Source organism: Xenopus laevis, chromosome 1L, assembly GCF_017654675.1.
Source record: "Xenopus laevis strain J_2021 chromosome 1L, Xenopus_laevis_v10.1, whole genome shotgun sequence".
NCBI classification, from domain to species: domain Eukaryota; kingdom Metazoa; phylum Chordata; class Amphibia; order Anura; family Pipidae; genus Xenopus; species Xenopus laevis.
Window position 1 is genome coordinate 212,275,933 of NC_054371.1, and position 144,179 is coordinate 212,420,111.

Consider the following 144,179-nt stretch of genomic DNA (forward strand, 5'->3'; position numbering starts at 1 on the left):
AGGAGCAACCATACCCGAGGTGAAGGGGGATTGGGTCTAGTTTAATCAGGGAATAGGGATGCTGTGCCACTTTTGGGAACAAGATGCCCTAATACTAAATAAGCATAAATGGTAATGTTTATTCGCCCTTTAAAGGAACAGTTCAGTGTAAAAATAAAAACAAATAGGTTGTGCAAAATAAAAAATGTATCTAATATAGTTAGTTAGCCAAAATGTAATATATAAAGGCTGGAGTGACTGGATGCCTAACATAATAGCCAGAACACTACTTCCTGTTTTTCAGCTCTATAACTCTGAGTTAGTCAGTGACTTGAAGGGGGGCCACATGGGACATATCTGTTTAGTGAGTTTGCAATTGATCCTCAGCATTCAGCTCAGATTCAAAAGCAACAGTTATGACCCATGTGGCCCCCCTCAAGTCACTGATTGGTTACTGCCTGGTAACCAATCAGTGGAAACCAAGAGAGCTGCAAAGCAGGAAGTAGTGTTCTGGCTTTATGTTACACATCCAGTCACTCCAGCCTTTATACATTACATTTTTGGCTAACTAACTATATTAGAATTGTTTTTATTTTGCACAGCCTATCTATTTATCCAGTTTTTAATTTTTATACTGAACTATTCCTTTAAAGTCCCAGTGTCGGTATCCCTTTAATTTAGACCTGGCTATGGTCAGAGCAATGAAGTTTTGCCTTACCTTTAAGGAGACAGAGCCGGCGAGGAAAAAGTGATCCAAGTCAATAATGGAGGCAAAGAAACCAGCGAGGGCCACTTCACAGAAGTCACTTCTCTTCCTCAAGCCAATGACAATGGCCCAGGACCACATGCCTATCACACAGTGGGTGGTGCTATCAGAAAGAGCTCTCAGCCAATCATGTTGCTGGATGAATGTTGCCTGCTGAACTCTATCGGCCACAAAGCAGAAGAGGCCGAGTCCTAAACTGGAGAATGCAGAAGCCGTGCTGAAGGTGTGAAGGAGGGCGTCGGCCTTCTCCATCTCGGACGCCATGGCACGTGAGCGACTGATGTATCAGTATGTTTCATCCAGTCCATCGCAACTTAGTTTGAATCTGAAAAATATCCCAGGACAGCAGTATTATATATATATATATATATATATATATATATATATATATATATATATATATATATATATATATATATATATATATATATATATATATATATATATATATATATATATATATATATATATTCCGTTGGATAACTATTTAGAACCCAGTTTAGTACCCAGAACGGTTTAGTATATGCACTGAGTAATACAATTTTTTTACGCGTTTCATATTATAAACGGTGAGTAGTGATGTAATTTTTGTCATATGACTCACTAAAACTTGTGTATTATAATAGAGTACCCCTTGTTGTAAAATATGTGGATATTAGAACCTCTAAATTCCATGACCTGTATAAAAACATGATTTATATGGTCATGGAACTCCTCGGTGACTTATAATATCCTTGTATTTTACAATAGGATACATTTAGTTGATACATTTCTTATCTTTGTCCCTGTTGAGCAGAATCCATGAGTTTCATTACAGGCAGCTGTTAGAATTGATGCTAATATTCCACAAATACTGCTGAGAAATGTATCAACTAATGGAGCAAATTGTAACAGTTCAGAATCTGCGCCTGGATGACTGAGCTGCCAGATTAAAACACCAGAGACAGGGACATTATGCTTATGCTTTAAGGGGGTTATTTACTAAACTGGAATTTATCTGGTTTTGTGGGGATAAAAATTATTTTGAGGTTTATTATACCCCTCGATGCTGAAAAAAGCTCAAATCTAAAAATCTGCCATCTCAGACTTGTTGAGGTCATGTATAAATCAAAGGGAGATGTCCCTATCCCAATTTGAAGATTTTGTGGTTTGCACTGGGTTTAGCCCAATAATCAGGTAAAAAAATCGAGCGATTGGGGAAAAAAAGTCTGAAAAAAGAAAAGATCACGATTATGGGTTTCAGTCAATTTATTCGAGTTATATTATTAATAAATAAGGCAAAATCGGACATCAGAGTTTGGTCAAGCTTTTTTAAATTTTAATTATGAGATAAATTCGAATTTTAGTAAATAACCCCCTACAATTTTGGGAAAACCAAAAAGTCTTTATTTTTTGTAAACATTGTAAACATTTTTTTGTAAAAATGCAGCCCTAACCAGTACAGCACTGCAGGGGGGAGATCTAGTAGGGCTTTGGCCAATAGGTAATATCAGTGTTATTACTGTTTTAAAGGAGAACTAAAGTTTAACTAAAGAAGTAGCTAGAAATGTTGTACATTATGTTTTGTGCTTCTGTACCAGCCCAAGGCAACCACAGCCCTTTAGCAGTAAAGATCTGTGTCTCCAAAGATGCCCCAGTAGCTCCCCGTCTTCTTTTCTGCTGATTCACTGCACATGCTCTGTGCTGCTGTCACTTACTGAGCTTAGGGACCCACTCACAATATACAGTACACATAGAATAGAAATGTCACAATATAAGGCTGATTAGTAATTAATACAGATAATTACTACATGGCAGCACAGAAACCAGTGCAATTAGCATCCGAATTTAATAATCAGCCCTGTAGCATCAGCTTATATTACAGACCAACCTCATTTTCTGCTGGATAATTAGTGACGAGCCCTAAGCTTAGCTTCTCAACAGCTGCTCAGAGCCCACTGAGCATGTGAGTGTCACAGACACTTTCCAAGATGGTGACCCCCTGTGACAAGTTTGAAGTCCTGGATCATTGCTGCTATTGACAAGCTGAAAATTTAGGCTGGTGCAAGAAGCTCAGTATATAAAATATGGCATTTTTAACCATATTTCATTTTAGGATTTAGATCTCCTTTAAAAAGAGAAAAGAGTGGGAGTTTAGGCATCCCACAGACACACCCACTTCCCATGACCTTGTTACAATAGTAAACTGGTACATTTCCATACTCCTACCTGCAGTTGCCCCCCTTCCCCATAATAATGCTCCTAACACTGATGTAAGTAAAGTGCAATCCTTGCTCAAGGTCAGAGCCACCAGAGATGCCGTCTGCTCTTTTCATGAGCCTCCCCCGGCTGAGTCACCGCACGGCTAATTGAATCAGCAACAAGAACTTGGCATCTTTATTCTCTGCTATATATATATATATATATATATATATATATATCTATATTCCCTTGATGGACGTGACATACACAACCTCGCTCCTATTAACCTTCTGGCACTGCAAGAGAACTGCTGCTCTGCCTCTGGGATTAGAACACATTTAGTCTAGTCATTTATATGGACATAAATACCCAGCAGCACCAACAATTCAAAGATCATTAATCTGCTCATTAAAAGGGTTGCTCAGAGTGCACTTTTACAATTTACTGGCATTTTCTTGAAAGAGGTTGTTCGCCTTTGAGTTAACTTTTAGTAGGATGCAGAGAGTGATATTCTGAGACAATTTGCAATCGGTTTTCATTTTTTATAATTGGTGGTTTTTGAGTTATTTCGTTTTTTTTTTAAGCAGCAGTTCTCCAGTTTGCAATATCAGCCATCTGGTTGCTAGGGTCCAAATGACCCTAGCAACCACGCACTGATTTGAATAAGAGGCTGGAGTATGAACAGGAGAGGGCCTGAATGGAAAGATAAGGAATAACAAGTAGCAATTAAAGAGCATTTGTTTTTTTTAGATGGAGTCAGTGATCCCCATTTGAAAACTAAAAAGTCAGAAGAAGGTAAATGATTATAAAATGATAAAAAGAAAAACGAAGACCAATTGAAACGTTGGTTAGAATGAGCCATTCTATAACATAGTAAAGTTAACTTAAAGGCAAAGCACCCATTTAAATGAGGCATCTCCAATAATAACTGCTAATACACTCAGTCCCAGCTGTACTGACAGTCAGAGGAATAGAACTGCTTCCCTCCAGCTCCCTAAATTCCATATCCCCCTCTCACTTGTCTACCTAACACAGACCTCATGCTGCCGCTCACTTATCTGAAGAAGAATACTTACCTTACCCCACTACATATTTTATTAAAGAGATGATTCACCTTTAAGTAAACTTTTTGTATGTTATAGATTCAATTGGTTGTCATTATTTATCTTTTATAGTTTTTTTAATTATTTGCTTTCTTCTTCAGATACTTTCCAGCGATCAAATGGGGGTCACTGACCCCATCTAAAAAACAAATGCTCTGTAAGGCTACACATTGATACTTTTTATCTCACTGTAAGGCTACACATTTATTGTTATTGCTACTTCTTATTACTCATCTTTCTATTCAGGCCCACTTATATTCATACTCTAGTGCCTTATACAAACCAGTGCATGGTTGCTAGGGTAATTTGGACCCTAGCAACCAGATGGCTGAAATAGCAAACTGGAGAGCTGCTGAATAAAAAGTTAAATAACTCAAAAACCACAAATAATAAAAAATGAAAACCAATTGCATATTGTCTCAGAATATCACTCTCTACAGCATACTAAAAGTTACTTTAAAGGTGAACAACCCCTTTAACCTTCAAGCCACTGACCCAGCAGCCCTGAGACAGAGTTCCCCCATTTACTAGTATAAAACTGCTAATTAGGGATGCACCAAATCCAGGATTCGGCCTTTTTCAGCAGGATTCGGACGAATCCTTCTGCCTGGTCTAACCAAATCCGAATTTGCATATGCAAATTAGGGGCAGGGAGGGAAATCCCGTGACTTTTTGTCACAAAAAAATTTCTCCCCCTTCCAACCCCTAATTTGCATATGCAAATTAGGATTTGGTACGGTATTCGGCTGAATCTTTCGCAAAGGATTTGGGGGTTCGGCCGAATCCAAAATAGTGGATTTGGTGCATCCCTACTGCTAATATCTTCTAAGCATAGAAAATTTAACTATATTGCAAAGGTGCCCAGTACAGCCTCCTGTGAAAGCTTTATGAGGTTTCCAAACCCATAAAGAGCACGACATCTAAACAGAGAGCTAATTAGCAGAAGTGGGACAATATTGTGCTGTATGATAATAATAGGGCATAGATTGTAAATCAGGAGTGCCCATACTTTATAATGTGAGGTCTACTTTTAGTGTGCCAAAATAATCTACGTCCATAAAAGTATTGTTACCATTCTGTTCCATGGAAAATATTACTTAAATATTAATTTATAATAGGGATGCACTGAATCCAGGATTCGGTTCGGGATTCGGCCTTTTTCAGCAGGATTCAGCCAAATCCTTCTGCCCGGCCGAACCGAATCCGAACCCTAATTTGCATATGCAAATTAGGGGCGGGGAGGGAAATCGATTGAGTTTTTGTCACAAAACAAGGAAGTAAAAAATGTTTCCCCCTTCCGAGTCCTAATTTGCACATGGTTCGGTATTCGGACGAATCTTTCCCGAAGGATTCGGCCGAATCCAAAATAGTGGATTCGGTGCATCCCTAATTTAGAATAAAATGGAAATTGCTATATTTAATAAATACCTATTTCTTATGTAATCTTAATGTAATAAATATCTGAATAAAAAAAAAAAAAGCATTCAACAGGAAGGGAGCTAAAGGTCTACTGGTAGATCTCCATCTAACTTTTGGCCACCCCTGCTGTATATATTCAAGGCAAATAAGTGTCACGGTAGTGGGTAGGCTACTGTTGCAGATGGTCCATCTAGGATGACGTATATTTTCCATTGTGGCCAGAGGAGTAACAGGTGAATAAAAGAGTGTCAGCTCCTGCAGAGACAGCAAAGCCTCCTCATGTACCAAAAACCAAGCACCCCCTGTCAGGTTAGGGTGGAAATTACCAAGCACCAAACCATTAAGCCCCAAACTGCTCTCACCCTGCCCTTTTTTAATAAATGTGATCTCTGATCAGAGACTGACGTGGTTGCAGAAAGCCATCATGATAAGCACTGGCACAAGAGCTTACAGGTGGGGGTGTTTTTTGGGTGATTTGGCTCTGGGTTTTCATGGCAACTTAAAATTAGGTGCTCATTGCACCCCAGGAGCCATTAAGTAGTCAAACCATAACCTGCTTTCTGCACATGTATAAAGGGGATACTAAACTGCCAGCAAAAATAACAAAAGGCCAGCAGACAAGAGCGGGAGGTTCCATGTGGTTTATATCAGCTGTGTGTTCATTCTCCAGCTGCTGCATTGTAAGCTCTGGGAGTTGTAGTTTAACTGCACCCAGGGGCTCATTAAAACACAGACAAATGTACTAAACCCCTGGCCCTTTAAGCAACTCAGATAAAATGTGAAAGAGAACTTCCCCAAGTGTTACAGAAATGGGAAATATTAAAAAGCGTAAAACCCCCCAAATAACAATATATATATATATATATATATATATATATATATATATATATATATATATATATATATATATATATTCTAAGGATAGAATATAATTCTAAGGAAGGTCCCAATATACATGAAGTGTTTGAGTGATTATAAAGTTATAATTAGACGTGTCCATTTCTTTGTTGCTCTGGTGATTGAGACTACTGAAAGAATGTAGCAGACACATTACAAGCTACATTGTTTCACGAGACAGGAGCAGCAGTGCAGTATAAAGAGACAGCAGAGGGTGTTATGAAACAAGCAATGTTGCACTGAATACTAATAATACTAATAATATGAGCACTCACCTCCATTTGTCAGCCCCTGGGAGAGTCACCCGCTGCATCTCATCTCTCTCCCCCACCTGCAGCTCCACTCACTGGCTTCCCTGCAGCAACTCACTGACTGGCAGCAGCCCGGGCCGCTTCTCTTCCGGGATTCGCTGCGTCGGCAATAACGGGGCGGGGCTGCGCATGGACACGCCCACTGGGGGCTTGAAGCTCCAGTTTGAGAAAGTTGGGACGCACAAATAAGACTCCGCCCCTTTCTGTTTCTTTACGCTGAATAGAGTTTTCCATTATTGTGCCGATGTGTCGCGCTCTGTTTGGGCCCCGGACTCTCAAGAGCCATTCCAGGGGCGGGTCTGGGGCGGACACGGAGGGTATTTACCTTATGGCTGTGTCACCCTCACTGGGATCCCTGGGAAATTAGTCCTTGTGGGATCGTGACTCCGCATTGATCAGGGATTTCCAGTTTGCGCCCTCTAGCGGAATTTGGTCTGAACTGCACCGTATCTTCTACAGCAGAATAGTGTCTGGGGAAGCTGGTTATAGTTATCCCACAGTCACACTCCCTTCCCAGAGACTATTATCCACTGTTACTATAGGCACCATCTCTCCCTACTATACCTGCTATCCCACAGTCACACTCCCTTCCCAGAGACTATTATCCCACTGTTACTATAGGCACCATCTCTCCCTACTATACCAGCTATCCCACAGTCACACTCCCTTCCCAGAGACTATTATCCACTGTTACTATAGACACCATCTCTCCCTACTATACCTGCTATCCCACAGTCACACTCCCTTCCCAGAGACTATTATCCACTGTTACTATAGACACCATCTCTCCCTACTATACCTGCTATCCCACAGTCACACTCCCTTCCCAGAGACTATTATCCCACTGTTACTATAGGCACCATCTCTCCCTACTATACCTGCTATCCCACAGCCACACTCCCTTCCCAGAGACTATTATCCCACTGTTACTATAGGCACCATCTCTCCCTACTACACCTGCTATCCCACAGTCACACTCCCTTCCCAGAGACTATTATCCCACTGTTACTATAGGCACCATCTCTCCCTACTACACCTGCTATCCCACAGTCACACTCCCTTCCCAGAGACTATTATCCCACTGTTACTATAGGCACCATCTCTCCCTACTACACCTGCTATCCCACAGTCACACTCCCTTCCCAGAGACTATTATCCACTGTTACTATAGGCACCATCTCTCCCTACTATACCTGCTATCCCACAGTCACACTCCCTTCCCAGAGACTATTATCCCACTGTTACTATAGGCACCATCTCTCCCTACTATACCAGCTATCCCACAGTCACACTCCCTTCCCAGAGACTATTATCCACTGTTACTATAGACACCATCTCTCCCTACTATACCTGCTATCCCACAGTCACACTCCCTTCCCAGAGACTATTATCCACTGTTACTATAGACACCATCTCTCCCTACTATACCTGCTATCCCACAGTCACACTCCCTTCCCAGAGACTATTATCCCACTGTTACTATAGGCACCATCTCTCCCTACTATACCTGCTATCCCACAGCCACACTCCCTTCCCAGAGACTATTATCCCACTGTTACTATAGGCACCATCTCTCCCTACTACACCTGCTATCCCACAGTCACACTCCCTTCCCAGAGACTATTATCCCACTGTTACTATAGGCACCATCTCTCCTACTACACCTGCTATCCCACAGTCACACTCCCTTCCCAGAGACTATTATCCCACTGTTACATAGGCACCATCTCTCCCTACTACACCTGCTATCCCACAGTCACACTCCCTTCCCAGAGACTATTATCCCACTGTTACTATAGGCACCATCTCTCCCTACTATACCTGCTATCCCACAGTCACACTCCCTTCCCAGAGACTATTATCCCACTGTTACTATAGGCACCATCCTCTCCCTACTATACCTGCTATCCCACAGTCACACTCCCTTCCCAGAGACTATTATCCCACTGTTACTATAGGCACCATCTCTCCCTACTATACCTGCTATCCCACAGTCACACTCCCTTCCCAGAGACTATTATCCCACTGTTACTATAGGCACCATCTCTCCCTACTATACCTGCTATCCCACAGTCACACTCCCTTCCCAGAGACTATTATCCCACTGTTACTATAGGCACCATCTCTCCCTACTACACCTGCTATCCCACAGTCACACTCCCTTCCCAGAGACTATTATCCCACTGTTACTATAGGCACCATCTCTCCCTACTACACCTGCTATCCCACAGTCACACTCCCTTCCCAGAGACTATTATCCCACTGTTTACTATAGGCACCATCTCTCCCTACTATACCTGCTATCCCACAGTCACACTCCCTTCCCAGAGACTATTATCCCACTGTTACTATAGGCACCATCTCTCCCTACTATACCTGCTATCCCACAGTCACACTCCCTTCCCAGAGACTATTATCCCACTGTTACTTAGGCACCATCTCTCCCTACTATACCTGCTATCCCACAGTCACACTCCCTTCCCAGAGACTATTATCCCACTGTTACTATAGGCACCATCTCTCCCTACTATACCTGCTATCCCACAGTCACACTCCCTTCCCAGAGACTATTATCCCACTGTTACTATAGGCACCATCTCTCCCTACTATACCTGCTATCCCACAGTCACACTCCCTTCCCAGAGACTATTATCCCACTGTTACTATAGGCACCATCTCTCCCTACTACACCTGCTATCCCACAGTCACACTCCCTTCCCAGAGACTATTATCCCACTGTTACTATAGGCACCATCTCTCCCTACTACACCTGCTATCCCACAGTCACACTCCCTTCCCAGAGACTATTATCCCACTGTTACTATAGGCACCATCTCTCCCTACTACACCTGCTATCCCACAGTCACACTCCCTTCCCAGAGACTATTATCCCACTGTTGCTATAGGCACCATCTCTCCCTACTACACCTGCTATCCCACAGTCACACTCCCTTCCCAGAGACTATTATCCCACTGTTACTATAGGCACCATCTCTCCCTACTACACCTGCTATCCCACAGCCACACTCCCTTCCCAGAGACTATTATCCCACTGTTACTATAGGCACCATCTCTCCCTACTACACCTGCTATCCCACAGTCACACTCCCTTCCCAGAGACTATTATCCCACTGTTACTATAGGCACCATCTCTCCCTACTACACCTGCTATCCCACAGTCACACTCCCTTCCCAGAGACTATTATCCCACTGTTACTATAGGCACCATCTCTCCCTACTACACCTGCTATCCCACAGTCACACTCCCTTCCCAGAGACTATTATCCCACTGTTACTATAGGCACCATCTCTCCCTACTATACCTGTTATCCCACAGTCACACTCCCTTCCCAGAGACTATTATCCCACTGTTACTATAGGCACCATCTCTCCCTACTATACCTGCTATCCCACAGTCACACTCCCTTCCCAGAGACTATTATCCCACTGTTACTATAGGCACCATCTCTCCCTACTATACCTGCTATCCCACAGTCACACTCCCTTCCCAGAGACTATTATCCCACTGTTACTATAGGCACCATCTCTCCCTACTATACCTGCTATCCCACAGTCACACTCCCTTCCCAGAGACTATTATCCCACTGTTACTATAGGCACCATCTCTCCCTACTATACCTGCTATCCCACAGTCACACTCCCTTCCCAGAGACTATTATCCCACTGTTACTATAGGCACCATCTCTCCCTACTATACCTGCTATCCCACAGTCACACTCCCTTCCCAGAGACTATTATCCCCACTGTTACTATAGGCACCATCTCTCCCTACTATACCTGCTATCCCACAGTCCACACTCCCTTCCCAGAGACTATTATCCCACTGTTACTATAGGCACCATCTCTCCCTACTATACCTGCTATCCCACAGTCACACTCCCTTCCCAGAGACTATTATCCCACTGTTACTATAGGCACCATCTCTCCCTACTATACCTGCTATCCCACAGTCACACTCCCTTCCCAGAGACTATTATCCCACTGTTACTATAGGCACCATCTCTCCCTACTATACCTGCTATCCCACAGTCACACTCCCTTCCCAGAGACTATTATCCCACTGTTACTATAGGCACCATCTCTCCCTACTATACCTGCTATCCCACAGTCACACTCCCTTCCCAGAGACTATTATCCACTGTTACTATAGGCACCATCTCTCCCTACCTATACCTGCTATCCCACAGTCACACTCCCTTCCAGAGACTATTATCCACTGTTACTATAGGCACCATCTCTCCCTACTATACCTGCTATCCCACAGTCACACTCCCTTCCCAGAGACTATTATCCACTGTTACTATAGGCACCATCTCTCCCTACTATACCTGCTATCCCACAGTCACACTCCCTTCCCAGAGACTATTATCCCACTGTTACTATAGGCACCATCTCTCCCTACTATACCTGCTATCCCACAGTCACACTCCCTTCCCAGAGACTATTATCCCACTGTTACTATAGGCACCATCTCTCCCTACTATACCTGCTATCTCACAGTCACACTCCCTTCCCAGAGACTATTATCCACTGTTACTATAGGCACCATCTCTCCCTACTATACCTGCTATCCCACAGTCACACTCCCTTCCCAGAGACTATTATCCCACTGTTACTGTAGGCACCATCTCTCCCTACTATACCTGCTATCCCACAGTCACACTCACTTCCCAGAGACTATTATCCCACTGTTACTATAGGCACCATCTCTCCCTACTATAACCTGCTATCCCACAGTCACACTCCCTTCCCAGAGACTATTATCCACTGTTACTATAGGCACCACCTCTCCCTACTATACCTGCTATCCCACAGTCACACTCCCTTCCCAGAGACTATTATCCACTGTTACTATAGGCACCATCTCTCCCTACTATACCTGCTATCCCACAATCACACTCCCTTCCCAGAGACTATTATCCACTGTTACTATAGGCACCATCTCTCCCTACTATACCTGCTATCCCACAGTCACACTCCCTTCCCAGAGACTATTATCCACTGTTACTATAGGCACCATCTCTCCCTACTATACCTGCTATCCCACAGTCACACTCCCTTCCCAGAGACTATTATCCACTGTTACTATAGGCACCATCTCTCCCTACTATACCTGCTATCTCACAGTCACACTCCCTTCCCAGAGACTATTATCCACTGTTACTATAGGCACCACCTCTCCCTACTATACCTGCTATCCCACAGTCACACTCCCTTCCCAGAGACTATTATCCACTGTTACTATAGGCACCATCTCTCCCTACTATACCTGCTATCCCACAGTCACACTCCCTTCCCAGAGACTATTATCCACTGTTACTATAGGCACCATCTCTCCCTACTATACCTGCTATCCCACAGTCACACTCCCTTCCCAGAGACTATTATCCACTGTTACTATAGGCACCACCTCTCCCTACTATACCTGCTATCCCACAGTCACACTCCCTTCCCAGAGACTATTATCCACTGTTACTATAGGCACCACCTCTCCCTACTATACCTGCTATCCCACAGTCACACTCCCTTCCCAGAGACTATTATCCCACTGTTACTATAGGCACCATCTCTCCCTACTATACCTGCTATCCCACAGTCACACTCCCTTCCCAGAGACTATTATCCACTGTTACTATAGGCACCACCTCTCCCTACTATACCTGCTATCCCACAGTCACACTCCCTTCCCAGAGACTATTATCCACTGTTACTATAGGCACCACCTCTCCCTACTATACCTGCTATCCCACAGTCACACTCCCTTCCCAGAGACTATTATCCCACTGTTACTATAGACACCATCTCTCCCTACTATACCTGCTATCCCACAGTCACACTCCCTTCCCAGAGACTATTATCCACTGTTACTATAGGCACCACCTCTCCCTACTATACCTGCTATCCCACAGTCACACTCCCTTCCCAGAGACTATTATCCACTGTTACTATAGGCACCACCTCTCCCTACTATACCTGCTATCCCACAGTCACACTCCCTTTCCAGAGACTATTATCCCACTGTTACTATAGACACCATCTCTCCCTACTATACCTGCTATCCCACAGTCACACTCCCTTCCCAGAGACTATTATCCACTGTTACTATAGGCACCATCTCTCCCTACTATACCTGCTATCCCACAGTCACACTCCCTTCCCAGAGACTATTATCCACTGTTACTATAGGCACCATCTCTCCCTACTATACCTGCTATCCCACAGTCACACTCCCTTCCCAGAGACTATTATCCACTGTTACTATAGGCACCATCTCTCCCTACTATACCTGCTATCCCACAGTCACACTCCCTTCCCAGAGACTATTATCCACTGTTACTATAGGCACCACCTCTCCCTACTATACCTGCTATCCCACAGTCACACTCCCTTCCCAGAGACTATTATCCCACTGTTACTATAGACACCATCTCTCCCTACTATACCTGCTATCCCACAGTCACACTCCCTTCCCAGAGACTATTATCCCACTGTTACTATAGACACCATCTCTCCCTACTATACCTGCTATCCCACAGTCACACTCCCTTCCCAGAGACTATTATCCCACTGTTACTATAGACACCATCTCTCCCTACTATACCTGCTATCCCACAGTCACACTCCCTTCCCAGAGACTATTATCCCACTGTTACTATAGACACCATCTCTCCCTACTATACCTGCTATCCCATACTCACTTCCCAGAGACTATTACCCCACTGCTAATATAGGCACCATCTCATTGGTAAAACTGATGTGTTTGCTTCAGAAAGCAATAAACAGGCTGCCAGGATTTGGCCTTTTTCAGCAGGATTCGGATTCGGCTGAATCCTTCTGCCCAGCTCAAACTGAATCCGGATCCTAATTTGTATATGACTTTTTGTAACAAAATAAGGAATTAAAAAATGTTTTCCCCTTCCCACCCCTAATTTGCACATGCAAATTAGGATTCGGATTTGGTTTGGTATTCGGCTGAATCTTCTGTGAAGGATTGGCGAGGTTCGGCCGAATCCAAAATAGTGGTTTTGGTTCATCCCTATAACATTAAATTGTCATTATTTGCAAACACTTTCATTTGTTGGTGTTACTGTTCCTTTAAGAGCCTCAGTTGTAGGGCATAATTTAGCTTTTTCACTCTCCCTATGTACAACGTTCACCCCTGCTGGTCTCCCTAGTGAAACCACCTCTGTAGAAGACAGACTCTATAGTGGATTAACTCTCAATACATTTGTCATTGTATCACTCAAATAGATTGATGGTACTGATAAAGAGGATTTTGATTTTGTTTACACGCTTAATTTACTACAGCAGTATAAATGGAGTGTAATGTGCTGAAGTTGCACAGATGAAGGCAGGAAAACGGCAGCCAGTAAAAAACAGAAGAGTTCAAAACCCCCTGAGTACACAAAGTACTGAAGAATTATGGAACCTTTTCTCCCTTGATAGAAAAACAATTACTGCACAATTGCCCTATACAGAACGTGGGGCGGCAGACAGGCACGACTTTACCAAAACACACTCGCTCTTAAATCTATATTGTATGATGAATCAGAGACAATAACACAATGGCATGGAATGAATTTATAAGAGACAATAATTTACATTTTAAAAAATGAATTAATTCTGAGTTTCCACAAGAGGAGAGGAAGGCAGGAGGAGCTATTGTGAAGCTAGCCTGGGAGTCAAGCCTAGATATTAACATCTTCATAGAGAGAGAAAATGCAAGTGGAGTATCATTTTTGTACTGGAAAAAACAAACATAAAAAGGTTTAGTTGCCCTTTAAAGGAAATCTTTAGGATTTTGCCTCCCTCTGATGGTAGTTTTGTACAATGACATGTTTTGCTTAAATTTGTAACATTTTAATATTCTAATTAGAAACTATGCATCACATTACATAGTTTCTGATTCACGTTAGCTATTAGTTATTGACACGACATATACACTGGAGTCAGTGGAATTTGGAGCCTGTGTGTTTTTGCAGTTCCAGCGTTGTAGCTACTGGATGCATTTTAATACACAGGCGATTCCTCGTGCAAAAGTTAAGAATAATTAAGAGGAGATCAGAAGAAGAAAGCAGGGATCAGAAAACTCAGATGACCTTTCTCATGTCTTTCCTGAGCAGAGCAACAGCTGTAGAGTTCTTGTTTTCCTTCAGAACCTCTTCTTCAAGTGTGGAGTCACAAGAACTGAACAGCAGGTGGCGCTGTTATTATAAAATCCATTATATTAGCAGCTTTATACCTTTGGGACCCTTCCTGCAGCTCCAGGCTCCATTATTGTATTGGCTGTTTCCCTGCTCACAAAAAGATAAAATGCAATTTTGCCTGTGGGTGTCACAGGAATCTGCCCGGAAAGGCGTAAGCTATACCTCTACTGAATGCATCTGTCAGCTTCTCCAATAGGCATGGAGTTCACCCCAAGAGCAACACTGCTCGCCCCCATTGGGCTGATTCATGCGCCTGTGACTGTGCAAGAGGTGAGCAGTCAGTGAAGGTTTAACAGGGGTGATTAACTGGCTGCAAGTGGGGTCTTAACCATCTCTGTACTTGCATGAGGAGTTTGGTAACTTTCAGTCCTGGAATAATGTAAAGTGCCTTTAAATGTGAACTGGCAGCAATCTGTGGGTTCTGGCAAATACCAAGGGCTGTTTTAAGATGCCATAGACAGTGACGATTTATTGGGCTGGGGGGGGGGGGGGTTTGGCCTATGTGTACCTTAAATGCCAGGGCCAGTTTTGAATCCCAATCTTTACCTGAGGACTGGACTGGCATAATGCAGAAATGGGACTTTGCACCCCAAATTATGTGACATCACATTTTACCCTCAGGAATCAGTATATGACCTAATACCTGTGGGCAGAGTAAAATGAGGTTAGTTTTTACAGGGTCGGCCGGTGCATCTGAGGCCCACCAGGAGTGCACTGTCAAGGCCCTCCTTGCAAACAGAAGGGTCCTCCTCCCAGCACCCAAACTTGCATTGCTTCCCCCTCCATATTACTTCGCTGGTAGCTCCTACTGCCAGCGTTGGACTGGAGCATTGGGGGCCCACTGGGGCTGTTACACGAGGGCCCTTCCTGGCAGCTACCAGGGCCCCCTCCCGATGTCCAACCTCGCATGTGTGTGTTGTGCCGCATTGAGCTAATTTCCATTTATTTTTTTCGAGGGATAGAGAACTGGCTAAAAGATAGACTACAAAGAGTGGTGGTAAATGGAACATTTTCTAATTGGACCAGTGTTGTTAGTGGAGTACCGCAGGGCTCTGTACTAGGTCCCTTGCTTTTCAACTTGTTTATTAATGACCTGGAGGTGGGTATTGAAAGTACTGTTTCTATTTTTACTGATGATACTAAATTGTGCAGAACTATAGGTTCCATGCAGGATGCTGCCACTTTGCACAGTGATCTGTCTAAGTTGGGAAACTTACCACTAAGCTACAAGAATTCAAAGTTATGCAAAATGTAGCATTGTCAGCAAAAGCAAGGGTTAGACAGCTGGGAAACTGGGCAAATGAAACTGGAAAATGAGGTTCAATGTTGATAAATGCAGGTTATGTACTTTGGCAAAAATAATATGAATGCAAGTTATACACTAAATGGCAGTGTGTTGGGAGTTTCCTTAAATGAGAAGGGTCTTGGGGTTTTTGTAGATAACAAGTTGTCTAATTCTGGGCAGTGTCATTAAGTGGCTACTAAAGCAAATAAAGTTCTGTCTTGCATAAAAAAGGGCATTAACTCAAGGGATGAAAACATAATTATGCCTCTTTATAGGTCCCTGGTAAGGCCTCATCTGGAGTATGCAGTGCAGTTTTGGACTCCAGTCCTTTAGGGTACGGCCAGACAAGGAGATTCTGGGAGGTTTTGTCGCCTGGCGACTTATCGCCACGTCTTTTGCGTAACTATCTCCCCGAACTGCCTCAGCGTTTTTTCCCCATAGGCTACAGCGCAAAATCGCCTGCGCTAATGCACACGCGGCGATGCGTTTTCAATAGTCGCCCAAAGTTGCCTCACTGAGAGTTGCTTTGAGGATCCCATGCTGTCACTCTTCAGAGGAGAGTCAAACAGAAGCACAACTTGCAAATGGAGATACCTTTTCTCATGATTGGACACACCTGCCTATGAAGTTCAAGGCTGAACAAGATAATCCAACCAATTTGGTGTTGCCAGTAATCAGTATTGAGCAGTTACATGCATTCAAATTAGCAAAACTACAAGGGTACCTGCATTTTTGCACAGCCAGTTTTTCACATTTGATTGAAGTGTCATACAACTGAATACTGCTTCACTAAATATCTTTGTTCAGAAAACACCACTGTGCTCAGATGTTCCTGGGAAATGAAAGACATACCACTGTTATCTTTTTTGTTGAAAGTGGAGTCAATTATTATGCAGGCTGAGAGGGGTTCCTAAACTCTTTCATATGACTGTAGATATGGGTATATAGAATTTATGTAAGGGTATGGAGAGGTGTGTGTATGGATGCTGGGTTTTCATTTGGAAGGGTTAAACTTGATGAGCTTTGTCTTTTTTCAACCCGTTTTAACTATGTAACTAAGTCACACATACCTAGTTCATTGCTTTACCGCGGGGGCACATGGACCCAACCAGATAGCGATAACCATCAGTGATAACTGTACAAATTTAAATTCTACTTAAAGAAATGAACTATGTACGTGTGACTTGGTTCATAGTATATAACGGTACAACATTTTAAATGACTATTCGCCTTTAGTTAGTGGGGGTTGGGATTACCATGTTATGTTGTCATGTGATTTCTTTGGTGTTTAAATGTTTGATATATTTGTAAGCCAGCATGGCTTGAAGAAGGGGGTGGATACCTCCAAAATGTTGCCAATGTGATTTTTAACAATTTTTCTAATGAATATTTTTTTGAAAGAGTAGTGCTGTGTATCAGAAGAACTTTGTATAAATAGGGGATAAGGAAGACCCCTTTGCACATGCACCTCATTACAATAATGTGCTGTGCTGCCAGTTGATGAATATATATACATATAAAGTGTCACAACTAGCACTTTACATGTGGCCATCTCCATTCTTCGTGATGATCCGCAATAGTTTGTATTCCTAAAGGTCCTTGAAACAGTGCTTGTTATCTGAGAATTTGTTTGAGGTTAGTCCCAGACAACAGATAACCATATTAAGAAGGGAGTTTGTTTGGGGATTAGAACAAGGGACAATCCTATTATGTGACATAAACTGGAGGCAGGTCCAAAGTTCTGCAGCCAGAGCTAGCACTCTGATAAACTGAGATAATGATCATGTGTGTGTGACTAGCAAACATGGGCTTCTCCCTGCAGCTTTATAAAAAATATTCACCTTTGTTCAGCATACAAGTGTATTACAGCACAAGTAACCTTGGCAGCAGTGTTTTCTGGACTTTTCCTGAATTGCCCCCTTATGAGGTACAACCTTTGGTCAGGGCCACTTGGCTCTTAACACGGAGGAGCTATGGAAAAGAAGTGAAAGCTCCCTGGTTCATGTGACTGTCATGCTCATCCTTTGGAATTTCTTGCTTGTGAGCAGTTTCCTGGGAAGAATTATGACATTTTCCCTGCTGCCTACTCTACATCATTTACCATTCATTTATAGATTAAACATCAATCACATCAGTCTCTGCCCCAGTGGGACTTACAATGTAAGATCGCTATAACATACTATAAGCTAATTAAACTTCCTATATGGTTTTAACAGGGGAAACATACAAGCTCCTTACATCTGGCCCTGGCTGGAATCAAACTAATAAAAGGGCAGCCAAGTTTGGGAGTTTTACTTTGAAAGCAGCAAGTAAGTTGCAGGTAAAACTTAGTCCCTTTTGTATAATGAAGCAATAGAATTCTTAATGAATCAGATGAAAATTGAGCATAGGACTGGCCAGATATGGGATGACTTTGACGTAGTTGGCCAGCTTAAATATATTGCAATATATGGACAAACAATCCCTGTGTTTAAAGGGTAAGGCATTTTTCAGTAGCAGTATGCACAAAATGTCGCTGTCTTAAATATATTGATAATGGGTTGAGTGCAGAGGACTCTTGTATGTGTCTATATGGAATCAAACTGGGCCAGCGGAACACCAGAAAAAACACGGTGGGCCCTGCCAGACCAAAACCGCTCCACCTGCCTCAGCCTGACCTGCCTGGCAATTTCTCCCCGTAAGTATGTGTTGGTCGGGGCAGGTTGTGGGTGGCTGCAGAAGTGGGGGCCCTAAAGTTGGCAGGGGGAGTCGGGGGCCTGGAGCAGGTACATGTGGGCCCCTGATAAGGCAGCCCCGTGGGCCCAGACCCTCCAGTTCATCACTGGCCTCGGTACGGCACCATAGTTACATAGTTACATAGTTTAAACGGGTTGAAAAAAGACAAAGTCCATCAAGTTCAACCCCTCCAAATGAAAACCCAGCATCCATACACACACCCCTCCATACTTTCACATAAATTATATATGCATAGGGTTGCCACCTTTTCTGGAAAAATATACCAGCCTTCCTATATATTTATCTTTTTGTTCCTATTAATAACATTGGGATCAGCCATCATTTTTACTGGCCAGGCCGGTAAAATACCGACAATTAAATACCCCTGGCCACTATACGACAATAGGTTTTGACCCGACTAATGATATGAAAAAACAAGTCAATCTCTTGATAGAAGAGGCCTGGTTAAACTCAGTTATTGATAGTAGAGAAACAACAGATCTTCTTTGCAAATTGACAAACTTAGATGGATGACCTATGGGAATTATCCTATGTGGGATAGACATACAGAGCTTGTATACTTCTATTCCCCATAGTGAAGGTATGGCCTGTATTGAGGATGTATTGCTAGAAACAAATTTGCCTAACAACAAGGTTTTTTTCATTCTTGATCGCCTGACTTTAGTATTGATTAAAAACTATTTTGCATTTGAAAATTAATATTATTGGCAATCACAAGGCATTTCAACGGGACAGTCGCGCCGTCACTAGCGAATCTATTTGCGCATCAACTTGAGAAAAAATTCTTTCTGGAGAATAAAATGAATTACAAATCTATAGTAGCGTACTTTAGATTTGTGGATGATAATGTGGAAAGGTACAATGGAGCAATTGACAAGCATGATGGAGGAAGCTAATTTAAGTCACAAAACCTTCACATTTACATATGAATGCTCACAGAGTGAGCTTAATTTTTTAGCTGTTAAGATAAGTCTTGCTGATGGCAAAATACATACAGATCTATATAGAAAAACTGTAGAAGAAAAACAATTTGCTCCATGCTACCAGCTTTCACAATAGCAAGGTCAAACGGGCGATACCAAAAGGGTAATTCATGAGAGCTAAAAGAATATCATCCAGACCAGGAAGTTATATTAAGGCAAAAGATGCTTTGACGGACCGATTCCTGGATAAAGGCTATAGAAAGGAACACATAAATAAAGCTGCAAAGGAAGTTGATATGCTCTCACGTGATAGCCTGTAGGTTAAGAAAACTAAAAATGCACAGGAAGAAAGCATAACTTTTGTATCTACATTCCATCATTTAAGTGGTAAGGTGGAGAATGTAATAAAGAAATATTGGCCCTTGATACAGGTTGATCCTAAATGTGGCTATTTATTTAAAGAACCCCCACTTTTCTGTTACAAACGTGGGCGCACACTTAAAGGGATACTGTCATGGGAAAAAAAAATTTTTTCAAAATGAATCAGTTAATAGTGCTGCTCCAGCAGATTTCTGCGCTGAAATCCATTTCTCAAAAGAGCAAACTGATGTTTTTATATTCAATTTTGAAATCTGACATGGGGCTAGATATTTTGTCAATTTCCCAGCTGCCCCTGGTCAAGTGACTTGTGCCTGCACTTTAGGAGAGAAATGCTTTCTGGCAGGCTGCTGTTTTTCCTTCTCAGTGTAACTGAATGTGTCTCAGTGGGACATGGTTTTTTACTCTTGAGTGTTGTTCTTAGATCTACCAGGCAGCTGTTCTCTTGTGTTAAAGTGATACTGACACTAAAAAACTATTTTTTAATATATGAATGTGCATTAAAAGTTACCTATAGGTCATGTTGATCATTTTTGCTGAGAGTTTTGTTTTTGTAAGTAATTGTTAGTTGAAGTTTCTAAACCTGACTGTTTTGCCAACCTGACTGTCCCTTCTCAGCCTGTCAGTTAGAGATTCTAATGCTAACAGACTCCTGCTGCTCAAATATGGCAGCCCCCTCATTCAGGAACATGGAGCATCAGGCAGGTACTGTAAAAGCATTGTGCAAATACTTTATGTCAAAGTTATAAGTAGCTTTCAAAGGCAATGTTATGACAGATGTAAAAAAGAGTTTAATTTCTATTTTCAGTATCTCTTTAAGGTGGCCATACACGGGCCGATAAAAGCTGCCGACAGACCGTGTCGGCAGCTTATTGGCCCGTGTATGGGGTCCCCCGACGGGCTTCACCGATCGAGATCTGGCCGAAAGTCGGCCAGATCTTGATCGGATGGGACAGAAAATCCCGTCGGATCGCGGCCGCATCTATTCGTTGATGCGGTCCTGCGATCCGACCGCCCGTTAAGGCATCGTTAGGATCAGCCCGATATTGCCCACCTCAAGGTGGGCATATCGGAGGGAGATCCGCTCGTTTAGCGACATCGCCAAACGAGCGGATCTCTCCATGTATGGCCACCTTTAGGGAGCTGCTATCTGGTTACCTTCCCATTGTTCTTTTGTTTGGCTGCTGGGGGGGGGAAGGGAGGGGGGTGATATCACTCCAACTTGTAGTACAGCAGTAAAGAGTGATTGAAGTTTATCAGAGCACAAGTCACATGACTTGGGGCAGCTGAGAAATTGACAATATGTCTAGCCCCATGTCAGATTTCAAAATTGAATATAAAAAAATCAGTTTGCTGTTTTGAGAAATGGATTTCAGTGCAGAATTCTGCTGGAGCAGCACTATTAACTGATTCATTTTGAATTTTTTTTTTTCCCCATGACAGTATCCCTTTAAGGACATGCTCTGTCCATCAGATACTAGACCCAAACGAAATAAATTTAGAGGGCACCCCAAGTTTGGCACATACCCTTGCCTGGGTTGTAATTGCTGTTCCTCTATAATGAAAGGGGCCAAAATCAATCACCCGACAAAGGGATTTGAAATTTACCTCAAATGTCATGCAACTTGCAATTCATCATATGTCGTTTACCTATTAAAATGCCCATGTGGCATGGGCTATGTAGGTCAGACTAAAAGAGAGGTTAAAAAAAGAATCCAAGTGCATACATTTTAAGAATAAATACAGATACACAAGTTTCTAGACATTTTAATGATTTCAAACATAATCCGATGCAATTACGGTGGTGTGTACTTGAGGAAGTTGCAAAAGATATAAGAGGAGGTGATAGACATAATAGATTGTTCCTGGCAGAAGGAAAATGGATTAAAAGACTTAGCACACTTGTCCCAAAAGGAATGAATGACTTTTGGAGCTTAAAACCTTTTCTATAACATAAAAGTTTTTTTTATTATTCATTGTTATTCCCTTTTTCATCTGCAGGAATTGATTGTAGAATTCACCAGCGGCATAGCTGAATAAAGGTAAAAATATAAGTTAAAAGTAGTAACGCTGGTGTTATTAATCTAGATATAACATATTTGATCTAAATTAGTAGTAAAATAAATCTCTTTCTCGGGTTGTTAATAACAGCCTTTTGCTTTTATGGAAATTTATTCTATTGGGATTGTAACAGAGTTACAAAATATTGTTACATACGTATATTTTAACATGTTGATCATTATCTTTGTACACATGTATCGTTTTTTGGATAAGGTGGGGAAAGTGATTGGTTACATTTTTAGCACTATTTATTAACTATGCATTTTTTCTAGCATATGGATTGTCTTGGCTTTTATATGGACTTTTAAAAGACTTTGTTCTGATCTGAACAAAACGAAATGGACATACCTGAAGAATCTGATTATCCACTTGGTGGGAGGAGGGGTGTGTTTAAATGTTTTCACGCTTTACACTGGGATTACACTGGAGAAAGGGCCATGCCCGAAACATGTCGTGTGATTTGTAGTCAATAATAAAATGTTTTAGCAGTATCTGCTTCTATGAGTGCTCTGCTCTAACTACTATGTTATGGACAAATATGGGATTGCGGTAACCCTTTATGGAGGATTGAGGCACCGGCAAACTGATTCTAGCATCGGCAGAGCAAAGGAACAATCTCCCTGTTGTTCAATTTAGCTTGTTCCTGGCTGTATATTCCTAGTGAATCCTGATGATCTCCTTGACCCTTGCCTTGCCTGACTACTCTGAACTCTGTATCCAGACTATTGCCTGGCTGATTATTCTGACCTCTCCAAGCTGAACCTTGCCTGCCTGACTACTCTAGGCTCTCCAGTCCTGATTCCAGACTATTCTTAAAGGAAAACTATACCCCCCAAACAATGTAGGTCTCTATTAAAAGATACTGAGCAAAACAGCTCATATGTAAAACCCTGCTTCATGTAAATGAACCATTATCATAATAATATACTTTTTTAGTAGTATGTGCCATTGGGTAATCATAAATAGAAAATTGCCATTTTAAAAAATAAGGGCCGCCCCCTGAGATCGTAAGATTCACTGTGCACACATACAAACCACATGTAAGGTCACATGAGCCAATTAACAGACAGAGTTCTGCCTTTTGCTTCCTCACTTCTTCCTGTTACAGTTAGTGTTGTAGTATTTCTGGTCAGGTGATCTCTGAGGCAGCACAGATAGAGTCACGAAATGGTGGCTCAAGGCAAGAGATGTAAAAGGGCAATATTTATGTAAATATATATTCCAGTTTGGTAAGATTCTTTAATATGTCATTCAATTTGATATAAACTATCTGTTGCTTAAGTATTCATTTTGGGGGTATAGTTTTCCTTTAACTCTGTTTGTGCTGGCCCAGCCTGCCTGTTCCACGCTGCATTGTCTGGTCTGTCTTTCAAACTGTGTTGTCTTCCATCCAGTATCCTTGGTGAACGATCGTGTCCCTTTGCTCATCCAGAACCTTTAGCTTTGCTCCTCTCTTAGTAAGACCTGGCGGCATCCAATTAGCGGAGGGCTCCTCCCGAGGTGAAACTGGGTAAATAGGCTGTGCAAAATATAAAATATTTCTAATATAGTTAGTTAGCCAAAAATGTAATGTATAAAGGCTGGAGTGACACGATGTCTAACATAATAGCCAGAACATTACTTCTTGCTTTTCAGCTCTCTAACTCTGAGTTAGTCAGTGACTATAAGGGGGGGCCACATGGGATATAACTGTTCAGTGAGTTTGCAATTGATCCTCAGCATTCAGCTCAGTTTCAAAAGCAACAGATGTGACCCATGTGGCCCCCCCTCATGTCACTGATTGGTTACTGCTTGGTAACCAGTCAGTGTAAACCAAGTGAGCTGAAAAGTAGGAAGTAATGTTGTGGCTATTATCTTAAACATCCAGTCACTCCAGCCTTTATACATTACATTTTTGGCTAACTAACTAACTATATTAATGTAGGTATTGACTTAACATTTCTTGTGATAACATGGGTGTGGTTTAAAAGGGTATAGGGCAGGCAGAGTATGGCACACACAGGGAGCACAGGGCAGGCAGGGTATGGCACACACAGGCAGAGTTTCTATTCTATTCAGCAGTGATCTAAATTACAGTGGGTGCCCTCATAGTCTTCCCTTTCTTGCAAAGTCCCAGCTAGGGTTGCCACCTTTTCTGGGTCAAAATACCTGAGTTCCTATATTTTATGTTTTTTTCCCTATTAATAACATTGGCACCAAGCAACATTTTTACCGGCCAGGCTCTCCCCAGTGCATGTTGGTGGGATGTGGAGCTATGGGGAATGGATACAATTATGTTACCACCTAAAGGTTGAGCGACACAAAGATAAGGGTTTTAAGATGGCCATAGATACAAAGATCCGATCGTTCGAATCCTCGAACGATCGGACTTCCCCATCTCCAGACCTGCCACTAACTATTCAGATCAAATAAAGTAGTAAAAGAACAGATCAGCCGATGTTCTGCCCCTGACAGCAATCGTACGATAGTTATGTCTGACTAAAGCTATTGACAGTCTCCCACTGAAAATCGTGCGATCGGCAATACATGCAGAGAAATTATCGGCAGCCGACAGAAATCTTTTAACCTGTCCGATCGACCAAATGACTGATCTCCGTGGGACGAAAAATGTCGGGACTCTCCACACACGGTCTGAAAGTCGTACGAATCGGATCTTTGCGTCTATGGCCAGCTTTATGACAAATGAGGAGATTAGTGGCCCCACAGCTAATCTCCTCTAGTGTGGTGGGTAATCTCCAAATGCTTCCCCAATGAACATTAGAATCACTGTCGGGTGAAATACAGGAAATGCAAAGTTGCCCAAAGATCATGGGGCAACTGATCTCCTCCTCATTTGTCATTGCCCTAAAGTTGCAGGAAAGGCATAATCACTGGTGGTACCAAAATATTAGGTATATGGTTATAGTCACTTACCTGAGCCCACACATGTACTATGTCCCTCCATTTTGTTGTTTGCCAAGTTACCTCTCTAGCAGGATGATGATGTTTTGACTAGTAATGTGGGGGTTAGGAAAAACTAGTGTCGGACTGGCCCGGCGGGACACCGGGAAAATACCCGGTGGGCCCCGACCCTAGTGGGCCCCCGCCGGGCCAGACCCCCTCTCCCAAACAGTTTTTTTAATAAAAAAAAAATAATAATTTGTTTTCGGCGCATCGCAGCGCCGTTTGCGCATGCGCGCCTAGTGATGCCGAGCGGCGCTTCACATAGAAGTAGGTAGCGGGGCCCCGCACAGGAGTCCCGGTGGGCCCCGGGCCTCCCAGTCCGCCCCTGTGAAAAACTCAACCAACACCCAACCCTAACCCCCAAAATGTTGCCATTGTAGGTACCACATCCCTGTCTCCCTTTCTGTACACTACTTATGCGCCCCTCTTGTTCCAAGACAGAGAATGTTTGGGAGTAGATGAGGCTTTACTTCCCCAGTCTGACCTGCACCCAAACTGAACCTGCAACAGAGGCCCAAATCGAAACCCAAACCTGCTTGACCTGCAGCGCCGGATTTCACTGACGGGCACTCCTAGGCCGCGTGGTCCTGCACCGCACTCTATGGATCGCAGGCGCATTGGAGCACTGGGGAGCTTTGCGTCCCCATTGCTCTTCAGCAAGAGGCTAGACGGCATACCGCCCCTAACAACTTACCGCCCTAGGCCCAGGCCTTTGTGGCCTCGCCACAAATCCGGGCCTGCTGACCTGCAAATTTTGGGTCAACCCACACACATATCACTAGCTTTGACCCCTACCTGGTTGCCGTGTCGTATGTGATTTAGCCTGTTAGATTGGGAGCTACTGTGTTAAAGGGGTTGTTCACTGTTACATTAGCTTTTAGTATGATGTAGAGAATGATATTCTGAAACAATTTGCAGTTGGTTTTCCTTTTTTATTATTTTTGAGTTATTTAGCTTTTTATTCAGCAGTTCTCCAGTTTGCAATTTCAGCAATCTGGTCGCTAGGGTCCAAATTACCCTAGCAACCATGCACTGATTTGAATAAGAGACTGGAATAAGTATAAGAGAGGCCTGAATACAGGGGCGCTCAGCCAATGAGGCGGGTTGAGGCACTCGCCTTAGGCGGCAGCGCCCCCCTGGTTGCCAGGGGTGGCAAAAATGCCGCTCCTGGTAACTAAGAGCCGAATTTCCGGTTTTAAACGGGGAAATTCTGCTATTCTAGTGCAGAGAGTGCAATTGTGCTCTCTGCACTAGCGACGTGGACCCCCCGCTGATCCCCGTCTGGCGCTGAAAGTGAGTGCTGTGGGGAGGCGGCAAAAACGAAAGTCGTCTCGGGCAGCAAATTGGGTAGGATCACCCCTGCCTGAATAGAAAGATGAGTAGTAAAAAAGTAACAATAACAATACATTTGTAACTTTGCAGAGCATTTGTTTTTTAGATGGGGTCAGTGACTCCCATTAAAGCTGGAAAAAGTCAGAAGAAGAAAGAAAATAATTCAAAAACTATTAAAAAAAATGAAGGCCAATTGAAAAGTTGCTTAGAATTAGACATTCATTTACATACCAACAGTTATATCAATGACCGACTATAATTAATCCCAGGATTGATAGAAATCAAATAATACTGAAGCTGACAGTTACATTCATTTATATTACTAATTATGAATAAAACAAACCCTTTAGTGCCTCACAGCGGACCCCACCCTGGACATCACTATTCCCATTAGGGACTTTATACTAAACTTTCAGCAGAGGGTTATACGGTCAGAACTTACCCGCTCCCTACAATCATCCAAAACCCAAAGGCACCATCTCTTCGTTGCCGGGCAACCCCCTCACTCCTCCATTCCATTCGCTGCGGCGCTCGCAGCCTACCTCGCCAGGAATCGGACGCGCGTTCCCATTGGCTGCCGATACCACAGAGTAACTTTTAATTGGTTAACGCTCTCTGGCCACCCGAACGTCACTTTCTCACACCATTCTATAGCAGGATGTCGAGCTAGCAGCTCTGGTTGGCTATTGGGGAGCGCTGATGGGCGGAGATTAGAAGCATCAAGGCGTCGTTGTGCTTTCCTATTGGCTGAAAGGCTGAGTGAGTGAAGCTAGTATCGTGCGGTGGCGCGGCAGGGCTGTACCGTGGGTGGTATAGTTATAAACCCTATAGCGCAAAGTGAAGGCAGAATCTGGATTGGGGTTGTAGGAGCAGCACAGCCAGCAACAGCACCACGAACAGGTTAGTGTAAAAGTGCTTTATTTGACAACCCTTTAACATCACCTGCTCAAATAATATAAATGCCTGGGGGTGGGATACATGTGATTGATACCAGCACTGGTGAACATATGGCACCCTGTTATACCCATGTGGCTGGCTTATCAAGAATTAACATGGGTGCTTGCTGATGGCTACGCTTGTTTCTGTGCTGCCATGCAATTTTAAATGATATACTAATCATCCTTTCTGAATTCTGATTCTATGTGCAAGGATGCTGGGGCATTGGAATCAGCGTGGCACAGCTTAGACTTGGTGAACTAGCTACCCTTGTGATTCCTACAGAATTGAAGCATCATTTACTCATCGTAATTGTTGCACTGCTGGTGTAAGTGTCTGTCCGCTTAGTTTGGGTATAATCATTGCATTGTTTTAAACAGGCAGCTGTATTTATCTGTAGCAAAGCCTTATTACACAGTGGCCCTCCATCTTTTAAACCAGTAGCACCTGGCTGCCCAGATTATAGGCTTAAAGGGGTTGTTCACCTTAAAATGAATTTTTAGTATGATGTACAGAGTGATATTGTGAGACAATCAGAAATTGGTTTTCATTTTTTTATTATTTGTGGTTATAACTGGTTGCTGTATCGTGGGTGATTTAGACTGCTAGATTGGGGGGGGGGGCACTATGTTAAAGGGGTTCTAATTTACATTAGTTTTTAATATGATGTAGAGAGGTATATTCCGAGACAATTTGCAATTGGTTTTCTTTTTTTATTATTTGTGGTTTTTAAAGTTATTTCGTATTTTATTTAGCAGCTCTCCAGTTTGTAGTTTCTGCAGTCTTGTTGATACGGTCCAAAGTACCCTAGCAACCATGAACTAATTTATATAATTCTGGCCTGGAATTACACGGTGTGCGTCCTTCAGATTTGACGCGATGAGAGGAAGCGCAGGGATCACGTCGGATGCGCCGAATGTCGCATCTGTAAACTGATTGCATTCATCACGACTGTCGGATGCGAACGCTGCATGTTGCATCTTCATCTCATATGCAGTCAGTTTGTAGATGCGACATTTGTATTACTTACATTAGGTTTGGAGCATCCGATGTGATGCCTGTGCTTCCTCTCATTGCGTCGGATCGGAAGGACACGCACTAATTCCATTTTCCAGGGATTAGAGGAGGCAGTGCTACAAGTTGCTACAAGCAAGATATTTTGTAACAGTTTTAGTACCGAGACTTGCATGGCATTGCTTTACTTCTTATGCGTAACACTTGATCTATAGGGACATACATGCAACATCTATTTCTGCCCTGCAGCATGCATTTTGGATAGGTTGCCTGTTTTTAATAGTAGAATATGATGCAATGCCCTGGGTTACAGGTAGCCAATGTATTCCTCTCTGTGGCCATTTGTTTGCTTGATGGACGTGAAACTTTGCTGGGTTTCTGAATCCGGCCTATAAGCAAAATAGGAGGGAATGTAGAGGGGGTATAAGGTCCCAGCAGGGCAGTGTAATTAAAAAAATCTTGTTCCCAAAGTAAAGGGGGGCCCTATATGTTGAAGACTGCTGAGGATCAGCAACAACTGTAAGCTCATAGTGTTTGCACTACAAGAGGATTAGTTGTCGCTAATTGTAGCTGAATAGAAATTTGATTGCTGTCTGTGGGGTAATTGGCTTGTTCTGCATCATGTGATGGATCTACAACTCCTCTCCACTGTCCTGGCCGGCTGTAGGATAGGTATCTACTATCTGGCTGCCATCAGGGGGTAATTGGGGTACTGCTTTCACAAGAACTTTCTTAAAAAGCGATTCATTTTCCGAAGTTGCCCGAAGTGGCCTTAGGGCGACTTCGGAAAACAAACCGCCGTGTGTGATTAGCGCTGGCGTTTTTTCATTTTAGCCAGCGCAGAGTTAGGGAAGGCGTTTGGGGAGAACCACATCTCCCCGAAACGCCCAGTGTGGCCTGACCCTTAAAGGATAAGTAAACCTTTAAAATAAGCGAATGTAAAATTGATGAGGGTGCTATTCTAAGCACTTTTGTAATGTACCTTCATTATTTATTTTTCTTTATTTTTCCATTCACTTATTTTAAAGGTTTACTTATCCTTTAAATTCTTGTAGCTAAGCGTTCCTCTTCTCTAAGGAAAGCACATATCTCTATATATAACCATTACTAAAATGGATTGCGATTTTAGGAAATGAAAATGCTGTTTCATAGTTGACAGACTTCTCTCGTGCCAATGGCCACTAGGCAATTCCGAAAGGTTGGGATTTGATAGTCAGCTGCACCGCTTACCGGAGGCGCATGCGCAGTACTGCCCTTTACGCATCTTGACGTCGGTCAAAGGGTGGGGCTTTAATTGGCTTCAGGACCTGTCAAGTAAGAGTAAGACGCGTCAGACATGTTTGTTATGGGCATCCGAAAACGCGCATTTGGGCACTGCAAACACCTTACATTGAGGGTTAAATACTAATCGAGGTGTTTTTTTCCTTTTTGTGCGCTTAACAAAGTAAAAGGCGATAAGTATCTACTGTATACCCATATTAAAGATGGCGGGCATGGACGTCCGCACTGCTTACAGACATCGCAGTCGCTTTCAGAACGCATGCGCGAGCGGCTGATGTATTGCTGAGACATGTGTTTGTGACCTCTCAGCAAAGTGACTGCTCTGGACGCTGGAGAGCTGGCCTGGAGTTATCTGCGGTAAGAGAGACCAGTAAGGGTAGGGCAGAGGGAATTTATCGGGCCCCTTTCTCTATTGCATGCGGCCCCAGCCTTTCTCTATTGCCAGGGGCCCCAGCCTTTCCCTATTGCCAGGGGCCCCAGCCTTTCCCTATTGCCAGGGGCCCCAGCCTTTCCCTATTGCCAGGGGCCCCAGCCTTTCCCTATTGCCAGGGGCCCCAGCCTTTCCCTATTGCCAGGGGCCCCAGCCTTTCCCTATTGCCAGGGGCCCCAGCCTTTCCCTATTGCCAGGGGCCCCAGCCTTTCCCTATTGCCAGGGGCCCCAGCCTTTCCCTATTGCCAGGGGCCCCAGCCTTTCCCTATTGCCAGGGGCCCCAGCCTTTCCCTATTGCCAGGGGCCCCAGCCTTTCCCTATTGCCAGGGGTTATTGCACAAAGGACACAGCCATCAGTAAAGCAAGTCAATAGTAATAGCTGCTTATGTTAATTACACCCAGTGATATAAGAGTATTGTTGTGGGAAAACATGGTGTGAGGTGTTTGAAAATGCAATAGCTTATGGGTCATGTTTACTATAAATATCTCCAGAGCTGTTGCCCATGGCAACCAATCAGCAATTAGATGTAAACGTCATCACCTACAAGTTAGAAAACAAAGATCTGATTGGTTGCTTTGGAGCGGCATCTCCCGAGATCTCTGTTATGGGATTTCAGTTGTGCAGTAAGTGTAATGTTACATATATTGGCTGTGTTGCCAGGATGCAGTTATCATTACGGAGGGGCAAGTGCAAGAAATTTGGAATCACATGTCACGGTCCTAAAGGAGAGCTGAGAGCTTTAGATCAGCAACAGTGAGAGGACATTGGTGTGGATACTGCTCATTGCTATAAGCAGAGTGTTATTTGCCTTTCCATAGTATGATGACTAAATACCTCAATGCACCAGTGAATCACAGGCAAGTGTTTTGCTCAAAATACACTCATGGTACCGATGATTAAGAGATTCGCTGTTTGTTCCTGGAAAAATTCGGCTGCACAGCCATATTTCATGGTGAATCAGATGTGGTAAAATGGAATCCAAAATATTTGTATTTTTTTCCCTTTTTTAAACTAGTTAAAATTTAGTATGATAAAACAATTTGCAATTGGCCTTTATTTTTTTATATAATTTTTTTTTTTTGTAGTTTGTTTTGAATTATTTAGCTTTTTGTTCAGTGGCTCTTCTTCAGTTTGAGATTTCAGCAGCCATCCGTGGCCCAATTTACCCTAGCAACCAGGTATTGGTTTGAATGAGAGGCTGAAAGTTGATTAGGAAAGATCCTGAATAGAAGCTGTATGAAAACATGTAACGAGAATGAGCTAACCCAGGGCATTGTATTGGAAAAAGGAGCAGGCACTTCCAAAGAGCAATCTTCAAGAAAGACTTGTAAGATAAGTAGTAGTTTATTTTGGTACACAGGGATACTGTCATGGGAAAAAAAAATATTTTTCAAAATGAATCAGTTAATAGTGCTGCTCCAGCAGAATTCTGCACTGAAATCCATTTCTCAAAAGAGCAAACAGATTTTTTTTATATTCAATTTTGAAATCTGACATTGGGCTAGACATATTGTCAATTTCCCAGCTGCCAAAGTCATGTGACTTGTATTCTGATTAACTTCAATCACTCTTTACTGCTGTAGTGCAAGTTGGAGTGATATCACCCCCTCCCTTTTCCCCCCCAGCAGCCAAACAAAAGAACAATGGGAAGGTAACCAGATAGCAGCTCCCTAACACAAGATAACAGCTGCCTGGTAGATCTAAGAACAACACTCAATAGTAAAAACCCATGTCCCACTGAGACACATTCAGTTACATTGAGAAGGAAAAACAGCAGCCTGCCAGAAAGCATTTCTCTCCTAAAGTGCAGACACAAGTCACATGACCAGGGGCAGCTGGGAAATTGACAAAATGTCTAGCCCCATGTCAGATTTCAAAATTGAATATAAAAAAATCTGTTTGCTCTTTTGAGAAATGGATTTCAGTGCAGAATTCTGCTGGAGTAGCACTATTAACTGATGCATTTTGAAAAAAACATGTTTTCCGATGACAGGATCCCTTTAAGGTTTTTGTATCTTTCAAACACTTAATCACTAAAAGATACAAAATGCGTAAGTTTTTTTTCAAAACACATCAGTTAATAGTGCTGCTCCAGCAGAATTCTGCACTGAAATCCATTTCTCAAAAGAGCAAACAGATTTTTTTATATTTAATTTTGAAATCTGACTTGAGGCTAGACATATTGTCAGTTTCCCAGCTGCCCCTAGTCATGTGACTTGTTCTCTGAAATACTTCAGTCACAATTTACTGCTGTACTGCAAGTTGGAGTGATATCCCCCCCCCCCAGCAGCCTAACAACACAACAATGGGAAGGTAACCAGATTGCAGCTCCCTAACACAAGATTACAGCTGCCTGGTAGATCGAACAGCACTCAATAGTAAAATCCAGGTCCCACTGGAGCAGGAAAAACAACAACCTGCCAAAAAGCAGTTCCATCCTAAAGTGCTGGCTCTTTCTGAAAGCACATGACCAGGCGAAATGACCTGAGATGTGCCAATATTACAACTAAAAAAAATACACTTGCTGGTTCAGGAATGAAATTTTATATTGTAGAGTGAATTATTTGCAGTGTAATTTAGAAATAAAAACAACATAAAATCATGACAGAATCCCTTTAACCCCAGGGCATCACCATATTGGCTTCACAGTGCCCTCTCTGTAGTCTTTCCATGCACTGGGGTTGTGCTTAGTTGGAAGTCATTGATCCCCTGTTTGCTTCTTATTTTCCAGGTCAGCCATCATGCCCGGATCCCTCCCTCCAAACGGTGAAAGTTCCTGGCCCAAAGACGTGGGTATAGTTGCCCTAGAGATTTACTTCCCGTCCCAGTATGTCGATCAAGAAGAGCTGGAGAAGTTTGATGGAGTCAGCGCTGGAAAATACACCATTGGCTTGGGTCAGTGTAAGATGGGCTTCTGCTCGGACAGGGAAGACATCAACTCTTTGTGCCTCACGGTGGTGCAGCGGCTAATGGAGAGGAACAATCTGTCTTACGACTGCATCGGCCGACTGGAGGTGGGAACAGAGACAATCATTGACAAGTCCAAATCCGTAAAGACTGTCCTGATGCAGCTCTTTGAGGAATCGGGAAACACAGACGTGGAAGGCATTGATACAACAAACGCATGTTATGGAGGCACAGCTGCTCTCTTCAATGCCGTCAACTGGGTGGAATCGAGTTCTTGGGATGGTAAGCACTATGCATTTTTCTAGGTGACTATTATTGGCTCATTGTAAGTGCCCCATAGATTGGCACAGCTGCTGTTGGTGTGGAAAGGAAACTATTTGAGAAGTGGACTTTCCTTTTCTACACAAGGTATGTATATCAAGACGGTTAGAAAATCACTGGTCCTGATCAAGCTGAAATATGTTATATCTGGAATGGATTAACAATGAGTGCGGCAAGCGGATTAGTACATATTGTGCCCCTAGGGATGGGCAAGTGTATTTGCCAAACAGAACAAGGTGTCTCCAATCCTGTACAATGTGTGCAGCCAGAACTTGGATGTTCTCCTTATTGTCAGCACTTTGGACTGGTTTTTGTCCTACCCCCCCCCTTTTATGCAAACATTGACATTAGATTGGGCTATTTTTGCCACACTGATGGAAAAAATTTACGTCAATGGATACGCCGTTTTTTTTGTTTTTTTTTCCCCTCCAGTTTGGCAACCGAGATTGTGCTGATTGATGTGATCCCTGATCAGATCCCATTAGGAGCCTCTGGAGAGGCCTGCATCCACTGCTTCATGTGCTACTCCTCTGGTGGAATTTTCAAATCTGCCTCATTTTTGGCCAGTCAGTCTGCCATTGTGGCACAGAACAGTAGGATGTCGGTGCTCTCTGGTTGGCAGTCAGTGTAAGCCGACAGCTACAAAAAGCACAAGTATTATTGTAGCAACTTGTCTATAATTGTGTCAGCCAGCAGTATTAACTTATGTTAGTGGCTCCTGGAAAATTTATTGTAACAATATTTTATCCAAGTTTCTCCGTTTTTCACCTAAGATACTGGTGCCATTTTGGAAGCTCTTAGGGAAATCGGTTTTTGGGGGGGTAAACGATGGTATGACTCTCTCAACAGCTTTGAAACAATCCTAGATTCAGTTACGTCAAACAGTTCATGGGGCTTAATGTTAAAGGAGAAGAAAAGCTACCAAGGCAGTTTATATCCAATAGATTAGCCACAACAGTGCAAGCTAGAACGCCATTTGTATTCTTTAGACTGCTTTTCCATAACTGAGTAAACAGCTCCAAAAGCTCTCTGTTTGTTTAGGATAGCAGCTGCCACATTAGCTTGGTGTAACATCACTTCCTGCCTGAGTCTCTTCCTGCTCACTTATAGCTCTGGGCTCAGATTACAGCAGGAAGGGGAGGGGGAGAGAGGAACAAACTGAGCATGCTCAAGACCTAACCCTGGAGGTTTAAGCTGAAAACAGGAAGTCTGATATAGAAGCCCATGAGTAATAAAAGTAAAGAAATGTGTTTCTTTTGACAGACTCAGAGCAGCATTACTTTGGGGTTTACTGGTGTATTTATGTAGACCTTTCTGATAAAATTTATGCATTTATGCGGTCCCGCGATCTGACTGGCCATATCTGATGCATTATGATCTGATCGTTGGGCCCTAGGGCCCACGATCGGATCAGCCCGATATCGCCCACCTCAATGTGGGCATATCGGGGAGAGATCCCCTCATTTTGGCGACAACGCGGATCTCTACATCTATGTCTATCTTTACTCTTTTTGCCTTCACCATATGTCGTGCTTTCTGCTTCTGGTTTTAGCGTGAGCAGGAGACACGCTGTGTAAACATGAACATTTGGATTTGGGAGTCTGTGATCAAAGCCGACTGAAGAACCTGAGCATTTGCATTCAAAGAACCAGGATCATTGAATGCAATGACTTATGATTGGTTAACTGAATCCTTGCCTTTTTTTTTCCGTAGGACGCTACGCACTTGTGGTTGCTGGAGACATCGCTGTGTATGCCACGGGAAGTGCCAGGCCAACCGGAGGAGCCGGAGCCGTCGCCATGCTCGTGGGGCCAAATGCCACTTTAGTTTGTGAAAGAGGTTTGATCCTTTCTCATTATTTTTTACATTGCCTTTCATATATGACTCAAAACTATGGGGCAGATTTATCAAGAGTCAAATCAAAAACTTGAATTTTCGATTTTTTTTTTTTATGGTCAAATTTGGCTAGTGAGTTATTCAAATTCAATTAGCATTTTTTTAGAAAATTCTATGGATGCACCGAATCCAGGATTCGGTTCGGGATTAGGCCTTTTTCAGCAGGATTCGTATTTGGCCAAATCCTTCTGCCCGGCTGAAGCGAACCTGAATCCTAATTTGCATATGCAAATTAGGGGTGGGAGAGATATCGTGTGACTTTTTGTCACAAAACAAGGAAGTAAAAAATGTTTTCCCCTTCCCGAATACTGAATTGATAAGGATTCAATTCGGTATTCAGCCAAATCTTTCGCAAAGGATTTGGGGGTTTGGCCAAATCCAAAATATTGGATTCGGTGCATCTCTAGAAAATTCGAATTTGATTTTCGAGATTAATCATACTCTGGCCCTTTAAGAACTTGAATTAGACTATACGCCACCGAAGTCAACGTGAGAGGTCCAGGGATCAATTTTGAGTTGTTTGCAGCCTTCCTGATATTCGGTGCATCCCCAGTATATATCTCTCTCACTAGTTAGAGGTTTTCTTTTTTTTTTTTTTTTTTTTTATATCTTCACAATGCCATTTAATTTTTCCAGGTCTGCGTGGAACACACATGCAACATGCCTATGATTTTTATAAGCCCGATATGGAGTCGGAATACCCCGTTGTTGATGGAAAGCTTTCAATACAGTGCTACCTCAGCGCATTGGATCGCTGCTACTCTACTTACCGCAAGAAAATCCATGCCCAGTGGCAGAAAGGTCCGTTCCCAAGATCAGTCGCTTCTTTGTTCTCTCTTCATAAACGCCATTTCATATCTCCATAGCAAGATGTGTGCTGATGTATCATTTGCTTTTCTTCCTCCAGAGGGAACCGATAAACCCTTCACTCTGAATGACTTTGGATTCATGACCTTTCACTCGCCATACTGCAAACTAGTCCAGAAATCCTTAGCACGGTTGCTGGTGAATGACTTCATTAGTGATTCCAACCCAAATACTGAGAGCGGAGTGTATGTTGGCCTGGATTCATTTAGGTAAGAATATATCAACTCTTCCAAGGCATAGTATTGTGTTGCACTTATTCTATTCTATGTGACCAGATACTGTTTTTTTCCCCAGGGATTTAAAGCTGGAAGAGACTTATTTTGACAGAGACGTAGAAAAGGCATTCCTGAAGGCCAGCACAGAAATTTTCAATGAAAAGACTAAAGCATCTCTCCTGGTATCTAAGGAAAATGGGAATATGTACACACCGTCTGTGTATGGATGCCTTGCCTCTGTGCTTGCGCAGTAAGTATTCATATATAAAAATAGTACATGAATGTATTCGGATATCTGAAACCCTCAGTGTGTCTATACAGATTCCTCAGGATTGCTGTACAGGAACATGGACGCAGTATGAAAGTTACAGGGGCTTAGCATAGTCCTGTGTCTTGTTCATCCTCCAGTACAGGGGTCCCAAACTGCCAGGCCGCGGCCCAGTACCGGGCCGTGGACAGTCTTCAACTGGGCCACCGAATTGGACACGCCGGTGCTCCAGAATCAGACACGCCGGCACTCCAGAATTGGATGCTGGTCCACCGGTCCCCAGGCCCAAAAAATTTGGGGACCCCTGCTCTAGTACATTGGCAGTGCATGCTCTCTTCCTACTGGGACACAAAGCCTTCCCCTTGGTGCTGGTACATTGTATACTGACTGTGTTAACTGAGTGCATTAGAGGAACAGTAACATCAAAAAAATGAGTGTTTTAAAGTAATACAAATATAATACGGTGTTGCCCTGCACTGGAAAACTGGTGTGTTTGCTTCAGAAACACTACTATTGTTTTTATAAATAAGATGCTTTGTAGCAATGGGGGCAGCCATTCAAAGGAGAAAAGGCTCAGGTTACACAGCAGATAAGCTCTGTAGAACATAATGGTGTTATCTGTTATCCACTATTTAACCTGTGCCATATAGACTCTTTTTCAATTTCCACCATTGCTACACAGCAGCTTGTTTATATGAACTATAGTAGTTTCTGATGCAAACACATCAGATTTACCAGTGCAGGGCAACACTACATGATATTTTCATTACTTTAAAACACTTATTTTTTGGTGTTACTGTTCCTTTAATTAATAAGCAGCAGTAAGAGCTGAGAATAACGAGGAGCAGTCAGATACAGGTTTCAGTAGCCATTGTATTTACAAATAACTTTAAAAATGTGTAATGAAAGTGTATTAGAAAATTGCTTAGAATTATCATTTCTTTTGTTAGATAAAATATGTTTTACATCCACTTTACACCATCAGATTAGCCTTGCTGTTGTCTGTATTATGTTGGTTTCTCTAACTCCTTCCCTTGTGATCCTTTTTTCCCCAGGTATTCTCCTCAGCAGCTGGCTGGACAGAGGATCGGTGTTTTCTCCTATGGCTCAGGCTTTGCTGCTACATTGTACTCTCTCAGAGTCTCACAGGACGCTATGCCAGGTAAGAATTACAAATTGTATCCATTATACACTGAATAATGGATACTAAAATGTATTCTGTGGTGTGACTGGTAGCAATCAGTAACAATATAATGCTCAAATAGAATGGTGGGGTACACAAACGGGGCTATTTACTAAACTCTGAATGCAAAAATCACGAAAAATTTGTGATTTTTTTTTTTTATATATATAAAAATCAGACTTTTACAAAATCACTATTTTTTTGGAATTTATTAAGCCCTGAGGATGGAAAAGTCTGAATCTGAAAATCCGGCATTTTAAGCTGGCCATAGATGTTGAGATTTTTAAAAGATCAGATCCTGATCGTGAGACCACGATCTTCTCAGAACGATCGTACGAATTGTCCATCAACTAAAAAGACCAATTTGCCAGGAAAACAAAGGGGAGCTGCCTGCTTGGCCCTGCAAACATAGATACATTGCACTGGGACCGACAAAGATTTTTTGACCTGGCCGATCAATTTCCTGACAGATGTCGGCGAAAAATCGTAAGATGTACGATCGTTCGAATACCACTAACCGCACGATAATTTCGAAGGATTGGTCGGACTTCCCTAAAATTGGTCATTCGGCAAGAAGAATCGTCGCGTCTATGGGGAGCTTAAGACCTGTCGAGGTTGCATATAAGTCAATGGGGCAAATTCACTAACCTCCGAAAATTCGCTAGCGACAGCTTCGTTCACATCACAACACTTCGCCAGGACAACGCTAATTCACTAAAATCCGAATTTGCATCCAGGGCGCCGAACTCTGGCGAAGTTGCGCTAGCGTTACTTCCACGTGCCCAGTGTATAGTTTATGTGCCATATGGTAGGAAATGTAGGGGGGAGCCTGGGTACCCAAAAATTTAATTTACTGACTTTTGCAGCCTATCACCCTGAAAAAAAGCAAAAGACGCGGGTTTTTTTGGGACTTTTCAACTAAAAATTGAAGAAGCCCTATACATTGCACTTCGCCTGGTCTGAGCTGGCAAAGGCAAGTCTGGTGGAACAGGCAACGTTCAGTAAAATGCGCATCTTAGTGAATTTGCGAAGTAACGCTTTTTCGCCAGAGAGAAACTTTGCCTGGCGTAAGTGTGAAGCAGCGGTAGTGTTTATCACTTTCATTATTATGCCAACGTCTGTTAGTAAATCTGTGAAGTAACAATTAAATTTTCGCCAGCGTTAGTCACTTCGCCCTTAAGTAAATTTGCCCCAATGGGAGAAGTCCCAATGATTTTTTGATGTGTGCTGGGTTTCGTGCAATACCCCGAATTTTTCTAGTAAAAAAAATTTTTAAACATTTTTTACCGCAAAGCAAATTTTCGGGAAAATTTAATAATAAATAAGCGTTTGTAGCAGAAAATATTGAGATAAATTCACCCCCATAGACATTGCAATTCTGCTACGAGTTCTTTCTCTCATATAATGCTATCTGGGTTTACCTGATTGGTCCAACCCTCAGTGCCCACCAACAGCAAACCTAGTGGGTACAGTAAGGTCCCTGACTCTCCAATTTTAGGGCCAGGCTTGTGCTCTGCTCTTTGTAAAAACATCGCATCTCGGTCTTATTTAGGGTTGCCACCTGGCCGGTAAAAATGATGGTTGATCCCAATGTTATTAATATGGAAAACAGACAGGGCCGGCCTTAGGCCAATTGGACCAATTGGGCCCAATTGGGCCCCGCACCTCTGGGGGGCCCCGCACCACAGGGCAGCACAGATAATATTTCCCTCAGCACATGATGCTGCCTGGCCTGCCCCCAACTTTGAGAGTCCAGCCCATCCCCAAATCCATAGGTCTAGCCTGCCCCCAACTCTCATAGGCCCAGCTTTCCTCCAACCTTGATAGGCCCTGCCTGCCCCCAATCCAACCAAGCCTGCTCCCAAGCTGAATCGGCCCAGCCTGCCCCAAACTAATTGGCCCAGTCCACTCTCCTATTTCCTCCCTCTCTCTCTTACCCTGTGTGCCCCTATTATGTTACCTTGTCTGCCCCTTTCCTTTCTATTTTGTGCCTGTATGCCCTTATTTTCCTAAATACTTGGTGTGTCAGTAGCCAGCAACACTTTGTCTAGGGGCCCCGCCAACATGGTCCCAATTGGGCCCCACATTTGATAGGACCAGCCCTGAAAACAGATAAATATATAGAAAGGCTGGTATTTTTTTCCAGAAAAGGTGGCAACCCTAGTCTCATCAGCCCTGTTTTTGCATCATCAGTCACAAGTTATTCTGATTAGATTTCTTTTCCATCGGTTTTCCAGATGCACACTAATGTTTATATGCACGTGTTTTTTTCCCTTTTTAGGTTCTTCCTTGGACAAATTGACTTCCAGCTTGTCAGACCTTAAAGCAAGACTTGACTCGAGAAAGAATGTTTCACCCAGCATTTTTGCTGACAACATGAAGCTGAGAGAAGACACACACCATTTAGGTACAAACCTTATTATAAGCCCATGTTCCTTCATCCTTTCACAGCTCTCTTCCTGACGTAGCCTTGGGCTACTATTGTGCTAATGGCCCTATTTATGTTCCGAACTGCAGCAAATGCTAACGAAATAAACAGCAGCCCACTATGGCTTACAACATTTTTTTTTTTATACTTTTCTAAACAAAATGGCTAAACTATACACATTTTTAAAGGAATACTGTCATGGGAAAACATCATAACACATCAGTTAATAGTGCTGCTCCAGCAGAATTCTGCAATGAAATCCATTTTTCAAAAGAGCCAACAGATTTTTTTTTATATTCAATTTTGAAATCTGACATGGGGCTAGACATATTGTCAATTTCCCAGCTGCCCCCAGTCATGTGACTTGTGCTCTGATAAACTTAAATCACTCTTTACTGCTGTACTGCAGCAGAACAATGGGAAGGTAACTCCAGCAGAACAATGGGAAGGTAACCAGATAACCGCTCCCTTAAGCTGGCCACAGACAAAAAGATCCGATCGTACGAATCAATGTACGATCGGACTTCCCCATCTCCCGACCTGCCACTAACCGTAAAGATCAAAGTCTTACCATTCAGATCAAATATAAAGTTGTAAGAACAGATCAGCCGATGTTCTGCCCCTGACAGCAATCGCTATGATAGTTAAAGCTAGTGACAGTCTCCCTCTGAAAATCGTACGATCTGCAATACACGCAGAGATATTACCCGCAGCCGACAGAAATTTTCTAAACTGTCCAATCGACCAAACGACCGATCTCCACCGGATGCAAAATGTCGGGACTCTCCACACACGGTCCGAATATCGTGCAAATCCTCGATTCGTATGATCGGATCTCTGCGTCTATGGCCAGCTTAACACAAGATAACAGCTGCCTGTTACATCTAAGAACAGCACTCAATAGTAAAAGCCAAGTCCCACTATTACAGCCTGCCAAAAAGTAATTCCATCCTAAAGTGCTGGCACAAGTCACATGACTGGGGCAGCTGGGAAACTGACAAAATGTCTAGCCCCATGTCAGATATCAAAATTGAATATAAAAAAATCTGTTTGCTCTTTTGAGAATTGGATTTCAGTGCAGAATTCTGCCGGAGCAGCACTATTAACTGATGTTTTAAAAATAAATAAGAACAGTCTGCTTCCATATGAACCACCCTTTTCCCATATGTCCATAAAGTTTATTCTTGGAAACACTTATGATCAAAGGGTTCTGGAAGATGAGCCGAACGATTGTGACCCAGTGTAGAACTATCAAGGCTGTTTTTTCTTTTCTCATAAGTCTGATTTGTGGTATTCATATGACAACAGAACACTGAATTACACACTACATCCATGTTGTCCACCGGCATTTTTAAAGATAGACTTTAAAGGAGAAGGAAAGTCTTTGTGCATTTTGGGGTGCCAAATGTTAGGCACCCCAAGTGATTGTATTGACTTACCTGAAACCCCAGGCTGGTGCTCCTATCGGCAGAAAACTGCACCAGCCCCGGGTTATACCAGTGAGCACCACGGAGCGATCCTCTTCCGTCTTCCTCCACCTTCACGCGGCTGTGCATGCTCAGTAGAATAAAAAGCTGAACTTTAACTAAAAAGTCGCCTATTTTGTTCTACTGTGCGTGCCCCGGGAAATTTGAAGAAAGAAGAAGCTGGAAGAGGATCTCTCCATGGTGCTCACTGGTATAACCCCGGGCCGGTGTAGTTTTCTGCCGATAGGAGCACCGGCCCGACTATTCGCCACCTAAAACCTTCCAAATTACTGTATAAGTCAATGGGAGTCCAGGGATCAATTTGATGTTTGCAGCCTTCCTGACTTTCCATGTCTTTTTTTTTTTTTTTAAATTCAAATTGAATTTTTCTAATTTGAATCGAATTTGATTCGAGTTTTCGGGTCGATTTAAATTCGTCCGAGCTGAGAAAGTTAGATTTTATTAATAAATTTCGATTGGTTGAATTTCGAGTTCATGGAGTTTAAAAAAACAAAACAAAAAAAATTCGAAATTCGACCCTTGATAAATGTACCTCTAAATTTGTGTTTACTCCCCCCACAGCTAATTATATTCCTCAGGGGTCAGTGGACGACCTGTTTCCAGGTACTTGGTATCTGGTCCGTGTGGATGAGAAGCACAGGAGGTTCTATGCCCGCAGTTCACTGATGAGCGATGGACCTTTAGATGCTGCACCTGAATCTGTTCTTGCAAGCACCGCTAATGAGGTATTATAACTAGTCTAACCCATCCTGTCTCGCTGTTATTTGAGCCTTTCCTTGCCCTTTAAAGGGGACGTCCTATGGTGATAATGCCATTTTAAAGAAGAAAGGTCCTTACATTTAGAGGCAGAGTCCCAAAATGTGAATTTAGAGCTTTTTAAATAAAAACTCGCCCACGTTCTATTCATTCCTATAGGATTTTTAGATTTGGATTTATCAACGGGTAAAAGTTAGAACTCGCAATTTGGTAAATATGGTTCTTAAAATACCATAGGAATGAATAGAACGTGGTTAAGTATTTATTAAGCTTTAAACTAACATTTTGATAAATCTGCCCCTTAATCTGCATTTGTAAAGGGAATTATTTGATCACTTCTTATATATCACACCTGCATCTATGAACATATCATTTTATATTTAAAGGGGTGGTTCACCTTTAAAACTTTTATTATATTATAGAACGGCTAATTCTTGGCAACTTTTCAATTGCTTTTCATTATTTTTTATAGTTATTTGCCTTTTTCTTCTGACTCTTTGCAGTTTTCAAATGGGCGTCGCTGACCCCTTCTAAAAAAACAAACTCTCTGTAAGGCTACAAATATATTGTTATTGTTACTTTTTATTACTGATCCTTCTATTCAGGCCTTTCATATTCCAGTCTCTCATTCAAATCAATGCATGGTTGCTAGGGGAATTTGGACCCTAGCACCAGATTGCTTAAGATGCAAATTGAAGAGCTGCTGAATAAAAAAACGAAATAAAAACCATGAATAACAAAAAATGAAAACCAACTGCAAATTGTCTCCGAATCACTCTCTACATCATACTAAATGTTAAATCAAAGGTGAACAACCCCGTTAACTTTTAGTATGTTATAGAATGGCCAACTAAGCAACTTTTAATTTAGACTTCATTATTTTTTTATATATATTTATATATTTTTTTAACTTTTTCCAGCTTTCTAATTGGGGTGACTGACCCCATCTAAAACAAATGCTCTGTAAGGCTACAAATATATTGTTATTGCTACTTTTTATTACTCCTCTTTCTATTCAGGCCTCTCATATTCATATTCCAGTCTCTTGTTCAAATTGGTGCATGGTTGCTAGGAATTTGGACCCTAGCAACCAGATTACTGAAATTGCAAACTGGAGAGCTGCTGAATAAAAAGATCAATAACTCAAAAACAGCACATAATTGAAAATTAAAACCAATTGCAAATTGTCTCAGAATATCACTCTCTACTACATCCTACTAAAAGTTGATTTAAAGGGGAACAACCCATTTAACCAAATAAAGACCCCAGAATAAGGACTGCATTCTGCTTATGCTATAAATGGTATAGTATATGAATACTCTTATTGCCTCAGTTAAGTTTCTTTTTAAATGTTACCATATCAAAGGGGAAGTCACCCTCAGTTTTAAAGGAGACATATAGGATGAATGAAAAACCCCTAATTTTGTAGGCAATTATAAGTAATAGATGGTGTTGCTTTTACATGGTGCTAAAAATGAATATTATCTTTAAAAATAGCCCCTTTAGATGTCCTCTGGTCCCTGTCCAGTTTTAAATGAGGGGTGGGCGCGTCCTAACGTTCCCTGCCAGAAGCACAGTAGGAGGGGGAGAGCCAATCACAGCCCTGCATTTACACAAGCACAGACAGGCTTTAGTTCCCTATTAGGTCCTGCCAGCTGCTGATTGGTTCCTGTCCTACAGTGCAGTGAGCTGCGTTTCTCTGCACAGCCTGGGAATTCAGGGAGCAGCAAGCGGAAGAGAAGGGAGGGATTATTAGGGTTTTTACAGAAGTATTCAATAAACACTACTGTTTTTAAGCACAATTCTTCTATATGTAAATGAGTGTAACTCACTGGTTTTTTAAACAAAATGTCTCCTTTAAGAAGTGTCTGAGATAAACTGACATTTGGATATTTACACGTGTAATTTCCTTTTCCCCACGGCAGCATTTCCCAAGCCCTGCTAAGAAAGTCCCCAGAATCCCTCCAGCAGCGGAAGCCGAGCCCATCTCCGTTACCAACGGGGAGCACTGATCTTCCAAGATGGAAGCGCCCACCTTTATTTTGCATTCGTGTAAATGGACTTTTTCTTAATTGCGGAGCTGAGAAACCTTTTCCGATTCCATTACGAGGCCAGTGCAGAAAGTCTTTGGTTTCTTTTTTTCTGCAAAATCTTAGCGTTTTTATATCTTGAAAAAGGGACAGTGAGATATAAACAAAGATATAAAGTAAATGAAAAAAAATCACCTTTTGATCTGGGAAGTGACAAGTGTGTGCAGTTAGTTAGGCTGAATGTTACTGTACCCAGCTGTAATTGGGTAACCACCAAACTAATTGCTATTGATTATATGTCACTTACATAAATATGATCCTTTGTCTGTGGCTCTCGCGCTGTTGCTCCGGTACAGTTCCCGCTATTTGCATGAGCCAATCAGATTAAGGATCACTGCTCTGAGGCCACACACAAGTTAGTACATCATCGGACACCAACGCTGTACCTCTCGCATTTCACGGCTGCCTCGATGCTTCGTGTTTTTGGTCTGTCGGCGTGTACAGAGTTGTTCTATTTCATCCCTTTTTAAGATCACGTTGGTGCTAAAGGTACGGGCTGAAGCCCAACTCAATTGTAAAATAAAAAATGTAGAGAAAGTATTATATAATGTAAAAGTTTTTATTAATTTTTTTTTGTTTTGTTAAACTTTCTGTGTATAATTCTTTTGTCTTTAGAAATCTAAAGTGAAATTTAAAGTGGGTTTAATAGCAGCCCAGCCAGACAGATGTACAACATACACTACAATGTATCGGGATTTTTGGCCAAGCAACGAGCTGCTGTCTCACTTATAGGGCAGGGGGGGCTCTTGTTTTTTTCCTGCATTTGTAAAATACTTCTCTCCTCCAACCCCACGACTTTTGTACAGTTACAGTTTTGCTAATGAATTCTCCTAAACAAATGTACAGTCAGGACAGAGACACGCTCAGATTCGGGGAGATTAGTCGTCCATCGAGAAATCTCCTCTTCTTCGGGGCGACTAATGTCCCCAAACTGCCTCCCGTTGGCTAGAATCCAAATCGGCGACGGGATGGCAATCAGTGCGATTCGTTTTCTCACAAGGAAACTTCAGGTTACTTGAAAAAACGAATCACTCCAAGTGCCGCCCCGCTGGCTGTTTACATTCTAGCCGGCAGTTTGGGGAGATTAGTCGTCCTGAAGAAGAGGAGCTTTGTCGCCGTGCGAATAATCTCCCCGAATGTGAGCGTGTGTCTCTGCCCTAAAGCGAGAGCATTGTGTCCCAAGGATTAGTGACGTCACGTGACCTGAATTGTTCTGTGTGGAGACAATGGTTCAGTCGTTTAAGCCGAAATGAAATCTGTAAGTAATGGAAATGCTTTAACAAAAATAAATAAAGTTTTCCTTCTGGTGCAGAAAACTCCCATGTTTGTGTTTCTTCTTTAATGTGCCACGTGCTTTCAAAGACTGTACTCTTACTTTTTTAAGCTCTATGGAACAGTTAAAGAGATATTGTCATTGGGACAAATGAATCAGTTAATAGTGCTGCTCCAGCAGAATTCTGCACTGAAATCCGTTTCTCAAAAGAGCAAACAGATTTTTTTTATATTCAATTTTGAAATCTGACATGGGGCTAGACATATTGTCTGTTTCCCAGCTGCCCCCAGTCATGTGACTTGTGCTCTGATAAACTTCAATCACTCTTTACTGCTGTACTACAAGTTGGAGTGATATCACCCCCTCCCTTTTCCCCCCAGCAGCAAAACAACAGAACAATGGGAAGGTAACCAGATAGCAGCTCCCTAACACAAGATAAAAAAATGAATGAACTGAAGGAGCACAGTCCAAATTCATAAAGCAAAAAATACAAATGCATTCGAGGTGCTAATCCTAAAGGAGGCTGCCCATCAGAAGTCTCCACATAAATCATGCATAAAAGAAAAATAAGGATTGCACACTTGAATCCAAAGAAAAAAAATGTATTACATGCCAGTTACACCATGTGGCAACAGCATGTCGCCCTACGCGTTTCAAACCAAACAGGTCTTCATCAGGGGCACAAAAATCATAAAAAAGGCCTGCAAGAGTGTGCAATCTTTATTTTTCTTTAACACTAGATAACAGCTGCCTGGTAGATCTAAGAACAGCACTCTGTAGTAAAATCCAGGTCCCACTGCGACACATTCAGTTACTGTAAGACGCGCTGGGAGATTTTCCCCTATTCTTACCTTCCGGAGTGTGTCTGCTCGTCTCGAGGGCCGCAGGTGTCCGGCGCTGACATCACGTCGCTGGCGTCTGATGACGAGCGTCAGGACACCCACATTTTGACACCAAGCGTCATAACGTCAGTTTTGGGCGCAGAATTCAAACTTTGGCGCCAAATCCTTAATAAAAAAGCCCAACCTCCATTTTTAAAGTGCCCAAGCAAGGCTTCAGTTTATCTGTTCCTGCTCTAGCGTAATTCTGTGTTTTGAGATTTTGGTTTTGACCTTTGCCTGATCTTTTTGACTACGATTTTTGCTGCCTGCCTTGAACTCTTCTGACTCCAACTGCGCTTTCTCTTGATCCCTGCCGGTACCTCAATTGCGTTTTTTGGGTACGCATTTCCTTGCTGGCTTCCGCAGCAGAAAGCCTGGGGCCCCAAAAGGGCGTTGGTGAACACCGGAACCCACAGAGTTTTCCTGTGCATCCATAGGTACTTTTCAATTCACAAGGTTCCTATTAACAAGATCATTACCGTTACATTGAGTAGGAGAAACAACAGCCTGCCAGAAAGCAGTTCCATCCTAAAGTGCCGGCTCTTTCTGAAAGCACATGACCAGGCACAATGACCTGAGATGCACCTATACACCAATATTACAACTAAATAAATACACTTGCTGATTCAGGAATTACATTGTATATGGTAGAGTGAATTATTTACAGTGTAAACAGTGTAATTTAGAAATAAAAACGAAATCATAAAATTCATGACAGAATCCCTTTAAGATTATCCTGGGGATGGATTGTGGCAAAATCACACGGTTACACTAATCAATGGTTTCCAATCTGTACAGCCGGCATTTTTGGTTTGGTTTGAAGTAATGGTAAGGGGGCCCAAGCTGGTCATATATTGGGCAGATAAAAGATGCTGATTTGGTGCCACAGAACCAGTTGGCTGCTCATCAGACATATGGGCTCTCAAGAGATCCTGTCTGATTATCTGGGCATGTTTGACAATTGCATCAGGATGGGTCTCTGTAGTTTCTAGGCACTTGCTCTATGATCCATTTGTTGGCCCCAGAGCCCTTGCCAAAGGAGCAGGTCTCACTTTGTATGGCTAGCAAAATAAAAAAAAAATGCTCAATAAATGTTAAATTTTCTTGTATGATTGACATAGAATCTTGGCAAATATTGTTTATTTGAAACTTTGCTGCTGGATTATTAAAAATTCAATAAAGAGAATTTGAAAGGAACAGATGAAAATGGGATCAAAATGTTAGAAATGTTTATTTTGGACTGCACAGATCACTGCAGGTTCTATTTGTAGAAACCCAAACAAGTTCTCATGGTGGTTTGTGTATTTTTATTGTTCTGAGCAAACTGATTGGGACTTCCCTTTACAGGAAAAATGTCATCATAATAAATAAAAATTCTCCAACTTTAAACAACGTTGCAAAAGTCTTAAGGTGGCCATAGACTTAAAGATCCGCTCGTTTGGCGACATCGCCAAACGAACAGATCTTTCCCCGATATGCCACTAAACTGCATGGCTATATCGGGGGTAATTCGAGCGTTCGGCCGTATGGCCGAACGATCGAATTATGATGCGCCAAGCGGCTCCGACGGGTCGGTCGGGTAAAAATCCAACCTTCCCGATCGATATCGTGGCCAGATATCGATCGGGAAGACCCGTCGGAAGCCCCCATACACGGGCAGATAAGCTGTCAAATCGGTCCAAACAACCGATATCGGCAGCTTTATCTGCCCGTGTATGGCCACCATTAGTTCCCCAGCAAAGACAGATTTGTTAATCAGCTGCTTGTCTTACATTGTATCAACAGTCTGAGCCATCGGGACAGAGAATAGAAAGGAACAAACACTGCTTCCAATAGTAATACAGGTATAGGATCCCTTATCTGGAAACCCGATATCCAGAAAGCTCCGAATTACGGAGTCTCCCATAGACTCCATTTTATCCAAATAATTCAAATTTTTAAAAATAATTTCCTTTTTCTCTGTAATAATAAAACAGTAGATTGTACTTGATCCCAACTAAGATATAATTAATCCTTATTGGAAACAAAACCAGCCTATTGGGTTTATTTAATGTTTAAATTAATTTCTAGTAGACTTAAGGCATGAAGACCAAAATTATGGAAAGATCCATTATCCGGAAAAACCCAGGTCCCGAGCATTCTGGATAAAAGGTCCCATACCTGTATATATATATACAAATTACTTACAAACCAGAGGACATTTGTATATTTTTTGGGTTGATGTTACCTTTAAAGGTCATTTAGGATGAAACTAATAGATATTCTCTTTTTCCCTTCTTCTAAATCTTTCCAGTTTTCAAATTGGGGTCAGTGACCCCATCTAAAAACAAATTCTCTGTAAGGCTACAAATGTATTGTTATTGCTACTTTTTATTATTCCTCTTTCTATTCAGGCCTCTCCTATTTATAACCCAGTCTCTCATTTAAATCAGTGCATGGTTGCTAGGGGAACTTGGATCCTAGGAACCTGATTCCTTAAACTGCAAACTGGAGAGCTGCTGAATAAAAAGCTAAATAACTCAAAACCACAAATAAAAAATGACAACCAATTGCAAATTGTCTCAGAATATCTCTCTCTACTTGATCCCAACTCAGATATAATTAATCCTTATAGGAAGCAAAACCAGCCTATTGGCTTTATTTAATGTTTTCATGATTTTCTTGTAGACTTGGGGGCAGAGTTATCAAGGGTCGAATTTCGAAGTACAAAAAACTTCGAAATTCGACCATCGAATTAAAAAACTTCGAATTCGAATATCGAATTCAAAGTTTTTCAGCAAATTTGGCAATCCTGCGGTCGAATAAAAATCGTTCAGACGATTCAAAGGATTTCAGCGATCGATCGAACAATTTTTATTCGATGTGTGAAGACTTAGAAAATGGTTGTAGAAGGTCCCCATTGGCTAACATAGCACTTCGGCAGGTTTAACTTGGTGAAGTATTGAAGGCAACGTTTTTTGTAAAGAGACAGTACTTTGATTATCGAATGGTCGAATATTCAAATGATTTTACTTCGAATCTAAGTCGAAGTAAATTCAAAGTCGTAGTATCCTATTCGATGGTCAAAGTATCCAAAAAATTACTTAGAATTTCGAATTTTTTTACTTCGAAAATTCCCTCGAATTCACTTCGACCCTTAGTAAATCTGCCCCTTAAGGTATGAAGATCCAAATTACAGAAAGATCCCTTATCCGGAAAACCCCAGGTCCTGCGCATTCTGGATAACAGGTCCCATACCTGTATTAAAGTGTATGTGAATGGTGATAAAGATAGTGAGCCTTTTGCTGGAAAGAGAAAGAGTGAGTATTCCCAAGCAAGTGACATATACATTAAATTGGTCAATAATAACACGAGGCTCAGTTTGTATTAAAATAATGATTTATAGAACAAAAGAGAAAAATAACTGCAAGGCATTCAGTACAAATTGCATTCAGCTACAATATGTGTCCTTATTTGAATTACCCAGCACTACAGCAAACGCGTCATGCTCTCAGGCGAAACGCAGAAGTGATACATATACGTTATTAGGTCACTATTCAATAGAAAACCATCACTTCACAACAGAGATGCCCAGGCCTTGGTCCCTCTGGTTGTTGGAACTACAATACCCATCATCCTCAGCAAGCTGGGAACAAAAAAACACGGGGCCAAGGGTGGAGGCACCTGGATTACAGGCTAAGTGGATAAATAGGGCACATGCCATTACATGAAGTTAGTGGGGAGAGTGCACAGGACACATACACTTCTCATATACAGTGTGGGATATGGAAATGACAGTAAGGAACAGGCAACGTTTGCACTTAAAGGAGAACTAAAGCTTAACTAAAGTAGCTAGAAATGTTGTACATTATGTTTTGTGCTTCTGTACCAGCCCAAGGCAACCACAGCCCTTTAGCAGTAAAGATCTGTGTCTCCAAAGATGCCCCAGTAGCTCCCCATCTTCTTTTCTGCTGATTCACTGCACATGCTCTGTGCTGCTGTCACTTACTGAGCTTAGGGACCCACTCACAATATACAGTACACATAGAATAGAAATGTCACAATATAAGGCTGATTAGTAATTAATACACATAATTACTACATGGCAGCACAGAAACCAGTGCAATTAGCATCAGAACATTATAATTATCTCTGTAGCATCAGCTTATATTACAGACCAATCTAATTTTCTGCTGGATAATTAGTGACGAGCCCTAAGCTTAGCTTCTCAACAGCTGCTCAGAGCCCACTGAGCATGTGAGTGTCACAGACACTTTCCAAGATGGTGACCCCCTGTGACAAGTTTGAAGTCCTGGATCATTGCTGCTATTGACAAGCTGAAACGTTAGCCTCGTGCAATAAGTGCAGTATAAAAGTGACATTCTAAGCCAGGGATCCCCAACCTTTAGAACCCGTGAGCAACATTCAGAAGTAAAAGGAGTTGGGGAGCAACACTAGCATGAAAGAAGTTCCTGGGGTGCCAAATAAGGACTGTGATTGGCCACTTAGTAGCCCCTATGTGGATTATCAACCCACATTGAGATTCTGTTTAGCAGTTCAGCTGGTTTTTATTCAACCAAAACTTGCCTCCAAGGCTGGAATTTAAAAATAAGCACCTGCTTTGAGGCCACTGAGAGCAACATCCAAGGGGTTGGAGAGCAACATGTTGCTCACGAGCTACTGGTTGGGGATCACTGTTCTAAGCCATATTTATTTTTTAGGGTTTAGCTCTCCTTTAAGGTCACCAGTGTAAGTGGTTTAACGCCAAGGTTCTGCCCTCCGCTCCAGCCCTCACAGTAGCCATCAGCTTATTCTGACAATGGCTGGTCATACAACTGGGAAGGCTCATTTTAATGAGATCCAGACAACTGGTGACTTCCTTTGTGATTGCAAATTTATTGTTAAAACTCACTTCAAGGTAAAAGTTTGTTGAAGCAACTTCTTCACTCAATCCCAGTATCTGCCTGCCGGCACCATGACCTACACCTCCAGCATCAGCTTCTACCTCAGATACAGAACATTTATTCAGGCTCTTCTTTCCTAGTTTTCAGGCGAGTTTCTTTCCTTCTCTAGGACTTGCCAGGACCTAGACTGACGCTGAAGGAAAGGGGGTTTCACCATCAGCAGAGTTACAGTTTTTTTTTACTATAAGGGCAGTCAGGATATGAAACTTCCTGCAGGAATGTAGTAATAATAAAACATATATTTATATCTAACTAAGGACTGATGAGACTTGCTGCCTCCCCGGCATTTGGAAACTCCCTGGAGCTGTGAAACAATTGTTCGCCATAAAATATCATTCGTTGAAGAATGAAGAATCACTTCCGCCCCATAAGCCGAGCTTCAGATTCCCCCTGGCACTCAGGGCTCCTTATAAACGGTGACTAGTGATGTCATCAGTTATAAACGGTGCGTAGTGATGTCATTTTGGTCACATGACTCACTAAAACGTGTGTATTATAATAAATAAAGTACCCCTTGTTGGAAAATAGGAGGATATTAGAAGTTACCTCGGACTTCTATTTTTATATGGTCATGAAACTCGTCGGTGACTTATAATATCCTTATATTTTACAACAGGGGGTACTTTATTTACTATATATTGGCAGATGAACAGCATTTTATATCCAACAGAATAAGATACAATCCAATAGAAATATACAATGCATTACAAGCTACTTAAGCAACAGAGGCCGCGTCTAATCAGCCAGGAAATGCAGAATTTGAGACCTGTTCAGCCGGGATATTGTTAAAAAGGATGTTCACCTTTAAATTAACTTAGTATGATTTAGAGAGTGATATTCCGTGACAATTTGCAACTGGTCTTCTTCTTTTTTTAAATAATTTATGGTTTTTGAATTATTAAGCTCATTATTCAGCTGCTATTCAGTGGAATTTCAGCAGATATCTAGTTGCTAGGGTCCAAATTACCCCAGCAACCAGGCAGTGGTTTGAACGAGAGACTGGAATATAAACAGGAGAGGATAGAATAGAAAGATATGTAATAAATAAAACGATGTAATTGTAGCCTCATAGAGTAGGGATGCACCAAATCCACTATTTTGGATTCGGCCGAACCCCCGAATCCTTGCCGAAAGATTCGGCCGAATCCTGAACCAAATCTCAATTTGCACATGTAAAGTGGAACACATTTTTTACATCCTTCCTGCCCCTAATTTACATATGCAAATTAGGATTTGGATTCAGTTCGGCTGGGCAGAAGGATTTGGCCGAATCCAAATCCTGCTGAGAAAAGGCTGAATCCTGAACCTGATCGGTACATCCCTATCACAGAGTAATATTTGGGGCTACTGGGGTCCCCACCCCTCATTTGAAAGCTGAAAATAAAAGAAAGTAAATAATACTAAAGCTGTGAAGAATTTAAAAAAATGAAGACCAATTGGAAAGTTGCACAGAATCGGCTATTCTACGACACACTAAAAGCTAACTTGAAGGTGACATACCCCTTTAACTGGAGCAGAAAATATTTAAATAACTGTTCTGTTGATCTGCAGTTTCACTTTAGAAGCTCTGGTATCACATAGAGTAATGGCTAATATATACAGGCTGCTCCTTTATTTTAAACCAACTCCAGTTGGCCCACTACAAACCTGGAATGGAGGGGCTTCTTTTCTCTTTTTGCCAATAAATATAAACATTGGGGTTGCCTACAACAGCTCCCGGGTTGATGAGAGGGGCGGCAGAAGGAAGACTGCAAGTGAAGAAACAGTTGCCATCACTTTGTTTGTTAAAATGGGACCTCCGTAACAAAACGGACTCATTTTTTTAAAGAACGTTAAACATTGTTATCTGAGCTTCTATGCAGGCGTTTTTACAGAGCCAACCAACCCCCCCCCCCAAAAAACCCCAACAAGAATGTAAAAAAGTCTTGGTAACAGGTAGAAAAAGACAAAGGCAATCACAGTCATTGAAATTTACGGCTAAATATATAAACTCTGTCAACGTTTTTATAAAAGCTCTTTTACCCAGTGGTTATAATAATGAACGGACTATTCACACTCTTTATAGAGTTTTCCTGACCATCTGCAGTTTAAGTAAAATGAACCCCACTTTCAGATTGAGATTCTGGGGGGCCAACCAGAGAACCTGAGGGAAGGGACCAGCAATCCACTTGCTTTTTCTGCTCTGTTCTTACTTTGCATTCACCTCCTGAATCCATTCCTCTGTCATTTCATGTATCTTCTCCCTTTTTTGTCTTCCAACTATTCTCCCTTTTGCTATCTTTATTTCCAGTTACATTTATCCACTCATTGCCTTCCATTCTCCATTTCTATTCCTTCTTTGTTCCTATTCTTTTCTTTATCCTTGTCTTATTCTTGCTTTCTTTCTGTTTCTTAACCCCCAAATATTATTTTTTTGTAATCATTTTCACCCCAACCCCTCGGCTTTTATCTTCCTTTATTCTATAACCTTCTGTTTATACTCCTTCCTTCATTCTTCTTAGTTTTCTTCCCATACTTACTATTCTTCCATCTGGGTCTGAACTGGGAGTCAAAAGAGGCCCTGGCATTTCTAATACACTGAGGCCCAAACAGCCCCCACCAGCCCAATAAATAGTGGGTGTCTATGGCATCTTACAGCAGCCCCTCTGATATTTGCCAGATCTCATCTTCTGGCTACACTTTCTTCCTCTCGCTTCTGCTTGCACAATGGAGCAGTGAGACCCAGGGTGAGGGGTTCAAGTTTGAAATCCCCAATTTGCTCTGCCTGTTAAAGATACCCCTAAGTAACATGAGTGTGGCTGCCCTTCAGGAAATATATTGATGTCTATGGGTCTGCTGGAAGGGTCTACTAGTGCTCACTGAACTTCTCCTAAAGTCTTGATAGACCCAAATCCAATTAAATATCTGTCTAGGGTGAAGTTCATTATCATCTGGTCTAAACCTTCTTCAATATGGCAGTTACTTTCGCCATTTATAAGCACATTGGACCAGAGATGTGGTGCCTGTGGTGCAATGTATGTATCTATGTAAGAGAACATGTCTACCAATATTCAACAACCCTATTTTCTAACCAAGAACAGGGACACCAGCCTAAAATAATAAGTCCATCTCTAGCTGTTGTAGCATTGCCAGCGGGCCAAGGATGCGCTAAACTGTAGTTAACATTGGCTGAAGCTCAGAAAGTTTCCCATGTCTGCTATAGACACTTATTCCCTCTGGAAAGGCACTTTCACACTTACTTGTACATCACTTTGGTTTGTTAAACAAAGGGACTGCTTGGGATATAGGACATGGGACTTTAGGGCAGCACACCTAGGGGGCATAGGGTCAAAAATCTGTATCTTAGTCCATGACCCACAAGATATTGCCCTGTTATTATGTATTTCTTGGCTTGCATGTATGCAAAATGGTCATCCTTCAGCCGAGGAACTTGCCTAAAAACATTCTTGCATTACTGGTGCATTATTTCTCCAGCTACTGTTGACTACAAGTGCCCACTGTAGTGAGCTACAACTCCCCTGCGACCTTACCACGAGTTATAGGTCAACCACTGCTTTGGGTTTGACATCCCTACTGTAGGATATGAGTTGTAACCCAAATCATGACAATGCAACAACATCTGAAATAACTCTGGTCTTCAAAGTAGTTACTCTAGCGTTTGGAGAAACATCTACTGACTCTTATTAGTGAGGCTGGATACTAACTGGTCAGAGTTACAAAAGATTGTAACCAAAGGGGTTCCCAAGTGTAGAATAAGTGTAACTTATCCTATATGATTATTTTGTGTGTAAGTGATTGTGTTGCTGGGCAAGCATGATAACTCTTTACAGAGCTTCACTTAAAGACACCAATGGCTTCTCAAAAGCTCTGAACTGTATCTGTGTTGTCTAGTGCCAGTGTTTTCGTAGACAATATTCACACCTACCAATTTGTACTTAGTGACTGTTTACAACCGCTATTACTTGGCACACCAAATTCACTAGTGGACTACACCTTCTAGCAAATTGTTATGAACAAAAATGCTTGGGGGCAACTTAGTCCTTGAAAGAAAAACCTCTCAATATAATAAAAGGCATCAAGTAAAATATAAAAAAGTAAGTGACCAATGTCTGGGTCATCCGGTCATTACACAAAAGCATTGCAGTTTATAAAATTGTACAAAGTTTAGAGGTATGCCTTATTTCCCGCTGTGTCCTGTGAGGCCTCTTCATGTACTTTTCTTTTGGTTCTGGGTTTGTGATGATGGGGACACTCTCCACCGCCCTCTTCTTCTGGACCCTGTGAAGAACGATTCTGTATATTCCAGTTATGGAGCTGCGGGAGTCTTTCCCCCGATTGTTAATAATATGTTCTTCCGTGATGCCCAAGTTATCTAAAATGTTCTTCACCTCGGAGTCTTCGTCCTTGAGCGGATTTCCATCAAAGAGATGTTTCGGGTCGAGTTTTAGGGGTTCTAACGGTTTGGGGTATTGTATTCCGTTCATCCATTCGCTGTTCATGATGTAATCGACGTTGCACCTGTCCGAAGGGATGGGCTGTAACATCCTTATAATAAGTTTCTGGCACGGTTCTGACACATAAGGCGGTATGATGTATGTTCCATCGAGAATGCACTTTTTCAGTTTGGCCACGGTATCTGCTCGGAACGGCATACTGCCAGTCACCATGAAGTACAGGAGTACGCCCAATGCCCAGATGTCAACAAAAACACCAATGTAGTGCTCGTCGCGAAAAAGCTCAGGAGCCGCGTATGGCGGAGAACCACAGAAAGTGTTCAGGGTTTCATCTTTTTTGCTCATTGTGCTGAATCCAAAGTCTCCCACCTTTACGCAGGTGTTACTGGTGTAGAACACGTTTTCTGCTTTCAGGTCCCTGTGGATAATTTGGTTGTCGTGCTGTGAAAAAATAAATATAGGGTTAGAATTCTTTTTGTGCAAAGGCGCTAAACCATTCTTGGGCTGTAATTCGCACGGTACACACTTGAATATGTATAAAAAGCAAGAGTAGAACCATAGATGGAAATATGTAGTATGGATTCTGAAGTTGTCCTGAGGATGTTCCTAGGGAAACTGCTGGCCTAGACCATTGGTATGAGTAACATTTCCTCATTCCTCACTGGTTATTGGACTCTTTTAAAACATATTAAGCTGGGAGCTCTATAAAAGTTGCCTATATGGTGTGTTACTGGTTTTCATTTGTGACTTTTCTAACAAGGGTCTTCAACTTTGGACCCATCACTACTCGGTTTCAGCCAGGCCACTGCCAGAAGAAGTAAGTGCTCCAAAGAATTTTGGGGAATATTTGGGGAATATAGTCTGTCTCTCATCTACAACATAGTACTTAGCCTATGGGTCAGGCCCCAAATATGGCTCTCCATGCACTTAATGTAGGTTTCCAAGGATGATGTAGGAAGTAATATTCTGAGAAATGTGCAGTTGGTCTTCATTTTCTATTATTTGTAGTTTTTGAGTTATTTAGCTTTTCATTCAACATCTCTCCAGTTTTCAATTTGAGCAATCTCGTTGCTATGATCCAAATTACCCTAGCAACCATGCATTGATTTGAATAAGAGACTGGAATATAGGAAAGGATCTGAATGGAAATATAAGCAATAAAAAGTAGCAATAACAATACATCTGCAGCCTTACAGGGCCTATATTTTTTTAAATGGGGTCAGTGACCCCCATTTAAAGCTGGAAAGAGTCAGAAGGCAAATAATTAAAAAACTAGTATAAATAAATAATTGAAAAGTTGCTTAGAATTGGCCATTCTATAACATACTAAAAATTAACTTAAATGTGAAAAACCCTTTTAATAATGTAAACCACATTTTGACATGAGAACATAGTTAATTAGTTAATTAGACAATTATTGGATTGTGAAGCTTATTTTACAGCTTAATTTGGGCCTAATATATATATATGGGAATGTATTGTTTATAACAGTAAGATTATACTGGATAAATAAAAGAGAAATACTTAGGATTGCATATATTTGAAACCCTGCACACTACATATTGGGTATCTTAGCATGTGGCTCCTTTATATAGAGCGATCCGGGTCATGTATAAACATTGGGCAAGTTTGCACTTGGGCAGTAACCCATGGCAACCAATCAAATGTTTGTGTTCAGTGTTCAACAAAGAATGATAATATAAAGATGGTTCCTTACCATATGTTTGACAGCAGACAGTATCTGAGAGAAGATAACTTTACTTTCTGATTCCGATAATTTTCCGTCTGTGTTAATTTTGGCAAAGAGCTCCCCGCCTCCCGCATACTCCATGACAAGGTGCAGCTTAGACAAGGTCTCCACGACTTCATAGAGTCTGATCACGTTGGGGTGGTGTAATTTCTCCATGCTGGAGATCTCCCGGGAGAGCAGGCGCTGGGTTTTCTGATCCAACTTGGTTTTATCTAGGATTTTTATAGCAACCTTTTCTGAAAAGAGATAAGACGCTACAATATTGTGTTGTTGGGGTAACAGGTGAGCAGGGATGCAAGGGATCCTGGGAATTTCCTCCTGCCTTTACTAGTTGTTACTTACTCTTAGTTTAGTAAGTTGGATTCACTAGAGACAACTGACTTGGATTTGGTGAATCACCGACTAATGCCCTTTTTGATTTTGGGTTGACACCAGAGTCTACCAGTAACTGTCATATAGGTGCTTGTGGCAGTTCATCAATGTAACACTATAGGTTAGACTGCGATTTCTTATTTTGGAATTGTTGCCATGATCCGCATCTCTTAATGATCTCTGCAGTCATCTTATTGCCCTTCCTTTAATATCACTGGTTTGAATATGATTATGATCCTACAGCATTCTATACTCCTATGATGAATGACTACACATGGTAGTGGGATAACCAAATACCAAATAGCAGTGCCAGGAATTAGCGTGTGACCTCTTCACTGAGTGACCCAAATCAACCGTTGTCCCAGCCCTGCAGTCACGTGAGTGTGTAACACTGCAGTATAATAACCCTTCTACTGGGTGTATGAGCACAGGCGCTGGGGCATGAAGAAAGCCAATGTCAATTCCTCACCAATTCTATCTGCTGCTACATTAGGCATTTAGGCAGAATACTTCTCAACTACCACAAAAGTAGATGAGGGTAGACAGACTTATATGTAGACATGTTAGGGCAAATTTGTATTCTTCTAGCTACAAATTCCATAATCCTCAGCAAATGGCTGAGCACACAGGCTGTTGTATACCAGGATTGCTAATTGGGCTTTCCATTCAGCCACACACGGTGTAGTCTTATATCCATTGAAAGCGTTTCCAAACCTTGGGTATCATTTAATAAAATATGGCAAAATGCACCATTTACAGTAACTACCATACCAACCAATCCATGGGTAACGTTTAATGGTCACCTGTTTGAAAGCAAACATCTTATTGGTTGCTATGGGTCACTAGACTTTGCCACTCTAGCATGGTTTTTTCCTTGCTTAATAGTGTTTATGCTTTTTACCTTTAGTCAGGACGTGAATGCCGAGCTTCACGTGTGAGAAGTTGCCGCTCCCTATTTCCCCACGCATTCGATAAAGCCCAATTCTCTTGCCCAGGGTCAGTTCCTTGACCGTCTTCTCATCACGTGACATGTCTTGTGTGAGCTTTTCGAAGGGTGTGAGCTTGCGCTGCTTCCCTTCTGAGTCCTGCTCGTAGCACTCGGATCGGACGTAGTCCTCCAAGCTGTCCTGCCGGTTCCACCGGGCGTACCTCGGATTTCCCACCCCCCCTCCATTTATGTACATCGCTGTCATGGTCAACATTTGGACTCCTGTAGTGCTCCGTGCCCGTAGACAACTTTTGTCTTTTCTTTTAACCCAAATAAACCATGTAATATATAGATAAATCAGGTCTTGGTAAGTCAAAAAAGAAGTTTGAGAAGAAAAACAGAAAGATGAAGTCCTTTAAAACTATTTACAGTTTAAAATGTCTCTTGTTCACAATTGAACAGTCTCTTGAAAGGTAGAGGTTGGTTTGCAATGGGCTGTCAGTCTGGTGCTCACAATAATAGTGCACAGATGTGCTCACGTTGGGGTTGAAGCAGTTCCTCTTGGATGGGTGATCAGCACAACATTTGATTTCCCTCTTATCTGATTCATCCTTCAGAGGTTTCCTTGTGCCTAGTTCTCTGTATCCAAATTTCTTTGTGGTGCAAAGGGTACCCAGCCTGGACGCAGGATCCAGTGAATGAGTGGATGATGGCTCAGCAGGCAAATAAATTTCGGCCTGGGTCACATGGTACAGTTGCAGGATTAACGGCAATGTCACTTTAGCCTCCTTGACAAATCTGCATTAAACACTTGAGCCTTCTCAGAAGGTGCCCAGACGTCTGGTTTCCCTGGAGAGAGAAGCAAAGAGTGTGAATAACACCTGGCGAAACCACTTTCTCCCACTGCAAAATCAACTTCTTGTTCCCAGAAACTAATAAATAATGACACCATAAGGCCACATTACAAACGCACTATATGTTTAAGGAAACATCTGAACCACGACTGCTCAGAAAACAGATACATGTTTGTGCTATAATGGCCAGGTAATCAAACTATCCCAAATCATTCATCCCAAGTGTCACCTAGGGTTCTGTGGTTTAATATTTGAGCCCCACAGTCTGTATGTGTTTTATATATAGATATATATCACCAGTGGCGTAACTACAGTGCACTGGTCCCCCCTGCAAAAAAATCTTCAGAGGGGCCTGGCACACTCCGATCCCCATCCTCCCGCCCACTTCCCGTCCTGCCCATGTCCCGCCTCCACCCACTCCCCGCCTCGCCTCTGCCCACTCCCACTGACTTGCATCCCCCTTCTCGCCACAGGTAAGAGAGGAGCTGGGGAAGAGGGTTTTTTATTAGCTATAGAGGAAGCAGACCCCATACTGGAGGGACCACAGAAAAACATCTTAAAATGCAGGAAAACTTAAAATCAGGGGATGTAGAAGTAAGGTTTCACTGTAATACAGACAGAGGCAACAACAGTACAAGTCAATAAGAAATAGATTTATAAAAATTATGATAAAATAAAGTGCAGACAAAAAGTCAAAGATATATCATAATATATACAGAACAAAATTTCTTTTGGTCGTTCATCAACATGTATGATCAATGTTAGACTTCTTATTTAACATAAATCCAATACATTCCGCTCTACCCAAGCCACTGGCATCTGCACAAAACAAACCTTACTTGTTGTGTTATAAACCTTTATCAAAAGAAAACCCGACCCGCAATTCCCATCATTACCCGCTAGGACCTGCTACCTGACCTACAACCCCATACTCGACCTGCTCACCACCATGAAACGGCAAGTGCTCTTGCTACAAACTGGAAGTGACGTCATCAGAAGTAGACAGGCATATAAAAATTTAAAAAAAACGTGTAAATGAGTAAAACTTGCAATAGATAAGACCCGCAAACCCGCAGACCCACCAACCAGCATCTATACCCGCATCCAAAAGTCAGTAACACAGTGATCAGCTTGGATTCACTTACTGAGCTCAGACTGGTATTAGTATTTTAAATTGGGGTTCATTTCAGTCGGCTTATGTGTCAGTCAGAACCTAATGACTTCTTATTGGTAGCAAGGTTATAATGTCAAAAATGAATATAATTTATAAAGTTCATCCGTGCTATAGACCTCATAACCAAGCTCAGTCAGCACCCTTGAAAAACTCTACTTATTTGGGTTCTCCTTCAGGGCAGCCATCAAGGGGGGACAGGGGGGAGAGTTGTAGGGGGCCCTGAGGATAAGGGGGCCCGGCCACGTCACACTTTCTTGATTAGCTGGGCCCCCATGCTTTCTGAGAGCTGCTGACTTCGGGAAGGCAGGGCGGGAGCACAAGGGGAGGTATCTTCTGTCCATTACTTCCCCTTATTGGTCACTGAGTTTAAGTCCTGGTTAGCTGCTCTGGGTTTGGATAGCTGAGGTTTGAACTTCCCCTCCAGCTCATCCAATCACCATGCAGCTTAACCAGGACTTTAAATTCTGTGACCAATAAGGGAAGAAAATGCTGTCACTGGAAGAAGATGCAGCCACCTGTGCTCCCCTCCTCCCTTCTGTAGTTGGCAGCTCACTGACAGCAGGTGGGCCACACTAATGAAGTAAGTGTAACATGGCAGGGTCCCCCTAAAGGTAACCCTTTGTGGTCCCTGTTGTGTGGTGGGGCCCTGGGCACCAAATTTTTTTTTAAAATTCTGGGGGGGGCAAGTTTTGTTACATGGACGGTTAAGGGGGCCCTGGCCACCAATTTTCTTATCACGTGGGGGAGGGGCCCCCTGGCCACCAATTTTTTTCGCCATGTGGGATCCCAGCCACCAATATTTTTTAATGGGGGGCCCTTACCACAAATGTTTTTTTCAATGGGGGGGGCCTGACCACCAATATTTTTTTATTTTTATTGTTAACATGTGGGAACCATAGCCACCAATGTTTTTTTTTTTAGTGTGCAGTGGGGGGTCGACCTGTGTGGTGGGGAGGGCGGACCTGTAGGTGGGGTTTGTGGTGGGCTCAGCCCAGGGGGCCCAGGAAATTTTTTCGTATGGGGCCCTGCAATTTCTGATGGCGGTCCTGTTCTCCTTTGACACAAAGCTCTGCTGAGTAATTTTCTAGTACTATGGAATGGTGCAATCTCATTGGTCAGGTGACCAGGGTGTGATATTGGGATAATCAGATGGCAGATTGCAGCTGGCCTCCTTTAAAAATCCCTAGGTGACTGTTTTGTGAATGTACTGCTGAATATATTCATGACACTATTAAATGGTGCAATCTGATTGGTCACATGGGCAAGTGTGTGATTTTGGGGTAAACATATGGTAGCTCAGCACCTTTGAAAAGGTATCTCAATAAATAAAAGTATAATACATTTGATTTCTGGCTGCCGGAATCACTAACCCTAGCCACAGTTTTTGTGCAATATACACGGCATATAAATATCTGTATGCTAAATCAAAGAATATCTTTTTTTGGTGTTAATGGTCCTTTTAGCTAAATTGTGTCATTTTAATGCGGTCTAGTTGCCATTGAAAAACCCCTGGAATTTCTGCACCCGGGGTGCTCGGACTGACAGAATGAAGGCAGATAAATAAAGATTGTTCACCAGTGTTTCCTAGTAAAGTGCAGTGACTGAAAGAAGGCAGATTAAACAGGGGGATTTGCCGTGGAACCCAAGGTAAATCAGATTTATCAAGGAGCCAAAGAGTTCAGTTAAAGCACAAGAGGATTAGTTTTATATAAAGTGTGTCAGAGACAAAAAAAATCTTTTCTATAAGATTTCTAGATTCGATTCGATTTCCTTTTTCGTGTGATAGGGCAGAAATAGCCTTATATATACAGTCATAACTACACATCGAGATAGTTTGGAAACTATAAATAAGAATCAGGCCAAGCTCATTTTTTGATTGACAAATGACAAATATTATTTGACAGTTTCAAACCATCATATAACTTAATATCATTTTGTATCTATCTATCTATCTATCTATCTATCTATCTATCTATCTATTATCTATCTATCTATCTATCTATCTATCTATCTATCTATCTATCTATCTATCTATCATCTATCTATCTATCTATCTATCTATCTATCTATCTATCATCTATCAATCTATCTATCTATCTATCTATCATCTATCTATCTATCTATCTATCTATCTATCTATCTATCATCTATCTATCTATCTATCTATCTTCTCATTGGAGTCATCTATCACTAAGTCATAAGATACAGTAGGAGAGAGAGTAGAATTACCAAAATCAGTTTTTGAGACAAGCAATAGAGTGCATTTAACCTAACATCTAACAACTGCATTTACTAGTTTAAACATCTTAATATAACAAATTAATTTACTTATGCAAATGTTATGTTATCATGACAAAATACACTACTATATGTACAGTGTGTTCCCTGACATCAGAATGAACAAAGGCAATTGCTTTTGTAAAGCCCACTGGTAAGAAAAAAAAACATTCAGAAACATTTGGCTACAATCTTGGGATTTGGACAAAAGCTCAGCATAATCCTGGATTTGGTGCATCTCTAATTACCTGCCTGCTAACTGCCTGCCTACGTGTATATTATACTAAAGGTTTTCCTGCTACATAGCACGTTGGCTTGTTACTAGATCTTCTGTTACTCATTTCATCTCATTGTGCTCTTTAGTCTTAAATGAGGGATATATGATGATTCAGGATTATATGTAAATAAAAAAAATTATATAATTAATCCTACCAGAAAGTAACGTCTTCCTGTGTAACTCATGGAACATGTTTCCAGCTGAGCTGAGAAGTAACTAAGACTGAGTATGAGGTTTCCATGGTGCAGGTCACTTGGTCTATTGTGCACAAAGGAATGGATAGGGGGAAACAGAATAAAGCTGCAGAGAGGATGGCAACAAGCAAGTGTTTAGTTTAGCAATGCAGCGACCCTCTGTGCCCCCTGTCTCGGAGCTGTTGTCATAAACTGGAGCAAAGACCTTAACCAAAATCTTGCAGTGTGTTTATTTGCACAAGGACAGGGTTGCCAGATAATCCCTTTAAAATTGTACCCCTGTAAAATACCTCTGTCGTATGGCTAAACTGTTACTATTTCAGCTGAATGCTGCACTGCAAAAAAAGCCAAAAATGTCCATGCTTACCAGAACATACAGTTGAAAGTAAAAGTTTGGGAACCCTTAGGCCAATAACAATAAAAAAAAAACCATTTATATATATAAATATATATACTGCAGGAATCGGTAGGTTAAAGGGATTCTGTCATGATTTTTATGGTGTAGTTTTTATTTCTAAATTACACTGTTTACACTGCAAATAATTAACTGTACAATATAAAATTTCATTCCTGAACCAACAAGTGTATATTTTTTTAGTTATAATATTAGTGTGTAGGTGCATCTCAGGTCATTTTGCCTGGTCATGTGCTTTCAGAATGAGTCAGCACTCATTTTGGAAACTGCTTTCTGGCAGGCTGTTTTTTCTGAACTGAATGTGTTGCAACGGGACCTGGATTTTACTGTTGAGTGCTGTTCTTAGATCTACCAGGCAGCTGTTACCTTGTGTTAGGGAGCTGTTATCTGGTTACCTTCTCATTGTTCTGTTGTTTGGCTGCTGGGGGGGGGGAGGGAGGGGGTGATATCACTCAAACTTGCAGTACAGCAGTAAAGAGTGACTGAAGTTTATCAGAGCACAAGTCACATGACTGGGGGCAGCTGGGAAACTGACAATATGTCTAGCCCCATGTCCGATTTCAAAATTAAATATAAAAAAAACAGTTTGCTCTTTTGAGAAATGGATTTCAGTGCAGAATTCTGCTGGAGCAGCACGATTAATTGATGTGTTTTGAAAAAAAAAAAATTTCTCATGACAGTATCCCTTTAAAGACCACACTGTTACATTTTTATTTGAACTTTAAAACTCCTAAAAACTTCTAGGCGGTCCCCTGAGCCAGGGCAGTTTTTAGTGAAGAGTAGCACTGTTCCAGGGACTGTGGATAGCTATTACAATCACAGAGGGACATCTAACAAATTGTCACCCCCAATGATTTAGCCTTTCCTTGTCCTTTTAAACCTGTAAAGGGTAACTACATACAACAATACAGACTCACTGAGCACGTGCAAAACCTCAGGCACCAAGAAGAAGGCAGATCAAAATAGATGGAAGATAGATGATATATGATCAACAATAAGATGAACATGATTTGTGAAATTTGAAGGCTGAAAGGTTTGACTACTAGCTGCCATTCACTGACTGTATACGATGCACCATTTCTAGGGAACTGGAGTAGCGAACGTTCGCTTGAGCGAAAGTTTGCCTGGCGAACCGGTGAGAAACTTCTCTAGCTCTGAGCTTTTTCGCTAGCAAATTGTCCTCTTCGCCTTTTAGTAAATTGGCAATGTCACTGTGAATTGTTGTTTTGGTGAATTTTTGCTAGAAAAGCCCACTTTACCCTTTAGTAAATTTGCCCCATATTTAGGGTTGCCACCTTTTCCCCGAAAGAAATCCGGGGGAGGCTGGGACGTGATGCAGCGGGGGGCAGGGCTGTGATGGATTGGGGGCAGGGAAGTAACGTCAGGGGCTGGACTATGATGTTGGGGTCGGGCTATAACGTGGTGATCAGAGATTGGTCGATTGCCGCATCAATCTCTGGAAATCCTGACGGTTTTCCTAATTTGGAAAACCAGACAGCCAGTTTTGATCCTTCAAAAAACAGGGCTGTCTTGGTCAAAATCGGACAGGTCGCAACCCTCCCCATAATGTTTTGCAGTCAGATGGGCAATGTTCACAATGCACCCAATAGATCCCATAGTCATCAGCAGTTACAGAAGAGAGGCCCCGGATATGCAGGAAAGTCTCCCCCTTCTGTAGGGGAAAATTATATAAATCAAGGTTGTCCATCCAATAAACCTCCAGGTGATGAACTACAACTTACAGAAACCCAACAGACTTCGGTGGGTGCTGGGGGGACAGCTGGGTGGATATAGACCGCAAACAACCAGAAACTATTATGCTACATATTGCTTCTTCTCACATTTAGGTTATTGCCCACTCCACTTGATGATGATGCTCCATTGTGGCTATAAAGACGTGCCATATTGCATGCAATCCTAGAATAATTGAAATTGCAAAAACTGTTTATTGGGTTTAGCTATTCTCCTTTTTGCATCAGGCCTCATTGAGACTCCTCTATTGCCAGGTTACTCCCATAATCGTATTACAATACAAAGGAGCTTAGTCTGTCTCCCTGTCTGCCCTGCCCAGTTCTCCTTTCACTTCTCAGTTCTGTGCAATATATCCAGGTAAGTCCCTCTGACAGTGTAGATAGAATCTAAAAAACATTTGCTAAGTCTTATTTTCTGTTATCATTGCATATGAATTGCTCAAACTCTGCTACAGTTGGAGTTGGGGTGGGTATCAGGGTCCCTGAACTGAAACAGAGACTAAAGTGGTGGCTGTGCCCCTTCAAACCATCTGGGGATTAATAAATTTAGGGGTTTAGTATTTAACCCACGATAACCTATAATTTAACCTGTATATAGACTGGGGCTCTCCAGTTGTTTAACGACAAGCCCTACATGTATTTCTTTTGTTATTGTGAAGTCCCTGAGACAGATAAGATTTGGTTTGGAAAGTGGGAAATCCATTTCTTATCATGAGAACTTAAGTGACTTCAGGGAAAATAGTCATCAGTAATTTTCAAATATCCCACAGTTCAGGAGACGGAAGGAATCATGGGAAATGAGTGAAATGGCTTGACTGGTGTTTAGATTTATAAGTTAAATATAAAACAAGTGATTTGCTCTTTTATGTGTGAGGTGCTCTGTATTATTAAATGGTTGGGCTTGGGGTCCCTGTGTAACATCTTATGAAGCTCAACCCTATTTTCCAGCTAAGTGGTTAGTACTTGTGCACTGCAGCTCTGAATTGCAGATAGTGCCCAGGTCGGAACTGAACTCAGAGCTGAAACCTTCTGGCTTTGAGTTCAGTTCCAACCTGGGCACTATCTGCAAAAAGTTTGCCTGTTCTCCCCATGACTTTGTGGGTTGCCTCTAAGTGTTCTGGTCTCCCACATTCCAGTTATATACAGGCAGGTTTATTGCTTCCTGAAGTATATTGATTCTAGTGTGTCAATGGAATAGGGACTGGCAGTCACACAAGATTAGGAGCCTCATTTACTATTAGCAAATATGTGTAAAAACATGTATTTGCACTTAATATCTTTCATGCAACAATAGTGACTATTATGGTGATGGAGACACAAGGAACTGTGCTAAGGTGGAAAGGACCTATATTTCACCCTTGCAATTGCCCAGGCATTTAGTAAAGGGACCCCACTGTGCTCTGCTCCAGTCCCTATTTTATCCCTTGAAATTCAAGTGAACTGGTGCGACTTGTGCAATACACATACAAACGACCCCATGTTTTGCACTGATGTTCTAGCGGGGGCTTGTGCATTGGAGGACATGCTTCATTTCGCACAGACTTTCAGCAGGTGCAGTTATGCATCAAACATGGTGGATGTTCTGATTCTTTTGCACTTTTAGTAAATGAGGCATAATACATTGGCCCAATGGGTAATAATGCAGCAATTGAAAATTGTAGTTAAAAATGATACCTTAAAACCAAGAGAAAATGAACTTTAATGCCCCAGGTTTGCATACGTCCCTGCCCAGCTCCTGTACAACAGTGTCAGTAATGCAGAGCCTGACCCAAACAAATCAGAGCAAGCTTTGCCTGACCACTAAGTAAAATCTCAAAACTATTTTGGGCAAATAATGTCTAGAAATACGTATTTTTGGCTCGTGCATGAGCAGATGTTCTGGGGCTGACTCAAATCCAGTGCTTGAATATATGATGAGCCGAGCCCAATCTGTCAGTGAGTAAAGGTGGCCATACACGGATAGATCCGCTCGTTTGGCGATGTCGCCAAACGAGCGGATCTCCCTCCGATATGCCCACCTTGAGGTGGGCAATATCGGGCTGATCCGATCGTGGGCCCTAGGGCCCAACGATCGGATCCTAGCGTTCACCAAACGGGCGGTCGGATCGCGGGACCGCATCAACGAACAGATGCGGGCCGCGATCCGACGGGATTTTTAATCCCATCCGATCGAGATCTGGCCGATTTTCGGCCAGATCTCGATCGGGGAAGCCCGTCGGGGGCCCCCATACACGGGCCAATAAGCTGCCGACACGGTCTGTCGGCAGCTTTTATCGGCCCGTGTATGGCCACCTTAAGGGGATGAATATAGCGATTGTACTGGGAGAGTGAGATTCAGAGCATTCCAAGAGGATGTCTGTGAGTCCTGAGACACCGTGACCCAGTACAGAAAGTTATTCCAGCAATGTTTTTGAAACATTTTTTCAAATTCTGTCTTTGGATACTGAGTCATTATGTGCTACAATGTAGCTATGGATACTGGCATTTCAATGTTTTCTGCTTCCCTCGTCTGATTTATCCTCATTTTTCTGTAATGTGGCCTTATCAATGGCAGGGGAAACTCTTGCAAACTTACTGACATATGGAAATGATTTTTATAAAAACTGTTCATCTGTAAAGTGATGTTTGTTTATTAAAGATCCTTTAATGAACAGTTTTGTCTCAAAGGGAAGACAGAACACACAGCACAAACTTTAATCCACTCTAAAGTCACCCACCATCTCTCCCTACTATACCTGCTATCCCACAGTCACACTCCCTTCCCAGAGACTATTATCCACTGTTACTATAGGCACCATCTCTCCCTACTATACCTGCTATCCCACAGTCACACTCCCTTCCCAGAGACTATTATCCACTGTTACTATAGGTACCATCTCTCCCTACTATACCTGCTATCCCACAGTCACACTCCCTTCCCAGAGACTATTATCCACTGTTACTATAGGCACCATCTCTCCCTACTATACCTGCTATCCCACAGTCACACTCCCTTCCCAGAGACTATTATCCACTGTTACTATAGGCACCATCTCTCCCTACTATACCTGCTATCCCACAGTCACACTCCCTTCCCAGAGACTATTATCCACTGTTACTATAGGCACCATCTCTCCCTACTATACCTGCTATCCCACAGCCACACTCCCTTCCCAGAGATTATTATCCACTGTTACTATAGGCACCATCTCTCCCTACTATACCTGCTATCCCACAGTCACAGTCCCTTCCCAGAGACTATTATCCCACTGTTACTATAGGCACCATCTCTCCCTACTATACCTGCTATCCCACAGTCACACTCCCTTCCCAGAGACTATTATCCACTGTTACTATAGGCACCATCTCTCCCTACTATACCTGCTATCCCACAGCCACACTCCCTTCCCAGAGATTATTATCCACTGTTACTATAGGCACCATCTCTCCCTACTATACCTGCTATCCCACAGTCACACTCCCTTCCCAGAGACTATTATCCCACTGTTACTATAGACACCATCTCTCCCTACTATACCTGCTATCCCACAGTCACACTCCCTTCCCAGAGACTATTATCCCACTGTTACTATAGGCACCATATCTCCCTGCTATACCTGCTATCCCACAGTCACACTCCCTTCCCAGAGACTATTATCCACTGTTACTATAGACACCATCTCTCCCTACTATACCTGCTATCCCACAGTCACACTCCCTTCCCAGAGACTATTATCCACTGTTACTATAGACACCATCTCTCCCTACTATACCTGCTATCCCACAGTCACACTCCCTTCCCAGAGACTATTATCCACTGTTACTATAGACACCATCTCTCCCTACTATACCTGCTATCCCACAGTCACACTCCCTTCCCAGAGACTATTATCCACTGTTACTATAGACACCATCTCTCCCTACTATACCTGCTATCCCACAGTCACACTCCCTTCCCAGAGACTATTATCCACTGTTACTATAGACACCATCTCTCCCTACTATACCTGCTATCCCACAGTCACACTCCCTTCCCAGAGACTATTATCCACTGTTACTATAGGCACCATCTCTCCCTACTATACCTGCTATCCCACAGTCACACTCCCTTCCCAGAGGCTAATAACTCTATTAATTCTACAGACATCATTGCCTCGTGTGCATAGTGCAAAACACAGCCATATAATTAACACCACTTAGGTTATTTCCCTAATATACTCACCTACACATGCAACTGATTTGCACCTAGTAAACTGCACCATAATATAATTTTTGATGCCGCATGCATCGACAAGCTGTAAATTACAACTTATGCACATACACTACTGAAAAGAAAATTGTGCAACTAGTGCAGGATATACTACCACATAGGCTAATTTTTTATTGCAATTGTAAATCTTGTGCAAGGGAAAGAACTCAATTTTGAGGGGAAAAAGATATGATTTTGTGTGTTTTTTAACCTAGAGCTTTGTGCAGGTAGATGAGCCCTTATACTGTATATGCATGTGTGTTTCACTTTAATATGTGGGGAAGCAGAGGGTTATGGGAGATGAAGGAGTTTGGATTAGACCAGAGGTGTCCGAAAGTTAGATGGAGATCTACCAGTACCTTTAGCTGGTGATCAGTAGATCTCAAGACACTGTCAATCAACAGCTTGTCCAAATTACCCTCCTGTTTCATTCTTTTCAGATATTTATTCTGTTATAGGGATACTGTCATGGGGAAAACATTTTTTTTCAAAATGAATCAGTTAATAGTGCTGCTCCAGCAGAATTCTGCACTGAAATTCATTTCTCAAAAGAGCAAACAGATTTTTTTATATTCAATTTTGAAATCTGACATGGGGCTAGACATATTGTCAATTTCCCAGCTGCCCGAGTCATGTGACTTGTGCTCTGATAAACTTCAATCACTCTTTCCTGCTGTACTGCAAGTTGGAGTGATATCACCCCCCTCCCCCCCCCAGCAGCCAAACAAAAGAACAATGGGAAGGTAACCAGATAGCAGCATCCTAACACAAGATAACAGCTGCCTGGTAGATCTAAGAACAACACTCAATAGTAAAAACCCATGTCCCACTGAGACACATTCAGTTACATTGAGAAGGAAAAACAGCAGCCTGCCAGAAAGCATTTCTCTCCTAAAGTGCAGGCACAAGTCACATGACCAGGGGCAGCTGGGAAATTGACAAAATGTCTAGCCCCATGTCAGATTTCAAAATTGAATATAAAAAAATCTGTTTGCTCTTTTGAGAAATGGATTTCAGTGCAGAATTCTGCTGGAGCAGCACTATTAACTGATTCATTTTGAAAGATTTTTTTTTCCCATGATAGTATCCTTTTAAGGTTACAAAAGAAATAGTTGTAACATACTGTAATATAAATTCTCTTTTAAATTACGATATTTAAGTCATATTTTTCATGGAACAGAATGATAACTGTGATATTATGGATGTCGATCATAATGGGCCAACATCACTAAAAGTAGACCCTACATAAATAAAGTATGGGCCCTCCTGGATTAGACAGAGATATACAATACCATAATGCGTGTGATTCTTATTAGCATTTCTAAAAACTCGTGCATTTCAAATAAACTGGATTTGAATCATTGCTAGGTAACATAATAATTATGCATATGATGTGATTAGGCCAGTATGGATATAATTCGGTCTCACAGAGAGAGAGATCATTGTTTCAGGAATGCTGTATGCAAAGGGATCAGGGATTTAGATCCAGTCTCATATGATGCAGCAATAAAAATATGACTCTTACATGTTGGAAGACTGAGATTTTAATGTCTATGTTCAGTATCTCAAAAAGTGGTGCATCAGTCTGGCTCCTATGGGTGGTCATTATAAAATCCTATGGAGTGTAATGTATGTAACACAGCTTTCCTGCTGCTCATGTCTCTGCCAGGGGCAATTGTCTCTATATCTAAATTTTAATCCCTCTGAAATCTTCTCTTTCATGTGTCCCGTTTGTGTTGGGCCGCGGCTGATGCTGCAGTCCTGTTTTTCTGTGTCAGCATTTTACTTTGTCTTGTCATCTGTTCTAGAACAAGGAGCATTGGTTTCCCCTAATGTCTGGTCACCAACAAGATTTCTCTAAGCTTCAGCTTCTCACCTGCCCGACATTAAGAGTTTTACGCTAAATCCTGTCTCGCCTGGGATGTCTGATGTTCACAGTTGCCTCGGTGCCTGGCGTAAGCTGAACATCAGTTTATATTAACCCACAACCAAACCATAAATCATATTTGGTTTTTTTTTAAATGAATGATCCTTTATCATGAATCAAAATATCACTGATATGTAATTAATAGCAGGGATCAGTCATGCCATGCACATGTTAAAGGGCACCTAAAAAGTAACATGACTTAAGGCGTCAAAAATAGTAGATCACGTGTCTGTGAAATGGATGGGGTGATGAAAAAGGAAAAACCTGTAGCTGATCAGCGTTTATAGAGCTAACCAACTTGTAGTACATTATCCCCCCTCCCCAAGGGGTTTTATAGGCCTAACTATAACTAACAGGAAAACCTCTACGTGGATGTGGCCTCGTTTCTGTGGTTCCTATTAGCCCTGACACTGTTTGTTTGTGTAGAGACCATCACTGATGCCGAAATATCAATAGAAGTCACAGAAGTCCATGAGAGACTCCACCATTTATACGTTGGTTCCTCAGCACCTGTACAATAGTCAGACATCAAAGACCCAGCAAAGAGCTTTCTCTCTTGATTCTAAATGCATCTGAGAATCTGAATTACCAAGGTTTTTATTCATGGTTTTCCTCTCATTTGTGCAGCTTTTGTTATGTGCTCTTATTTATCATGATCAGGTGCCGCTGTATGACTTTGAACTTTTATTAACATCAGAAATGTCCAGCGCAGCCGCTTCATTTGATTCTCGTCTATTCATCTTTTTTTCACGTATTACAAGGTTTATTTGTTACTGTATCTACTGATGTTCTATATCTGTACTCTTACTGTATCTATTACTGTATCTGTTACTGTACTGTTCTGTTATCCCAGTGCAATTGGGCCAGTGGCTCTTCTTTATAGGCTGTACTTGAAGGATAAATAAAACTTAAAAATAAGTGAATATAAAATTGATGAGGGCGCTATTCTAAGCACTTTTGCAATTTACATTCATTCATATTTTTTTTAATTCCAAGATATTAAAGGATACATGTACTGTTAATATGAATGAATTTTGTTACAACAGCGCCACCTGCTGGTCATTTTCCCACCAGTCTGACCACCAAGTAGTCAAGGAAGTTGTCAGGAGAAAGAAAGAGGCTGCTCCGATGTTCTGATTTGAGAAAGGTTTTTTTTTTAATAAGAAGAAGAACAGTAGTACAATTGTACTACTGTATATATTACTGTACTGTTCTGTTATCCCAGTGCAGTTGGGTCAGTAGCCCTTCTATATAGGCAGTACTTAAAGTTTTTCAACTTTAAATGAACTTATAGTATAAAGTAGGCAGTGATATTCTGAGACAAATTGCAACTGGTTTTCATTTTTTATTATCTGTGTTTTTTTTTGTTTTTTAGCATTTGATTCAGCAGCTCTTCAGTTTGCCACTGCAGCAGTCTGGTTGCAAGGGTACAAATTACCCTAGCAACCATGCATTGATTTGAATATGAGACTGGAATATGAATAGGAGAGGCCTGAATAGAAAGACTGTGTAATACAAAGTAGTAATAACAATACATTTGTAGCCTTACAGAGCAGTTGTTCTTTAGATGGGGTCAATGACCCTCATTTGAAAGCTGGAAGAAGAAGGCAAATAATTAAAAAAACATAAACAAAATAGCTTATAACTGTTCTTTAACATACTAAAAGTTAACTGTAGGGTCAACTGCCCCTTTAAGGATATTAGGATATTAGGATGGAAAGGTCCCTGAACTCCCAAATCTCCAAGAATTGAGGGTCTTATTTTGTCTGGAGTCAAATTATCCCTGTTGCTGTTTAACCCTTTTTTATTCATATACAGTGCTACCATATTGATCTACAACTAAAGCATGCGTTAACCCTTAAAATGATGTGTGCTGTAGGTAGAAATATTCTAAGATCATTTGCGATAACTTTTTTTTTTTTTTGCAAACTGGTTTGTAGCTTTTAATTGAATCTTTCGTTCTGCAATTTTAACTGCTAACTAGTTGCAAGGTTACCCTAGTAACCAGGTGTTGGTTTGAGTGACAGACTGGAAGACAAATAGGAGAGGGCCAGAATAAAAAGAAAAAAGGTAACAAACTAAGAATAAAAACCATATACAGGTATGGGACCGGTTATCCAGAATGTTCGGGACCTGGGGTCTTCCGGATAATGGCTCTTTCCGTAATTTGATCTACTAGAAAATCCTTTAAACATTAAATAAACCCAATAGGCTGGTTTTGCCTCCAATAAGGATTAAAGGAAAGGTGGACTAAAATTATTGCTGAATAGAAAGGCTTCGTTGTATTTAACTTACTGCGCTTCGTTATTTGTGTGTTATTGGTTGCACTCTGTAGCAAGCGTACGGCGTCCAGAAAGGGAGTCTCCAAAACTAGTCTCTGTTTCCTCCCCAATGCCTTGGGCAGCCTTGAGTCTGATTGCGCATGCGTAATTAACAAACCAATCCTGATGGCGCGCTTATAGTTAGCTCAGGGCAAGGGGAGGGATCATTCGCACATGTGCACAACTAAAATGTAGACATGGGAAGTAGCGTTTACCTAACAAAGATGGCGGTGGCATTCGGAGACAAAGGTTGTAATTTTGATCAACCAAAACAAATTATTTACTAAAAACTGTTAGCTGTTATAATGGGAAGTGGTTAGTTGTTACCTTTCATTCTTCTTTAATTATATCTTAGTTGGGATCGAGTACAAGCTACTGTTCTATTATTACAGAGAAAAAGGAAATCTTTTTTTTAAAATTTGCATTATTTAGAAAAAAACGCAGTTTATGGGAGACGGCCATTCTGGAATTTGTAGCTTTCTGGATGACGGGTTTCCGGATAACGCATCCCATACCCGTATCACAATAACCAATAATGTAGAATATATTTACTTACTGGCTGTCGGTAACTGTCAAGGTGATAGTATTTTAAACGTCACATTAGAGTAAAGCAAAACAGAATAAAATCACTTGGAAATATCAATATGTAGAGCTGCAGTGGTTAAAGGAGGAGCAAACAGTTGGCTAAAAGAGCTTTAGCTGCTGAAGTAAGTCCCTTTCAGACATGGAAGTTCCCCTGTTTACTAAGCCACAGAAGCCAAAGATTTATTTTCTATTTCTATAACCAGCTGGTACAGTGCCCCTTTAATTTAAGCACTCCCATTCCTGCCCTTACCTTGCACTAGTTAGCAGAGAGGACACTGTGTACTTTTTTCGGATAAACCAATCAAACATTAAAAATGCTAATCCGCTTCATCCGTCCTGCTGCTCTCCCAGCAGCTATTTGATGTGTCTGTACAGTAGCTGAGGCTGTGTGTCTGCCCTCACTTGCCTGGGATTGAAGTGAGAGGTGCCCCGTTGACTTTTCCCTTTTACAACTGCACAAAGCTCTGCTGTGTCTCACACTCACAGCACTGGCCACGGAAATACACCAAAATGACAAAATTGATGCAAATTACCCATAGCAGCGCCACTAAGTAAATGTCCAATATTAAGGGCAATGGAGTTAAAGAGAAGAAATATACACGCAGTTCACCCCAGTCCATGGGAGCATAAACATATAACAAAACCAAAAATGTTGTGTTTTTCTTCAAAAATAATAACCAAAAATATAATTAAAAGTTCAAACCATTTATTAGGACATACAGGTGAAGCCCTGACGCGTTTTGTGCCTATTGGGGCACTTACTCATAGGCTAATGAGCACAGCCCTAAACTTATCCAAACTTACTATGATACTTCAAGAGATTTTTGGAGATTTTTTAGAGTCACTGGGGTCATTTATCAACACTGGGCAAATTTGCCCATGGGCAGTAACCCATGGCAACCAGATCAGATTGCTGCATTCATTGTTCTACTTGCAGCTGGCTTCAAAAAGCTAATCACTGATTGGTTGCTATAGGTAACTGCCCATGGGCAAATTTGCCCAGTGTTGATAAATGAACTCCACTGACCCTATTATCTCTATTTATATTACTGAATGATATCTGTTAATACTCGGAGACCACATTACTGATTTAGATATACACCCTCTATATTGCTACATCTGCTAATATTCTGAGACCAGTGTATTTTTTAAGTCTTCACCTTTTAGGTAAATACCATATTCTGTTCTTTTACTTATTTTGTATTTTGTATTTTCCTTATGTATTAGATTTTTCTTATATAGATTTTTCTTATATATATATATATATTTTTTTGAGGGATTTGTATTAATTCTATTGCTAGTATTCACATGTTAACAGACATTCAAAGTGGCATTTATGCCTCTGTCTGTGCGATTAGAACAATCTGTATGTAAATAGACATTTAAAATTGTTAATTGTCTTCACAATTGTAATTGGTTGAGGTATACACAGCTCTGATTGGTCACAACCCCTTTAAAAGGAATGTTTAGGGGTGCGCTCATTAGCCTATGTGTAAGTGCACCAATAGTCATGAAAAGTGTCAGGCCTTCACCTATATGTCCTAATAAATGGTTTGAACTTTGAATTATATTTTTGGTTATTATTTTTAAAGAAAAACCTCACAACTTTTTTGGGTTTGTCATGGAAATAGACGGGCAATTAGATATTCATTATGGCCTCAGCCAGGGACTTGCAATCCAGATTTGCTGAAATAAAACTTTCAGGGCTCCCAATACAGGTATGGGACCTGTTATCCAGAATGCTTGGGACATGGGGTTTTCTGGATAATGGATCTTTCCATAATTTGGATCTTCATACCTTAAGTCTACTAGAAAATCATGTAAACATTAAATAAACCCAATAGGCTGGTTTTGCTTCAAATAAGGATTAATTATATCTTAGTTGGGATCAAGTACAAGGTACTGTTTTATTATTACACAGAAAAAGGAAATATTTTTTATTATAGAATTATTTGATTATCTATGGCAGATGACCTTATTGTAATTTGAAACTTTCTGGATAACCGGTTGCCGGATAATGGATTCCATACCTGTACATTTGACTCTGCTTTTAAAATATAATACTGTATGATATTTTATATCCATAGGAGAAAGTATTTTCATGAGATAGATTTATTGCTAACATTTTTAGAAAACGAAAATCAGCGTGAAGTACAACATAAACATCATGTAAAAAAAATGAAATCAAATCATTTAATAAAATAAACATTCACTAAAAATTAAAAAAGGTAAGAACCAAAAGCAACCATTTTTTTCATTGGCCATAGTTTTTCTAAAAAAAAAAAAAAAAAAAAAGCAGTCAAGGAAAAAAAACCCTACATTTTTCTGTTTCCCTATAGAAAAAAGTGATTTAAAAAGTGATGTGACTGCTCCCAAACAGTATGGGGAATGGGGATGAAAGAGAAAGGAAATGTGTCTGATCATGTAATTGTACTGGTTTTTGATGGGATACATTATCCCTAAACCCATTATCCAGAAAGCTCCGAATTACGGAAAGGTTGTCTCCCGTAGACTCCATTATAATCAAATAATCCAGATTTTTAAAGTGTTTACATCTTTTTTTTCTTTTTTTAGTAGACTTAAGGTATCTAGGTCCAAATTACAGAAAGATCTGTTACCCTGACAAACCTAGGTCCCAAGTATTCTGGATAACAGATCCATTACCTGTACAATGAATCCATTTCTGGGTTTCCTCTGTTCTGTCACTGCCAGTGATTGGAGGGTCCATATAAACACAGTTGTTCGTGAGCCCCGGAGAGAAGGGAAGGAGAGCGGCCGCAGAATACACATAAACCACCTAGAAACCATCGGTGTAGCAACAAACTGTGTGTTGTTAATACAAGCATCCGCTGGCAAATGTTCCTAACAAACAGCTGCCGAGAACACAATAAATTCAAGAAAAAAAAGACTCTGCTGACAGCCATTTCATCAGGAGCATGCAGTTGATAAATGAGTTGCGTATAGGCTCCAATAGTGCACTGCCCTTAAAAGAACCTGATGTTCCAGTGGTAAAGCGACAATAATTGAACCGGCTACAGAATTATAAAATAGAATATATTGCGCAAGGAAATGGCTTGGCAACACAAAACAAGCATTTTATCATTTTTTATTGAAACTGCACCCAAGATATATCATATCGTCATATATCACAACTACGCAGATAAAAAGACTCCTGTAGAATATATGTTTTAGTGATCCATAAACAAGCACAGGCCGCATGCCTCAGTATATCAATACAGAATATAGCAGTACTCTCTCAAATATACTTTATTAAAATAAGCTGCATAAGCTGACGCGCCCCGTCAAGGCAGTGTCCATGCGTCAGTCCTATCCTAAGTGAAAAAATAAAGTGTTATCTTTGGGGGGGAGACGGACCATACCTGCTTTTCTCTTTATTTAGCATGATCTCTTCCCAAGACACCATTGGGCGGGGGGTTGGGAGAGTGAGCATTTAAGGAGAGAGCCACCTCCCCAAAATATAAAGTTGTTTAAAACAAAACAAGCTGAAATGCCGCTCCTCACCTTTCTTATTGGGTGCATGTGGGCAAGGCTTAATTTACATACTAAACAAGTTAGCCCCAGCACTCTCAATATATAACCCCCTCATGCCATTGCCTTGACGGGGCGCGTCAGCTTATGCATGCTTTGTACAAACTTTGTAACTAAAAGTGTCTTTTTTTAAGAAAGTTACAGTTCAAGTGTGCAAGAATATTTTTTCAGGGGGCTATATATTGAGAATACTGGGGCTAACTTGTTTAGTACATATATATATATATATATATATATATATAATATCAAAACAGGGGGGTTGTGGGAGCACTCTAAAGGCTTTAAAGTATATATATATAAGTATAATAAATGCTATTGCATATGTACCCAAATAGGGGTTATTTTGTTACAAAGTTATGATCATAAAATTGATAAGCCACCATACCACGTCAAGGTAAACCCCGAATGGCGGGCCCTAACTTGTTTTATATTTTATGTGCATTTTAGCATTACCTGTAATCAATGTCCATTGAACGCTGATTTAGCCCTCAGTGTAAAAACAGCGTTCAACGGACATTGATTACAGGTAATGCTAAAATGCACATAAAATATAAAACAAGTTAGGGACCGCCATTCGGGGTTTACCTTGACGTGGTATGGTGGCTTATCAATTTTATGATCATAACTTTGTAACAAAATAACCCCTGTTTTGGGTACATATGCAATAGCATTTATTATACTTATATATACTTTAAAGCCTTTAGAGTGCTCCCACAACCCCCCTGTTTTGATATTGTATATATATATATATATATATATATATATATATATATATATATATATATATATATATATATATATATATATATATATATATATATATTGATGCAACAGAAAATAAAAAAAAAGATTTTTTATATGGGAGTGCTGGTTCTTTTGAACATTTCGAAATATATATCCTAACCATGCACCCCGGCTGGATAAGTTACAACCGTGTGCCTTGGAGTGCGGATACTCACTGGATATATATATATATATATATATATTATATATATATATATATATATATATATATATATATATATATATATATATATATATATAGGCAGCCAAGGGCCCATGCATAGGGCAGCAGGTTTAGAAGGACGGGCCTCGGGTGCCTATATGATCATACAGTGCCGGATTTCATGCGTATACGTTGTCAGCAACTTTGGTGGGGTGCACTTGGTCCAATGTCTAGGGTGGTACCAGACAAAAATACAGCAATGCTGCCAATGCATAAAAAACTATATGAACATATAACCTGTTTATTTACAGCAGGGATCCCCAACCTTGTAATACCCATGAGCCATATTGTAAAAAGAGCTGGGGAGCAATACAAACATGAAAGTGGGTGCCAAATAGGGACTGTGATTCGCTATTCGCTAGCCCCTATGTGGTCTGGCAACCACCAGGAGATCTGTTTGTCGATACACCTGGTTTTTATGCAACCAAAACTTGCCTCCAAGCCTGAAATTAAAAAAAACAAGCCCCTGCTTTGAGGCCAATGGGAGCAACATCCACAGGGTTGGAGAGCAACATGCACCTTTCATAGGAAAACTGTTTCCCCCACCAGATGTACAAGCTGCCTTGGTGGCATAGAGATCTCTACGTGCAATCTTAGGGTTCTATTATATTGGACCTCCACTGAGGGAAACTATTTTTTTTTATCATAAATACCTTTTAAGTCTCCCCTTCCAAAGGCTGGAGAAGAGACTTTCATGTGGGACTTAAGGTCTAGTGAGGGTCTGTAGCAGTAGCTAGTGATGGGTGAATTAGTCCCGTTTGGGTTTGCCACGAATTTCAAGAATTTCCTGCGAAATTTGCGAAACGGTTTAAAAATTCGCTAAACGCCTAAATTGTCACGGGTGCCGATTCTGTCACCGTAGTAAATTTGCTAATTTATTCACCGGCGAAACGTGCAAATTTGCTCCTGCCGAATAAAGTCGCCAATCACTAGCGGTAGCCTTAGCCATTGATTCAGCCTTATCTTAAAGCGGAACTCTTGCCAGTGAGTAGACACTGCAGGTGACACTTAGAAAACATTAGGCCACAATGTACAGTTCTGGCCATCGATCATACAGGACCATGCTGGGAAGTCACGCTATCTGTGTCTAGTTGTCTAGTCCAGTTGTTTTACTTTTAGACATTTCTTTAAAGGCCTCTTTGTTCTCAGTGGTTCACAGGCTACGGGATATAGAACTTCTTCTTTACCCTACACCCTATTATTACTGACACTGTTTTCCAGTGAATCTCACTTGAGAGTATTGGGTTAACATTTAATCCCACTAAAGTGATATTTGTTCATTGGTTGTGAAGAGCTTCTGTGACAAGGGGGTTTCTGTTTCTCTATGATTGCATAAGAAGTTTAATGCTATTGTGTCCTTTATTCAGGTTCTTAAGAGTGTGTTCCAGCTTCCAGGAAGAGTTCATAATATTGGATCAATTAGTAATGTAGAGCAGCAGGTAGGTCCGTAATCCTCTTGTGATATGTAGTTTATTCCATAGTGATTTGTTATTATTCTCAGTCCTCTGTTGCATGTGGCTCTCACTGGGCTTTAATATATTATATCCCCTAATGTCTTCTGATTTTCTCATTAGCTGAACCAGGATATCTCTTTCTCTAGAGCTGCTGGCCATTTATACTCATGAGTCCTTATCATGAAAAATAATTGCAATTGTTATGTGCAAATTAGCTTCAGCAGAAATACTAAGAGTAAGCTTGCATATTGATAAAAAGGGTAAGAATATCTTTAAAAAAATAATTTGTACATGACGTACATTCCTTGGACTTTTTTGTAACTATATACTCTCTAAATAGACATAAACAAGAACTAAACATCCACCCCCTGCCTACCCCTATATCACTGCACATGATCCACCTCATCAATGAACACCAAGAAGAATGACACCAATCATAAAAAAGGTATTGGCTAAGAACAGAAGGGTTTAGTTCTCCTTTATGTTCTCCTTTCTCGTTTATGTCTATTTAGAGAGTAAATAGTTACAAAACAGTCCAAGGAATGTACGTCATGTACAAATCATTTTTTATTTTGCACAGCCTATCTATTTCTCCAGTTTTTATTTTAACACTTAACTGTTCCTTTAACTAGTATTGGAGTGACTGGATGTGTAACATAATAGCCAGAACACTACTTCCTGCTTTGCAGCACTCTTGGTTTTCACTGATTGGTTACCAGACAGTAACCAATCAGTGACTTAAGGGGGGGGGGGGAACTGTTGCTTTTGAATCTGAGCTGAATGCTGAGGAATGAGATCAATTACAAACTCACTGAACAGTTATGTCCCATGTGGCTCCCCTTCAAGTTACTGACTAACTCAGAGTTAGAGAGCTGAAAAGCAGAAAGTAGTGTTCTGGCTATTATGTTACACATACAGTCACTCCAGCCTTTATACATTACATTTTTGGCCAACTAACTATATTATAATAATTTTTATTTTGCACAGCCTATTTATTTACCCAGTTTTTATTTTTACACTTAACTGTTCCTTTAACTAGTATTGCCCAATGTAAAGGTTAGTTTAGTGTTCCTGGGTGCTTTCTAAGTCTTTGTTCTGATTGAGTTCCTGTGTATTGACCCTTGCCTGCCTCTGACCTTGTATTCTTGCTGCCTGTATTGATCTCTGCCTGGCTTGACGTATCTCCTGATTCCTATTTGGTATCGCGTTGGTGTATGACCTTGGCCTGTGACCCCAACTTTACTAATACTACCTCCTTGGTACTGTACTGCCTGTGTAGTTTGAACTGGTCTGTTCATTGACTACGCTACTGCTCTACCATCTTATCCGTACACATTCGGTCCCTGTGCTTGCCCAGATTTCTCTCCTAGGTTCTCCCGCAATAAGACCTGACCAGCGGAGGGCTCCACCCGAAGCCAAAGGCGACTGCTAAAGGCAGAAGATCTGGACCTTTGGAGTTAGTTCTGGGTTTGGGATTCCAAACGTTACAATTATTAATAGGGAAAACTCTCCTAAGGAAATTGAGAAAAACCAAAGTGCAGGCAATGAGGGCAAAGGGAATGTAGAAAGGACCATTCACATGTCTTCATGGAAGTGTTCCATCCATTGGACAATCTATGTTGATGATGAGTTAGCCATGGGACCAGTAATACCTGGAAACTAATTGTAACACAGCCTTCAACAATCGAATGCAGTTAGAATATGCAAATATCTGATTGGTTGCTATGAGTTGCTGCACTGATACAAATGTGCATCTACATTAGGAACTAATGGAACAATAGTCTGTATCAAATATTTAAAAAAGTATGGTTTTCTTTTCTTTTAACTTAACTGCTCCTAGGAGTGCACACATAACTTGCAAGGAGTACTATTAAGCTTGAACTGAGTGCAGTTGCAGTTGAACAACAGCTGGATGGGCCACAGGTTGGAATCCCTTGATGGACTCTTTTGCTTTGCTTGAACATGTCCAGATGGCAAACAAGCATTCCCCAGCGCATGATCAATTAGTTACACAGCTCACAGTCCCAGCCTGTTGAATCAACAGCGTGCTAATTCAGCTGGGAATATTGCAGGAATTAATTTTGGATAACTGGTTATTAAAACTGGAAAATAATTAATTGAATGAATTTACAGAACAAAATATGCTCCCAGGGCAGAGGCTTAGCTCCTGTTCAGTCAGAACACGGCACGCTATGTAACATTGCATCACGCATGTGCTACACTCATTAATCATATCACGGACTGGTTCACTCAGGGTGAATCTACAACTGGGATACATAACTAAGCACTGTACAAGTGGGGTGACGAGCCATGCACATACATCTACTGATTCTCTAAACAATCCAGGACCCATAAAAATACACTGGGCAATACTTCCTTGGGCTTCTGGGCCTCTAGTTGGACAGGCCTAGTCTAATCAGCTGGTTGCACCCCTAGCATCACTGGCAGGGGAGTAACTATATAGGAAGCAGACAAGTGATGTGCGGCCCGGCCCGATACCCGTGGGTTGCGGGTCGGGTGGGTTCAGGCCGACATCGCACCCCCTTTCCGGGTCGCGGGCTTTTGACTTCGGGGGTGAACTTTTATAGATGCGCGCCTCTCGCCCTGCCCCTTTTGTGACGTCATCGGTGGGGTGCCGCGGGTCTATACAATGAACCTGGAAGTCGGGCGCAGGTGGTGGGATGGCAGGTGGCCAGCAGATGTGGGTCGGGAAAAGCCCGACCCGCACATCACTAAAGCAGACCCTGCAGCCGCAGGGGGACCCAGGAGGCATAGGAGGGCCACGAGGCCCAAATAATGAGCAGTTTCAACATATATTGGTAAAACAGGACAATCTCTGGATATGTTGGGGGCCCAAAAATTAATTTGCAGTGGGGTCCAGTAACATTTAGTTACTCCACTGATCCCTGGACAGTTGAAGACTAAATTGAACTCAATCTTAGGAAGAAAAGCGCCATCATTATTATAATCAATAATCCCAACACATCAATAAGCAGCGAGGTGGCATACAGATGTCTTGACCGGTGCACTTAGAGACGGGAAGCAAAAATGAAGCAGATGATTTGAATATTTACCCCTTTGTTGTACCATTAATCAGCCCCTGCCTTTTTATTTGTGTATCTAGACTTGAGCAGTTTTGTACCCAAAGCTTCAGGTGAAGTACTTTCAAGAGCATAAAGAAAGGAGCGCTGAACTTGATGGATATACAGGTTTAGGATACATTATCCAGAAACCTCTGAAATACGGGACGGCCATCTCCTATTGTCTCCATTTTAATCAAGTGATTAAAGTAAATAAAACAGTACCTTGTACTTGATTCAAACTAAAATATAATTAATCCTATTGGGTTTATTTAATGTTTAAATGATTGTTTAGCAGTCTTAAAGGAGAAAAAAAGGTGTCCTGCACTTGGGGGTGTCAAATGTTAGACACCACTAAGGTATTGTATTGATTTACCTAAAACCCCGGGCCAGTGCTCCTATCGGCAGAAAACTATAGGATATAATTAATCCTTATTGGAAGCATTAATGTTTACTAGATTTTATAGTAGACTTAAGGTATTAAAATACAAATTACAGATCCCTTATCTAGAAATCCCCAGATCCCAAGCATTCTGGATAACAGGTCCCATACCTGTATATTCCCTTTCAGTAACAGCTACTTATATAATAACTCTTTCAGCACCATAGACGGTCTTGTCTTGTATTTATTTTACATCGGGCTAATTTTGGGTCTTTGAATCTCACCTCGACTAAACCTTTGCCAGTTGCTCTGTCCTGTACAATGTTAAATAGTCAATTACAAGTAAGGACGTTTGGAATATAGGAGTTTGTCTTGCAGAACTACTGCGCTACTGTATATGGTGGCTATAGGAATAAACTTGGCTCCATGCTGCTTACATTGCAATGGCTTTTGGATTTCACAATAAAGAGACTTGTCTAGAAATCAGTTTAATTTGTAATGTGTACAGGAAATATTGTTCATGCTATTGAAATCTAAGCATCCTTCTACAGCAACAACCCTAAGGGCAGACACACAGATTCGGGGAGATTAGTCGCCCCGTAACAAATCTCCTCTTCTTCAGGGTTTTCAGGTTTTCTGAAGTCGCCTGAAATTGCCTCATGAGGAAACTTCAGGCGATTTTGTAAAACAAAGCTCTCCGAGTGCCATCCCACCAGCGATTTCCATTCTAGCCGGCAGGAGGCAGTTTGGGGAGATTAGACACCCCAAAGAAGAGCCGATTTATCTCTGGGCGACTAAATCTCCCTGAATGAGAGTGTCTCTACCCTAAAAATGTTCCTTATCTGTTCCCCGGCACCAGGGATCAAACATTATCTTTATATTCCCCTTTATCCATCCTCTAATACTTAGGGGCCGATTCACTAAATTCGAGTAAAGGATTCGAAGTAAAAAAACGTTGAATTTCGAAGTATTTTTTGGGCTACTTCGACCATCGAATGGGCTACTTCGACCTTCGACTACGAATCGAACTAATCGAAGTAAAAATCGTTTGACTATTCGACCATTTGATAGTCGAAGTACTGTCTCTTTAAAAAAAACTTCGACCCCCTAGTTCGCCATCTAAAAGCTACCGAAGTCAATGTTAGCCTATGGGGAAGGTCCCCATAGGCTTTCCTAAGTTTTTTTGATAGAAGGATATTCCTTCGATCGTTGGATTTAAATCCTTCGAATCGTTCGATTCGAAGGATTTAATTGTTCGATCGAAGGAATAATCCTTCGATCGTACGATCACAGTATTTGCGCTAAATCCTTCGACTTCGATATTCGAAGTCGAAGGATTTCAATTCCTAGTCGAATATCGAGGGTTAATTAACCCTCGATATTCGACCCTTAGTGAATCAGCCCCTTACTACAGGTATGGGACCAGTTATCCAGAACGCTCGCGACTTGGGGTATTCCGGATAATGGATCTTTCCATAATTTGTATCTTCATACCTTAAGTCTACTATAAAATCAGTAAACATTAAATAGTTTTGCTTCCAATAAGGATTAATTAAGGATTAATTATATCTTAGTTTGGATCAAGTACAAGCTACTGTTTTATTATTACAGAGAAAAAGGAAATAATTTAAAAAAAATTGAATTATTTGATTTAAAAAGGAGTGTAAGGGAGATGGCCTTCCAGATAACGGGTTTCTGGATAACAGATGCCATACCTGTTTGTTATAAAAAGGCATTTTCATGCATAAGGAAGGCATTATGCCTCTACAACGTATAAAAAAGAAGAACAAACCACACTGCTCTAGAAGCTGACGCTTGTGTTATTGCACCATGTTGTTCTTACAACTGCCTAAAGGTAACAACACAATAGACAAAGCATGAGCTCTATGTTGTTATTCTGACCATTGTAGTAATGGAAAGGTTTGAACTGGACCATGTATTTAGCCTAGTTTTCTTGCAAGCAGAAAAGTGGAGGAGGTTTCTAAGAGAATTGCATTCTGCTCATTTCATATGAAAAGTCCTGATGATATTGGCTGAATAAAACTGCTAATAGCATCAAAACAAAAAGAAAGAAAAATGCAATACCTCCATTCTCAATCAAACAATCAAATCAAATTGAGTTGTAGTGTAAAATCCCATGATGCTGTTATAATTTGAATTTGGGAATAAAAGGCAGTAGTTGTGACCGATTCCCTTACACAGAACCTCGGCCAGAGTTCCAGCATCTCTACATGTCACCTTCATTCTCATAAACAATATATTATTGTATATTACTGGAAATTCTTTAAATGGTATCATTATGCGTTATTCTTAGAAACACATTTATATTCCAATGCCGAGAAGAGCTCTTATGTAGTCATCAGTGGAAATAACATTCGACTCCTACACAGGATCCATCTAACACCAGCCTATTGCTTTTCCTTTCAAGATTTATTGGGCAGAGAAGTCTGAAAGGAGCCTGAGAATAAGAGACAATACCCATTAACTGTCCATATATGGGCACAGATTTGTTATATTATATGTTTGTTAATTATTCTATATTGCTAAGCAAATAAGCACCTTGCCCCCAGCCTGTAACCTTGGGCTGTTCTTTCACATGTCGCTAAAATTTGACACAAAACCATACGGGTCACAGAGGGGCAAGACACTAAGGGGCAGATTTATTAAAGGTCGACATGAAAATTAGGATTTTCGATTTTTTTTTTATGGTCTAAACTGTCAAATTTGACTAGTAAATTATTGAAACTCAATTAGAATCTTTTGAAAAATTTGATTTTGGAAAAATATCAAACTCCGGCCCTTTAAGAATTCGAATTTGACTATTCGCCACCTAAAACTTGCTGAATTCACGTATAATTCAATGGGAGAAGTCCAGTGACCAATTTTTAGATGTTAGCAGCCTTCCTGACATTTGAGGTTTTTTTTCAGAGAAAAAATTCAATTCAAGTTTGGTCGAATTCGAAACGAATTCGAGTTTTTAGGTTGGTAAAATTAGTCTGAGTTTGAGATATTCAATTTTTTCGAATTTCGAGGTGCATCTAATTTATTAGTGGTTATAACAACTCACATGAATTCGAAAACTTGATAAATCTGCGTCCCCATGAGTGTTGGTTGGAAGAATGTCACAAGAATCAGGATGGGGTCATAGAGCAGATAGGTGCATTCATGATTGGCTTGGTGAAATGACATTAAGGGGCATATTTATCAAGGGTCGAATTTTGAATTCGAAAAACTTCGAAATTCAAATTCAAAAAGACCAACCGAAATTAAGTCCAAGTTTTTTTTTTGCCTGAATAGGTCAGTTTTCAATCGAATAGTTCTGTATTCAGCTGAATTTGAATCGTATAAATCAATGTTATAGCGCATAATCGAATTCGAATCAAAGTTTTTCCCCCCAAAAAAATAAGATTTTTCAAAGTCCACCAATTGACTTCAAATAGGTTCTAGGAGGTCCCCCATAGGCTAAAACAACAATTCGGCAGGTTTCAGATGGCGAACAGTCGAAGTTGAATTTTTGAAGAGACAGTACATGATAAATTTCGATATTCAAATTTTCAAATTCAAATCAAATTTGGACTATTCCCCAGTCGATGTACACAAAAAATAGCTCGAAATTAAAAATTTTTGAATTCGAAAATTCACCTCGACCTTTGATAAATCTGCACTTCAAATCAACTCAAAATTTGAATTTGAGAATTACATTTTTCAATTCGACCCTTGATAAATCTGCCCCTAAGTCTACCAGAAAATCACGTAAACATTAAATAAACCCAATAGGCTGGTTTTGCTTCCAATAAGGATCAATTATATTTTAGTTGGGGTCAAGTACAAGGTACAAATACAAATTAGGTACAATTTTTAAAAAATTTTTTGGATCATTTGGATAAAATGGAGTCTACAGGAGCTTTCAGGATAACAGGTTTCTGGATAACGGTTCCCATATCTGTATTCATGGCAAACCTTAATCCAGTGATCCCCAACCAGCAGGGGTGCTTCGCCAATGAGGCGAGTTGAGGCTGTCGCCTCAGGCGGCAGCACCCCACTAGGTACCAGGGGCAGCAAAAATGCTGCTCCTGGTACTTTAAGAGCGAATTTCCAGGGGAGGTGGGGCAGCATCAACTGCTGCTGCCTCAGGCAGCGGAGGGGCCAGGATCGCCCCTGCCAACCAGTAGCTCATGAGCAACATGCAACTCACTAACCCCTTGGATGTTGCTCCCAGTGGCCTCAATGCAGAGGCTTATTTTTGAATTCCAGGTTTGCAGGCAAGTTTTGGTTGTATAAAAACCAGGTGTACTGCCAAACAGAGTCTCCTGTAGTCTGACAGTCCACATAGGGGCTACCAAATAGCCAATCACAGCACTTATTTGGCACCCTGGGAACTTTTTCCACGATTATTTTGCTCCCTAACTCTTTTTACAATGTGGCTCAGGGTAAGGGACCTTAATCCATGCTGCCATCTAAAAAGTGATGCTTTCAGAAAGCCATGGAGTTAGTTGATATATACGTAATCGTTGCACATATATTTATAAAAAGATGTGGAGTATAATGTATCAATATCTAGGCTCTCAAGCTCCCAACTTCAATAGAATCCTACCTCCATGGGTTAAATACTGTGGTGCTCTATCTGGGAACTTTGCTGCTCTTCAGGTCCATAATAAAGCAATAACAAGGAGAAATCAGATGGCACTCACCAAGCAAAATGTGCTGAATTTTTATGATTTATTCAGATCTCTGCACAACGTTTCAGGGGATCAACCCCCTTTCTCAAGTGCTCTCAGTCCAGCATAGCAATATGTGGTCATATAGAGGGGCAGATAATGCAGCTGTAAGGGGCCCATTAGATATCTGATGGCAGCCCTGGGAGCTGATACATCAATGCAACCGGATACAAAATGATTCTCTAATGGGGAAAAGAAACTCTCATGATCTCTCTTGAGCATCAAATCCTTTCGAATCCATCTATGAGCTGACAAGCTAATTGCCTTAGAACATGATGGAATCGCATGGCTTGACATGAGGCTTTTTGACAGAACAAAGTCAGTGCAATGAGGATGGTAAATCTAATCCCCTGATCTGTCGGTAGTATCCACAGCACACGCACATGGATACAGCAGTGCCAGTTATGTAAGAGGCAGAAGGTGATTATTCGGTAGGGCACGAGGGCAGGTACCCCGCACATTGGCAACGAGGAAACCCTGAGGTCATTAATAGGGCGTTGGGACAGAAGAGCAGAAAGTAAAATTATTAGTTGTTGGAATAGAGAGCTAATTATTCATAAATACAATTGCTCATTTTTTTTATGTAGTATGCTGATGTGAATGTCATGGGTTACCTTGGAAACCCCTGTTCTTGCCTTGCCTTCCACCATATAGAGGATAGAGGGGCTAGAGATGCCATTTGCTCAATCTGCTCTGGATGATGGTGGGAAGCCCAAGCTATGTATCTAGCCCAGCGCTGTCCAATTTGTGACCCGCAACCCCCCTCCCCTTGTGTAGCCCCCACTATTTGCTACTAGATACATCTGAAAGCCCAGTGCAAAGGTCAGTTAGAGTGAGATGGACACTTTGCATTCTTGGCACTATGGCTAAATGTGCCGGCTTGGCCAACCTTTCTTCATAACTGGGCACTTCCATAGCCTTTAAAGGAGTTGTTCAACTTTAAGGGCATGGGTACCCGGGCAGATTCGGGGAGATTTAGTCGCCTGGCGACACCCCCCCCCCATTTAAAAGCTGTTAACAGTCAGAAGAGAAAGGCAAATAATTCAAAAACTACAAAAAACGAAATTGAAAAGTTACTAAGAATAGACTAGACAGCATGTGGGGTTATGGAAAAGCACAAGGTTTGAACTAGCTCGAGTAACCCATAGCAACCAATCAGCATTTAGTAGTTAATGGCCGCATGAGTTAAGGTGACCACACACAGGCCGTTAAAAGCTACCGACGGAGTCGGTAGCTTATTGGCCTGTGTATGGGGCCCTCAGACGGGCTTCCCTGATCGATATCTGGCCGGGACTAAAAATACCATTGTAACGCGGACCGCATCTGTTCATTGATGCAGTCCCGCAATCCGACTGCCCATTTACCCTTCATTATGATTGATCGTTGGGTCCTAGGGCCTGCGATCGGATCAGGCTGATATCGCCCACCTAGAGGTGGGCATATCGGAGAGAGATCCGCTTGTTTGGCGACTTTGCCAAACGAGTGGATCTCTATGTGTATGGCCACCTTTAGAGTCAATTTCTGATTGGTCACTATGGTGTTACTAGACCTGGTGCAAAATTGGAGGCTTTATTAAATTCACCCATTACATTACAGCAGCAGTTCAGCGCTACGGGAGTGTCATAAACAGGAGGCTGGAAGCATGCAGTGTCTTATTAGAGAGGTCTACTTTTAAGGGTAACAGGAGTAGGGGATATAAAATAACAGGGGCACAGTAGTAACCAATCAGCAATTAGCTTTATTAGGTCCCATTGCAGCTCACTTGGACACCTGATTGGCTACTTCATCAGTCTACTGGGTCTTTCCCTGATTCAGCACCGATGCCAACAATTGGATCATAACTGACCCCTGTGCAGACCTATCAGGTGAGGACCTGCCCAATAAAACAGAGGCTACTGATTTGTCTGTAGAGTCTGCATCTTATATTGACCCAAGTATGGTCGGCTCTACAATATACTGTATTCTGGACAAACAGCACAAACATGAGAAATAAGAAATGTATGGAATGACAAATTTTAACTCTACTCGTTCACTTAATGGGCCCCGGGTCCCCAGGGAGTCCGGCATTTCCTCTAATCGATGAAGTTAAAGGCAGCTGACATCGTGATCTTTAAGGATGGCATTAGATACTGTATCTCCACTAATAAGAGCATCAGCTGTCCCAGCAATAAGGCTGGAATATAGGAAAGAGTATCTGGGACTGCTGGGAAATGTAGTCAGTACTTTTGGCATCACTAGTATCGCTGACATCATCCTACAGTCTCCTGAGTTGTTCACCAGGACAGAACAAATGCAAACAAAAAAAATGGCACCAGCTGAAATAGCACTGCACCCCACCAATTAAAAATACAGTAACTTGCTGCACCATGGAACCCGGTGCCAATGCAATGATAGAACTGCATTACGCAGCCAACTGAGCTGCCAATGCCACAACCTGGAATTATGAGTGATGCAGAATTGACATGTGTATTAGGAAGAGGTAAACAAACAAAGCAAGTGGTGGGAGTTATGATAGAACCCACTGGGGCAGCCCATGAACACCATTAAAGGCCAGTGGTCAGTGATAAAACACAGGGCAGATTTTTTTTTCCTTTGGAGAATCTATCAGTCCACAAGACTCCAGCCAGAACCCTATTCACACATGTAGGTGACAGAGGGTAATAATCAATAAGGCCTACGCCAGGTTAAAAAGGATTCCCGCAGTCAGAGGCTAAACGGCGTTTGCATGACCCCCAGCAGAGCAGGAACACGTCCCCCAGATAATATAATATACATGGATAATGCTTTCATTATAGGAACATTGGGCGGCCCAGTAAGCAGATCCGCAAATGCAGTTACATCACAACCGCTTTAGTTTGTCAGGGGATCTTGGGAAATGTAGTTCTCCGACAGCAGTTCACTATATAAAGAAATGTATAGGAAGTATTTCCTGGGAGCCTTACCTGGTGCCCTCTGCAGACTAGAGATGCTCAGGTGGAGCCATGGAGGTGCCCAATTCCCCGGGGGAAGTCAGAGCTCCCTGCCCCGTTGGAAATAAAGTGGAGCTTTTGCGGCTTCAGAGCCTTCATGTGCTGCTGATGCTGATGCAGCTCATCATTATCATCCATTCTAGAAAAATAAGGGAGGATTCGGTGTGAATGGGAGAGGAGGGTGACTGAGAGCACAAGCAGTTTTCATCCCACTCCTCCCTTCCTTCCCCAGGCTGAAAAGCGAATGGGCTTATTCTAGGAGGGGTCTGGGAGAGTGGCTTGGTTACCATGGTAGCCAGAAGGAATTAGGAGATGTGATGGCAACGTGACTATTTCAGGTAGAAAGTAAGGTGGATTTAGGTTCCAGAGAAGCCTTATCCTTCTTTAATCTGAAAGCCCTTTGCCAGCCTGGAAATATACCCAGAGCTTTGCTTTTCCTTCAGCTGCTGCTGCCTGGCCTTTCCCCTTGTCAGGCGGGTTATGTAACATGGGGCTTTTCTGCATAAGACACTGCATAGGACACTAGTATATGACAGGGGAGCCTTCTGGAAATGGGGGGCTTGTCTATAGACTGTATAAGGCCCAGCACCCCAGGCTCTGCCTCCCATTGAACATGACATTAGTCTTAGCACTTTCAACCTCTCAGCAACCTGCTGTAACATGTTACAGTTATATATAATATATATAGCGAATAAAGTACCCCCAATATAAGGATATTATAAGTCACCAAGGAGTTTCATGACCATATAATTATATATAATATAAAATATAATATATAATATATTCATACAGGTCATGGAACTCCGAGGTAACTTCTAATATCCTCATATTTTCCAACAAGGGGCACTTTATTTATTATAATACACAAGTTTTAGGGAGTCATGTGACAAAAATGACATCGCTACTCACTGTCTATAACTGATGACATCACTACTCACTGTTTATAGGGATATAATACACAAAAGCCATGAATATCTTGTAAATTATATCCTTATAAATGGTGAGTTCTGATGTCATCAGTTATAAACCGTGAGTTCTGATGTCATTTCTGTGACTCGCTGAAATTTGTGTATTATAATAAATAAAGTACCCCCAGTTGTAAAATATGAGGATATTAGAAGTAACCTCTGAGTTTCATGCCCTGTATAAAAACATTCGGCCTTCGGCCTCGTGCTTTTATATGGTCATGAAACTCCTCAGTAACGTATAATATCCTTATATTTTACAAGAGGGCAACTTTATTCACTATATAATTTACAAGATATTTTGTGTATTAGATATACAAATCATGTGTTCAATAAAATATCTACTAACCAATAGCGAGTGATTATTAGTGGTAAAAATTACAATATATATATGAATGGCAATTACGATATTGTCATTTTTACCACTAATAATCACTCACTATTGGTTAGTAGATATTTAATTGAACACATGATTTATATTGAAGTGTTAATTGCAAGAGAGCACTGATTGGTCTGAAATTATGCACTATGTTATTTAATGTCAGCTTTTTAATGTTTGTATCATCCTTGAAAAAGGTCCCAATAGGGACCGAAACGTCGGGCATAGATACGATGTAACAATAAAATAATTGATTTTTAAAACAGGGAGTGCTGGTCTGAGAATAATTGGTGTATATATATATATATATATATATATATATATATAAAATCCTCCAATGAAGAAGGTCTTATCCAAAAGTTTAAATGATTTTTTTAAAAAACTACCGTTTCGGCTGCATCTCAGCCTTTGTCAAAGTTTGGATAAGACCTGTGAGTGCAGCTTCTTCATTGGAGCATCATATGCGTTACTAGTGGTGCGCGCCCAGGCAATGAGAGTTGGGTGCTGTGATTTTGGGGAATAAATATATATATATATATATATATATATATATATATAGATTTATTCCCCAAAATCACAGCACCCAACTCTCATTGCCTGGGCGCGCACCACTAGTAACGCATATGATGCTGAAATTACTCAAAAATTACTCAAAAACCACAAATAATAATATATAGTGAATAAAGTACCCCCTCTTGTAAAATATAAGGATATTATAAGTTACCGAGGAGTTTCATGACCATATAAAAACACGAGGCCGAAGGTCATGGAACTCCGAGGTAACTTCTAATATCCTCATATTTTACAACTGGGGGTACTTTATTTATTATAATACACAAGTTTCAGTGAGTCATGTGACAGAAATGACATCAGAACTCACCGTTTATAACTGATGACATCAGTTCTCACCGTTTATAAGGATATAATTTACAAGATATTCATGGCTTTTGTGTATTATATATATATAAAGATACTTGGATGGACAGCACCACTTTCCCAAAATAATAGCTGCCCCTGTGCACAGTATGAAATATGTATATGGCGGATTTTTTGCTGGCGGATTTTTGCAGTTCCAATAATTTATTCGCTGGCGGTGAAATTCAATGCGAAATTCGTGCCTAGCGAATTTATTCGCCAATAACTAGCAAGCATCCCTTTCTATGCCTAGTTCCCTTGTTTCTGCCCTGCACCTCCAGTGGGGGGAAACAGCCTTTATGGGATCGGTCACCAATAAATAAAAATGTCCCATAGCTCATAATCCATAAAATTCAAAAGCTCATTATATTAGCATGATAACAGACCCCATATGATCCATCTTACACGTTTCGTACCCTCTAGTACTTAATCATAGGTGTATATGGGATCGGTGCCCTTTAAGAACACGAGCTTCTCTTTCAAAGCAAACGGCGCAGATAAATGAAGTTTCAGCTGAGTGACCGGCTGATTGGCATGAGTGAATATTGTAGGCTCAGCACTGGGGCACATGCCTGCCAGATAATTCCTGTGCACAGTTAACCCTGTTTCATCTATATACAAAACCTGCCCAATAGTTTGGCATAGGCCACACACAGTGATGCTTTTAACCCTTTGTGATCTGTTGCGCCATGTGTTGCCATGCAAACAATCTGATCCATGAGTCAGTCGGAAACGTAGAATACATGACGCTGGCACTACAGTGCTATTATACATGTGATGCACTTCACTTAAAGGGTTAAACCACTTTGAACATTGTGGATTCAGGAATGTTCCACACTTGACGGGAGGGATTTGACTGTCTGGCACTTTGTGTATGGTGCCGTTCAGCAGAAGCTGTAACCATGTCTCACAACAAGCTCTATGGGTGGTACATTCGCCATATTTAATTGGCTAAGCCCTGCACAATGTATTTCTTGTAAGTGCCCATAGTAAAAGGTTGTTGCTGGTAAAATGAATGATGTGTCTTCATAAAAGAGCAGCAAGTAAACAGCCTAGAATTAAAGGGGTTGTTCACCTTTCAATTAACTTTAAGTATGATGTAGAAAGTGATATTCTGAGACAATTCGCAATTGGTTTTCTTTTTTTATTATTTGTGGTTTTTGAGTAATTTCAGCAATCTGGTTGCAAAATAGGAGTGAGGCCCGAATAGAAAGAGGAGTAATAAAAAGTAGCAACTGGAATACATTTGTAGCCTTACAGAGCATTTGTTTTTAGATGGGGTCAGTGACCCCCTTTTGAAAGCTGGAAAGAGTCAGAAGAAAAAGGAATATCATTTAAAAAACTATAAAAAATAGTTAATGAACAGTAAACAGCCTAGAATTAAAGGAGTTGTTCACCTTTAAATGTACTGTTAATATGATGTAGAGTGTGATATTCCGAGACAATTTGAACAATTTTTATGCATGCGACTATTCTGACACATAAATTACCCGGGGCCCCTCTTAAGTAATTTGCAGCTGAACTGCCAAAGTCCCAAAAAGAGGCTAAGACCCAAAGCGCCAAATACCCGAAGCCTTGAAATGACCTGAAGTTAAAGCCCAGAAGTCATGAAAAGACCCAAAGCCACAAAAGGAGCCGAAGCTGAAGACCCAAAGCCGAGAAACGATCCAAAGCCATGAAAGGAGCTAAACAAGCTGAAGGTAAGTTCCACTGAACACCAATGTTTTTTTTTTTAAATTTTATTATACCCCTGGCCACCAACATAGCTCCCAACTGTCCCTTTTTCGGAGGGACAGTCCCTCTTTTAACAGCTCAACTCACAGTCCCTCATTTGTACTGGAAAGTCCCTCTTTTCTCTGCACTGAACAGCCAGAAAAAGAAACAAAGTTTCTCACTTAATTGGATAAGATGAATAACTTATCTTGAATAAGATACTTTGTAACAATTTTGAGACACAAAAAAAAACATTTTAGATAAGGAGAAATATTTTGAAACTTTCATAACCTGCCAAATGATGTAAAATGAACATGGTAATTAGGGGGTGTGGCCACCGAAAGGGGCGTGGTGAAAAAAACGCTGCTCTACGTTTCGGAAAAAATTTTTGTCCCTCATTTTACTTCCAAAATGTTGGGAGGTATGCACCAATGTTTTTTTTAAATATTCTATGGGGCCCCTGACCACCAATGTTTCTTTTAAACTTTTAAGGGGGCCCTGACACCAATGTTTTTTTAAAAAACTTTTATGGGGGTCCCTGGCCGCCAATTTATAGGGGGGGCCTGACCACCAATGCTTTTTTAAGAACTTATATGGGGCGACCTGGCACCAGTGCGCCCCATAAAAGGGGGGCCCTGACCACCGCTGATGTCTTTGTGGACATTTTACTGTGTTGTGGGCGGGATGTGCGGTGGGGCTTGGGTGGGCATGGCTCAGAAAATTTTGCTGTACGTGCCCCGTGATTTTTGATGGTATTTGGCGCACAGGAAATATAAAGATCTAGCAAATCTCCTGCATGTCGAGCATATCACAGGATAAGTTTACATGCACAGAATGAAAAGGAATGGAACTAGGGTTGCCACCTGTTTGGTTTTGAGCCAAACAGTTCGGTTTTTCTAAGGCCTGTTTGGGTCTCAACTTTCTGTTCGGTTTTCAGCCTTGTGAAACCTGAACAATAATCTGACTAATAAATGAAAACCAATTTAATACCAAGATACTCACCTTGACATGGCTTAGTTATTATCATGTGTAGTTAATTTCTTGTTATTACACTACTACCACTATTTTTGATTCCTCCAAACCCCCGAATCCTTTGCGCAAGATTTGGCCGAATACCGAACCAAATCCTAATTTGCATTTGCAAATTAGGGGTGGGAAGGGGAAAAACAATTTTTACTTCCTTGTTTTGTGACAAAAAGTCACGCAATTTCCCTCTCCGCCCCTAGTTTGCATATGCAAATTAGGATTCGGCTCAGCCGGCAGAAGGATAAGGTCGAATCTGAATCCTGCTGAAAAAGGCCGAATCCTAGATTCGGTGCATCCCAAACAGAAACAAGCAAACCAATCAGAAAAAAGAAATAGCTTTTCTAAATTAGCATTGCTGTATATCAAAAGTTTTCTGGATAAATGATATCTGTATAATAGATCCCGACCTGTAGTTAAAGGATTGATCTTACCCTTCGGGCAGAATAGATAGAGGTAGGGTTTCCTACCATGTGGATTTAAATGGACATCTCAGTTTGCAAAGGGCTGTCCTTTCAAAACTTTCTGTCCCATTTAAAACGTTGCAAAAAAAACAACAGAAATCCAGCCAGTTGCATATACTGTAAGTGATGCAATAACCCTGACCTGACATCATAACGCCACATCATTGTGCTTGTCTCTGATGTCATCATGCCCAGTAACGTAACTAGAGGGGGGCAGGCCATGGTGCAGGACGCGCAGCCGGGCCCCCCTCCGTACGTGATTGTCGGCCCACATATCAGTGGTGCTCAAGCTGCCGGGGGGCCCTGGCTCCCCCAGTAGTTCCGCCACTCATCATGCCCACTCCAACATCACTGTTCCACCTCCTATCTGCCCCTTTGTTCGGGTTTAGCCAACGGCAAAATTGGCAACCCTTCATGGAACCAATATGACGGCCCCAATCTATGAAGATTGCTTTAATTCAGTAAGCAGCTTTGTGCAAACTAAATACATGTATGGGATCTGTTATTTGGAAACCCGTTTTCCACAAAGCTTCCAATTATGGAAGCTCAACATTTTAACTAAATAAAAATCTATTTTTTTTTAATTGTGATTTCCTTTTTCTGTGTAATAATAAAAGATTTGTGTTGCTGTTCTGCTCCCGGCTCCGGAGTCTGTATTTGATGGCGAGGAGGAATAAAGCCAGAATGACACAGGACATTATATGGTATCGTTTTATTATCCAGTTACATGGATTAAAATATTTACACTCCTATTTCCACACACTTTGTTTTAGCAATGCTTTATCGTATGGCTTCAAGTCTATCGAACAACAACAAAGTTTCTTACAGGGCTTTGTAAACAAAAACAAGTCTCTCGGCAAAAACAGGAGGCTGAGAATTCCTTTATTCATTTTATCCACGTAGATATCGAAACAAGCCAATTTCTAAATAAGATGCTTTGCAAAAAAACGTTTTTTTTATTCCAAAAATGAGCAGCAGCTGTGCATTTCCTCTTTGTTCCTTGAAAAAATGTCCTCAATATATTGCATATATACAGTGTCAACCTATCAGTGAAATTAATGCATCTGGGTCGAGCCTTTACAAGTGACCTTTATCATAAACGTATTCAGCTCTCTAGTCTTTATAGGGACAGCGCTCAGACCCTAATGTGGCATTTAGTATAGTAAATGTCAGTCAATCAGGTTTCCCCTCTTTCTCGAAGGGGATATTTATTCAAGTCCGAATGCCAAAAACCTGAAAAATGTGTGTCTTTTTACTATAAAATCTGAATTTTTAAGTGGAAAAAAACTAATTTTTTTTTGTCAGGATTTATTATACCCCAAGGATGGAAAAAGTCTGAATCTGAAAATCCGGCATCTGCGACCTGCCAAGGCTGCATATAGGTCAATGGGAGAAGTCCCGAAAATATCTTGATCTGCGCTGGGTTTCCTGCAATAATCTCAAGATTTCTTGGTTTTTCGGAAAAAATCTGTTTTTGGGTAGAAAATCCAAAAAATTTGTACGATTTGTTTTTTCCACGATTTTTTCTGTTTTTTCCCCCCACAGGAAATTTTCAGGAAAACGCATTGATAAATAAAAGGTATGCTTCAGAAAATAATGAGATAAATTCGGACTTTGATAAATAGGCCTCGAAGACTTTATCTTTGTAAAGTCCAATTGGTTTTGTGACAAAATAATACTTTTTTTTTTTGTTATGTAGCAGAAGAGCATGCGTGTGTATTTGTCTATGGGCCCAGCTGATAGTGATGATTATGAAATGTGTGTTTAGTGCGATACTGTAGCCGCCAACGATAGAAGCGCATGCCACCAAGAAATGAAATAGAATACAAATAACAGGCTAAAGAAGCATTGCCTGGCCTTGAATTTGCGAATACGAAACGCTCAAGTATAACTAATGACTAAGGGGCAAATTCATCAAGGGTTGAATATCGAGGGTTAATTAACCCTCAATATTAGACTGGGAAATGAAAATCCTTCCACTTCGAATATCGAAGGATTTTGCGCAAATACTTAGATCGAATGATTAAATCCTTCGAATCGAACGATTTTAATCCAACGATCGAAGGATTATCCTTCGACCAATAAAAGTTAGCCAATCCTATGGGGACCTTCCCCATAGGCTAACATTGAGTTCGGTAGCTTTTAGGTGGCGAACTAGGGGTTCGAAGTTTTTTCTTAAAGAGACAGGTCGAATGGTCTTCGATCCGAAGTTGTAGTCGAAGTAGCCCATTCGATGGTAGGAAATTCGAAGCATTTTTTCTTCTATTCCTTCACTCGAACTTAATGAATGGGCCCCTTAGTCTTTATAAGAGCACACAGCAAGATATTTTATCATGGACTGCACTGTAGAATCTCATTTTAGCATTACTTGCCCTTTGATAGCTTGAGGGGGGTGGGGCAAATGAAGAATATTAGACTGAACTGACTGGTTTGAGGGGACTAATATGGGATAATGTTAGGAGAGGAGCAACGGTTTCTACTTGTCATAGCAACCAGAAGATTTGCATGTTCAGTGGTTTTCTATAGGCAAGCAGAGCTGGGCAGACTTTGCGCCTTTTATTACATTTATTAATTTACATTAAGGGACAGATATATCAAGGGGTTTATTTTTTTTTAAACTCCCATAAACTCAAAATTTGACCAATCGAAATTTATTAAAAAGAAATCTAATTTTTCAAAGTCGGGTGAATAGGGTCGACCTGAAAACTCGAGTTCAAACTAATTTCGAGTTTATCAAATTCAATTTGAGTCTTTCAAACTTGATTTGAGTTTTTTCTGTGCAAAATACTCATGTCAGGAAGGCTGCAAACAACTCCAAATTATTACAGGAGGTCTTCCATAGGCTATATTCGGTAGATTTTAGGTGGCGAATAGTCGAATTCGAGTTCTTAAAGGGATCCTGTCATGGGAAAACATGTTTTTTTCTCTACTACTCCAGCAGAATTCTGCACTGAAATCCATTTCTCAAAAGAGCAAACTGATTTTTTTATATTCAATTTTGAAATCTGACATGGGGCTAGACATAGTGTCAATTTGCCCCTGGTCATGTGACTTGTGCCTGCACTTTAGGATGGAATTACTTTCTGGCAGGCTGCTATTTCTCCTACTAATGTAACTGAATCAGTCTCAGTGGGGCTTTTACTATTGAGTGTTGTTCTTAGATCTACCAGGCAGCTGTTATCTTGTGTTAGGGAGCCGTTATCTGGTTACCTTCCCATTGTTCTTTTGTTTGGCTGCTGGGGGGGGGGAAGGGAGGGGGTGATATCACTCCAACTTGCAGTACAGCAGTAAAGAGTGACTGAAGTTTATCAGAGCACAAGTCACATGACTTGGGGCAGCTGGGAAATTGACAATATATCTAGCCCCATGTCAGATTTCAAAATCAAATATAAAAAAATCTGTTTTTCTCTTTTGAGAAATGGGATTTCAGTGCAGAATTCTACTGGAGTAGCACTATTAACTGATTCATTTTTCCCGTGACAGTATCCCTTTAAGGTGCCAGTGTAAACAATAAATCTCGAAAATAAGATTTGAATTTAAAAAAAACCTCTAATCTAATTTTAACAATTCCCTAGTCAAATTTGACAGTTTCCCTAGTCAAATTTGACCATAAAAAAAACCTCGAAATTCCGAATTTTCACCTCGACCCTTGATAAATCTGCCCATTAGTTTATGGATAAAGGTTAGTCATGTGTGGGTGAGAAAAGGCTCGATCTGCACCCGACCCTAATCTGCATCCGCCCTGCCTATATTGCCACAAAAGGGGCAGGCTGCACCTATAAAACCTGCACGGTTGGGGAGAGCAGGCAGAAGAGCTCAACCCAAACCCGCAGGTCCCATGCCGGCCCTCACTAATAACTCCCCCAGCAATCAGGGCTTCATGATGAAGCACAACTCAAAAGAAGGGATTGTCTCAGGACTAGTGGATAAGTCTAGTTTGGATATGGAGTGCAGGGGAGCAAAACCTGCCTGATAGATATTTGCAAGATTTTTAGCCAGATATAGGTACAGAAACCCATAAGCTGCCAACTCATTCTGGTGGGATAGAGTTGACAACTTTAATTGGCCTTTACATGACCAGTATTAGATGCCTTGGCCAAAAAGTTACAGCACCCTATCCCTGGAGTTCAATTCTTTGACTGATTACAGGTTACAGATATATATTCAAGATGATGAAATCCCAAAACGGGAAATCTCTACGGAATATTTCATACAAAAGCAATCCAATTTCTAACAAAGGGTTACTCTTTTTTGAGGGTTTTGTATTATTTACTTCATTTGTTCTGCAGCTCTTAAGACTACCAGGTTGCTACAGCATAATTAACCAAGTAACCAGACAGCACTTTTGACATCAGAATGAAAGAAGAATAGGCGAGGACCCACACAGAAAGAGAAGGGGGTATAAAAAGCAGAACAACAATGAAACTGAAGCCACAAAGTCATTGTATTTCAATTTACAGACTTGAAAGTGGCAGAATAGAAAAGCTCATAATAATAATAAAACATGAAAATGGCCACTAGAAAGGTTGTTGAGAACCTGTTCATCTATTCTACAGCATATGAAATGTGAGTTTAACCTTTCAAATGCTTTAGATCATAGAATCTATGACACGGAGAAGGAAGTAGCAATGTGCCAGCACCACAGATTCTACAGTTCAGGTTACATTACGGGAAACGCGTAGGCCCCATTTCTGTCATCATGGCTGCCACTCAATAGGATAAAGGTAATGGAGGCACTTCTAATGTTGGGGTATAAAGTGATGCTGCAACTAAGGATGCACCGAATCCAGGATTCAGCCTTTTTCAGCAGGATTCAGCCGAACCGAATCCTAAATTGCATATGAAAATTAGGGGCGGGAGGCAGGCCCTGACTGACAATCTGTCTGTTCGGGCATTTGCCCGAGAGGCCGCTCTATTTTTTCTTTAAGTTGGCCGCTCCTGATCTCTACTTATTAGAAAGTGCCACTGCCTTTCAATGCATCAGGCCGGCTCTAGGACCACTCCTGCATCCTCTCTCCCACTTCTCTCTGTTCTCTTGCTGCCGTGCTCTATGCAGGCCCTATCTGTCCCTCTCTCTCTGCACGCTGTCTCTCTCTCTGCACTCTCTGTCCCTCTCTGCATGCTCTGTCACTCTCTCGCTGCACTGTCTGTGAGTTTCTGTCTCTCTCTGCCCCCTCTCTCTGAATTACACATAAAGGAAAACCAAGCCTGGGCAAATGCCCCTAATTTTTTACTTACCCCTCCGTGCAGATCTGGCCTTGGGAGTTCACAGCAGCCATCTTCAGACTGGCTTTTTAGTTTTTCAGCGCAGTAAATTTCCGATCCCGAAACGACTGCTCATGCACCGAAATTTTTTTGTGACTTTCGTTGCATGTGCAGTTGTGCAGCACCAAAACTTCAGAAGAACACCGAAAAAAGAAGATGGCACTCGTGAACTCCGGAGGCCCGAATCTGCATGGAGGGGTAAATAAAAAATTAGGGGCATTTGCCCAGGGGGGCAGGTAAGCTAGGGGGATGAGGGAGGGGGTCTACCCAGGGTAGGGGTTTTTTCAATTTCAGGTTTGGTTCTCCTTTAAGTGAGAAAGGCAGCTCTTTATGCACATACATTTTTTGCAGTTTTACCCCAATATATGAGTGGATGTGTACAAGCGTGTTAACATGTGGGCTACTTTGATTTTTTTTGACCGGGCTGCTTTTTACCCCCAGTCCGGCCATGGCGGGAGGGAAATCATGTGACTTTTTGTCACAAAACAAGGAAGTTTTCCACTTCCCACCCCTAATTTACATATTACAAATTATTGCAAATTAGGATTCATTATTCAACCAAATCTTTTGCGAAGGATTCGGGGGTTTGGCCAAATCCAAAATAGTGGATTCGGTGCATCCATAGCTGCAACTCACACCACACTTTTTCTTTTAACTTTGAACCAACAGACCGGCAGAGACTTCTTCCAATGAGATCTATTACAATCCTATTCTAAGCAAAAACCAAAAATTTTCATTAGGGATGCAACAAATCCACTATTTTAGGATTCAGTCAAATCCAAAATACTTTGTGAAAGATTCGGCCGAATCCCTAACCAAAATCCGAACCCAAATTTGCATATTTAAAATATGGAAATGAGGGGGAAGGGTAAAAAAACATTAGTTTGTGTGATTAAGAGTCACGTGACTTTTTGAATTCAGTTCAGCTGAATCAGAATCCTGCTGAAAAAGGCAGAATCCCAAACAGAATCGTGGATTCGGTGTATCCCTAATTTCCATAGGGACCAGATACACCCCCCCCCCTTATCTAGTTCAAAGAAAGATATAGGGGGTTATTTATCAAAGTCTAAATTTATCTTAATATTTTCTGCTACAAACTCTGATCAAATCCATTCGGGTTTCTTACGCTTATTTCTTATTAATTTTTTTATACTTTGCAGGGAAAAAAAAATCAGATTTTCACTAATTTTTCTGACTTTTTCTTACAATTTTCAAGATTTTTTCGTAATTTTCACCTGAACTTTGGGGTATTGCCCAAAACCAGCGTACATCAAAAAATCATTGGGATTTCTCCCATTAACTTATATGCAACCTCAACAGGTCTGAGATGCCAGATTTTCAAATTCAGACCTTTCCATCCTCGAGGTTTAATAAATTGCGAAAAATTCAGATTTTATTTAAAAAAAAAAAAAAAAAAAATCACAAATTTTGTGATTTTTGCATTCGGAGTTTAGTAAATAACCCCCATAATGTTTATTGGAGCACATTCCATTTGCACTTCCATTCTTCTTGTTTGTTTTCAGGTGAAACCATTTGTTTTTATAAACATTTTATACAATGAATAACTGCCAACGTGTAAGGCGCACTCTGGCTCTCTGCCCTTTTTTTTTTAATAAACATCAAAAGAAAGTGATTTAGGCTGTCGTTTGCAGAAATATTACCGAAACGATTCAATGACTTGGGTCCTCAAAGAAATAAAAGTCACTTTTTTTTAAAGACCTTGACAGGTTTTATATCTTTAGCCTAAGAGTAAATGCCCCAACAAGCACGAAACGTGTTAAAGCGTGTCCTGATAAAGTTTTTGTATTTTTTTCCTTGCTGCTTGATCAATTCTTGTAGGAACTCACATTTTTGGCTTTGTTGTCGTTATGTATACGCACCCTTGGACTGGGGTGAACTATGAGTATGTCTTCCCAATTTACATTCTATTTTTGAAATTGCATTTACTTTAGAAGTGCTCATACAGGTTATTTCCTTTTTTAGGTTTTATCTCTGGGACAAATGATAAAAAAGAAGATCCATCTACAAAGACGACTGCATTTTGTGTAACTATTTTCACACTTTGGCCTTTCTGCCGGTTGGAAATAATTGATAAGTGAACTGCGGCAAGATGTGAACACATTAAGAAAATGTGTTTAAAACGAAGTGTGATTTCCTTTCTTTCCCTCAAGTTTAGCCATTTAAGGATTTACAAAATTAAAAGAGACATATATCCACCCGTATAGACCTGCAGCAGAAATGTACACATTTCATTTCTATCTAACCCCCCTCTTCTGGACACAATGGTACTCCTGGTACACATTCATAATACAGGTATAAAATCTGTTATCCAGAAACCCGTTATCCAGAAAGCCCCTAATTACAGAATGGCCATCTCCCATAGACTCCATTTTATCCAAATAATCCAAACCTTTAAAAATGATTTCCTTTTTCGCTGTAATAATTAAACAGTACATTGTACTTGATCCAAACTAAGATATAATTAATCCTTATTGGAAGCAAAACCAGCCTATTGGGTTTATTTCATGTTTACATGATTTTCTAGCAGGCCCGGACTGGCAATCTGTGGATTCTGGCAATTTGCCATAGACAGTCACTATATATTGGGCCGTGGGGGGCTGTTTGGGCTGCTGTGTGGCCTGTTTGGGCCTCTGTGTACCTGAAATACCGGGGCCTATTTTGAATCTCAGGCCATGCCTGTTTTCAGAAAACGGGCATGGAGTGGGATTATAAAGATCCAAATTATGAAATGATCCGTTATCCGGAAAACCCCAGGTTCCGAGCATTTTGAATAACAGGTCCCATACCTGTATCATGAAATCTTTAAAAAAAATAAAAATGTAAAGTGCAAAAGAGCTCAATAGAGTACTTTTACACTGTTATACACGTGGGGTTATGTCCCCTTTAAATAATTTTAGATTTGGTCAAAAGAAATGGTTTAAAGGAGAAGGAAAGGCTAAAATTAAGTAAGCTTTATCAGAAAGGTCTATATAAATACACCAGTAAACCCTCAAAGTAATGCTGCTCTGAGTCCTCTGCCAAAAGAAACAATCCTTCAATTGTGTACTCATGGGCTTCTGTATCAGACTTCCTGTTTTCAGTTTAAACCTCCAGGGCTTGGGCTTGAGCATGCTCAGTTTGTTCCTCTCCCCCTCCCCTCTCTGCTGTAATCTGAGCTCAGAGCTATGAGTGAGCAGAGAGAGACTCAGGCAGGAAGTGATGTAACATCAAGCGAATATGTCATCTGCCATCCTAAAAAAACAGAGACCATGTCTAGAGCTGTTTACTCAGGTATGGAAAAGCATTCCACAGAATCACAATGGTGCTCTAGCTTGCACTGTTGTGGCTAATCTATTGGCAATAAACTGCCTTGGTAGCTTTCCTTCTCCTTTAAGGAATACTGCCATCTTTAAAATAATATACATTATTCAGTTTAAGTTGAAATCCAAATGCGTGATTTGCTTGTTCGGTCCACCAAACAGCTACTGCCAGGAATACAACAGTGCATGGAGTGGTTGCTATGTGACAGCTTTCCTTGCTACTGGAGCACCCAACTCACCCCTTTCACAGGGTCAGCTCCAGGCAGAACATGTGACTGTGGTATCACATGGTGTCTGGAACAACAGCCAGGGACACATTATGGGCCCCAAACAGCAGCTGTAAATATAACCTAAATTTATCCGCAACTTCTGCAAACTGAAGCCAAGCAACGATTTGTTTTTCCCTTAGGGATGACCGGTTGTGTATAGTTAAGCTTTACCATCACGAGATTATGTAGCGGTGAAAAGAATGTCTCTCTTAATAGCTGAATTCAGAATATCTGACAAATATATTTGTATGCCTTTTGTAACTAGAGCAGCATGCAGTTCTTCACTCTACTCGGCAGTCGCTTCAATATGTGTAATTTCCATCTGTTTGATCTGCAGGGTTTCTGCCCCCGTGTGGACAATGTGGTGAAGTTCTCCCTCTTCCGATTGTTCTTCGATGGCCTGCTCGATGTGCTGTATACTGGACGCATCCAAAAGTTCTGCCTCAACCTCTTCCATGTGTATCTGGTTTACGTGTTCCACGTGCACTTCTTCAACTTGTATTTCAGTGCCTGGCTCTATGTGTAGGTGTTCCACCTCAATGTGACCCAGCTGCACTTGGGTCTGTAGATCCAGTATATGTGCCCCTTTCACTTGGTTCACCTCAAGAAGGTCTTGGTGCAGGTGACCAACCGTTAACTGCGGAGGATCCACCTGCACCTGTATGACCTGGTCTACAGGCACCACGTGGACTTCTTCCACCTGTTCCACAAATGTCATAGAAGATATGGACTCGTTCTCTGTGGATTCGGAAGGAAGGACGACCTCTGTCACGATTCTCTCTGAGATGTTGTGAGCCTCTTGCAGATGTTTCCTTAGCTCGCTGCCTTGCATGAACCACATGTCGCAGAGCGTGCAGTGATTCGGCTTTTCCCCAGTGTGAAGCACCAGGTGGTCCTTAAACTGGTCCCAGCAATTAAAGATACTGTTGCAAACCTGAGAATAGGATACATTTACTGTTACAATTGTACGTGGCAGAATGGGGATTTCTCTAATCATGTCGACACTTACCTTTTAGACTACCTTTAAGCTCCTGCAATTAAACCCTCTAGTAAGCTCCTCTAATTTTATTGTCTTAAAGGGATTCTGTCATGATTTTTATGGTGTCGTTTTTATTTCTGAATTACACTGCATATAATTCACTCTACAATATAAAATGTAATTCCTGAACCAATAAGTGTATTTTTTTTTTAGCTGTAATATTGGTATGTAGGCAGCCATGTCTGGTCATGTGATTTCAGAAAGAGCCTGCACTTTAGGATGGAACGGCTTTCTGGCAGGCTGTTGTTTCTCCTACTCAACATAATGTGTCGCAGCGGGACCTGGATTTTACTATTGAGTGCTGTTCTTAGATCTACCAGGCAGCTGTTATCTTGTGTTAGGGAGCTGTTATCTGGTTACCTTCTCATTGTTCTGCTGCTGGGGCAGGGGAAAGGGAGGGGTGTGATATCACTCCAACTTGCAGCACAGCAGTAAAGAGTGACTGAAGTTTATCAGAACACAAGACTGGGGGTAGCTGGGAAACTGACAATATGTCTATTTCAAGTCTGATTTCAAAGTTAAATATAATTGAATCTGTGCAGAAGCCTGCTGGAGCAGCACTATTAACTGATGCCTTTTGAAAAAAACATTTTCCCATTACAGTATCCCTTTTAGGGATGCACCGAATCCATTATTTTGGATTCGGCCGAACCCCCGAAACCTTCGCAAGAGTTTCAGTCGAATACCGAACCCTAAAATACATATGCAAATTATACATATGCATTTTTTCTTCCTCGTTTTGTGACAAAAAGTCACGTGATTTCCCTCGTCGCCCCTAATTTGCATATGCAAATTAGGATTCGGGTCTGCAGAATCTGAATCCTGCTGAAAAAGGCAGAATCCTGGATTCCTGCATCCCTAATCCCTTTAATGTAGAGGAGTAGGAGCAACTTCTGTTGTACTGCTCACTGCTATACCACTCTGATGACTACAGCACCTAGTGGTAGCACTTCCCATACACTCTCCTGCACTTTGCTATGGTCCTTACATGAAATAACAGGAAATAAATTACTATCCTATCTTAAATAATAGTAAAGATTCTTTGAGAGTGGGATAGATTTTCAGCAGGAAAAAATTAAAGGAACAGTAACACCAGAAAATTAAAGTGTTGAAAGTCATGAAAATATCATGTACTGATCAGTTCATAAACATTATTATAGTTCATATGAACAAGCTGCTGTATAGCAATGACGGAATCTGAAAAGTCTATATGGCACAGGTTAAATAGTGGATAACAGATAACACCATTATTTTCTACAGAGCTTATCTGCTGTGTAACCTGAGCCTCTTCTCCTTTGAATGGCTGCCCCCATTGCTACACAGCAGCTTATTTATATAAACAATAGTAGAGTTTCTGAAGCAAACACACCAGTTTTACCAGTGCAGGGCAACACTGCATTATATTTTTATTACTTTAAAATAGGGATGCACCGAATCCGAAGGATTCCGTTCGGGATTCTGCCTTTTTCAGCAGAATTCTGCTGAATCCTTCTGCCTGGCCGAAGCAAATCTGAATTTGCATATGCAAATTAGGGGCTGGGAGGGAAAGTGTGTGATTTTTTTGACACAAAACAAGGAAGTAAAAAATGTTTTCCCCTTCCCACCCCTAATTTGCCTATGAAAATTAGGATTAGGATTCGGCCGAATCTTTCGTGAAGGATTCGGGTGTTCGGCCGAATCCAAAATAGTGGATTTGATGCATTCCTACTTTAAAACACTTATTTTTTGATGTTAACGTTCCTTGAAGAACACAGCAAACCTGGGATTAGGACCACAAGATGCAAGAATGCAGGAAAAGAGCAGTAGAATAAAGGGAGTATATCAGAGGGTGGGTCAAACATTACTCACCTGACATTCATACAGCTTCTTCCTTCCCTTTTTGGCACCGACGCCGTACTGGCAAGCCGACAGGTGACATTTTAGGGTGCTGTTTCTAGCAAAATGCTCGTGACAGTTAGGGCATTCGAATGGTTTTTCCCCTGTGAGAAATCAGGCCCATAAAAGAAATCAATGCATATTAAGAACACTGGTATAAAGATATACGTTTCTTATACAGGAAACATGTCTATAAACAATGTATACACATCTTAAACAATGTACAGGAGGAGTTCAATTTACAATTCATCTGCAGGCAGTCATTCGTGTTTATTTAGGGTCAAGTGTGATTCTACTAGCTTTTATCTCACCCTAACTGACCTTCTAGTTGGGCTTTCAGGTGTATCTAGAAGAGCACGTGGCCATTCACCCTTGTTCTAATCCAAACGCAGCTTGGAAACCACTGTGTTAGAGTAAGCCATGAAGGCCAAGATTCTGTTAAAGGAGAAGGGAAGGCTAAACCTAAGTAAGCTTTATCAGAAAGGTCTATAAATTTACCAGTAAACCCTCAAAGTAATGCTGCTGTGAGTCCTCTGTTGAAAGAAACACTGCATTTCTTTCCTTCTATTGTGTACTCATGGGCTTCTGTATCAGACTTCCTGTTTTAAGCTTAAAGGAGAAGTAAAGTCTAACTAAAGAAGTAGCTAGAATTGTTGTATGTTATGTTTTGGGCTTCTGTACCAGCCCAAGGCAACCACAGCCCTCTAGCAGTAAAGATCTGTCTCTCCAATGATGCCCCAGTAGCTCCCAGTCTTCTTTTCTGCTGATTCACTAGTGCAATTAGCATCAGAATTTAATAATCAGCCCTGTAGCATCAGCTTATATTACAGACCAACCTCATTTTCTGATGGATAATTAGTGACGAGCCCTAAGCTTAGCTTAACAGCTGCTCAGAGCCCACTGAGCATGTGAGTGTCACAGACACTTTCCAAGATGGTGACCCCCTGTGACAAGTTTGAAGTCCTGGATCATTGCTGCTATTGGCAAGCTGAAACTTTAGGCTGGTGCAATGAGTTTGGTATATAAAATATGGTATTTTTGGGGTTTAGTTATCCTTAAAACCTCCAGGGCTTGGGCATGCTCAGTTTGCTCCTCTCTCCCTCCTCACCTCCCTGCTGTAATCTAAGACCAGAGTTATGAGTGAGCAGGGAGAGACTCATGCAGGAACTGATGTCACACCAAGCTAATATGGCAGCTGCTATCCTAAACAAACAAAGAGCTTCTAGAGCCGTTTACTTAAGTATGGTAAAGCATTCTGCAGAATAAATATAGTGTTATAGCTTGCACTATTGTGGATAAACTATTGGCAATTAACTGCTTCGTAGCTTTCCTTCTCCTTTAATGTGAATCATAAGCAAAGTAGAGCAAAGCCATCTCCATCTACTTTAAACCATTTCTAAGCGGTTGTTCTCCTTATAGTTAAAGGGGATGAAATCCAATTTTTACTTTCTTTACTGAAAAAGAAACTTATCCCGAATATACTTCAATTAAAATATCTGTACTTTTTTTTTATTAAAACCCCGATTGTATGCAGTGAAATTCCCCCTTCGCTTCACTTGCTCTGACTGCTGCAGATATGAATCTTTACGTGGTCGCCGGCTGCTCTACCGGAAAACAAACAGAAGGGCACAAGTTTTGCAGGGCTGGGAAGGAAGGAGCAGGGGCTGATTGGCATAAAAATTAGCTAAGGCTAGCCAAGTTATGCAAACAAAACATAAAATAACCCCCGCACATTGCTTCCCTGCCGTTGGAAAGTACGATGGTTTCCCTGCAGAGCAGCTAGGGACCATCTCAAGTTTCTGATCTGCAGCAGTCAGAGCAAGTAAAATGAAAATACAATCAGGTTTCTTATAAAAACTGGACACATTTTTAAATTAAAGTATATTGGAGATAGTTTTTTTTTTTTGATTAAAGAAAGTAAAAATGAGATTTTATTGTTTTTGCCTTTACATCCGCTTTAACTTAAGTATTATGAAGAGAGTGAAATTCTGAGACAATCGGCAGTTTGTTTTTATTTTTTATTATTTGTGGTTTTTGTTATTTAGGTTTTTATTCAGCAGCTCTCCAGTTTGAAATTTCAGTAATCTGGTAGCTAGAGTCCACATTACACTAGCAACCGTACATCGATTTGAATAAGAGACTGGAATATGAATAGGAGAGGGCCTAAATAGAAAGATAAAAAATAAAAAGCATTTTCCCTAGCAAATAAAAAAAAAAATCCCTAGCAACCCAGCATTGATTTGAATGAGGAAAAGAAAAGGGGCTGAATAGAAAGATAATAAAAAGTATCAATAACAACACATGTGTAGTCTTTTGTTTTTTGATGGGGTCAGTGACCTCCCATTTTTAAGCCAGAAAGTATGAGAAAAAGGCAAATAATTAGAAAACTATAAAAAAATAAATAAATAATGAAGACCAATTGAAAAGTTGCTTATAATCGGCCAATCTATAACATACTAAAAGTTAAGGTGAACCACCCCTTTTAAGACATCATGGGTCACCTTATAAAACCATATACACGCATTTTGCCAGCACAACAGGTTTGGCATCACACAAGCTAGAGTCCTGCAAGGAACCAGTTTCTAAGACCCGTACCTGACCCGCAGCCTGAACCGCAAACCCACATATTTACCCACTTTGATCTGGTACCCGACCTGGACCTGCAACTGCCTTATCGGCAACCCGCCGACCACCATCAAACAGGAAGTGGTGGTGCTGTAAACCGGAAGTGACGTCATCAAAAGTGGGCGGGGACAGAAAGGTTTTGTAAAACTTTAAAAGGAGTATAATATAGACAATATTACATAAGATAAGAAATTTAGAGGAGACCTGCAACCTGACTTGCAGGTATACCTGCACCTGAAACTCGTCCCCTTGTTCCGCAGGGTGCCCGCTTTTATTGCAGGTAACCCTCGGATACCCGAACCCACTGCAGGACTCTAACACAATTATATAAGTCACAGCATTTATTTTATGAACACAGAAGCGGCCGTAATGGACTGATGATATTCAAATCGTTATCCACAGCTATCGGATTCAACAACACTTAAGACAAGTCACTTTTTTTAGGGGCAAAATGTATATAATTCCCAGAAAGCTATGGGTAATTATAAATATTGATTTTGATTGAACCTTTTGAAGTGGACTATCCATTCAATTGAATTTCTCAGATAGAAGCGGGTACTACCGGGATGGTTGGGATGATTATTTATTAATTCTGATGGTTTAAGTGCGGCCATGTAATGTGAATCATATACAATACTGCGAGTCAGTCCCCCCAAGCTAAGGTAAATGACCTGATACATCTTCAGAGGCACAGATTTCCCCTGCTACAAGGCTGTGGAGGCCTTTAGCTGAAAACATAAGTAGAGTTTCTGACCTTGTTCTTCCTTGAGCTTTATCAAACTAGTCTCGGCTCTACCTGTTGTTTTCTTTTGCAGAAAAATCCAAACTAAATATTTCCAAAGCCTCTAAATGAGTTTGCATAATATGCCTTTACAGGGGATGTGAAGGAAAAAAAATAAAATCCCATTTTTACTTTCTTTAATGAAAAAGAAACTTATCGCCATTATGCTTTAATAAAAAATGTCTACCATTTTTAAACAAAACCTGACTGTATGCAGCAAGATTCTCCCTTCATTTACTTGCGCTGACTTCAGACGGTCCTTAAAGGAAAAGTAAACCTTTAAAATAAGTGAATGTAAAATTGATGAGGGTGCTATTCTAATCATTTTTGTAATTTACATTCATTATTTATTTTTAATTCCAAGATATTAAAGGTTACATGTACTGTTAACATGAATTAATTTTGTTACAACAGCGCCACCTGCTGGTCATTTTTCCACCAATCTGACCACCAAGTAGTCAAGGAAGTTGTTAGGAGAAAGAAAGAGGCTGCTCTGATGTTCTTCTGCTTAGGAAAGATTTGAGAAAGGTTTTTAATTTCTTTCCTAAGCAGAAGAACTTCAGAGCAGCATCTTTCTCCTGACAATTTCCTTGACTACTTGGTGGTCAGACTGGTCAGAAACTGACCAGCAGGTGGAGCTGTTGTAACAAAATTCATTCATATTAACAGTACATATATCCCTTAATATCTTGGAATTAAAGAAACATAAATAATCAATGTACATTGCAAAAGTTCTTAGAATAGCACCCTCATCAATTTTACATTCACTTATTTTAAAGGTTTACTTATCCATTAACTGCTCTGCAGAGAAAGGATTATACTTTCAAAAGGTGGGGGGGCGGACTTTCCAGAACTGGAGAAGCTCTGTTTGTTTCCCTGTAGAACAGCTGGTGACCATGTAGAGATTCTTATCTGCAGCAGTCACAGCAAGTAAGTGAAGTGAATTTCACTGCATACAGTCAGGTTTCTTATCAAAACTGTACAGATTTTATTAATCAAAGTATATTGGGGATAGGTTTCTTTTTCAGTTAAAACAGTAACAGGAATTTAATTTTCAGTTAAAACAGAAATGGGAATTTAATTTTGCCTTTACATCCTCTTTAATGTTTCCAACTCCAGCTGCAGGGAGAAAGATTGTGGAACCACATTTAAACAGATAAACTGGGATTCTATTTGGAGGATTGTTTTGCTGCAGCCACTGGTTCTGCAGAGTTGGAGTAAGTTTGTATAAAACAATACAAAAACTATAAAATCCACATTAGATTACATGACAACACAGGACCCAGTGCAGTCTGTATATTCTGATTATTAATCAGTCTTGCTGTATCGGCTTCTGGCAGATATTTGACTTGTTGTTCTTTTGATCATTTATGACGATCCCTAAGCAGCAGTCCAGACCACACTGAGCATGTGCACAGTCTTGGTCTTGCAAAGATGTTTAACAAAGTTACAAGATGGTGACCCCCAGTGGCCAACTTTGAAAGCATAAATCATTTGTTTTATTAGGCTTCTGGTGCAGTAAGTTAATGTTTATGTTTAATTTACAAAATACAGCATTTCTAGCCTTATTCTATTTTAGACTTTAGTTTCCCTTTAAGAAGAAATGAATTACATGTAAAGAATGTGTCATTACCTGTGTGCTTACGCAGATGCTCTTTAAAGTGTCCAAAGTGATCAAACTGCTTATCACAGTACTGGCACACGTGTATCTTTTTGCCTGGTCTCGGCCTCTTGTTGGCCGCACTTTCATCCAGGTGGTAACAGGTGAGGTGTTGCTTCCAGGCAATCTCCCGCACGTACCTTTTATTGCATATTTCACACTTGAAAGTGTCCGAGGAGTGTGATTTCATGTGTTCCTTGAAATGGTAAAACAATTTAAATGAGCGATTACATTTCTGACAATGGAATATGTTGTTGACATGTGACAGATGAACCTCCATAATTTCAGAGCCTTCTACCTGTTTGCCGGCCGCATCGCTTTCATTGCTACTCTCCTCCTCTAATTGCCTTTTCCTTTCCCCGTGTCGGTATTTGCTGGTTATGTCAGCCAGGAGAGCTAGGGCAGAATCATCGGATGTAGCTGTGCTTTGGATGTACTTAATGGACTGCTCGGCTGTAGCCACCTCTTCCATGGTTGCCACATTGTCATCAAGCTCAATTGTTTTCTCACCGATTTCTACTTCGATTTCCAGCGGTTCTCCGTCTGAGGCCGGTAATGTTTCTGTGAGAACGTCTGAAGATTCTGTAATCTTCCACTTCTTTATGCTGTCTGTGCCTTCTGTTTGGTCCGAGGCCTCAATTATAATACTTTCTTTGTTTCTACAACAATAATTGAGAACATTCATATTTATTTCATTAACCCTTGATGTGCATTTTTAGGGGTGTGATTTTTTTTTCCATTTATGTACCTGAATTCAAGTGCTTTGATGGCCTCATGCATCTGTAGATATTCTGCTGCTTTCCATATGTCGCTAGCCTCCTCCTCATCTTGTATCATCAGTTTTGCTGTGTAGGTGAAGTCTATCAGGTGGCGAAAGGCGGCATTGCTGACTCCTGATTTGCAAAGAAGCATAAACACCAATGTTATTTTTACCACAAAGGAAACTCATTGCTTTAGCTTAAAAACAGAAATATGAGGATTGGTATTTCTTTCAATTACAGAAAGAAATACAAAATTCATGTACTCATGTATTTAAATAAAAAAGCTAAATTTATTATGACATATTAGAATCCATCGGACCCCACACAAAATAAGCTTTTTTTGTGGGGTCTAATGGCTTTTAATAGGTCATTATAAATTCAGCTTTTTATTTAAATGCATGAGTACATGCATTTTGTATTTCTAGATTTCCCTCTTTTGGCCACTAGATGTCACTCATGCATTGGTCAGTTTATACAATTAATGTGCTGATTGGCTAAACTTTGTTTAAAGGGCCAGTAACAATTTTTTTTGTTTGTAAAATTCAATCGTATAGAACGAAAAAAAAAAACCCCACAAAGACAAATGAAACTTTTAAATCGCTTTATTAAGAAATAACTTACCGAAACTCCGCTTGCGCTCCTCTTCAGAAAAAGTGATCCATCGTGCGGCGCTCATTTTCTCCTCCCTGCCTTCCTTATTGGAGATAGCCAGGGAAGAGAAATCGAGTGTCGCATGATGGATCGTCGCCCTGACGGCTTTTCTGAAGAGGAGCGCAAGCGGAGTTTCAGTAAGTTATTTCTTAATAAAGACTTTTAAGTTTAATTTGTCTGTGTTTTTTTTTGTTCTATACTTACGATTTTTTATTTTTTTTTAAAAAAATTGATGTTACTGGTCCTTTAACAATTAAAGAAAATATACAATTACAGGGAAGTATGCATGGTATGAGTTTATTAGTATACAACACTGGATCACTCTAATACAAGGAAGTAACTTCATTCGCTATGCCATTGTGATATGTATGGTGAATATTGACTACTTCTAATGTTTGGATTTGCTACAAGTTAGTACTTGGCAGGTCAGACTAAAATGCATTTCTGGGCCCAGAAACTTTATATGGGTCAAATTAAATTTCATCCCCTATGTTAGTGCACTCACACCAAGAAGAATGAAATACCTTCTATTTCCACTAATGGCTCCTGAGTGAAATCTTGAAAAAACTTGTAGAAGAAGTGACTGCATGCAGCAAGAACGGCCTTGTGAGCTTTAAATTGATTACCTGGGCAAGGCAAGGTAAAGAAGAGATGTTTATAAGTGTGTGATACATAAACTCAGAAACCAAAATAAGTAACTAAATACACACTACTTAACAGCAGACAAATGAACAAAGTACAAATAATTACACACACTTTATAAAGTGGTGGAAGCAACATACATACCATCCACTATTAATGTGATGTCAGTAAACTGATCGAGTTCTCGCTGTTCATTTAGTCTGTCCAACATGACTTTGTAATGGTCTGGGAACTCCTGAATGCAGCCCATCGTCTCCTCTGCTTCCATACCGTGACGGCTTGTCTGAAATGATAAAAAGTAAATTGGAACTGGAATTGAACATAGACCTTTTTTTCCAGGGAAAAAAAAAAGAAGACAATCCTACCTACAGATTTCATAGACGTTAGTAAACATATGGGATCTCTTATCCAGAAACGTGGCCATGTTTACAGGTCATCTTCTTTAACAGTGCTGTCCAACTTCTGTGGTACAGAGGGCTGGAATTTTTATGTGGCGGAGGGCCGATAATGGCAGTCAGTATTGACCACACCTGTTTTTAAAACCACACCCACTTTCAACCACACCCATGTTACCACAAGTACTTTTAAGACCAAAAAATGAAATGGTTGGTGCTCACTGCTGGGATATCACTCATATGTGAAAAATGTAAGTCATATTAAAACATACTCTTAAATCCATTTGCCTCCTCCTCCCCTGTGGATAACACAGCACCCCCAGCACATGATTAAACACATTAGGGGCCCCTAACAACAATTTGCAAATGCTAACAAGCTACCGGCACAAACCTAGCGTCCCACTGGTAGCCTGTTAGGGCAGGCAGAGTATGGCACACACAGGGAGCATAGGGCAGGCAGAGTATGGCACACACAGGGAGCATAGGGCAGGCAGAGTATGGCACACATGGGGAGTATAGGGCAGGCAGAGTATGGCACACACAGGGAGCAAAGGGCAGGCAGAGTATGACACACACAGGGAGCATAGGGCAGGCAGAGTATGACACACACAGGGAGCATAGGGCAGGCAGAGTATGACACACACAGGGAGCATAGTACAGGCAGAGTATGACACACACAGGGAGCACAGGGCAGGCAGAGTATGGCACACACAGGGAGCATAAGGCAGAGTATGGCACACACAGGGAGCATAGGGCAGGCAGAGTATGACACACACAGGGAGCATAGTATGACACACACAGGGAGCACAGGGCAGGCAGAGTATGGCACACAGTGGGAGCATAGGGGGGCAGAAGGGGGGATCCGCAGGCCACAGTTGAACAGCACTGTTCTATAGACTCATTTAAAGAAATGATTTCCCCCTTCTCTATATCAATAACCTTGCACTTGATCCCAACTCAGATATAATGAATCCAAATTGGTGGCAAAACAATCCTATTGGGTTTATTCAATGTTTAAATGCTTTTAAGTAGTATGATACTCTTAAGACTACAGATAAAATCTGGAAAAACTGGGTCCCGAGCATTCCAGATAATTAAGCTGGCCATAGACGGAAAGAAAGTCGCACAGAAAAAAAATTCAATTGGGGATTGTCCCAACGTTTTTTGTACCATGGCAATTGGTCGTTTTCATTTAGTCCATAGAACAGGTTAGAAGGTTTCTGTCGGCTAATGATAATATCTCTGCATGTATTGCCTATCCGACTATATTAGTGGGTGACTGTCACTACTATTTGTTGGACATAACTTTCGTGCGATTGCCGTCATGGCCAGAACATTGTCTGATTTGTTCTTTTACTACTTTATTTAATCTGAATGGTCAGTTGCAGGTCGGGAGATTTCGCCGTATGATTGTTTATATGATATAAGGCTAGAATCTACACGTCTATGACCAGCTTATCACGTAGGCTGAGAGAGAAAAAAAAAAAAGACAACGAAGTTCAACTTTTTGCTCAAGTACTAAATGTTTATTTAATGTTTTTTTTTTTTATTGTACTAGCCACAGGAAAAAAAAAAAAAAAAAAAAGACACACAGCATTGCCTTGCTTCTTACTAGGGATGAACCGATTCCTAATTTAGGATCAAATTAGGGGCGGGGAGGCAAATCGTCACAAAACAAGGAAGTACACATATGCAAATTAGGGTTAGGTATTCGGCCGAATCTTTCACAAAGGATTCGGCCGAATCCAAAATAGTGGATTCGGTGCATCCCTACTTCTTACCTTTCCCAGTAGTCCCCCAGCAGACTCACTCTGAACTGGCCATATAATAAAATAAGAGAATTTTACCCTATAGTGCATGTGAGTCTGTGTGCTACAGGTGCCCGGGAAAGGCAAGATGGAACACTCGGTTACCATTTCCCCTGTGTATTTTTTCCCTAGGAACAGCACCAGCCCACAGAAATAAACAGCTACTGAATTCACTAGGTACTGGCACCCGACAGTGAATCAGGCTTTTTTGTCCTTAAGGGCAGAGACACACAGTCAGATTTGGAGAGATTAGTCGCCCGGCGACAAATCTCCTCTTCTTCGGGGCAACTAATCTCCCCGAACTGCCTTCCCGCCGGCTACAATTTAAATCGCCGGTGGAATGGCACTCGGATCGCTTCGTTTTCCGAAATCCCTACAAGTTTCCTCTTTAGGCAGCTTCGGAAAACGAATCGCTCCAAGTGCCATCCTGCCAGCGATTTACATTCTAGCCGGCGAGAAGGCAGTTCAGGGAGATTAGTCGCAACGAAGAGATTTGTCGCAAGGTGACTAATCTCTCCAAATCTGACCCGTGTGTGTCTCTGCCCTAAAGGACTAACCTCCCTTCTTCTAATCTCTACGGAGGCCCTAGTGTGATCGGCAATATATATTTACATATAACGTAAAACCTTTGGGCACTAATAATGAATTAATATTAGAAAGGTGCTCAGAATTGCAGCCTTCACTTTTACCCCATACTTTAACGCCTCAGTGTTTCAATGGAAGGGGTGTCACCACCATCTCCAAACTCCAGAGGTTCCACGCTTAGAATCACCGGTGGGATGGCACTCGGATCGCTTTGTTTTCCAAAGTCCCCACAAGTTTCCTCGTGAGGCAACTTCGGAAAACGAACCGCTGCAAGTGTCATCCCGCCGGCGATTTAAATTCTAGCCGGTGAGAAGGCAGTTCGGGGAGATGTCGTCGAAGAAGAGATTTGTCGCAAGGTGACTAATCTCTTCGAATCTGACCCGTGTGTGTCTCTGCCCTAAAGGACTAACCTCCCTTCTTCTAATCTCTACGGAGGCCCTAGTGTGATCGGCAAGATATATTAACATATAACGTAAAACCTTTGAGCACTAATAATGAATGTATATTAGAAAGGTGCTCAGAAAGGTGGCCTTCACTTTTACCCCACACTTTAACGCCTCAGTGTTTCAATGGAAGGGGTGTCACCACCATCTCATAACTCCAGAGGTTCCATACTTAGAATCGCTCCTTTATTTCATTAATATAATAAAGTGGTTTAAGTCAAAAGAAGGGGACAGTCTTTTTAATCTAATGGAATTAAGGGTGAATTGCCCTTCTGTTTAGACATTACTCAACTAGAACACAGCTCCCATTTTCTCCACAGCAGTGAAACCCAACATGAGATATTCTGTTTCCCTCTCAAAGTAAAGCAGATAAAAATATAATGGGAAATCACAGGAGCAAAACTGAACAAGGAGTAAAATTCGCTTTTAGATAAATTAACTGGAGTAACTGAGGAGGAAGTTGATGTGAAACCGCACGAGGCAGCACTCGCACCTCACTTTCCCTCGCTAACTAACTGCCTCAGCCAGTTTAACCACTAGTCCCTCCCCTCTCGCTGCCTATTGGGCGCCTGCCCGTCCATCATGTCAAGAATCTGGCCAATTGCGTCTCCGTCTTAAATACCGGAAGGCCTGCTTTGGCCACCCAGCGCCTGGCTCCGAGCCGTGAATCTACCAGAGGTAACCGGGAGCGGAGCCAAAAGGAGACGGCAGTGACCGGTCCTGTATCGTGCCCAGTTGCCGAACCGCATTGCTTAAGACTAGACGACCACCCGGAAACGGCCTCTCGTCTCCCTCTGTATATACTGCGGCGCCAGCCTGCAACTATTACGTCATCAAATCGCGCATAAAGAAAAATCGCCCCCCCTGCAAGCAGACGGCATTATAACATGTGAATGTGAGGGAGATGTGCCGGACGCTAGTGACGCGGGGGAGAAGCTGCGATTGCTTTTAAGACACTCACCGGCTACAGCGAGATAGGCTGCCCGCGGCCTCCACCTCCTCCAGTCTGTCGATGGCTGTGGGGGGGAAAGGGCGGGCGCCTCAGCTTCCCAACATCCCTAGCGCGGGAACTGACGTCATGCCGGCCTCTGACCTCTGTGCTGAAGTGAAAGTGAAGTGGAAGAATGGGGGGCGCTTGGGGTTTTAGTTTTACGCCGGTCAGAGAGTCGCGTTGCCTCAGAGTTACATTTCCCAGCATCCCTTTGCGCATTACAGGCTGGTTGTAGTGTAAACAGAGGGGATGTATGTCCTAGATAACCGATCGGCTATTTTGGGGAGTGATATATCCAACCTCAAGCCTCCACCTCGTGTTTAACTGCAAATCCCACCAACCATGCTGGAAATGCTCTAGTGCAACAACTCACTGTCAGTGTCTGACCAATTCTGTGGTGCAGTACATTTAATTCTGTGTATATGAGTAACAGACTGATACACTGACTGATACACTGACTGATACACTGACTGATACTGCAGGGAATGAGGAGACAAATGGCCAGCTCTCTAGAGCTTACAATCTAAAAGCAAAAGATGGTGAGATATCTTTCAGATGTGAGAGAAGAAAGTCATCATTTGTGATCAAAACAGTGTTTTTAGTTATCCAAAACAATAAGGTGACAGGAGTTATTTACTAAACTTTTGAATGCTGAAAACCCGAAAAAATCGTGTTTTTTTTTCCCGTAAAATACAAATTTTTAGTGAAAAAAACCCCCACAGATTTTTCGAGATTCATTATACCCTGATGATGGAAAAAGTCCAAATCCGAAAATCCGGCGTCTGAGACTTGCCGAGGTTGTATATAAGTCAGCGTTGCCAGGTTTATGTTTCAAAACCAGGCAAAGACTATAAAAAAAAACTAGCTAAAAAGTAGCCAAAAAACATTTTAAAAGTAGCCCAAATATAGCCCAATTTGTACGCTGAAAAATTGAGGACATTATAAAATTTTCCCTGTTTGGACATGTTTTTATAGACATGAAAAAGTGCTTAACAATAATATATATATATATATATACAGGACAGCTCCCACCTTCAATTCAAGCTACCTTGTAGCTGCCCCTGTGCCCGGAATGAAGTGCAAATACAAAAAGAACAAAAAACCAGCACCAGGGGTCCACTAATTTTTAAAACCATTAGGCGGGGGTGCAATGAGGCTGTGACCACAAAATACAAATATATTTGTAAAATGTATAATGAAGCACCGTCCCATTTCACTTATAAACACGGATGTCAAAATTCTGGCCAAAATTCTCTCCAAGCGCCTTAACAAAGTTATAACCTCGATTGTCCACCCAGACCAAACAGGCTTCATGCCCAATAAAAGTACGGCTATAAACTTACGCAGATTACATACCCATATGCAGGCCACCCATACGAACAGTGGTACCAGACTCATAGCGGCATTAGACGCCACTAAAGCCTTCGACTCAGTTGAATGGCCTTACCTATGGAAAACCCTGGAGAAGTTTGGCGTAGGCCCTACCTTCATAGCTTGGCTTAAACTCCTCTACCTAAACCCAGTTGCACAGGTCAGAGTCAATAACACTCTCTCCAGAGTCTTCCCTCTTACCCGAGGCACCAGGCAGGGCTGCCCCCTCTCTCCCCTCCTTTTCGCCTTAGCAATAGAGCCTTATGCCATTATGGTCTGTCAAACCCCTGAAATTAGGGGACTCAAATGTGGGAAATTGGAGGAAAAAATTGCACTATATGCAGATGATCTTCTACTGCTCCTAGCAGATCCACATGACTCACTCACGCTGGCGCTCTGCCTAGCTGACAAGTTTGGCACATACAGCGGTCTGGTTATAAATAAAGGGAAGTCAATCTTATTTAATCTAGAAGCTGCGCAGAGGACAAATGCAATTCAGGGACTGCGGTGGGTATCCAGCTTTAAATACCTTGGGGTGACTATCTCGCCAAACACGCAAGACTATGTTACAGAGAACATTGAACCAGTCATACAAGGTTTCAAAACCACTGTCAACCAATGGGCCGGCTTACCTCTAACGGTCTGGGGCAGGGTCAACCTATTCAAAATGGTATACCTACCCAAATTCCTGTACTTCTTGCAGAATGCCCCAATATGGATACCCCCGCAGGTCTTTAAATGCATTGACGCTATTCTCTTCCCCTTTATTTGGGCAAACAAACCCCCTAGAGTCAACAGGCTAACGCTCCAGGCCCCATTGGAAAAGGGGGGATTAGCCCTTCCGCATCTGCAAATGTACTACTATGCTAGTCAATTAGCATTCATACATAACTGGTTTAACCCCGACCCCGAAAACACACTCAGCTTTACACGCCACGCTGGCGGGCTCCCTCGAAGCAATTAGAAATACGCCCTACAGGAATGCCAAAGACACCCCTGAACTGCCACCAACGCTAAGCTGCCCACAAAGAGCCTGGATGCTTACCACTAAAGTTCTTGCAAAAGCTGCAAGCCTTCCATTCCCCTATACCCCACTATGGAGAAACTCCAATCTACAGCACCTAGTTCATCTACCGGACTTTGCGTACTGGCCAAAATTAGGGGTCAGACACCTATCGGATCTCTTAGTTAACAGCACCTTCCCGACCCTTACCCAACTAGCGACTAAACTGAACCACCCAAACATAGCTTGGCACCAATTCTTCCAACTCAGACATGCATTTGTGGCCCAATTTGGTAGCCTGGTAATCTGTACAAACACCCAACCACATGAAGACAGACTTTGGGACCACGAATCCACAAAAGCTGGTCTCTGGGCTATACAAGCTACTAATATCCACCATCCATAGTCCACTTAACAAAGCAAAAAACAAGTGGAATGGCCTTATCCCTGCTCTAGATGATGATATGTGGGAAGATGCAATAGGGGACCTATACAGCTTTCTAATCTCTACAAAAGATAGGATGGTGCAATTCCGTATCATACATTGTACATATATTACTCCAATCCGGCTCAAAGCCATGGGCAAAAGTCCCAATGGAAACTGTCCCAAATGCCAACACCTGGACGCTGATTTCTTTCATTTGCTTTGGTCATGTCCCCTGGTGCAGAGATTCTGGGCCAAGGTAATAGCCTACTTGACTAATGAAATTCTGCTCCCTGGAGCACTAACACCTGAGGTGTGCCTACTGGGACTGGTGGACGAATTGGCACCTCTAAATAAAACGCGGTATTTACTAAAGACCCTTCTATTTTACGCCAAAAAGCAAATTGCCATGACATGGATGAGCCCACGACCCCCTACAATAAAGCAATGGGTAAAACTGATCAATACCAGGCTCCCGATGATAAAACTAACATACATAGCCAGACAGTGCCCAGAAAAATTTGGGAAAATCTGGGAACCCTGGTTGGAGCTCTGTCCCGAAGTAGACCCAGAGTCTCAATAAATGCGTGTATATGGGAGAACATATATGTAATATAACTGTTTCTTTTTCAGCGAATTGAGTCTTATATAAGCGTGCTCCAATCCTGTGAGATTTGGAAGTAACATGTAATACTCACTTTAACCTAACATGTGGCAGACTTTTTGCTCCGATTGTGTACCTTGATGCCTTAAACTGATATGTTGTGGTCCTGCGTGACCAACTGCACTTTTTATCACCAATGCCTACATTGTTGTTAAGTGTGTTGTTTGTTTCAAAACGGAAAAATAAAAACCTTTTAAAAAAAAATGTATAATGAAGCAATAGAATTCTTAATGAATCAGATGAAAATTAAGCGTAGGACTGGCCAGATATGGGATGACTTTGACGTAGTTGGCCAGCTTAAATATATTGCAATATATGGACAAACAATCCCTGTGTTGTTTAAAGGGTAAGGCATTTTTCAGTAGCATTATGCACAAAATGTCTCTGTCTTAAATATATTGATAATGGGTTGAGTGCAGAGGACCTCTTGTATTTGTGTGTGTCTGTGTGTGTGTATATATATATATATATATATATATATATATATATATATATATATATATATATATATATATATATATGATACACCATGCACAAATAAAGATTTGCTGATACACGCTTTATGGTGGCTGCTGTGAGTGCTTTCGTGGACTGTTATATTCAATTTTGGTTAGCACCCAGCAAATGGCTATATGATTGGTGAGTGACGATAAATTCTCTATATATATATATATATATATATGTGCAGACAGATAAAAGATAGGTGTAGTTGGCGACGTGACCTTCCTCTTTGTGCCCCTCCTCGTGGGGTACCCTTTCCTCGAACTTGAATAGGAGGAATTGGTGACACGTCTTGAGCGTGTTTTGTTCTAAAAGATCATGCTGTGTCTCATGGATATCTGTCACTTCAACATCCTGTATATCAGCAGCAGTTACTATAGGGCTCTCATCCAGGTCCGAATCCCCTGAACTGGAATCCACAGTTTGTAATGAGCGATGTCGCATACGTTGCTCCTTAAGATGGCGCATGCCCGGTATAAGGCTGTAACTTTTCACCGCTTAACCAGCCATACACCTTATGAGTTGCATAATCTTTATTAACCCTTTTCATCTCTCTCTTGAAATGTAGTAAATAAAGTTTATAACTTTCCACTTGTGACTTGGAGGAATCAGCTAGCAATAAGGCTTGATGTTCGTATGACGAAAGATTCTTACATGCCTTAATGAGTTCGACTGAGACTTCCTCAGTAACAAGCACCATTAAGTCTAAAGAACAGCGATTCAAGACCCTTGTTCACTTTTTATAAAAGTCCTGGTTCAATCGCCCTATAGTCGGCACATTACGAATACGGAAACCTTGGGGGCTCTATAATAACCAGATAAAAACAAACCATGCACCCCTTTCCCTGGAAAGTTAAATAAAAACGTTTAAAAAAACAAACAAACCATGCAGGTCTAAGTTGTTGGGTCTGGACCTCGGTGAGAGACCTTTCCAATGATACAGCCTACGCCCTTATTAATGTTGCCATCATAGAAGGAAGTTTATTGAGATACAGAATACAAGCAGTCAGTAGCTCGAGTGAGAACGTTCTGCCCCACCCGACCCTTGCACACATATTTATTATGTTTCATATCATACCAAAGCATTGTGTTATACATGATTGGTTAAAATATCACTGCAAACTCTACGTAATATGGCCTGAGCAAAATTATTCTTATATGGGCATAAACTTTATACTTGGTATAGTAGTTTATCTATCTGACCACAAGCACTTTCATAATAACCGGCTAGCTAGGCGTTGGTCATTAGGTTTCGCTTTTAGATGCACGTAGCTGCATCTTATAAATTGTTTACTGATAATACAGAAATATATTGCTATAAGAAAAATGTATTGCTATGAGAAGTAGAAAATTGCCTAGGACAGAACCAGAGTTCAAAGGTTAGATAGGCCTCATAGGAAGAAGTGGGTCAGAAGGTAAGTAAGATCCCACAAAGTCTATCGCGCTTTTCTTCAACCTAGTGAGTTCCTTACCGACATATTTCATACTGCTGCTGGAAGGATGCTCAGATTGTGTACCGGCTCTCCATTATTGCTGCTGTTTAGTACTTTGATATATTTTCACGTAAGTTGGTATTCTAATTACCTCACAAGGACCAAACATGGATCACCATCAATTTCCCTCTTTAGCTCAAGAAAAAAAAAACCCATAGAGTTTTCATGGTTATAAAAATAGGCAAAAAATGCCTTATTTATTGCACAAGGTGAGGGGTGGTATAGTGCCTCTAGAACTGTGTTGTATGACCTGTTTACATGTTGGAATGTAAGAAATAGCACAAGAAATAAAACATGTCGTGAGTGAGAATACACCAATAAAGGGTGTTTGCAGACTAAAGTACTGCCTGTTCCTGGTCTGTTTCTTATATCTATAAATCGAACACAAGAAATAAGTGTCATATGTGCATTTGAATCTGCAGTTTTTTTTCTGAATGACTTCCAGTAAAACTGGAAATGTAACGTAACCTTACCAGCCTGGCTCCAAAGTTACTTTCCTATGTTTCCAGTTATATTAGTATTTGGTGCAGAAAATGTGTTGCTGTGCTACAGATATTTTTGAATATAGCACTACAGACAGCTACAAAATAGCAGTTGGAATAATGTTTGCTGCAGTAAGATTTATTGTACTTGGACTGAGTGGTTGTCTGATTTTTCCTTGGAAAGAAAAATAAATATCCTATTGCTGAAAGTCTATTTGATAGGCCACTTGTTTGCTTACGTATCCTGTAACAGAGGGGCAGAACCTTCTCTACTGAAAGACGTTAACAATAGGAGGACTTGTCAAAGTATTGCCTGGAATGATCACTATCTGCATATAATTGTCTGTTACCAGCTGTGAGTTATGATAAAAATCTGACTTGGTGATATCTGTCTTAATAATAAGATTGGCATTTAGTGTACTCTGTATTAATTCATAGATACGGAAGCCTGTTATCCAGAATGTTTTGGATTTTCTGGATAAGGGGTCTGTCACGGCCTGCACCCAATACCAGAACAAATGCCAAGGACCCTCGTCTCGGCTTCACCAGTAATGTGACCACCTTTGGGCTTCGGGAGGAGCCCTCAGCTTAATTGGGTGCCACCTGGACTTAACGAGGGGTACAAGGCGAGGAGTTCTGGCTGGCAAAGGGGCACGACCGGATAGCAAGAGTCTTTGGGCAGAAGGTCAAGGACAAGGCGTCAGGTGGAAACGGAACAGACCGGATCAGGACAGGCAGATAACAGAATCGTCAGGCAGGCAAGGGGTCAAAACCAGATAATCAGACAGACTGGATAAGGCAGAAGGATGGTCAGACAGGCTGGGTCGAGGCAGGCGGATATCAGAATCGTCAAACAGGCAAGGGGTCAAACCGGGTGATCAAGCAAGGGGTTAAGCAGGAAGAGTTGTCGTAGGCAGGCAAGAGTCAGGATACAGAATGCAGAGTAGTCAGGAACAGGCTGGGTCAAACACGGATAATCAGTCAGGATAGCAAATTCAGAAACAGGTAGCAAAAGCTCAGGAAACCACAGGATATGATCCTATAACGGGCACTGGCTACAGGTCTGAATGGGCCTTAAATAGGGATCCAATTGGCGCCAAAACGTGCACAGTTTCGCGCCGTTGCGCGCTGGCGCAATCACGCCAGCGCGCCTGCGCCTTTAAGAGGCGCGCCGCACGCGCCCTAGTAATCCAAGATGGAGCCGGCAAGGGCAGGATAGGAGCGGCGCAGCGGGCGTCCACGCCAAGGACGCGGCGTGGACCCTACTGCCCACTAGACCACCAGGGTAAGTTTCTTACATTACCCCCCCCTCTAAGAGGGGCCACTGGACCCTCAACCTTACCAGGAGACCAGGGATGGGACTGTCTCTTAAGATGGTTACCCTTGACATCTGATTTGGCCAGAGTCTTAGCCAATACTGGGGAAGGGCAAGATTGCTGAGGGACCTGTATGGCTGGTTTCAAAACAGAAATATGAACTAAGTTAGATAACAAAAATAAATCAGGCAATTCAAGACTGACAGAGGTTGGGTCTACAATCTCCACTATGGGGTATGAACCAATACACCTGGGCCCCCGCTTAAAAGATGGTATTTTAAGCTTGATATTCCCCGTGGAAACCCAAACCAAATCCCCAACCCGATATTTAGGTACCTCCCCTTGGGACTTAACAGCTGTCTTTTTCAGAGCGACAGGGTTAGTCAAAAGGGAACTATGTACCCCTGAACAGGACTAAAATTCAGCAGAAGGGAGTTTTGTGAGGGAAGCAGCTGCCACCCCAAGTGTGGAAACTAAACAGGAATCTTTACACCCAGAACCCCACTGAATAACCTCCCTAGTTACCCAATCAATGTGGGGGTTGTGTGCCTGCAGCCATGGTAACCCTAAAATCAGAGGAGAAGATAGAGAACCCTCGATAGCATGGAAGGATATCTCCTCTGAGTGCAAGTTGTCAATGCACATAGTCAAAGCCACAGATCTCCGGGTTACCATCCCAGACTTCAAAGGGTTTTTATCAATGGCCAGAATCCTTACAGGAGGAATGAGAGGTGTTAAGGGAATATTAAACTTCTTTGCAAAGTTAGCATTTAAGAAATTCCCCGCCGCCCCAGAATCTACCAAAGCGGAAACCCTTACAGAACCAGCAGGCCAAATTAAATTAACAGGAACCACAATCCTGGAGGAAATTTGGGGAGAGGAAACTTCTTGACCCAAATGGAGCTCCCCACCTTCATCTAGGTTTTTGAAGCTTCCTGGCCTCTTAGGACACAGGTTAAGGAAATGACCCATCTCCCCACAATAGATACATAGACCCAGAGACCGTCTGCGAGCCTTTTCCTCAGGAGTTAAATGAATAGTACCCAATTGCATGGGTTTCTCCTGAGGCAGAGACACAGAGGGGTAAGGAGTTTTTACACTAATATCCTCGGAAAAAGAATAAGTGCCCTTTTCCCCCCTATTCTCCCTTTGTTTTCTATCAACTTGGATGGCTAAAGTCATTAGATCATCCAAGTTAGCTGATAGGGGGTAATTTACCAGGCTGTCTCTTACAGACACAGAAAGCCCTAAACGGAATTGGCTGCGAAGAGCTGCATCGTTCCAACCGGTCTCCACTAACCACCGGCGAAACTCTGTACAATACTCTTCTACAACCCTCTTTCCCTGGCGAAGTTTACGAATTGCGGCATCGGCAGAGCAGGCACGATCCGGGTCATCGTAAAGGATTGCCATAGAATTAAAGAAAGCTTCAAGGTAAAGGCGGGCAGGGTCAGAGGGGGATGACCTTAGCGCCCATATTTGTGGGTCGCCCTGTAATAAGGTCATAAACCTCACTTTATCCTCTCCAGAAGAAAAGGAGTGTGGGAAAAAAACTTAAATACAATTTACATGCCTCCTGAAAGACATAAAATTTGGTCCTATCCCCACTGAATTTGTCGGGGAAGGAGATCTTAGGCTCATGGATTTTACCCGACACTGCAGAAGGACCCACTAGCAACTGTTCAGTGGCATCCACCCTATTCGACAGGTCACGGAAGCCTTGCAGCAGGTGTTCTTGTCTTTGCGCCTGACTCTCCAAACGCTGCAACAGAGTAGAGAGAAGCAGTTCAGTGGTGGAGGGAGCCTCAGCAGCAGCGACTTGACCTTCTTCATCCATCAGGGCCCGTTATAATGTCACGGCTGGCACCCAATACCAGAACAAATGCCAAGGACCCTGGTCTCGGCTCGGCTTCACCAGTAGTGTGACCACCTTTGGGCTTCGGGAGGAGCCCTCAGCTTAATTGGGTGCCACCTGGACTTAACGAGGGGTACAAGGCGAGGAGTTCTGGCTGGCAAAGGGGCACGACCGGATAGCAAGAGTCTTTGGGCAGAAGGTCAAGGACAAGGCGTCAGGTGGAAACGGAACAGACCGGATCAGGACATGCAGATAACAGAATCGTCAGGCAGGCAAGGGGTCAAAACCAGATAATCAGACAGACTGGATAAGGCAGAAGGATGGTCAGACAGGCTGGGTCGAGGCAGGCGGATATCAGAATCGTCAAACAGGCAAGGGGTCAAACCGGGTGATCAAGCAAGGGGTTAAGCAGGAAGAGTTGTCGTAGGCAGGCAAGAGTCAGGATACAGAATGCAGAGTAGTCAGGAACAGGCTGGGTCAAACACGCATAATCAGTCAGGATAGCAAATTCAGAAACAGGTAGCAAAAGCTCAGGTAAACACAGGATATGATCCTATAACGGGCACTGGCTACAGGTCTGAATGGGCCTTAAATAGGGATCCAATTCCAATCCACTCCTTTATCTAGTAAATTGGTCACTGTTTTTTCAAATGCAACAGTCTCAATCGCACCCGATATTTGCCAGAGCCTACTTGGTCAATAGTATATGCCAAGATTTTTGTGGTGATAATGTCCATCATTGAGTAATATTTGAGCAATATTTGGTGCAGTAACCCGGACTGTCGAACTGTCCATCGCCTGCCAAAAACACTGCCTGTCCAAACAGGTCCTTTTTCAGTTTTTCTTGTTCCTTAATCCAAGCAAGCTCTATAGCGGGAAAAATGTATCTCTTTTGGTAAGTATAATACGTTGTGCGCTAAATAAATGGTATGTTGAGAAGACTGAACATTTCTTTCACCTTTGTGAATGAAGATCCAGTAAGCAATAGTGAACATGCAACTGCTAAATTGCCTACTGAAATTTGACCGGAAATTGGTTGAGATCTGAAATGTCAATGTCCTGCAAGATGTATTTAATTAACTTCTATCATTGTACCATACTCCTTTTTTAATTTTATATTTTTTTAGATGGAAGGTTTTTAATTTTCTTGCTTTTATTCCAAACAAAGCTGGGAGAAAGTCTGCGCGTGATCAACCTTTGTTTTGAACTAACAATTTTTATTAGTTCTTAACAATACAAACATTATATTGGTATATAATGGTTTAAAACATTGCAGGTATACTTATTGAGTTAACCAAAATAATATACACACAATTCAACAGACAAACAAAAAAAGAAAGGGTAGTGTAAACTGTATTATATCTGTATGTCTCTCAGGGTAGTTACAATTCATACAATACATATAAACTGTATATAAACTACAGTAGATATTGACTTTGAGACATCCAAAGTTTGTAAGCTTCCAAAACCGTTTTTTCCCTCCTAAACTCCTCTGTACTGCTTCTTCATATTCTAAATTGTTGGTCACCTCTCTTTGTACTTGGGTAATACTAGGGACATCTTGTTTTTTCCAATACAAGCGTTTAGTATTTGGAAAGTCAGAAATTCTGTATTTTTGTTTGGAAGTTTTCCATAAAGATCCAGCAGCCGTGCTTCTGGAGACTGTGGGATATTTTGTTGTGTTATCTCTGTGATTAAAGATCTCACATGTATTTTCTCACATGTCCACCAAATATGAAGCATATCTCCTATGTCCTTGTCGTATCTCCAACAGGAATTTGAAGCTCCAGAGTACATTTTTAGATACAAGTTATATAAGATTTTGTAATAGCACTCTTGATGCGTAACACATCTAGTAAACTGTTGTGTTCTGGAGATAGCCTTTTGCCATTCCTTCATTGTATAGTTTTTCTTAAATCTTTGTTCCCATTTAATCATGTGTGAAATTTTCTGTATTTCCTTTGGTTATCCTAAAAGACCATAAATCTTTGCCATTCCTTTTTTATGCTTAAACCATCTTGGAAGTAGCTTAAAAAGCTCAATAGTTTTTTGTGCTCCTCGACTATCGAATTGGCATAAATTCGCCTGAGTAGAATGATTAGAATAGTTCGAGTGCAAAAACGCTGCGACTATTCGCCCATTCGATAGTCGAAGTACTGTCTCTTTTAAAAATACTTCGACTGACTGCTTCGCCACCTACTGAATTGCTTTAAAAGCCTATGGGAAAGTCCCATAGGCTTGTTTTCTACGTTTTTGATCGAATAAAAAGGCATTAGATCGATCATTCGATCGAATGAAAATCCTTCGATCGAATATTCGATCGTGCGACTATTTGCCGGGCGAATATTCGCCCATTCGATTATTCGCCGGCACGTAAATTCGCCCGAATTGCCTATTCAATTCTATTCCCCAGTCGAATTTAGAGGGATTTAACCCCTCGAAATTCGGCCCTTGATACCTCTGCCCCTACAAGTCCATTCGTTTTAATGGGGCTTTCTTAACCCATGTTGACAAATCAATATTTAGTATTGGTTCCAAAGCTAAAAATAGGTGCCATAGGAGATGGAAACGTAGAGCATAGTGTGTTTTCTCTATTATCCCTCCAGACCTTTATAGCAGTCTTTACAGTTGCAGGTAAGTTAATCAGTTGTCTTTGATTAAATGTTTCATTTGCCCATAGTATAGTATCTAAGTCTGTAGCCTGGTTTATAATATTGGCTATATAGTATTTCTTAATGTTTGGCATTTCAATACCAGCCATAGATCTACTTCTCTGCAGAATTCTTGTTGCAACTGTAGGAACTTTATTGTTCCATATAGATTGGTTGAACATATTAGAAACTTTAACAAAAAAAGAGAATGGATTGTAATGGGAATAGTATGCAGAACATAACAATTTTAGAAGCAAAATCATTTTTATCACTTAGATTTTACCCAACCATTAAATAAATGTATGTTTTCATTTGCCTGTTTCTTCTTTAATAGTATTTAGTATTGGATTAAGGATATTTTATGCCTAAATAAGATATGTAATCTTTACGCCAGTCAGATTTGAATTGATGTTTCAAGATATATTGGTCTTTATTGGAAATATTGAACATTAATGCCTGGGTTTTATTTTCATTTACTTTATAGTAAGATATGTTCCCAAACCCTTGTAGTATTGCCATACGTTTTGGGAAAGTCTCTATAGGGTTAGATAAGGCAATAATATTATCATCTGTGTATAGACCAACTTGATGATCTTAAAAGACCAATTTAAAAACCCGATAATTCCTTGGAGTTTCTAATTTTTTGAGCAAGTATTTTTATTGTTAGATTAAATATTAATGGAGAAAGAGGACATCCCGGTCGAGTGACATTTGTGATATTAACTTTTTTAGATTACAAGCCTTCATTTATTATTCTGGCTGATGGATTTTGATATAATATAAAAATTGCATGTATAAATGTGCTGTCACATCCAATCATATATAAAGGTGGCCATACACGGACCAATAAAAGCTGCCGACAGACCGAGTCAGCAGCTTATTGGCCCGTGTATGGGGCCCTCCGACGGGCTTCCCCGATTGATATCTGTCCGAAAGTCTAAAAGACTAAAAATCCCGTTGCATCGCGGCCACATCTGTTCGTTGATGCTGTACCGCGATCCGACCACCCGTTAGCCATCTTTAGGATCCGATCGTTGGGCCCTAGGGCCCACGATCAGATCAGCCCGATATTGCCCACCTCAAGGTGGGCATATTGGGGAGAGAGCCGCTCGTTTGGCGACATTGCCAAACGAGTGGATCTCTTTGTGTATGGCCACCTTTAGACTCTTTTTTTTTTTTTATTAGATCATGATCTGATCTGATTTCTCTGCATCTAAAGACATGACTGAAAAAGGGACCTTGGATTGGCGGATTACATGTATTATATATATTAAGTGCCTGGTATTGTCTGATGTTTGGGACCCTTCATAAAGCCAACTTGGTCTTTGTCTATGATATTGCAAACAATATCTTGTAATCTGTTTGATAATATTTTAGCATAAAACTTCAAGTCACAATTTAACAAAGATATTGGCCTATAGTTTGGGATCTTTACCATCCATATGTATTGACGTAATCGTGGCCTGTAACATTTCTTTGGGGAAATAGTCTCCTAATAAAATTGAATTATAGAACTCTGTGAGTTTTGGTATTAATACCTGTGAAAATGTTTTATAATATATTACAGGTAATCCAGCTAGGCCAGGTGCTTTGTTTATAGGGGATCATTTTATTGCATATTGAACTTCTTGTTGAGAGATTGGAGCTTTCATGGAAAAAATGTGATCATTATTTAAACAAGGTAAATCTATAGTTGTTAAATATGTATCCATATTTTGTGGGTTAAGCTGAGTTACAGTATTATGCTTTTTTAGGTTGTAGAGATCTGAATAATACTTTGCAAATGCTTCAGCAATCGACAACGGATTCGAGATTATATTGCCATTCTGTAACTTATTATTTTTTATTTTGGTTGTTTTGCTTTTAAATAGTTTGGTGGTAAAATATCTGAGCTGTCAATCAAATATTACCTGCCCTACCTCTATGCCTGAGGCATAGAGGCGGGGCAGTCAATTACTTTCACTTTCAGCACTTCCTAGTTGTCACTGCTCTCCTCACATTCTCTCTACCTCCTAATGCTCTATAATTGTGTAGGACACTGTGTATGGCCATTAGGTCCCCCATTCTGGTGCATTAACAAGATTTTGAGGTGATACACAACTTGTCTTGATAACATTGTCCACATAATGACTCTTACCTGCTTGCCATGATTGTGTAATTCCAAGACCGAAGGAAACAAAATGTATCTCAACATTTCCAGCCACAAACTCCGATCTAACCCGCACGTGTTTCTTCCACGTATTTATTATTAGATTTTGCAGAAAATTTGCTTTTCAGGGAAAAAATTCGATTTTTACGGGTTTTTTTCAGATTTTTTTTTTGCCTGCAGTATATGCAGATGCGGAGTTTAACAGGTGCTACATCCAAGCACTTCAAGGTATTTATAGTGCTCCAACAGTCTATTTGGAAGAGGGTCTTTTGGAATAGTAACCTGTTTGCGCTTTACATGCCCTTTAATAATTTAGGTCCCATCCTGGATCTGAGCACTATAAGGCCTCAGCCATATAAATCCTGCATCCTCTGAAGATTGCTAGACCAGCCTAGCTACTATACTGTAGTCTGTCAGAAAGTGTTTTCAATATTTATTAAAAAAAAAGGAGCTTTAATTTTGCCAGTGACTCTGAGCTATGGTCCAATTGAATCTGCTCCAAGGAATGAGCCAAATATGGCATTTTGTGCAAACATATGGGGGTAGATTCACTAACTGGCGAAAAGTCGCCAGTGACCGATTCGTACCCATTGCTACACTTAGCCAAGCGAAAATCCCCTGTGTGGTGCACTTGCAAGTGACCAGGAGCTCCACTGTATATAATGCAATAAACCCATGGGTGCTGACAAGATCTGGGTTCATAAACTCTGTTCCACTAATAATTTGTGTTGCTGGTGTTCAGTTGCACATGTCATAGAACTTAGTACTATGGCAACATATAGCAGGGCTTTAGTTATTGTTTTTATATGTGGCATTTTGTTTAAACCATAAAAAGCAAAACATATTTGTAATTGGGGACCCTTGAATCTAAATGACATAATATTAATATAATCTAGTTCACTATATATTGTATGCCAAATAACGATGCTGCTCCAACATTATATTAAAGAGACACTAGATGGCATTAGTGATTTAGAATCAGTGTTTCCAAAAACAGGCAACTACAGAAAATGAACTATTGTAATGAAATGTGGATCTATTAGCCCCAGGTGGCTTTACTCTAAACAAGAGATCAATAACCAGACTTGTGTAGCAGTGTGGGAACTGTAGTTCAGCAACAGCTGGATGGAGGCAGGTTGTGTGCTTCTGATCTAAATCATTCGCATCGAGATTATTTTCTAGCAGCTGCACAAATAAGAGTTAACATTGTAGTTAGCAGGTGGCCCAAGTTGTCTTTAAACATTTTTGGAGGGTTTCTGTAAATTTCCACAACAGATGAAAATGATGGCAATTAGTCATCCATGCTGGAAAACAGGACAATATCACAGTGTGTAGAAATAGTTTATTTTATTATATACAGGCTCTGTTATCCAGAATGCTTCAGGACCCGAGCTTTGCCGGATTAGAGGTATTTCTGTAGTTTGGATCTCCATACATTAGGAGGCCTATTAACTAACAATCGAATTGGGATTTCTTTCCACAAATCTCTTTTTCTAAAATCTCTAAACATTTGAGTTTTATTAAGGGGCCGAGGTCGAGTTGCATTCAACCTGCAAAATTTGAGTTTTCGAGGGTATTTTTCAATCAAAACTCAAATTTTCGGGTAAAAAAAAACCTTGAATTTTTCAGGGTAAAAAAGTAAAATTTTTCTGGGTAGAAAACTCTAATCGAGTTTTTAAAATAAGAATCAAATTCAATTCGAGTTTTCGGATCGGTTTCATTAATCCAAGTTTAAAAAATTAAATTCTTTTAATAAATTTCGATCGGTCAAATTTGAAATTCACGGGAGTTTTGGGTCGTTTCAATTCATCGGAGTTTTAAAAATTTGATTTTAATAAAACATTTTGATTGGTCGAATTATGAATTTATCTGAGTTTTTAAAAACTCACACAAATTCAAAATTAGACCTTTGATAAATGTGCCTCCCCGTTATTTATCAAAGGTCAAATTTTTAGAGTTTTTTTTTTTTACCTCAAATGAACTCACAACTCAAATGGTTCCTTATTTAAGTAAAAACTTGATTCAGCGAGTTCGGGGGTTAACAACCCGAAAACTCTAATTAATAGAGTTTGTGGAGAAAAAAAAAATTGAAACGCTCGAATTGATCAAGTTTTCAGGCAAAACCCTCCAAAAGAACCTCAAACATCATGAAGGCTATTAACATCTTCAAATGGTTCAGGTGACCTATACCAATGACTCCTACATGACCTAGACAAATTTTAAATGTATTTGATGTATTTTCAGATTCAAGCTATTTCCAGGGTCGGGGTATAATAAATCTCTAAAAATTCTATTTTTTTTTTAACCTGAAAAATGGATTTTTGAAAAAAAGAAACCCTTGAATTTTCATGGAAAGCACAAGTTGATCCTTGATAAATCTGCCCCTAAATAAGCCCAATAGGATGGTTTTGCCACCAAAATGTACTCATGCAGCTTGGGGGCAGATTTATCAAGGGTCGAAGTAATGAACTCCCATAACCAATATTTATCAAAAAAACAAAAATCTAATTTTTTTTTTCTGGTGAATAGGCCATTTTCGTTTGAATCTGAATAGTACGAATCGAAGTAACATCGTATTCGATTCAAAGTTTTTTTTAAAAAAAAACTTAGATTTTTCAAAGTCCCCAATTGACTCCATATGGGTTCTAGGAGGTTGACCCTTAGGCTTAAAAACCTTGGAAAGCCTATTGGGACCTTCCCCATAGGCTAACATTGGCCTCAGTAGGTTTTAGGTGGCGAACTAGGGGGTCGAAGAAATTTTTAAAGAGACAGTACTTACCAGATTATCGAATGGTCGAATATTCAAACAATTTTTAGTGCGAATCGTTCCATTCGAATTCGATGGTCGAAGAAGCCAAAAAAAACCATTATTAGTATTATAATTATATCTTTAATTTCATTTGATTAGATTTCAATTTTCCTTTTGAAATTTTATTAAAAAAAAACTTTAGGAAGTTTTTTGCTTCCCCTTTTATGCATCATGTTTATAAACAGATACTAGTTCTTCTGGTTAAAGCCTTCTGTAAGCTTTGTTTGTTAGAATAGGTCATTTCTGATGGCAGTTTAACACCAATGGTCATTCAAGTACTTTCAAACTCAACTCATTGATAGTGATGAGTGGAACTGCCCTGTTTCAATTTGCCCAGAAAATTAGCAAAACTATCAATGAAGTCAATGGACGTTTTTTCTCTCTGCATTTTTCCTTGTGCCAAGTACAGAGTCAATGGGCATTTTTTTCTCACGATTTTCTGGCGCCAGATGCATTGGAGTCAGTGGGTGTTTTTTCACATTTTTTTTCTGCATGAAATAACTTGAAACAAACTCATGGTTGTGCAGATTCTTTTATAATTCGCCACTTACAATTTTCCTACAAATCTGTTTCAGGCAAAAATATTTTCTCTTCCCTACTCATCAAACTTGTTCTTTCTTCTCAAACAAGAAAAGGGCAACCCCAAACTCTTCAATCAGAGAGTAGTCAGCACAATACTACTTCAATTTCCAACCCAGTGCAGGGTCCCTGGTGGCCACTTTCCACTGACATATAACAGCACAGCACCAGTTCGTAGTAGAATTAAAAAAGCAATTATTGCATCATTTTATAGGGCATTACAACGACATTTCTGGCGGACTTGGCCCTTTATTAACCTACACCCCAAACGCCACATAGTAGGAGGCAGATAAGAATGTCATTATACGCTGTAGTCTACAGGTTTGCTCACAATTGAACCAGGGCCCTAGTCCAAACCATGTTAAACAGCCCAAAAACATTATTCCTCCTCCATCAAACTCTGTCATTGGTATTATACATTCTGGCAAGTAGTTACATAGTTTTATTAGGGTTGAAAAAAGACAAGTCCATCAAGTCCAACCCCTCCAAATGAAAACCCAGCATCCATACACACACCCCTCCCTACTTTTAATTAAATTCTATATACCCATATCTATACTAACTATAGAGTTTAGTATCACAATAGCCTTTGATATTCTGTCTGTCCAAAAAATCATCCAAGCCATTCTTAAAGGCATTAACTGAATCAGCATCACAACATCACCCGGCAGTGCATTCCACAACCTCACTGTCCTGACTGTGAAGAACCCCCTACGTTGCTTCAAATGAAAGTTCTTTTCTTCTAGTCTAAAGGGGAGGCCTCTGGTACGGTGATCCACTTTATGGGTAAAAAGGTCCCCTGCTATTTGTCTATAATGTCCTCTAATGTACTTGTAAAGTGTAATCATGTCCCCTTGCAAGCGCCTTTTTTCCATTTAAATGCATTATTTTTAGCAAAAAAAATTTGATTAGCGACAAACGATGCAAACATGATAAATCAGCCCCTTCAAATGTTCCTGGGTGGTGCCAAATAAGGGCTGTGATTGGCTATTGGTAGCCCCTAGGTGGACTGACAGCCTACAGGAGACTGTATTTGGCAATAAATCAGGTTTTTAAGTAACCAAAACTTTCCTCCAAGCCTGGAATTCAAAAATAATCACCTGCTTTAAAGCCACCGGGAGCAACATCCAAGGGGTTGGAGAGCATCATGTTGCTCACGAGCTATTGGTTGGGTTTGGTTGGGGATCACTGCTTTATGCCATAAAGTTAAAAAACTGAACATATACATTTTTTTTAATTAAACACCATCATTACCAGAACCCTTTTAAACCCAAAGTTCATTTTGGTTCATTATGCCAAAGAAAGTCCCTTATATGCAACAAAACATTTGGGATTGATTTAGTATCTGTCATTGTTTATCTGCTAAAAGGTTTCATGCCATGCAGTGTATGTATTCTTTTTTTGTGTGTGAAAAGTTGTACATTCTACTGTGTCTGTATAAACTATAAAATAAGTGGCTGATATATTAGATGGTTTTATATATGCTACGGGGGTTATTTAATAAACTCTAAATGCAAAAATCCCGAAAAATGTGTAATTTTTCTTTATAAAATCTGACTTTTAAAAAATTATTCAGAATTTATTAAACCCTGAGGATGAAGTGTGAATCTGAAAATCCGGCATCTCAGATCTGTCGAGGTTGCATATAAGTCAATGGGAGAAATCCCAATGATTTTTTCATTTGCGCTGGGTTTCGTGCAATAACCCGAAGTTTTCAGAGTTTTTGGGCAAAAAAGCATAAGAAATCTGAGTTTTCAGGTGACAAAAAAATATTTTTTTTTCCCCGCAAAGCAAATTTTTGTGAAAATCTAATAATAAATAAGCATAAAAAAACCGAGTGGATTTGATCGGAGTTTGTAGCAGAAAATGTTGAGATAAAATCAGACTTAAATAGCCCCCTATGGGGCAAATTCACTAAGCAGCGAAAATGCGCTAGCGATGCCTTTGCCGCACTTCACCAGGGTGTTGCTAATTCACTAAAATCCGAAGGGAGGCGAACGGTAGCGAATTTGCGCTAATTCGTCAAGCAAAGCGAAGTTACGCTAGCGATGCCTAATTTGCATACGGCTCCAAGTCAAAGTACAATGGACTTATATGTAGCAGCAAATACATTACACTACACAAGCTGGGAAAGCTTCATAAAATAAAATAAAGTTGTTATATTGCCCTATACATGTGCCCACTGTATAGTTTATGTGCCATATGTTAGGAAATGTAGGGGGAAAGGAGGGTACCCCCAAAAAATTTACGATCTTTTTCAGCCTATCACCCTTAAAAAAGGAAAAGACGCCAGCGTTTTTTGGGACTTAGAAAAAATTTCAACTTTTTTTTAAAGAAATCTATCTACTCTATTGCACTTCGCCTGGTCTGAGTTGGTGAAGGCAAGTCTGGCACAACGTTTAGTAAAATGCACAAGTTAGTTAATTAGCGTAGTTACATTGACCCTTCGCCATAGCGCAACTTCGCCTCGCGTAAGGGTGCGAAGTAGCGCTAGAGTAGGTCCACTTCGCTAGTGAATATACGGCAATGCCCGTTAGTAAATCGGCGAAGTAACGAAATTATGTCATGCTGACGAATTTTGTGCTAACGTTAGCCGATTCGCGCTTTAGTGAATTTGCCCCTATATGTGTAGTAAACAGAGCATCATAACAAAAGGAAGAAGGTGCTCCAGAATGATAGTATAAATCACAAATATATTTAGTATATAGTATAGCTCACCAAGTTGATGTGGTCCAGGTGCACAAACCCCAGACCCTCAGCCACAGGGAGCTCAAAACCGAATTGTATAACAGGAAAAGCACTCAGGGCTAAAAGTCAGTTAAAAAAACAAATTTTATTGGTCAATGTAAAAAAATGTGCATACATCTCCTAGGGCCCTACGCGTTTCGTACCTCTAGGGTACTTTATCATGGGCTGAAATCTCACCCATAGGAAATGAGCTTTTATATCATAAGGATTAGAGAGGAAAAAAAAAAAAGGAAAAATATTTCTTGAAGGGACAGAGTCTCATAACACAACAAAAACAGGTTAAAGGGAAATGCAAAATAAATATATTTTTTTTGACGCTGTCGAATTTTTGCGCCAGTTTCGCTAATTTATTCCCCGGCGGCGAATCACGTGAATTCGCCGCAAATTTATGCCTGGCGAATAAATTCACCCATCACTAGAGAACATCTATCAGATATCAATATACATAAAGACACCGATGTCTCAAAACACATTCACTCATGCAATTCTGGAGATGTGAAGCTTTCAGCATACAAAGTAATGAGAGAGTTAGTTTGGAAAATCACAGCGGAGATTTGTACAAACTACTCACAAAAAGAGATGACTTTTGGATCTTCAACCTGAACACAAGGATAACATTGGGTATGAATTCTGATTTTGATGTTTCATGTTATTACTAAATTTTTATTCTATGATTCATATGCCTATACTATGTGCATTCTCACTTCTGTCAAGTATTTCCTGTTTTCATGGAACGTTTTTATTAATTTTTTGTATATATGTTTCTTGCATTTTACTGTTTTCGTTCTGTTATGGGACTCTGTCCCTTTAAGAAATGTTTTTCCTTATTTTTTTCTAAGAACAAAAAAGGCGGAGCACCGTGAGAATTCAGTAAAATTTAAAAAATGAAGTTTTATTCAATAAACATCTAAGAACAAGTTACAGCAGCAGTGAACCCATGGCTGCCCGCTTAACGCGTTTCGTGGCGTCCTGCCACTTCATCAGAAGCTGTCGGCAGCCAACCTTCAACTCCTTAAAAACCCCCTATAGACACACCCACCAAAATGTCGTTAACCCCATGTAAACCAAACAAGTGAAATAATAATAATCACAAACAACCCTCCCCCCAAACTATAAAGAAAACAAATAATAATAGAAAATAATAAAAACAAATAAACACACAGAGCAACTAATGTAGAAATGGTTACATAAATTGCAACAATATAGTTAAACAAACTTTATATTCATTCAAAACTTAACCCAGTGTCTAATAATCCCATCCATAGTTCAAAAGGATATCGCAAAGCGTCCAACACCACCTAAATAATGAAAATACAAATACATAATTTAACATTCGTAAATTAATTAACTGAAACTAAAATTAAATACACCAATATATATCTAAAGCCACAAAAATAACCCAAATAACGTCCCAAAGTAAAAAATCTAAAGGAACATTACTTAAACCCAATATTAATAAAAGCATGATAATTCCCATTCCCTATTCATCCCACCATACGCTTCGATGGTTCTCAACTGATGAATCCAGAACGCTTCCCTAACTAGCAGCCTCCTATCGAGATCCCCACCCCTCACATCAAAAAGGGGTTCATCTATAATTTGAAATTGAATATCCATTATTCATTCATGTTTCTCTAAAATATGCTTAGCTACGGCAGATTTATAATCCTTTCTACCCACCGCCGAGGCATGTTCCAAAATACGTATTCCTGCCTTTCTCAATGTTTTACCCACATACTGGGACCCACATGCACAAGTAACCAGGTAAACTACTCCCTTAGACGTGCAATTGAAATACTTATTAATCTTAAAAGCTCTCCCTGTATTTGTGGCTGAAAACTCTTTCGAGACCTTAAGAAGTCTACATGATTTACACCTCGTTCTACCACACCTGTAGTTCCCTTTATACTTTAACCAATTGTAAGAATTGCCACGATCTTTAGAACTGTATAAACTGCGTGAAATCCATGACGCTACGTTCCTATTCTTCCTGAATATAAAAGACGGTCGTGTATCCAACACCTTAGCCAGTGTCGAGTCCTGAAGCAACACCCCCCAATATTTTCTTACACTGCGTTGTAATGACCATGTTTCTTTGCTATATGTAGTACAGAATCTGACCCCTGTACCCTCCCGTTTCTGAGTATTCGACTTCTTATGCCGTTTGGAGCCACTAACAGACAGCAAACTCTCCCTTTCCAAAGCCACGGCCCTCTCATAGGCTGACCTCACCACCTCCATCTCATATCCCCTTTCGATAAAACGGTCCCATAATGCCATAGCCTGGGAATGAAAATCATCCCATGTTGAGCAAATCCTTCTTAGTCGTGTAAACTGACCTATGGGGATCCCTCGTACACACGCAGCCGGGTGTGCACTCTCTGCATGTAGCAGAGTATTACGGGTAATAGGTTTTCTGTATAAATCCGTACAAATCTTCCCCTCCCTAACCATTAACAATACGTCCAAAAAAGGAATACATGTATCGTGTGTTTCCATAGTAAATGCCAACCCCATCACTTTGTTGTTACAATATTGAACAAATTCTTGTGACCGCGTGGGATGGCGGCTAGCAGTGCAGCACGTTTGAATTCAGCGTCCGGTAAGTGCTCCCACTAAAATATATCTTTTTCTGGACTTATTTTTTTCTATAATGTCTTTTGATTGGTTCCTTATGATATAAAAGCTCATTTCCTGTAGTAAACCAGAGCAACCAATCAGCAGGTAGCATTTACTGGCCAACTGTTTGAAAACAGACATCTGATTAGTTGCTATATACACTTCCATCTACACATTTTGTAGATGAATCATTTTAGCTCATCATTTTTTTTTTTTCAGATCTGTTGCACAATTCTCGTTATTTTACTTGACATATGCACACTAAAATAGGTAATTATATAAAGTGGAATTTCCAAAGGAAGGAATTATACTGATGATTATATAATAAGAATTTTTTTAAAAAAAAAAAAAGCACTGAGTAACGTTAATTGAGTGGCCAATTAGCAAGTGGAACAGGATCCATGGCAACATTTTTCAAAGTGCAATTGTATTACAGATTCTTTAATGTGGTTATTACGCTAATTTGGTTCCATTATACAATTATCTGTAATTCAATGTATATAAATAACAACCGTATGTATTTTTTTTCCTTCAGAAAAAGCTGAAGTGTAAGCTTTTTTTT

General features: G+C 41.0%; 4 protein-coding genes across 9 annotated transcripts in view; 1 reads left to right on the forward strand and 3 right to left on the reverse strand.

The window, feature by feature from the left end:
* tmem267.L (transmembrane protein 267 L homeolog) overlaps positions 1-6,674 on the reverse strand; it is an 11,408-nt gene extending 4,734 nt beyond the window's left edge. Inside the window, 2 exon segments of the mRNA NM_001093148.1 lie at positions 698-1,070; positions 6,621-6,674. Of these exon segments, the coding sequence (NP_001086617.1) occupies positions 698-1,009 (312 nt within the window). The 5' untranslated portion in view covers positions 1,010-1,070; positions 6,621-6,674.
* Positions 6,675-27,311: 20,637 nt separating this feature from the next.
* On the forward strand, positions 27,312-45,938 carry hmgcs1.L (3-hydroxy-3-methylglutaryl-CoA synthase 1 L homeolog). Of its 4 annotated transcripts, none has more exons than XM_018268159.2 (10): positions 27,312-27,442; positions 32,936-33,393; positions 35,146-35,271; positions 35,965-36,129; positions 36,236-36,404; positions 36,490-36,660; positions 37,734-37,840; positions 40,143-40,268; positions 42,338-42,501; positions 44,458-45,938. In XM_018268159.2, exons 2-10 carry the CDS (start codon positions 32,946-32,948, stop codon positions 44,542-44,544), a joined length of 1,563 nt encoding a protein of 520 aa, XP_018123648.1. In that variant the 5' UTR covers positions 27,312-27,442; positions 32,936-32,945; the 3' UTR covers positions 44,545-45,938.
* A 7,595-nt stretch (positions 45,939-53,533) lies between these two features.
* Positions 53,534-92,881, reverse strand: nim1k.L (NIM1 serine/threonine protein kinase L homeolog). Its single transcript, XM_018266228.2, has 4 exons — positions 92,358-92,881; positions 59,197-60,072; positions 57,891-58,159; positions 53,534-56,614 (listed from the first exon to the last, which is right to left on the reverse strand). Exons 2-4 carry the CDS (start codon positions 59,495-59,497, stop codon positions 55,865-55,867), a joined length of 1,320 nt encoding a protein of 439 aa, XP_018121717.1. The 5' UTR covers positions 59,498-60,072; positions 92,358-92,881; the 3' UTR covers positions 53,534-55,864.
* Positions 92,882-106,207: 13,326 nt separating this feature from the next.
* znf131.L (zinc finger protein 131 L homeolog) lies at positions 106,208-121,079 on the reverse strand. Of its 3 annotated transcripts, XM_018266240.2 has the most exons (8): positions 120,924-121,077; positions 116,876-117,014; positions 116,614-116,715; positions 115,426-115,570; positions 114,976-115,336; positions 114,651-114,873; positions 109,585-109,715; positions 106,208-107,631 (listed from the first exon to the last, which is right to left on the reverse strand). In XM_018266240.2, exons 2-8 carry the CDS (start codon positions 116,997-116,999, stop codon positions 106,984-106,986), a joined length of 1,734 nt encoding a protein of 577 aa, XP_018121729.1. In that variant the 5' UTR covers positions 117,000-117,014; positions 120,924-121,077; the 3' UTR covers positions 106,208-106,983. The 3 variants fall into 3 exon arrangements, with proteins under 3 accessions (XP_018121729.1, XP_018121726.1, XP_018121735.1); XM_018266237.2 differs by having other exon boundaries at positions 114,651-115,336; positions 120,924-121,079; XM_018266246.2 differs by lacking the exon at positions 116,614-116,715 and having other exon boundaries at positions 120,924-121,078.
* Between the last annotated feature and the right edge of the window lie 23,100 nt (positions 121,080-144,179).

Excerpts from the sequence above, each read along its gene's own strand:
- hmgcs1.L (XM_041562456.1), top strand. The coding sequence starts at position 31,024 with ATGATGACTAAATACCTCAATGCACCAGTGAATCACAG. Across the intron at positions 31,062-32,935 it reads AATGCACCAGTGAATCACAG|GTCAGCCATCATGCCCGGAT; the intron begins GCAAGTGTTTTG and ends CTTATTTTCCAG. Across the intron at positions 33,394-35,145 it reads GGAATCGAGTTCTTGGGATG|GACGCTACGCACTTGTGGTT; the intron begins GTAAGCACTATG and ends TTTTTTCCGTAG.
- nim1k.L (XM_018266228.2), bottom strand. The coding sequence starts at position 59,497 with ATGTTGACCATGACAGCGATGTACATAAATGGAGGGGGGGTGGGAAAT. Across the intron at positions 58,160-59,196 it reads CATTCACGTCCTGACTAAAG|AAAAGGTTGCTATAAAAATC; the intron begins GTAAAAAGCATA and ends ATCTCTTTTCAG. Across the intron at positions 56,615-57,890 it reads TGTCTGCTGTCAAACATATG|CACGACAACCAAATTATCCA; the intron begins GTAAGGAACCAT and ends ATTTTTTCACAG.
- znf131.L (XM_018266237.2), bottom strand. The coding sequence starts at position 116,999 with ATGGAAGCAGAGGAGACGATGGGCTGCATTCAGGAGTTCCCAGACCAT. Across the intron at positions 115,337-115,425 it reads ATCAAAGCACTTGAATTCAG|AAACAAAGAAAGTATTATAA; the intron begins GTACATAAATGG and ends TTATTGTTGTAG. Across the intron at positions 107,632-109,584 it reads AGAAGCTGTATGAATGTCAG|GTTTGCAACAGTATCTTTAA; the intron begins GTGAGTAATGTT and ends TCCTATTCTCAG.